Source organism: Cynocephalus volans, chromosome 5, assembly GCF_027409185.1.
Source record: "Cynocephalus volans isolate mCynVol1 chromosome 5, mCynVol1.pri, whole genome shotgun sequence".
Taxonomy (NCBI): Eukaryota; Metazoa; Chordata; class Mammalia; order Dermoptera; family Cynocephalidae; genus Cynocephalus; species Cynocephalus volans.
The window spans coordinates 95,477,810-95,621,988 of record NC_084464.1 but is presented as its reverse complement, the minus strand read 5'-3'; positions in this window follow the sequence as shown (position 1 = coordinate 95,621,988).

The window sequence follows — 144,179 nt, the reverse complement described above, 5'->3', positions numbered from 1 at the left end:
TAGAAAAATATACAACAGTAAAAATAATAAATAGTGAAACAAATAAATAATGGTTGAATCACACAAAGAAACTATTAAGGAGAATCAAAGAGCAAGTTTCAGAATAATACATATAGCTTAAAACTTTAAAATAATGTGAAATCATACACTCAATTATGTGTGTACATGTATATATTTGTGTGTGCATTGGTATATATGTATACATGTGTATACATGAGGGGTCTTCAAAAAGTTCATGGAAATATTCTATTAACTTTTAATTCCATTTTCCACAAACTTTTTCCCTCGTATGCATATATGAGGAAAAGTGTGTTTGTGTATGTGTGTGTTTGTGTATATATATATGAAGAAAGGTCAGTAGATATTGAAAGAAATGAATGGCAAATTCAGGTTAGTTCAAGTTTTAAATTTGGGAAATTAATTATTACCATGGGTTGGGGAGTAAAGAAAATGCTACCAAGGAGAAATGCAGAAGGGGCTTATTTGCAATACCATATTTCTTAAACTTTTGCATCTGTTATATTATTTTATATTTCTAAAAATGTCTCAAATATTTCATATTAATTTAAAAAATAAAAGAAAAATAAATACAATTTGTATAGTTCTTTTTTTTTTTTTAATTTTATTTTGTCGATATACATTGTGGCTGATTATTGCTCCCCATCACCAAAACCTCCCTCCCTTTTCCCTCCCCCCCACCCCCCAACAATGTCCTTTCTGTTTGCTTGTCGTATCAACTTCAAGTAATTGTGGTTGTTATATCTTCTTCCCCCCCCCCGGTTGTGTATGTGTGTGTGTGTGTGTGTGTGTGTGTGAATTTATATATTAATTTTTAGCTCCCACCAATAAGTGAGAACATGTGGTATTTCTCTTTCTGTGCCTGACTTGTTTCACTTAATATAATTCTCTCAAGGTCCATCCATGTTGTTGCAAATGGCAGTATTTCATTCGTTTTTATAGCTGAGTAGTAATCCATTGTGTAGATATACCACATATTCCATATCCACTCATCTGATGATGGACATTTGGGCTGGTTCCAACTCTTGGCTATTGTAAAGAGTGCTGCGATGAACATTGGGGAACAGGTATACCTTCGACTTGATGATTTCCATTCCTCTGGGTATATTCCCAACAGTGGGATAGCTGGGTCGTATGGAAGATCTATCTGTAATTGTTTGAGGAACCTCCATACCATTTTCCATAGAGGCTGCACCATTTTGCAGTCCCACCAACAATGTATGAGAGTTCCTTTTTCTCCGCAACCTCACCAGCATTTATCGTTCAGGGTCTTTTGGATTTTAGCCATCCTAACTGGGGTTAGATGGTATCTCAGTGTGGTTTTGATTTGCATTTCCCGGATACTGAGTGATGTTGAGCATTTTTTCATATGTCTGTTGGCCATTTGTATATCTTCCTTAGAGAAATGCCTACTTAGCTCTTTTGCCCATTTTTTAATTGGGTTGCTTGTTTTTTTCTTGTAAAGTTGTTTGAGTTCCTTATATATTCTGGATATTAATCTTTTGTCAGATGTATATTTTGCAAATATTTTCTCCCACTCTGTTGGTTGTTTTTTAACTCTGTTAATTGTTTCTTTTGCTGTGCAGAAGCTTTTTAGTTTGATATAATCCCATTTGTTTATTTTTCCTTTGGTTGCCCGTGCTTTTGGGGTTGTGTTCATGAAGTCTGTGTCCAGTCCTATTTCCTGAAGTGTTTCTCCTATGTTTTCATTAAGAAGTTTTATTGTTTCAGGGTGTATATTTAAATCCTTAATCCATTTTGAGTTGATTTTAGTATACGGTGAGAGGTATGGTTCTAGTTTCATTCTCCTGCATATGGATATCCAGTTATCCCAGCACCGTTTGCTGAAGAGGCAGTCCCTTCCCCAGTGAATAGGCTTGGTGCCTTTGTCAAAGATCAGATGGCAGTAAGTGTGTGGGTTGATTTCTGGATTCTCTATTCTATTCCATTGGTCAGTATGTCTGTTTTTATGCCAGTACCATACTGTTTTGGTTATTATAGCTTTGTAGTATAGCTTAAAGTCAGGTAGTGCTATGCCTCCAGCTTTATTTTTTTTCCTCAGCATTGCTTTGGCTATGCGTGGTCTTTTATTGTTCCATATAAATGACTGGATAGTTTTTTTCCATTTCTGAGGAAAATGTCTTTGGAATTTTGATGGGGATTGCATTGAATTTGTATATCACTTTGGGTAGTATGGACATTTTCACTATGTTGATTCTTCTAATCCAAGAGCAAGGGATATCTTTCCATCTTCTTGTATCCTCTCTAATTTCTCTCAGCAGTGGTTTGTAGTTCTCATTATAGAGATTTTTCACCTCCTTGGTTAACTTAATTCCTAAGTATTTTATTTTTTTGGTGGCTATTATAAATGGGCAGGCTTTCTTGATTTCTCATTCTGCATGTTCACTATTGGAGAAAAGAAATGCTACTGATTTTTGTGTGTTGATTTTGTATCCTGCTACTGTGCTGAAATCATTTATCAATTCCAACAGTTTTTTTGTAGAGGTTTTAGGCTGTTCGATATATAGGATCATGTCATCTGCAAACAGGGACAGTTTGACTTCATCTTTTCCAATCTGGATGCCCTTTATTTCCTTCTCTTCTCTGATTGCTCTGGCTAGTACTTTCAACACTATGTTGAATAGGAGTGGTGAGAGTGGGCATCCTTGTCTAGTTCCTGTTCTTAAAGGAAAAGCTTTCAGCTTTTCCCCATTCAGGATGATATTGGCAGTGGGTTTGGCATATATGGCTTTAATTATGTTGAGATACTTTCCCTCTATACCTAACTTATAGAGGGTCTTTGTCATGAATGAGTGCTGAACTTTATCAAATGCTTTTTCAGCATCTATAGAGATGATCATATGGTCCTTGTGTTTGAGTTTATTATTATGGTGTATCACATTTATTGATTTGCGTATGTTGAACCAACCTTGCATCCCTGGGATGAATCCCACTTGATCGTGATGAATAATTTTTCATATGTGTTGCTGTATTCTGCTTGCTAGTATTTTAGTGAGGATTTTTGCATCTATATTCATCAAGGATATCGGCCTGTAGTTTTCTTTTTTGGTTATATCTTTACCTGGTTTTGGTATCAGGATGATGTTTGCTTCATAGAATGACTTTGGGAGATTTGCGTCTGTTTCAATCTTTTGGAATAGTTTGTAAAGAATCGGTGTCAATTCCTCTTTGAATGTTTGGTAAAATTCTGCTGTGAATCCATCTGGTCCTGGGCTTTTCTTTGTTGGGAGCCTTCTGATAACAGCTTCAATCTCCTTTATTGTTATTGGTCTGTTCAAATTTTCTACGTCTTCATGGTTCAGTTTTGGGAGCTTGTTTGTGTCCAGAAATTTATCCATTTCCTCCAGATTTTCAAATTTGTTGGCGTATAGTTGTTTATAGTAGTCTCGAATGATTCCTTGTATTTCAGATGAATCAGTTGTAATATCGCCTTTTTCATTTCTAATTTTTGTTATTTGAGTCTTCTCTCTTCTTTTTTTTGTTAGCCATGCTAATGGTTTGTCAATTTTATTTATCTTTTCAAAAAACCAACTTTTTGATTCATTGATCTTTTGAATTGTTTTTTGGTTTTCAATTTCATTCAGTTCTGCTCTGATCTTAACGATTTCTTTCCATCTGCTAACTTTAGGTTTGGATTGTTCTTGTTTTTCTAGTTCTTTAAGGTGAAGTGTTAGGTTGTTCACTTGCCATCTTTCCATTCTTCTGAAGTGAGCGTTTATCACAAACCCTAAAAGCTAGAAAGGAATGGGATGATATTTTCAAAATACTAAAAGACAATGATTGCCAGCCAAGAATACTCTACCCTGCAAGGCTATCCTTCTGAAATGAAGGGCAAATAGTATATTTCTCAGACAAACAAAAACTGCGGGAGTTCACTACCACACGACCACCCTTACAAGAAATCCTCAAGGGAGTACTGGGTTTGGTTCCTGAAAAATAACTACCACTGCCATAAAAACCCAAGAAAAATCAACACCCACTAGTATAATAAAAATGGCATTCATGAAGAGAAAACAAGCAAACAAAAACGCTATCTACAACCACAGAAACCAAACAGTAAATCAGAAAGCAAGGAACAAAAGACACCTAAGACAATCAAACAACCAATAAAATGCTAGGAATAAATCAACACCTTTCAATAACAACTCTTAATGTAAAAGGCTTAAATTCCCCAATCAAAAGACACAGACTGGCTGACTGGATCAAAAAGGAGGACCCAACTATATGCTGCCTACAAGAGACCCACCTCACCCATAAAGATTCACACAGACTAAGACTGAAAGGATGGAAAAAGATTTACCATGCAAACAGAAAAGAAAAACGAGCTGGAGTAACTATTCTTATATCTGACAAAATAGACTTTAAACTAAAAACCATAAAAAGAGACAATGAGGGACACTACTTAATGATAAAAGGACTGATCCATCAAGAAGACATAACAGTCATAAATATGTACGCACCCAATGTTGGAGCAGCCAGATTTATAAAACAAACTCTATTAGACCTAAAGAAGGAAATAGACACTAATACCATAATAGCAGGGGACCTGAACACCCCACTGTCAATATTAGACAGATCATCTAGGCAAAGAATCAGTAGAGAAACACAAGATCTAAACAAGACTCTAGACCAATTGGAATTGGCAGATATCTACAGAACATTCCACCCAACAACCTCAGAATATTCATTCTTCTCATCAGCACATGGATCATTCTCCAGGATAGATCACATATTAGGTCACAAATCAAGTCTCAATAAATTGAAAAAAATTGGAATTATCCCATGTATCTTCTCAGACCACAATGGATTAAAACTAGAAATTAATAACAAACGAAACTCTGGAAACTATACAAACACATGGAAATTAAACAGCATTCTACTTAATGACATATGGGTCCAAGAAGAAATCAAGCAGGAAATCAAAAAATTTATTGAAACTAATGAAAACAATGATACATCATACCAAAACCTGTGGGATACTGCAAAAGCAGTATTGAGGGGGAAATTTATTGCAATTTGTATAGTTCCAAAGTAGTCTTTTTCCCCCTTATCTATGGTCATCACGAGAAAAAGTAAAAATTTTGTTGTCCAGTTTCATCAGTTGTCCTTGATTTTACTGGGGAAAGAACACCAGACTGTACGTAGTCAACCTCCCCATTAGCTACAGTTTAGAATCCAAATTTCTACATGTATCTTTGAAGATCTCTCACTTTTTGACCCCTCCCCAACTCTGAAACCTAACTTCCTGCCACTTTCTTCATATACTTAATGTTATACCTAATTCTCTTTGTCTTCAAATCACAAATTACACGTACTTTGTGCTTTTACATAAGATGTTCTCTTGGCTTGAGATGCCTTATTTTCCTTGCCTAACGCAATCCTACATCCTTCAAAAAGCAGCATCTTTCTGAGGGAGTATTTATTCTTTATACTCCTAAGAACAATTAGTGTTTCCTCTGAGTATTAACTGCCCTTGGTTTGAGTCTTTGCTGTAGAGTTCACGTGCCACCCCGCCCTCATCTGTGCTTATGTCTGACTCTCTAACTTAAGTGTGAACCCTAAAGAGAATTAGGGGTGATTTGGAATCTCTAATACCACGAATTTGAGTATCTAATGACCCTAATAGTAGATCCTCACAAACGAGTATTTTGCCATGGCATTCTGAGACTGGACCCTAATATTTCTAAATATTTAATGGCTAGAAGAATGCTTACTCAGAAGACATACAGAGTTTCTGCTTCATCTTCAGGAAAGACACACACTTCTGTAGAACAATTTTATTTTTGCAAAATAATGGAAAATATTTTCTCAGTACCAAAAAAAAAAAAAAAAGATAAGGTATCTCCTTTTGAACGGAAAGGTAGCAGACTTGCAGCATAGCAGCATCTGTGGGCCAAACTGGGGATGAGCCTATATATTTCAATCTTCGTTATGCCTGAGAGTGGGTTTGAGATTGCTTTTTTAGGGTGTAACTTTTTACTTAAAGGAAATTAAAAAAACAATACAGCCTGGTCTTATTTACACTTGGGGTGATAAGTATGATTGCACTTGAAACATATCAGTAAGCAGAAACAGCTGCTCGAAGAGTAGATTATGAAACTAGAGGCAACTATTGTATTTCTAGAGCCACTGATGGAGTATCTTGCAGAACTGAAAACCAGCCACAAAGACAGATTTGTAGAAAATATAAGTTGTTTTGGGATTCCCAAAAATCACATGGGGGAGGGAAACTCATAGAAGAATGAAATTTTCACCGTCTAGGAAAACAGGAAGATAATGGCAAATGTAACATTTTGCATGCACAGCTTATCAGGTATGAGAAAAATATGAGCTTACAATTGAATAAATAATGGAATGGGTAAAATAAAGACCTTTTTAATGGTATCAAGAAGTCTATGAAATGGAAACTTAAAAGAATCTTGTATGATAGACATCAACTGAGTTGACCCTGCCACTACCTGTCCATGAACATGTCATCCCTTCCAGTGGTTACAGCCTTAGGAACAATGCTCCTATTTTGTTAGTCTTTTGTTTCCCTACAGTGATTGGTTCATATATCAATTATCTTTAACTAAAGACATAAAATAAACAAATATCAGAATAAATAGAGAAGACTAAAGTAACTCTACTAGTAATTATATCTATTTTTTACAGTAGCTTGTAAAATATGGTTATTTTATATATGTGTGTGTGTGTGTGTGTGTGTGTGTGTGTGTGTGTGTTATTTCTATTTATACTTCTGAGGAAAAATAGAGACTTTGATCAAATCATGTGCCGGAAAGCATCAGGGCTTCGGAAGTGGGGCTAGGAATTGATCTCATGTCTTCTATTCTAGATCCCATCCTCTTTCTTTGTTCTTTGCTATGTCCAAATCCTAGACACAAACAATATGAGCACCCAATTTACACTTTTTTTGGCCCTGACTTTTCTACCCTCTTTATGTTTGGTGTGTATATTATAGTTCTCATTTTCCCAATGTCCACCTTTGGTCCAAGCTGACACTTCTTGAAATTCTTCAGCCATTGAGGAAATAATAACTTTCATGTTTTAAAAGGATCACTTCCCACTCCAGGGCAGGTTGCTCTGTATCCTCACCCAGCACTGAATACTAGACAGTAGGTGTTTGACTCTGCAGAATTCCCCTGCTCATAAACCTCACTCTTACTGAGTTCTGCCTCCTAACCCAAACCCCAACCCTGTTTTTGATTTATTGCTTGAACGTGATCTGCTCATATTAACTCTTAACTCTTCGAAATGAAATGATATAAAAAATATTCACTTGTAGCAATGACTTGAGACCTCAAACTAAGTGTTACGTTTTCTTATCCTTGTAGTCCATCCTCTACCCTGACTTTTAAGAGAAGATACACTAAATTAAGCTCTTTTAAGCTAGTCTGGTGTGGGCTGTAATCAGTTGAGTAAACGAGATGAATTTGTTTGTTTTGCCTCTTTTGTAGCATGTATGCAAAGTGAGCTCTGGAAAAGAAGCTTTCTAAGAAAGAATAAATATTCCCGAAAAATTATTGCTTACAGTTTAGGAGTTTTTCTAGGGCCCAGGAACACTTCCTACTTGGAATGCTTGAGTGGCTGGAGTACAGAGATGTGTCTCACACTGAGTGGTGTGGTGCTTAAGTATGGTATAGAGAGGGGAGGGCGGAAGCTGACTAAGTATACGGGGGGCTTGGGGCAGGCAACAAATAGAAGTTCTGGAAGGTTTACATAATGTAATGTAGAGGATTAGAGTTTATTGCGGGGAAGGCACTGGAAGAAGTACAACACAGGAAATTCACCAAATTAAATGACACTCATAAGACAAGCAGAGTGCACTACTGCTGGTAGGAGCTGAGGGTATATATGATAGCCCTTCTTTGGATTGGGAGGGACGGGAAGGACATGTGGAGAGTGAATCGCTTACACTGAGAACACCGTGTCAGCAGAAGCCCATGTTTGGCATCACCCATGAGCACTCAGACCATAAAGACTTAAGATAATGTCAGGCAGAAAGCATGCTGTGATGACCGAAGGGCAGCCTTATTCTGTTTCACAGAGTTTAGGCAACCCTATCACCCGACCTTCATATGTCTTCTTTTACCTCTTTGGGCTGGCCCAGCTAAATGAGCCTCAGGAAGAGAGAAGGCCTACCAAACCTTTCTCTACCCTAAGTCATTCTCTTCAATTGCAGCAGAGCTCTGCTCAAATGCTGAGGGAAGCCTTTTTGCTGGACAAGAGCTGATCATAAGGAAAGTATCCAGAAGTTGAGTATTTGCCAAAGAGAGATCGAGTCTTAACCTGGAAAGTAGGGATGGGAAAAAAAAATACTCATCTTGATTAATATTAATCTGACTTATTTACCAGACTAGAAGAGGAAAAACAAATTGTCAAACAACAAAAAACAGATCTGGATCTTAGAGTTATATAAATAAAGAAAAAATAACATTTAGATTTTCATGTAAGCCCTATTAGAATATAAGTGCCATGTGGGCAGGGATTTTTATTTGGTTGTCTGACTGATGTATTCTCAGTATCTAGACTAGTGCTGGGCACATATTAAGTGTTTAATAAATATTTATTTAACAAATGCTTAAACTTTCATATTATCGTCTAACCACTGTCATGTATGTTAAGGAATATCACCACACATCCTGCAAGATTTTAAAAAATTAATAAAAGGATGTCTTGGACACCTTTATTTGAATAAATTTGATAAACTAGACAAAGTAAACACAATCCTTGAGAAACACAAATTTCTAAGATTGACACAGGAAACAGAAGCTCTGAATTCTCCTATAACTGGTAAAGAAAATGAATCTATAGTTAAAAATATTTATACAAAGAAAACCTCAGGCCCAGATGGTATCACTGGTAAATTCTTTCAGACATTTAAAGAAGGAAAAAAGTTATACCAAACTTAAATGACTTCTTTTAGAGAATAGAGAAAGAAGGAATAATTCCCAACTAGTTTTATGAATCTAGTATAACCTTGACACTAAAGTCTGACAAGAACAAAGGAATTTGACAAATCAATATATCTCATGAATAAAGACACAGAAGTTTTAAACAAACTATTAGCAAATTAAATTCAGCAATATATAAAAAAGAATAATTCATCCCAATTAAACCAAATGTACTTAGGAGATTTATGAAAACGTAAATTAATTAATTACTGTTAACCCCTATTAATAAATAATGATAAATACTCTACACAAAAATTCGGCAACTTATTTTACTATTAGTACTTTGATTAGTATTATATATTATATAGAGTTAATTATTAATAATCCCTGCAGTTTAAAAACTGTACAATTGATTAGTATTCCTCTTGGATAAATTCTGGTTTGTTAACTGATGTGGAGCTGTGATTTTTATTTTTCAGGCGTCATAGGTTTGGTTTTCTAAGGAACACAGTAATACACTTCAGGAATCACTGCATTACGTTATTACCATATTTACATCTCAGAGAGGGTAGAGACCCAGTGTTTCATCTGTGTATTTTCAGCACCTCTCAGTAACTGGACCTTAATTGGTCCTCAATAAATGTTTGTTGAACATATGAAAAAAGGTGATCAGAAAGTAGATGTATTTGTTTTCATAAAAATATGCAAATATGAAAAGTGATCAATATTTGTGTGATAAAATATTATTTCTGTCTCTGAATGTCTTGAAAATTCTGAAAGTGACACATACAAAGGCAAAATTCAGTGTATCATCTGGAATGTAGCCTATACTTGCAATTATCTGGGTACAGTGATACCCAGGTTAGAAAATCCTTGAGAACAAAGCTGCTTTAAACAAATTCAGCCCAGGATAATGATAAAGTTTGGCTCTCCTTAGCACTGGACCAGAACAGTAGTAAGAGGAAACATGAGGAAATAGTACTAACTTACATGTATGCTGTTTTTCCCAGATATTCTCAAGAACACATATTCCTTTGTTGGCCACTTTGTCAAGTTTCTGATACATAAAACGCCTTCTGTATTCTCTACTAGTGGTATCACAGTAGCTCACATACATCCACATATATGTGTGTATAAAGGTATGTGCATGTGTGTGTGCAGGTGTGTGTAGTTATGTGTGTGTATATGTGTCCACACTTCCTAAGTGTTACTCATGGTTTTAAGTACTTCACATATTTTAAGCCTTTTATTAATTATAACCACCTTACAAAGTACATTCCATCATTACTTGAAGTTGAGGAAATTGAGGTGCAGAAAGGTTAAGTAACTTTCCTTTGTGTTAGGACTTGTAAGTGCCAGAGCCAAATTTAAACCCAGGCAGTCTGACATCAGGGTCCAAGCTTCTAAACACTGTCTGTACTGCTTCTTGAAGGTGTGATAAAATCCTCTGGCTGGGAGAGCCACACTGGAGGGAATTAGACGTTCTGAGTAGCTTCAGCTTATCCCCCAATGTGAAGTAGAGAAAGAGAAATCCAATCATAGAACACATTTCTATACTGACTTTTCAAATAATGTAGTTTTTGGTAAAATGTATCATTAAAACACTTTCCCTTTTTTAATAGAGGCATACCATTTTGAAAACATCCAAACTGGTATGCTTTGTTCCATGAACATGTCTTCAAATCATTTCTTTTGTTTATCTTACAAACTTCCTGATTTTTAATAGGACTTCTCCCAGTTCTGGAAGGAAAAAAAAAAAAAAAAAAATTCTCCCTTGCACTTAAGTAGTGCTTGCATTTCAAAGTACTTCTTATAACTACTCTGTCCTAGATTTGCTATCAGGAAAATGAGGGTAATGGGGAGTGTGTGTGTGTGTGTGTGTGTGTGTGTGTGTGTGTGTGTGTGTGTAATGTTTATATTTTACTCTCTTCAGGGATCTCAGTTTAAACTTATAAAGTACAGAAAAATAGTTTTTATGCTAAGAAATAAATACAGACTCATAAAAATTAGAATGCATGCTGAAGAGGAACGCTATTTACTTTACTCCATTACAAACAGACTATTAGTTCCGCTTATGGCCACTTCTTTACATCTTCCCAGCACAGAATATCTCATTTCATCATAGAAATAAAAAGGTAAAGGGGTATTTTGAACCAAAGGCTCATTTACTAGCAAGTTTTAAACCATCTATCATTAATTGGTACTATGTGCTCTCTTACCCTCATCCGATGCATATGCATTGAAGTATACCAGCCTTCCCTTTTAAAAATTCTGATTCTTGACAGCACTCATCTCAGACTATACATAATTTATTATAATTACTATCAATAACTTTCTAGTGCCAAGCTCAATTCTCCCATGAGTGTAGAAAAGAGGTATGGCTGGCTGCATGCTTTTAGGTACATAAAACTGTCATACAAGGGTGTATACATCAGTTCTACTGGATATTCACCAACTCCAGAATAAACAGTGTACCTTTACAAAGCACAGACATTGTGCTTCCACCTAGTAAAGCAGGAATACTTTAGGACCAGAACTGCATGGTAAAATTCAGAAGCTTAGATTGGAGCTCACAATAATAAGGATTGGATCTTGATTACTCCTGTAGCCAGTACTTTTTGAGAAGAGAGTCTAGATGTCATAATTTTAAATACCAGAATCGCTTGTTTTTCTTGTAGTTTGGTTGGGGAGACACTACCTCTCCTTGGAGTTAGGACTTTCTTAATAAAAGCAGAACCATAGGGCATTTGGAAGGAGACAGGATAATGATGTTGGTAACGCATGCAACCTCTCTTTGATGTCGGGGAGAACAAAAGTTGAGAGAATGACCAGGGGTTTCTCAGACCAGGAAGAGGAATAATCACTTCCATCGTTATGTGACCGTATGAGAAAGGGAAGCAAGGACTGTAGAGCTATGCACAGATTTACTACCTCTGTGGATAGTCTCTCCACAATTCAATAAAAGTTGTCTGATTTCCTTAACTTTCTTCTTCAAGGGATCAGGGCTGCCTCATTTTCAAGAATGGAAACACACATTCAGAGTCAGCATGTATTTCATGTTTCTGAGACTGTTCCAAGATGTGCTCGGATCCTGCTTTTTGCCCCTGTCCCTTCTAGAAGCGGTGTGGTTGCTTCTCCTGCGTTCTATTCTCTTGACTTGCAAATGAGCCACAGGCCTGCTGTGTGTCCATCAGGGACACAGACCTTGTCAAAAGCCCTCCAGTCAGAAACCTATCTGACTTTTGGCTGAAAGGGGGAAAAAAACCCAGGTTTCTTAAAATAATTCTAACATTTCCTTTAAAATAAGGCACAACCATAAATGCTTTAATAAATCCTTATGAAATGCCCAGAAAATCAGTGGGTATATGAAGGTCAAAGTAAAGAAAAGGGTGTTTTTAAAATCAACATGCCAGAGAAGTACGTTCTAATGAGTGTTTCCCCTTGAAAGAAATCACCTGAGGAGGCTCTCTTCCATTTTCACAGCGCTGCCATAGCTCTAAACTGTGTTGAATCTCTTTTGCAATTGCCTTCAGAGTTAGTTTACGAGCCACATAAGAAAACCATTACTTTATGGTTACACCTCGTAAAGTTCCATAAAGGGAATAGGAAAAACAAAGTGAAACAAATGGGGTGTGGCTTTACCCATCCATAAAGTCAGCTGAAAAGATGGGTTTATATCCTTCCCAGAACACTGACAACTGATGTTCCTTTGGAAATGCAATAGAAAAAAAAATAGCCAAGTCTTCTTAAAGAAAAGTATCTGATGTCTATATACCCAATTCTATAGTTTTCCATCTGGCCACATAGAGAATATGTTTTTTAAAACACTGTAGATGAGCTTGATATGATGTATCAAGTCATGAGTGCCCTTATAGAATGATTAGTGGGAATATAAATCATTCTACAAGGCAATTGGCATAATCCAAAAGGCTTAATTACCTTTTTCCACGTGAGTCACTACTTCAGTTTAGGCAATTTTCAGTTCTCGCATTCTTTCTGCTGTCCCCTCTTACCTGGTCTTTGTGTCTCTAATTCATTGCCTACAGTGTAGACACAATAATCTTTCTAAATCTTTTGTCTGGTTATGACACTTCCTGTTAAAAACTTGCAATGACTCCCTTTTAACTTAAAACTGAAGCTCACTCCTGAGTATGATATTCAAAATTGTCACAGTCTTTCTAGACTCTAGATTGATTAACCTTGTCTTGTCATATCTCTCATTCTGCTTATTGTCCTCCGGACTGATGGACTTGATTCCAGGAAAGCACTGTTCTCTGTCTAGTTCCAAAATTTCACACATGCTACTCAATACTGCTACCTGAAATGTCCATCCAAGCTTTTAATGTACGGAATGGTTGTCATTCTCCAGTGGTCTTCTTTGGCTCTAGACTGAAGACACAGAACTGCACCTTGCTAGCAGTGGCTCTTATCATAGGTACCTCAAAAATGCCAGTATCTTTGACAATCCTAAAAGCCATGAGTGATTGTATTCTGCACAAGAATCTGCATTACTTAAAAAACATGCCAGGAAGCTCTAATTAGCTTTCAATACAACATTTTGAGAAACTAGTTTGGGATAATCCCTTGTCTCCATTACTGAGTGTAGGAGAGATTTTTGGTCCTCCTCCAAAACCCCTAGTGTGGATAGCAAGTTAAGCACAGTGTTAAGTAAATAGTAGAGCCTTGAGAAATAATTACTCAATAATTAATTCTCATGAAATGTCTACAGCCCTGTCGTTCTATTGTGGCAGCTAGGATGCAAAGATGGCTGCAAATAATTATGTCCCTCCTTGTGTGTGCATGCTGCTTCTTCATCAAGAGTTATGTCCTTCTTCTTGAGTCCAGGCTGGTCGTTTGACTGTTTTGAACAGTACCGTGCAAAGGAAGTAACAGTCAATGACTTCTGAGTGTAAGCATTAGGAAAGTCCGGCAGCTTCAGCTTTTTTCCTTTTCAGATAATTCTTGAAACTCGGATGACATGCCCAAACTATGGAGACAGACTATGCATATGTGATCATATGTGCTCCAGTCAACAGCTCCAATCAAGCTGTTGGAAGAACTGACAGCCAACGGAGACTGCCAGGCAGCTGGAGGAGCCACCTTGGACCACTGCCTCCCATCAAGCCTCAGAAGATTGTAGCCACAGCCAACATGAGGAGGGGCTGAAGACCATCCAGCTGAGTCCAGTAGCACAGAATCATGAGAAGTAATACAATAAATATTGTTTTAAGCCAGTATGCAGTAATAGGTAATGGAAACCCACATCCTTCCTTTCCTTTTTCTGTACTACACTGCCACCCCATGTGGAAAACCTTTACTCCAATTTTGAAAGGTAATATAATTGTTAATTTTACCACCTAAGTGGAATTAATACAAAGCTTATTATACATCAATTTACTTTTTATTTGTTTCCAAAGATTAATATTATACAGATTCCTCTGGTGCTTGTGTCACATTTTCTTGGCCCACCTCTGACCTCAGCTGCAGTGCTGTCAGCAGTTTCAGCTCACCTGTTCCATTGGCTAGCCTCCCACCCCAAGCTCCTAGTGCATGTCCTTCTTTCACTCTGTGCCAAGGCTTTCTCTGCTTGGAGGGAGCTTGCTTGTCCAGTTCACAAGTGCATTTTTAACTTCCCCAGGTTGATCCTTCAAACAATGAAGCAAGTGAGAGTGGACAAATGTTTCAATCTCTTGTCTTTTAGCCTGACAACTCTGGAGTACTAGAGTTCTTAGATAACCAGGCTGAAAGAGGATCCTTGCTTAAACTGCATCCTAGTGCACCCTTCCTTTGACTTTTCCTGCTTCACTCCTTTTTCCTGCTTCCTGAGATCATCTTACAAATCCTTGCTCCAGTCTTTGTCTCCACAGGAAATCTCCAAGTCCTTGTCTCAACACTCTGCTTTAAATGGAAGCCAAATTATTATAATTACTTATAGGCCAATGTTACAGACTGAATGTTTGTGCCCTCTTTGAATTCATATGTTGAAGCCCTAACCCTCATGTGACTGTATTGAAGACAGGGCTTCTAAGGAAGTAAAGTTAAGTGAGGCCACAAGAGTGGGCCCCTAAACCAATAGAACTGGTGTCCTTCTGAACCAAAGAGAACAGACCAGGTAGCTTTCTTTCTTCAAGCACATGCACTGAGGAATGTGAGGCCATGCGGGACACAGCAAGAAGGCAGCCTCCTGCAAACCAGGAAGAGACCTTCACCAGACTTCATCAGAAACTGAACCTGCTGGAACCTTCATTCTGGATTTCTTGCCTCTAGAACTGTGAGAAAATTAATTTCCACTGTTTAAGCCATGCAGTCTGCTATTTTGTTATGGCAGCCTGAACTGACTAAGACAACTGAGAATTCAATGTCCAAAAATAAAGTGAACTTATTTTCTGTAACTCATCCAAAATGCTCTCATCGTGCCCTCATTCCAACTACAGGAAGAAAAGTTGTCTTTTTGTTTTTTTTTTTAATAGATGTTTAGTCTATTCAGATGTTAAAGGTGCCAAGGAAGAGCTATTTTCCTCTCAGAGGGTCTTCCCCTCTCTTTGATGTCCCACGATAGTTCCAGAATGAAAGTGGAAACTTACTCATCCTCCCGGCATAAAGATAGCCTCGTATCTAATACACATGCTCGTTGTTGAATTTTTGCATTTATATATATTTCCTGGCTGATGCAGTATTATTTCCTCCTTGATGATTACTAAGGGGTGCCTGAGTTTTCTTGCTTTTTTTTGGTCTCTGCTGAAGTATAGCTAGTCCCAATGTGCTAAAGGGCTCATTTTGCACCTACTACTCTTGTCTGATTTGCCATAACCTCTAATCAGGAGGTCCCAGCACTGCTGTCTTCTCTCTTCGGACCCAGAAATAATCACATCCATTGTTCTTTTAGCCTTTATGCATCCTCCATCAAGGATGTGAGAACTTCTGAATTCTATTGATACTGTGGAGACATGGATACTAACTTAGGCCTATCTACTGAGGCTTCTTCATCAGGTGCTTCTGCTCCACCCATCATCTGGTACTGTGTTACCCTGGGTATGTCATAATCTTTAGGCTTCTGTAAGAAACTTTTAATTTTTTCTCAAGGCATTTCCTGATAATCAAAATGTACTGAAACACCCCATACTGTGCTAGGATTCCACCAAACCTATCTATTTCTATTATTGCCCTTTCATCTTGGTTAGCTCAGGATGCCCTAAGAAAAGATCATAGACTGGGTGGCTCAAACAATACAAGTTTAATTCTCACAGTTCTAGAGGCTGAAGTTTGTGATCAAGGTGCTGGTGGATTCAGCTCTTGGGGAGGGCTCTCTTCCTGACTTGCAGATGGCTTCCTTCTCACTGTCCTAACATGGCATTCCCTCAGGGTGTGCACTTGGAGAAGGGGAGAGAATGAGAAAATTCTTCTTGTTGTAAGTCTACTAATCCTATCATGAGGGTCCTACCTCATGACCTAATGTAACTCTAATTACCTACCAAAGGCCTCATTTCCAAATACCATCACACTAGGGATGAGGGTTTCAGCATATAAATGGGGGGGGCAATTTAATTAATTGCACCTTTGTTCTTTCTTCTTTGGTTTAGCCTCAGATTATTGGATATTAAAGACCTTACATCCAGCTCTTTTGTTCCAGCATTTGTAGTGTTTTTGCTTCCTCTGTCTCTCTGGAAAGATCCCCACTCAACCATTACACTTAGACCATTTTCTCTACCTATGTATGGACTTCCCTTTTACAGATGGTGTCATCTTTTGCAAAAGTACTGATGTGGGTGCAAAAGTTCTTATAGTCAAGCTTTAATGGTGGGGCAGTACAGGAAAAGAAAAACACACACACATACATACTCACAAGGCAAACAAGCGAGCAAACAAACAAAATACATTGGGTAGTTTTTACAGATATTATATTTATTAAGTTACCAATATCTTGTTTTCCTCTAGAGTTCAGATGTTTTATCTTCAATACTTTATCTCACCAATGTCCAGCCTGCCTTTTTGCACTCAAAAGGAACTCGGTAGCTCTTCACTGATGAATTCCTAGATACTAGCACCTAATACCCTTTGGTACTACTGTCCAATGTGACTGCAGAACATCTTACCAATAACTATGCCAGCTATTTTCCTCTGTGGGAAGTAGAGAATACATATTTATGTGATGTATCTCTATCTATCTATCTATCTATCTATCTATCTATCTATCTATCTATCTATCTATCTATCTATCTATCTATCTATCTATCTATCTATCTTCCTGGAGATTTCTTAGTGCTTACATGGAGGAGCTGAATGAAATAAATCTTGATACAGTGCTAAGATATTCTTGTCTGTGGATTTAGTTAAAGCATTTTAAAAATGGATAAAACCATGTGTGACTGTGTATAGATGTACATCCACAAACAACTAAATTTGGCAAAATTAGAAAGCCTAATTAATTAAAATGCTCATGATATAACTATAAGATACAAGATAATTTATTTTGTTGAATTTTTATGTCATAGCCAGTAGTGTGATTATGGTACTTTTTAGTCTTGCCCCAGTCAACTTTTCTTCCTTCAATGACTTCTGAATGCATAACTTTATTTTTCTTTCGCAAAGATAAAAATTATTACATTGATTCTTTATTCTCATAGAAGGTGATTCCACTGTCATAGTCATTAAGGAAACTTTGAGATCACTTTGCATGGTGAGGCCTGAGTCAAATATAATATCAGGACCCCCTGGCTTCTATTTCATCCTATCTCCAGTATTTTGTCCTTTCTAAACTCAACATCCTTGCATCAGCCTCTCAGTATTTCTCCACTTTTGTATATCACAAGATCTGAATTTTATGGCAAATGCTTTTCCTCAATATTTCTAGCATCATTTTTCACTCCAACAGTTAAAATTTAAGTATCCTATAATTTCAGGGCCTTTAGAGTAGATGAGAAAATTTAGATAAGTAATTTCATAGATAAATTCATGATAAGAAGTAAATAGATTAGATATATGTTTATGTGTACATTACATTATAGCAAATAGTTAACTTCTGTATTTTAACATGGAAATTTAACATATTGCAATACACTGAAAAATAGGCAAAAAATACTATGCACTATTTATTGACAGATCTAGATGCTATAATACAAATTTTATATATTAAATGTGTCTTCAAGATAATATGATAGGTTTCATTATTCCTGCTTTACAGTGAAGAAATTGAAACTCAGACAGTAACTCTTCTGTAATCTCAGAGATAGTAAATTGTAAAACTGGGACTTGAATATCTGACCATTTTAATAAATCATGTTGTCCTTCTACTTATATCAAAATAATTATGGCAAAATAATGTATGGGTTGACATCTCAGAGAAACCAATGTTAAAAATATTTTAGTAAAGAAATCTTTTGGTGACCTCCATTCATAGAAGTTATTGATTCTGCTAATAGAATATAAGTTTCTACCAAATGGAAGGCAGCAGACCTACATCATTCAGTTGTAGGACAAAAACATTCCTCAACAGGGAAAGCAAGTCTCTGAGAGTAGGTCTCAGATTTCTTATCTGTAAATTTTTACACTTCTAGGATTTCAAAGCAGAACAAAAAGTTTATGAAACCTATGAAATATTATTAATTCACTATGATTTTATTTTTATTGCACAATTCTTGAAAATAAGGCTTCTAAATGGCATATAGTTGCAAGTCACAGGCAGTTAGAACCTCTCACATGCTCTACTTTATTTATAAATGATTTGCCTTGACCTTAGGCACGTCCTTCTTTTTCTGTGCTAGAAGTTGGATATTCCCTCCCTTCCTTTTTTTTCCCACTGACTTCAGTCTGTTTTACAGTTAATCACACAGCATTAGCACTTGTGACAGACTTCATCTTGTTTTGTTTTTGTTTTCCTCTGAGAGGTTACAAGCAAAAGAAAAAAGGCATCAGGGACCAGGTGTCCTCCTAGGGGATCTTAGAGCATATTTGGTGGCCTTGGGGAATAAAGATGTTCATGTATGATTAGTCAAAAAATCAGTTTCCTTTTTTTGAACAGAACATTTTCCTTAAGTTAAAATACATATCCAGTGTAGACACACAAAAAGCTAAAATAAGTATTCATCTAGCTAGCTGGAGAAATCATATAAACCTGTCAGCAAATGGAGTGGCCAACCTCACAAAGTTTTACACATCCTGGAGTATGCAAGAGCACTTCATCCTGGTAATAAAAGCTTCTCAGAGGAAGACAGGTGAGGGTCTTAACAAAAGTTTATTTTTGAATAAATAAAATTTGTTAATTTATTCATATTCTAATGAATGAAACTGTGACTTTGGAGACACCATTTTATCTTATCTGGTCAAATCCTTTAAAAGAATGTTTAAATGAATACTAGATTCAAAGTCATACAGTGTGTTAGAATAGCAGAGACCACTTTTGGATAATTAGATATCTTGACACTTTTAAAGTTTCCCTTTGCATTTAATATCTCTCTTGTCCGTCATTGCTAGCAGCAAAATTTCCTGGAAAGCCTCATGAGTGTTGTGTGCTTTCGTCAGGTACAAGAGGATAGTGAGAGGCTATGAAACAACCTTCTGTCTAGCAGTGGCCCAGGAACAAGCAAAACTGGTTAAAACCATCAAGACAAATCTATAGGGACCCAAGAAGACAAAAATGAAACGGTTTCTTGTGTTTAAATTAAGATGTGCTCCAGGGTAGTGGATATCTGGACTTCTATTTCCTCTTTTGACTTACCTGATTGCTAAAATGTTGTTTTTATACTGAACATGCACTGCTTATATAAGAGAAAGGGAAGTTTAAGAGAGAATAATTCAATTTTTATGCCACAAGAAATATTACTGGTAGTGAAGGTTTAAAGAGGAAAACATGGGAGTTGCCATGAGGACTTGCTCAAGGATGTCCTCCAAAATCACTCCTAAGCCTTCATCTCTTCTGTAGCCTCTGTCACACTGGGTTTCCTGCTCCTTTCTAGGACGTGGCACTAGGGGAGATCAGCTAGGACAGCTTCTAACCTAGCCACAGACACGAATGTTCTTTTGCTTGTCAGATTCATACTCACAATATAGTTTCTAATTCAAAACTCAAATCAGAGAACAATGCTCTTTAGAAACTGTACAGACATCTTGAATCCATGCTACTTACCCATTCTGCATAATCCAGGACATTCTAGACTTCTGAATTTCATAGCACATGACTTACAGAATTCTAATTTTTTATTTGCCTGTTTCCTCCACTATGAACTTTTGGAGGTCAGAACTAAATTTTATCATCTCTGTATTCTCACCATCTAGCACAGTAAATAACTCAGACTAAATATATTGTCAACATATGTTAAATTTGAAAAAAGGAAGAGAGTGTGGGAAGAAGGGGGATAAAGGAGGGAGAACAAACATTGTTATATATTATAGTTATGGATTATTTTATAGCCCAACTAAGAACATTATAACATCAAAAAGTATATGAACATTATAACAACTTAGAGTAATGTATTCGAGAAAAACCCATCTCCATATTGCAAAACACATATACAAAACATAGCCCCTGAAACCTGACCTGCCTGTAACTGGGCATAGTAGTGCAATGCTTATTTAAACTGTTAGGACATTTTGATTTTAACTATTCTAACACTTCTTAAATGAATTCCATTTAAATATATATTTTCATAATTATTAACATTTGTTTATAGATTCTAAAGTTTCTCAAAAATACCAATGCCCTTTAATGAAGAGTTGAAAACAATTTTCCCTAAAACTCAAATTTCTGAATGCATGATAGAAGGTTGTGGAGTATACTAACATTTATAAAGCAAATGTATTTCACAGGGCCTCGTTTCCAAAGCCCTGCAGTTTCAGGTATAACCTAACTTTTAAAATTACATATAGAAATGTTAAGCTTGCAAAAGACAGGAAACTTTCCCAGGGCTAAAGTCTCTGTTGTACATAAAGAATTGTAACACAGTGAAATTGCTGGCTTGAGGACAGACATCTTTGGAGCAGGTTAACCTACTGATTGATATGTTAAGAAAGTTGTTTTATTGTTATGTAAAAATAATGAGGAAACTGCTGTAGGAAAAGACAGTATTTGCTAAGAACAAGCTTTTGTTGGTGGATCAACTTAACCTTTTGCAAATTGCATTATGAAATGTCACTTTGTTATTTCACTGATGTTACCAGCTTCTATTGTTAAACTATACTTAGCCATAACTCCACCTATGTTCCTTTTCTGTAACTTTCTGGCCTGGAGAATAAATACTGAGACAGAACCCCAGTTCAGGGTTAATTTCCTGAGGAGGAACCTCTCTTAGGGTTCCAGGAAATTATCCTCTTTGGGGTTTCTCACTGCTCAGAAGAAAATGGGCTTTGAGTAATCCTTTTTGTGTCTCTGCCACCCCGAGTGGGGCAAAGCAACAGAAAGTGGCATACTGAACCAGAGAAGTCTCTCTAAAGGGCAATGTACCGTTCTCTATGTCATTAATAATTTATCCAGCATCCATCAACTTCATTATAAAGTTAGTTAAAAATTATACTAATATACTTGGTGTCTGATAGATTCTGTTGAAATTTAACAATGCAGCGGGGAGGGCGGGGGAAAGAGAGAGAGACAGACAGGTTTTTTCGGGGAAAAAATTTTCCAAGATTTCCTCCACTTGCTGGTTCTTGCATCTTTTAAGTATTGCAGTTGTGTTACATTTAGATTTAATTCCTCCCATTGCAACTTAAGCCTTCTTTTCTTGTTTACTCCTTGATGAAGATGGAAAACAGCTCACTGCCAATAACCCTTTATTTACTCTGAGTCTTTCTTGAAAACAATACAAAACTCATTCTTTTTCAACCTCTACCTGATCTGATTCTTTTTCCAAATCACATAAAAGTGTAGTAGGAAAAAAATGGACGAGAAATTGTACAGTCTTTCAATGTCTTCTGCATACATGCATTTCTTTTCATTAAGTACTTTAATATTTTAGACTGGATAACAGAGATTTCTTCGGATGAAATGATGTAAATAAATAGACATATTTTCTAATACTCTACTTTTGTTTTAACTTACATTATTTCTTTTTTTTCTTTTTTGCTTTGTTTTGTTTTGCTTTCATTGGTTATGAATATTTATGGGGTACAGAGCAAATTGTCACCACTCCTGCCTAAGATGAGATGGCCAGATCCATACTGGCAGCATGTCCATTATCACAAATTGTGATTATACCCTGTGTCCCCAACCCAATTATCCCCTCAATTATCTCTGACCTCCCTCTCCATCCACCTTTCCCCACTCCACTTTGTATCCCTAGGTATGTTCTCTCCTTCTGCAAGTCAAACATACCACTGTGGTCTTTTTTTCTTTCTTCTTTATCCCTTGGCTCCCACTTATGAGTGAGTACATATGGTATTTATCTCTCTGTGTTTTGCTTATTTCACTCAAACTAAGTTTCTCCAGGTTCATCCTTGTTGTTGTAAATGGGAGAATTTCATTCTTTTTTATGGCAGAGTAGTATTCCATGGTGTATATATACCACAGCTTCCTTATCCAATCATCCATCAATGGACATTTAGGTTGGTTCCATATCTTGGCTATTATGAACAGAGCTGTGATGAATTGGGAGTCCAGGTATCCCTTTGACGTGATGATTTCCATTCCTTTGTGTATATACCCAGAAGTGGGATTGCTAGATCCTATGGAGGATCTAACTGTAGTTGTTTGAGAAACCTCCATACTGTTTTCCATAGTGGTTGTTCTAATTTACAGTCCCACCAACAGAGCAGGAGTGTTCCCTTCACACCACATCCTTGCCAGCCTTTGTTATTCTCATTCTTTTTGATTATAGCCAGTCTAACTGGGATGAGATGATATCTCAATGTAGTTTTAATTTTCATTTCCCAGATGACTAGTGATGTTGAGCATTTTTTCATGTACCTATTGGACATTTGTATGTCTTCCTGTGAAAAATGTCTATTCAGCTCCTTTGCCCATTTTTTAATTTGGACTCTTTTTTTTTTAACTGTATAATTGCTTGAGTTCTATGTATATTCTGGATATTAGTCCCTTGTTGGATGCATAGTTGGCAAATATTTTCTCCCACTCTGTAGGTTGTCTTTTCACTCTGTTGATTGTTTCCTTTGCTGTACAGAAGCTTTTTAGTTTGATATAGTCCCATTTGTTTATTTTTTCTTTTGTTGCTTGTGCTTTTGGGCTCATACCCATACCTAGTTCCTAAAGTTTTTCACCTAAACTTTCTCTTAGTAATTTTACAATTTCAGGTCTCATACTTAAGTCTTTAATCCATTTGGAGTTGATTTCAGTATAGGGTGGAGGTACATGTCTAGTTTCATTCTTCTACATATGGATATCCAAGTTTCCTAGCACCATTTATTGAAGAGGCAGTCTTTTCCCCAATGTATGTTTTTGTTCCTTTTGTCAAATATCAGATGGCTGTAAGCCTGAGGTGTGATTTCTGGGTTCTCTCACTGGTCCGAGTGTCTGTTTTTATACCAGTATCATGCTGTTTTGGTTACTATAGCTTTGTAGTATAATTTGAAGTCAGGTAGTGTTATGCCTCTGGCTTTACATATTTTGCTCAGGATTGCTTTGGCTATTCAAGGTCTTTTGTTGTCCCATATGAATGTCGAAATTTTTTTTCCATTTCTGTGAAGAATGTCATTGGTATTTTGATGGGGATTGCATTGAATCTGTAGATCGCTTCAGGTAGTATACACATTTTCACAATGTCAATTCTCCCAATCCAAGAGCATGGAATGTCTTTCCGTCATTTTGTGTCTTCTTTAATTTCTTTCAATACAGTTTGTAGAGATCTTTCGCCTCCTTTGTTAAATTGATTCCTAGGTATGTTTTTTTTTTTTCATGACTGTGGTAAATCTTACTTTCTTGATTTCTTTTTCTGTTAGCTCATTATTGGAGAATATAAATGTAACTGATTTGGGGGCATTTATTTTGTATCCTGCAATGTTACTGAAATTATTAAACAGCTCCAGGAGTTTTTTCATAGAGTCTTTAGGTTTTTCTATATGTAATATTGTCTCATTAGCAAATAAGGACAGTTTGACTTCATCTTTTCCAATCTGGATGCACTTTATCTCTTTCTCTTGTCTGATTGCTCTGGCTAGTACCTCCAGTACTACATTAAATAGAAGTGGTGAGAGTGGGCATCCTTGTCTGGTTCCTGTTCTTAAGAGAAAAGCCTTCAGTTTTTCCCCATTCAAAATGATACTGGTGGTGGGCTTGTCATAGATGGTTTTATTGTGTTGAGTTATTTTTCTTCTATACTTAATTTGTTAAGAGTCTTTATCATGAAGAGATGTTGAATTTTGTCAAATGCTTTTTCAGCATCTATTGAGATAATCATATGGTTTTTGTCCTTGAGTTTATTGATGTGATGTATTCCATTAATTGACTTTCATATATTAAACCATCCTTGTAGCCTCGGGATGAATCCCACTTGATCATGGTGTTTAATTTTTTCAAAATGTTGCTGTATTTTGATTGCTAATATTTTGCTGAGGATTTCTGCATCTATGTTCATCAAGGATATTGACCTGCAATTTTCTTTTCTTGTGTGTGTCTTTATCTGTTTTTGGCATCAGAGTTATGTTGGCCTCATAGAATGAGTTTGGGAGAATGTCTTCTGTTTCAGTTATTTGGAATAGTTTGAGGAGAATTGGTATTAATTCATCTTTAAAGGTTTGGTAGAATTCAGCTGTAAAGCCATCCAGATCTGAGCTTTTCTTTGTTGAAAGATTGTTGTTTACTGCTTCAATCTCATTGCTTGTTATTGGTCTGTTCAGGATTTCTACATCTTCTTGGTTCAGTCTGGGTAGTTTGTATGTGTCCAGAAATTTATCCATAACTTCCAGGTTTTCATATTTGTTATCATACAGTTGTTTACAATAGTCTCTAATGATTCTTCATATTTCTGTGGTATCAGTTGTAATGTCTCCTTTTTCATTTCTGATTTTTGTTATTTGGGTCTTCTCTCTTCTTCATTTTGTTAACCTAGCTAATGGTTTGTCTATTTCATTTATCTTCTCAAAAAGCCAACTTTTTGTTTTGTTGATCTTTTCTAACATTTTTGGGTCTCTATTTCATTTAGTTCTGCCCTGATTTTAATTATTTCTTTCTATCTACTACCTTCAGGATTGGATTGTTGTTGTTTTTCAAGTTTTTTGAGGCATAGCATTAAGTCGTTTATTTGAAGTCTTTCCATTCTTTTGATGTAAGTGTTTATTGCAATAAATTTGCCTCTTAGTACTGTTTTTGCAGTATCCCACAGGTTTTGGTATGATGTATCTTTATTTTCATTAGTTTCAAGAAATTTTTTGATTTCCTGTTTAATTTCTTCCTGGACCCATAGGTCATTCAGGAGCCTATTGTTTAGTTTCCATGTATTTGTATAATTTCCAGGGTTTTGCTTGTTATTGATTTCCAGTTTTAGTCCATTGTGGTCTGAAAAGATTCTTGGAATGATTTCAATTTTTGAAATTTGCTGAGGCTAGATTTGTGACCTAATATGTGGTCAGTCCTAGAGAATGTTCCATGTGTTGATGAGAAGAAAGTATATTCTTTAGTTGCTGGGTGAAATGCTCTGTATATACCTGTCAGGTCCAGTTGGTCTAACATGTAGTTTAAATCCTGGTCCCTTTGTTGATTTGTTGCCTGGAAGATCTGCCCCATACCAAGAGAGGGGTGTTCAGGTCACCCACTATTAATGTATTAGGGTCTATTTCTTTAGGTTCAAGAGTGTTTGTCTTATATATATGGGTGCTCCAGTACTGGGTGCATATATATTTATGATTGCTATGTTTTTTAGCTGGATAGATCCTTTTATCATCATATGGTGGCCTTCTTTGCCTCTTTTTATGTTTTTTGCTTTAAAGTCTATATATCCAATATAAGAATAGCTACTCCTGCTCATTTTTGGTATCCATTTGCATGGTTTGTCTTTTTCCATCCCTTCACTTTTAGTCTGTATGTGTCTCTATATGTGAGATGGGGCTCCTGAAGACAGCATATACTTGGGTCTAGCTTTTTAATCCAATCAGTCAATATGTGCCTTTTGAATGGGGAGTTTAATCCATTCACATTTATGGTGGTTATTGACAGGTATTGTTTAATTCCTGTCATTTAATTACTTTTTGTTTAGATGTTTTAAATATCTTTTGATCCTTACTTCCCCTTTTATTTCTTTTCTTCAATGTTAGTTGGATATTTGAGGTGGCATGATTTAGCTTCTTGCTCTTTCTCACTGACATTTTTGTTTTAACAGCAGGTTTTGCTGTTTCTTATATATCCATGATAGTGACATTCATTATTTAGATTCCAGATGCAAGACTCCCTTGAGAATTTCCTTCAGAGCTGGTTGTGTGGTGATGAACTCTCACAACTTTTGTTTCTCTGGAAAATACACTATTTCTCCCTCATTTCTGAAGGACAGCCTTGCCAGGTAAAGAATTCTTGGCTGGCAGGTTTTTTTTTTTTTTTTCTTTTTATGTTTTGAATATATCATTCTGCTTTCTTCTGGCCTGCAGGGTTTCAGTTGAGAAGTCTGCTGTTAGTCTGATGGGAGTTTCCTTATAGGTGACTTGATGCTTTTCTCTTGCTGCTTTTAGAATTCTCTCTTTGTCTTTGAGTTTTGCAAATTTGACTATAATGTATCTGGGAGAGGACACATTTTGGATTGAATCTGTTTGGGGATCTTTGGGCTTCCTGGATCTGAAGATCTGCATCTCTCCCTACCCCTGGAAAGCTTTCTGTTATTATATCCTTGAATAGGTTTTCAATACTTTTTCCTTTCTCCTCCCCTTCTGGAATATCCACAATTCAGATGTTAGAGTGCTTAAGGTTGTTGTCTGCTATCTCTCTTAAGTTTTCCTCGTTATTTTTAATTCTGTTTTCCTTTTTTTTTTGTCTGCCTGTTTATTTCCAAAAGACTATCTTCGAGATCTGAAATTCTTTCTTCTGCTTGATCTAGCCTGCTGCTTAAGCTTTCTGTTGTGTTTTTTATTTCAATGATTGAATTTTTTCATTTCTAGGAGTTCTACTACATTCTTTTTTAAGGTATTAATCTCTTTGTAAATTTCCTCCTTCATATTCTGGATAGGTTTAATTGTTTCCTTGTGTTCTCTAACTGAGTCTTCTTTTATTTCTTCAAGCTTTCTTAAGATCATTGCTCAGAATTCTTTTGTAGACATTTCAAGGACTCCCTGCTTTATGGAGTCTGGAGTTTGAGCACTACTGTATTCCTTTGGTGGTGTCATATCTTCTTGTTTGTTTGTAGTTCTGGTATTTTTTTCATTGATGTTTTGTCATCTGGTAAAGGACTTGCTGCTTCTGTTACTCTGGGGTTGGCTATGAGGATAAAGACTTCCTCCTCTATTTGCAGGCTCTACTGGTGACTCTTCTTATATCAGTATAGTCAACTGAGTGGCACTTTGCCTGTGAAGTGGCCCTGGAGGCTACTGTGGTGGTGAACTGTGCTTATGGTGACAGAAGGCATGGCAGTATCTATATTACACCACCTTGGCTCCTGTTCTAGCTTTCTGTGACTATAGACTGAGCCCCTGGTGCTGTGCAGGTCTCAGCTCACCTCAGTGCCTACTGGGCTGGGTGTGCTTCCCTTCCCCACCAGGGCCTTAGACTGAGCCCTGGTGCCACATGTGTCTTGGCTCGCCTTGGCAGCAGCTGGGCTGTGTGCACTTCCTTGTGGGCCTTAGACTGGGCCCCCATGCCTCAAGGATCTGGTCTCGGCTCCTTAACTTACATTATTTAAAAAAACTATAGTACATTTGTAATTTGAGAAAGGATGAGAAAAACAATCCCTATGAGATATTATTAATCACTTGTATATGATTAGGCATTTTCTCATTAGTGAAAAGAAGGAGAGAGTGTGAGTTGAGAAGTCTCTATGTTTTAATAAAATGCCAGTGATTTAAGTCCATTAATGCCTTAATGCAGCTCTCCCCAAGTCCAATAAAAAATATTAACATTGTAAATGTATGAAATTAACGATTTTTTTTTTGTATTTAGTAATTACTTTATAAATAATCTTTTGAGAAATGAACAACACTCACATTTCTGGGAATGAATCAATTTAATGTAACTATGGAATATGAATGCATTCATTTAAATGTGAAAAAGTGTTGTCCTATCTCATCAGATGCGAAGCATTCTCTAAGGCTATTTTTCGAATGCTTTGCCATCATTAATTTGAGCATCACTGTCCTACACCTGGACTCTTTCACTAGCTTAGATACAAGAATTTACTAGAGGACTCTAACCAGATGCAGCAAGAAGCAAAAATGTCACATGCCACGTGGGACTGTAATATAGTGCACCTGACAACTGGCAGAGCCCTTGAAAACGAGGCTTAATGGTTAAATGAGTGCAATTAAGTGTGCTGCTACATCTTTGCTGTCCCAGAGTATGAGAATGCTTAATGTGACTCATCAGCCCCATTCCAAGTTCCAGACACTTAAGAATTGAATGTGCATAAATAGCAAAATCCACAGTAAATCAGTTGCACAAAAGAATTTATAAATATAAAAAATGGTAAGTGATTTTGGTCTGCTGGTTTCTTTTCAGAAATACAGCTTAACATTACACAGTGTAGTGATGCTAGAATCATTTCCAATTCAACACATTTAACTTTGCTCTATTACAAGTTCCTTAAAAATGTTATCTCTCTTTGCTAGAGCAAACTAACCATTTGTAAACCATACCTTCTCAAGCAGGCCAGGGATGCTTTTCAATTCCACTGTCAAACTCAAAACAACACTGCTAAATTAAGGTTAAGAAATAGTTCTGCATTGTCCTAGATTGTAACTTTATCCAACAGTCATTTTGAAACAATCAATAGTACAGAGATCCAAAAAGTCCAACATTACAGAAATTGCCCATTTGGACAATCAGGACTAAAAGAAGTAGAACAACACTTTATGCTTCTCTGATCAATTGTTGTCAGAAAAAATAAAAAAGGAAGATATAAACTTCCTCAACGCACAGTCAATAAAACCATAATTTTAACTTTTGCGGAAAAAAAAGTAGCATCTCAACTCTGTAAACTGAAAGGAAGATTTCAGACAGGAGGCTACATGAACAGCTTTGAAGAGGTCTAAGGGAAAGCATTAAGATCATCTGTGATAAAGCAGCAACTGTAAACAAAATAAAAGTGATTAACAAGCATGAGTTCAAGTCTTTCCATTATGGAACACAGAGAGTATTCTCTTGTCTAAAATTTTTCTGCACACCAGAAAATTACTTCCTTACTGGAAAACAGTAAAGGAGAACATGAGTATCTATCATAATCAGTTTTAACAAAATTTAAAATTCCCAAATGTGCTGTACAATGGATTATATGAATAGGCCAAATCTACACTGATAAGATTGGAACAGACTTTTTAGATTTGACTAATTTTGCCAGGATGTTTTCTTGTCTATAAAATTATATGCATTTTTTGAAAACTAAGGTAAAACTGAATTTAAAACTAAAGAAAAGAGATTAATACTATCCATTTTTTGGTTGCCAGAGAAGTCTGATAAGTTTAATTACAATATGCTTTTTATACATTGTCATATGAGATTTCTGTGGACTTTTACAGTGAGTCCCACAAGGAAAATTAGCAATAAACAAAAACTAAGAGAATACAATTGAATGCATATTGATAAATGGAAATAGATGCAGTGCACACTCAATGAGGTCTATCATATGCAAACGTGTATAGTACCTGCTGGAGCAGATGGCCAAACTGATGAGAATTTCAGACAGTTTACAGCCAGACATGGGGTCCAAAGTCAGTTCATTGGGAAAAAATAATACACCAACTTGGGAAAGCTCAACTAAGAAGAAAAGAAAGTATCAAATTCTCACCATTGATTCATGTGTTTCAGAAAGGGCCCTTTTGATGAAAACTTGAGCTTTCAATGTTTCTATTTCTGAAAATAAATCTGAAAGCTAAAATATGCCATAACGGCTATGATAATTTAAAGATGTGGGGTTAGCATAAAGTAAATCAACTCTACTTTTCATTTATGAATTTGAATTAATCGTCCACTTAAATAGTGCACTGAACAAATTGTATACCTGCATTACTGGGTGACAGAGGTGCCTTCCTTTCTCGTTATATATTAATTAATGAAATAGTTAACAGTAGGCACATGGCATATGGCACGTCTTTTACACCACTGTGAGCCATGCCACAGAACACTACATCACCCTTCTGAGAAGTTTTTCTTTCTCCTTCTTCCCCATATGGCATTCAGTTCTGAAATAGGTTTCTCTGCAGATACTCAGTGTCTCCATCCGGCATTCCGTCGCTGGAAATCAGGTATGGCTGAAAGATGAGAGCAATTTTGTATAAACCTTCAGCTCCCAGTTGGTTCTACAGATGAGGAGTCTCCTCTATATGTATGTATTTCCACAGAATGTGTGATTTCCACAGAAACCAACTGAAAATTAAACCCACCCAATTGCCTCCATATCTAACTTCCCATGACAGCAAAAAATTAAAATTAAATTATTTTGTTCTAATCAAGCCACTTACCTTTTTCAACCCACTTACCTATTCAGAAGATTGACCTCAGAAATGCAAGGAGCTGAACACAAGCAGATCAAAGTTTATCAGAGGTAATCTTACCTTGACTCCCAGTGTATAATTAGGTTATAACCTCCAAGGCTCCATGGTGGAGATTCATGGAATGAATCAATGATAGACTGCCATTTGTGCTGACTGGCAGCTTTGACTCATTCTAGACATGACGCTTGATTGAAGACATGTTTGATTAAAGACATTTGCCTAAATTATACAGTAAAATGTGTTTTGTCCATGAACATGAAAATAGAAAATTTTATTAGCCATCTATTGTTATTCTCAATTCTGAAGGTTAGAGGAAAGACCATGCTGGACAATTACCCACTGCTGTGGGACTTACTGGGCAATGGGTTTAATGACTATTAGGCAGTGGGTTTTTCAGGTTGTTGTCCCCTACTTTAGTTGTCTGCATTTGGCGAGAAATTTTCTGGACATCCTTTGCCCTGTTTAAAAAAGTAATTATAAATCTCTTTTTTGATAAACAAAATAACCAGAGGCCATTATTAATAGTAAAATCAAAATAGTCTTTATTTATGCTTATAGTAGATGTTTCTGTCTCTCTTTTGGGTCCAAAAGTTTTTTTATGATTCTCCAAATGTTATATGTTTTATATTTCCTGGTAGCATTTAATAACTTATCTCTAACTCGTTGATACTTACATAAAAATTTGCACATAATTCTTTACTATTATGTTGTTAAGATTACTTACAAGAATTTTACTGTTTTCCCCAGTAGATTATGCACTCTACGATTCTAAGAAACCATATAGTATTTACTTTTATATTCTCACTGTATGAATCACAATCAGTGCTCAATAAATATTTTTTAGTGAATAAACATTATGCATTACAGATGTACATGCTGGTAATATAGAAAGTTTTGTAAATATAAATATCATTATCATAAATGGAAAAATGTTCTAAACTAAAATAACCTCACCTATTTTCTATTATTTATTTTTTATTATGACTACAGATTAAAATTTACAGGAAAGAAAATGTGAAATAAGAGACAAAATAAATTACTTGGGAAATCTTATCTTCTATGTCAAGAAGCAGGAAATATAGTTTTAAGGTTCCAAATGATCTTAATCTATATACCTATAGAATTATAGAAAACCTCAAATTAAAAAACTTTTAAAAGGTAGACTATTGTTACTAATTCGTGTGGCCTTTAAAATGAAAGACACACACAAAAAAAATAAAAAATAAAAAATAAAATAAAATAAAATAATAAAATAATAAAATAAAATGAAAGACACATTATTTATTCATTTATTCATATATTCATTCATTCATTGTGCAAAAATATATGGAGGATAAAACATGAAATATACCCATTGTCCATGTCATACCCTAAAATTTAGCAATTGAGCCAAAAACTAAAGGTACTACAGAGGAAGTGCTAAGGAAGTTTAAAAAAGAAAGATAATTTTCAGGTACGTAGAGTAATAGAGACTTGATAGAAAGTAGCGGAAAGATTTTTTAATCCCTTTAGTGGTCTCATTGCTTCTGGTGAAAATGGTGATATTGTTTAGAAGAAATTTTTGTTTGTTTTTGCTATGTTATATGCATTCTTCGAAATGTCAGTCTAAAAGCAGAATTAAAATGTAAAAATTTAAAAATTATTTTAATTAGGAAACAGGCTAGGCAAGTGACAAGCCAGTTTATTTTAGGAAAAAATGTGAAGTTAATTAGCCCTTACAGGAAGTGATTAATAGCGTATTTCAAATCTGTGGATCTACGTCAAGGAGAATGATTGACCTGTGTCTCAGAGAGCAGAAGAAGGAAATATGTCAAATTCTTCCTGAGTTAATGAAATGAAGTAACAAAAAGTGAGTATAAAAAGCACATTATTTGCACATATAGAGATTGTATTTTCAGTAAATAAATTCGGATTTTATCAGCAAATGCATTTCAGAACCAAACTATGCATGTGATGATAATTATATAACTTTCTGATAATATTCAAAGTGTTAAACAAATAACACCCAAATGGGAACTTTGATTTAGCCCAATGATTAAGTGCACTATCGTCTGGAGTGATCTAAACCTATTCTTGACCATTTTTTAGCCAAAATACCAAATTTACTTGTTTTTAACACACTTTACTTCAGATTCATTTGACATAGTGGAAACAATTGAACTCAAAACAAAAAATATTTATAAATGGAAGTGAGCATCTGTGAAAGGGACAAGAGGAGTAGAAAAAATATGAAGTAGGATAAGGAACATATACAAAATGCATGCCAGGAAGTCTGTGAAATAACAAGACTCAGGCTATGAATTTGCTTTTAAGCTTCATAGCAGCCAACCCAAAAGAGATATGTGAATTATTTACATGATTCACAGTGTCCATAAGGCAAAAATCAATTATTCAAAAGGATCATTGGTAATTTTGATAATAAGATGAGAGAAACATATTTTTCCCTCCATTCTGATGACTCTGTGTGATATGATAAAGTCTGCTGAAACATTTCTGTAGCAGAAACAGTAACATTTTTCAAAAAGTTGTTATGCATTTTTCAAAGTGTGCTAATTTTATAATACTAAAGGTTTAGGCAGAAAAAGTGATTTAAACCTGGTATGAAAATTCCCAGTGACTTACTTTAATCCATAAAAAAATTAGATTATCTGCAAAAATTGATGTGCTGTGCATTTTTCTCTCATACTCTATAATGATTAGTTCTTACACTTGTGCTTTTGAGAATTATTGTGCATTAGAGAGTTTGTGATTACACTCACTGACAAATCCCAGACAATTCCAGATGATCTGAAAATCAACTGAATGGGAAGCAGATGCAAAGTTACACTGTGTACATTGAGGATACTAACCTGGATTTCAGACCTCTATAAAAAAGTAGATAAAGGAAATATCTATGAGTATGCCATATTTTCTCCCAAAATATAGGGTTTTTCTCCAACAAAGAGAGAAATGAGTGATCAAGCTTCCAAAATTTTACATCAGTAACCGTGACCAGAATATTTTTAATTTGAAAAAAAGTAAAGTGAGCATTACAAAATTTCCTTATAACTACAATAAAATCTTAAATATATATAAATATGTAATAGTAGAATTTTCAAGCCACTCCCCTAATTGATGAGGGTAGTGGCTTGTGAAATAATTTTAGCTATTAGACATTTATTAAAGGAATGACTCTGATTTGTCCAGTTGTTTATTAAAGTATTTTTATTTATATCAATAAAGTCATATTCTCTGAATACAAAATTCTTATTACATGTAAACAAATTTAGCATTCGGTTAATGAATACTTATAAAATAATAATAGTAGTAATATTAATAGCTACTGTTTGGTATAGTTTAATAATGTTTCAAACAGATTTTATTGTAGGCACTGTACAAGTATTACATAATTTAATCTTCGCAGACTGGCTAAGACGTTTGACCAATGTCACACAATTGCTAAGTGACTGAGTTAGAATTCAACCCCAGGAAGTTTAACTCCAGAACGTGTTTATATCCAATGCAAACCACATCACCAGGTGTTGAAAATATCGTGATAAACAGGACAGACATGCCCCTTACCCTCACATTGCCAGATGGGGGAGGAATTGTATTAAATACATAACTGCAGTGAAGATGTGTTGAATGATGTGGAGTTTCGCAACAGGAAAACTAACTTAATCTTAAAAAAGAAAAGAAAGGAAGGAAGAAGGTAGGCCTTTAAAATATAGACAGAAACTTGCCAGGATAAATTCAGAGAGGAAAATATTCTTCCAGGAAGAGAAAACTGCATTTGTAAAATCCTAAGATTCTGTGAATTTATATTCAATAGTATCGGGTTACCTTTGCCAATCCTATATATGTAGGTTAGTGATCTCTATATTGATGGGATTAAAAGATTTATCATCTTATCTTCCAGTTTCTACTTCTTCCACATAGAGTTTGTCAGCAGAGTTTTTAAATTATATAACCTTTGTTTGAAAGTATAGTTGTAAATTATATAGCAGCATACATTTTCTTATGCAGGTTTGGTTACTTCTGATACTAACATTATTAGCATCACAATCCTTAGATGTTGAAGTACCCACTGTTAAATTCCTAGCATATTTACTTCATTAGAAAATACATAAGGTAAGTTTTGATTTGTCTTGTACTATTAATACCTAATTTAGTTGCAGGACCCAGACTGTAAAAAAAATGCAATAATATTTTCAAGCAAACTTGAACACAAAGAATGAGAATTAATCTCAAAAGCAAGTAACCTTGTCCACTTGAAAGAACATTTTATGCAACACAGAGCAAGCTGCACAGTTATAAAACCAGAGGTGTCATTTCTGTGATGTGGATTTCAAAAGTAAAGGGCACTTTAAAGACACACACCCAGCCCCCTTGTCTCCCATAGCTGGATTGCTCAGCAGTAGAGAATCAATGATCTGCACTAATACCACAAATCATTGGCATGGGAAGAAAAGTAGAAACTAGACACCTCAAGATTTTGCAGCTGTAAATAATAACATTGATAAAGAAAAAGAACAGCAAAAAGTAATGATTTTAAAGGTAATTTATTTTCTATTTTCACAAAATGGTTATCTATATTTTAGGATTCCTGGTTAATACATGGGTCAAGACAATGACTCAATCATTTTTCATGTTAGCATCTAGCAATATCTATCTAAAAACATTATACGTTTTCTAAGAAATTTACTGTTTCAAAGTAAAACTAACTCATCTGCTTTCTTTGTGTTTTCTACCTACAAATGCAGTGGACATAATTTTACTAATAATGTGAATTAAATACATTGCACAGTCCCTTTCCTAATAAAAATGTAGCCTTTGTAAGTGGATGGAATTCTAGATTACATATGGTGCATTTTAACTATTTTTATATGAATTATTTTGAAAGCAAGTTTTTTTATACTCTATTTCATTTTCTGTATTTTTAAAACACTAAAATATAGTGTCTATATAAACATGAATAGTTTTTTTCTTGCAAGAAACATTGGGTTTCTTTTTTATTTTCATGAAACATGCTTTATTTTCCCCATATGTAAAGTTCTTCTCTTCTAGCTCTTCTTCCCAGCCCTCTGTTTCACTGGACATTACACATTTAGGGGTTACCTTTGATGATTAGTTAGAGAAAGATCCTAAGATCAAATTGGGAAAGAAATGGGAAGAAATGGGAAAAGGCAACATCATTTCTTAAGTAGTTCCAGAGCTTAAATGCTGCCTATTGTGGTCATTCCATCAGCCCTAACCCTTCAGTTGTTAATACCTCGGTTTACATTTGCCACAATAGAAACAGGCAAAACCATGGATTAAAGTTTGCCTACTAACTGAGGAATTCCTTCCAGTCAGAAGATACATGTCATTCTTAGACACTCTTATTACAGCCAAGATTTTTTACAGGATAAAACTGTAATATCATGAGTAATGAGAGGAAATACAAACACACGCTATCATCTGGCCAAGCTCAATTCAACCATCTACGATGTCAACGCATTGATTCCTCTAATGAAGATAGTGGCCATCAGAAATGTCAACACAGGTGGAAATGTGTACTGACGGATTAACAGGTGCTGTGATAGATGCAAATCTTAATGTTGGAGATAATGAAGTAAATTTTTTGAACGATAATTTATCAATACATTGTAAAAATCATAAATCATTCCAACCCTATTCCAAGAAATCTCTTATCTCATCCTAAGGGAAAAATTCAAAAAAAGAAATTTAAAAACTAATTCATGTAAAAGGCTCTTTTAACAGCGTATTTTATGATAACAGGAATGATTTTTAAAAAAACAAACCAAAAAAAGGGGCACATTAAGTCATAGTTAAGTGATAGATTGAGCGATTTTGAAACTATGAAAAGAAAGGGGCAAAGGCTTATGAAATAATTTAAGTGAAATCATTAAAAAACCACAAATTTATAGCCACTATAATAGCAACTTATACAAAAGATATATAGAGATATGTATAAATATCAGAATAGGCCAAACATAAATTCAATTATGGGATTGTTAGTAATTTTTATTTATTGTTAAAATATTTATGAAATATTTATTTAACATTTCATTGGGAACTATAAAAATATTCCAGTTATATTCTGAGTTTTCAAATATTAAAGAAAATTTCCTGATACAAGTTTCCGAATATTCTTTATGAATTAGCAGATGGTTAAAATGAAATATTGTCTTTTTAAATTGATTTTGTTCTCTCAAATATTTAAATGTGTATGTAAATATATATTTATAAATGAATATAAACTTTCTTCCTTTCCTCACTAGAATGTAAGTCCCTAAGGATGAGAGTTCTTGTCTTTTTTAATCACTGGGCTATCAAAAGCATCCAGAATAGTGCCTGGCACATAGTAAAATTCAGTAAATATCTGTTTGATCAATGAATGGATCATTTTAAGTAGTTTTGAAGATCTCTGTCAGAATTCATATGTTCATATGTACATCTGTTAATATACCATTCTCAGAGTAAAAATCCAACTCCCCCTTTTTAAATGAATAGGTGAGAATTTATTGTAATGTGTGAAAAGGAAAATAACATGGATGCAACTGGATTTTTTTGACAACACATATAGTAAATACGGTACTGAAAAAGGTTTTAATGGAAAGTAGATATTTACAAACTGTGTACCATATAAACAGCACAATATCCATTGTAGTTCCAAATGTTTAAGTAGGTATATGACTGGTATCAAGAAACCACCCCAAAAATGACTGAAATCAGGCAGGATCTTTTTGTCCTGTGACCGATTCAAAGAAAGGTCAAATAAAGTGTATTCCTAGACAGAATAACAAATGAGTATTTAATCTTGTTTCCCTGCTAAACTTGAAATATGATGTTTATATTAATATTAGGAAAATAGTTTAGTAGCAAACCCAAGAATCAAGTCAGGCCAGTGAGTAATGATATTATATCTAAATTCTACCAGAAATCCCATTATCTACATGTCTTGGATCATTTGTTCATAAGCGATAAAGAATTCAATCCAGTAGATGCCAGATACACTGCAACCAAGTTATCATAAGACAGACAATTTCTTTGCCACAATATATACATATGCTGCTCTAGACCATTAATTTTACACTGCCTTCATACATATTTGCTCAATGCCACAAATATAATTGCAGGTTTTAATGTCTGAGAATCTGTTACAGGTTGAATTGTGTCCTCAGAAAGATATACTGAAATCTTAATCTCCAGGACATTATTTAGAAATAGGGTCTTTGCAGATGTAATTAGATGAGTTTCATACTGGAGTACGGTGGGCCCTTAATGCAGCATGACTGATTTCTTTATAAGAAGATTATGTGAAGACATGAGGAAAGAATTTCTACTGAAGACAAAAAGCAGAGGTTGGAGTTATGCTGCCACAAGCCAAAGAACACCTGGGGTTACAGAAGCTGGCAGAGACAATCAAGGATCTTCCCTAGAGGATTTGGAGGGAGCATGGCCCTGCCGATCACTTCATTTCAGACTTCTTGCCTTCAGAGCTGTAGGACAATAAATTTCTGCTGTCTTATATCATCCAGTTGTGTTACTCTTATGGAAGTACTAGGAAAATAATACAATCCTAGGAAACTGTTAAACTGGATAACGCCATATAAAGAACACTGGACTTGGAGTCATAGTTTTCAATCTTGGCTCTACCACACTTTGTGGTGTGTTATCTTCAAAGGATACTAAACCAAAAGGTCTTAACCTGTCAATGTAAATACTATCTACATCATGGTAAAACCTTTCTCTCTTCTGTGCTCCTTCCTTCATTGATCTATTATGTATTGAGAGCATTATTATAACAGCTAAAGAACAAATTACACCTTTTCTTGAGTTCCCATTATATAGTCATTTCTTGGTATCCATGGAGAATTGGTTCCAGGACCTCCTGTGGATACCAAAATCCGTGGAGGCTTAAGTCCTTGATATAGAATGGTGTAATATTTGCCTATAACCTACGCACATCCTCTCATAAACTTTAAATCTTCTCTAGAATACTTATATATAACACCTAATACAACGTAAATGGTATGTAAATAGTTGTTATACTGTATTGTTTAGGAAATAATGACAATTTTTAAAAGTCTGTACATGTTCAGTAGAGACACAATTTTTTTTTCCAAATATTTTTGATCTGCATTTGGTTGAATCCACAAATGCAGGACCCATGGACATGGAGGGCCGTCTGTATTTATAAAATCACACCAGGTGCTACAGTGATTTCTACTTGATAGAAATGGAATGTAAATTGATTGTAGAGAATTAAAATGTTCTGAAAGAAGAGTAAGGTTCAAATGCTTAATTCTAACTATAAATGTTCCTATTTATGCTAGTTCAAAGAAAGCCAACCAACAGTGTCTCATGAATGCAGATATGTGTGAAGAGCAAACACAGTACACACAGATAAGAGTAGGAGGTGAAAACCAAGCAGGAATACAAGAAAATATAACAGGAATTTCCTTAAATTAACATAGCATATGCATTCCACGGAGATGAAGAGAGTATTTAACTAAATGGGCAACACTAGCAGTCCCATGGGGAACCGCAATAGCTGCCCTGAGACTGTCAGTTCCCCACGGTTACAGACAGTAAGTTTTTTAAAAGTCCATAAATTAAATGCTTGCTCTTTTGCACCCCACACCCCAGAGTTTACTAACAAATTTGACAACATGAGAGTCTGTTTGACAGACCGTTAGTGTTTTGGTCCAAGTGCATTGACAGACTGTATTAATTTCTTGGATAGTACAGAAGAGCAATATATGGGCAACAACAGAAAAAGTAAAGTAGTTTGATGCTTTAACCCAGCATCTGAAGATAGAAATTTAGATAATTTTGTTGACTTTTCTTTTGGAGAATCTGGAGGAAAATGAGATCTTTCAAAAATCTTTATTAGCCTGTCTAAAATACAACCAAAAATGTCTCTACATTTTTTAATAAAGTACTTTTTTGAGCAGTTTTGGGTTCATAACAAAATTGAGTAAAAGGTACAGAGATTTTCCATTACAACCCCCGCACATGCACAGCCTCCCCCATTATCAATATTCCCCATCAGAGTGGTATATTTGTACAACTGATGAATCCACATTGACACGTCATTATCACCCAGGGTCCGTAGTCTACATTAGGGTTCACTCTAGGTGTTGTGCGTTCAATGGGTTTGGACTAATTTATAATGACCTGGATCCACCGTCACCCAGCATAGTTTCACTGCTCTAAAAATCCTATGTGCTCTGTCCATTCATCCCCTAACCCCTCGTAATGATTGATCTTTTTACTTTGCTCATACTTTTACCTTTTCCACTTTGTATCTTTCATAGAGAAAAAATCTGTGATTTTAATAAAGTCCAGTTTATCAACTTTTTCTTTCATGGATTATGCCTTTGGTGTTATATCTAAAAAGATGTAACAAAACCCTAAGTCATCTACAGTTTCCTTTCTGTTATTTTCTAGGAGTTTTATAATTTTACATTTATGTCTGCAATCCATTTTGAGTTCATTTTTGTGAAGGGTGTTAGGTCTATGTCTAGATTTTTTTTTTGTCATGTGTATACTCTGCTGTTCCAGTACCATTCATTGAAGAAAAAAAACACTGTGCACCCTTGTCAAAAATCAGTTGACAGTATTTATGTGGGCCTCTATCAGGTCTCTCTATTCTGTTCCATTGCTCTATTTGTCTGTTCTTTTGACAATACCACACTGTCTTGATTACTGTAGCTTTATAATAAGTCTTAAAGTGGCATAGCACAGTCTTCCAACTTTGTTCTTCTTTTCTCAATATTGTGTTTGCTATTCTGGGTCTTCTGTCTTTCAAAAAAAACTTAAAAAATTTTTTTTTAACTTAAACATAATTGATTATACATATTTATGAGGTACAGAGTTGACTATCAGTATTTGTATACACCATAAGATGATCAAATCAATATTGTTAGCATGTTCATGATTAAAAATTGTAATTATTGTTCGTATCCCTTACTCAGTTACTCCCTAATCCCCTTCACCTCTCCCTTTCCCATCTGTGGTATCTATAGGTCTGTTCTCTCCATCTGAAAATTCAGCACTTTATTGTGTTCTTTCTTAGCTCCCACTTATGAGTGAGGACACGCAGTATTTCTTTTTCTGTGCCTGGCTTATTTTACTTAACATAATTTTCTCCAAGTTCATCCATGTTGCTGTGAAAAGCAGAATTGCATTCTTTTTTATGGCTGATTAGTATTCCATTGTGTATATATATCAAATTTTCTTTACCCAGTCAACTGTCAATGGACATTTAGATTGGTTCTAATTATTGGCTATTATAAATAGAGATGCAATGAACATGGGGGTGCAGGTACCCCTTGAACATGATGATTTCCATTCCTTAGGATATATACCCAAGTGGGATTGCTGGATCATATGGTAGTTCTAACCATAGTTATACCTCCATATTGTTTTCTATTGTGTCTGTACTAATTTACAGTCCCACCAATAGTGTAAAAGAGTTCCCTTTTATCCACTTCCTTGTCAGCATTTGTTATTCTCAGTCTTTTTGATAGTAGCCAGTCTAGCTAGGGTGAGATGATATCTCGATATGGTTTTGATTTGCATTTCCCTGATGATTAGTGATGTTGAAAATTTTTTCATGTAACTGTTGGCCATTTGTATGTCTTCCTTTGAAAAATGTCTATTCAGCTCCTTTGCCCATTTTTTAATTGGATTCTTTGGTTTTGTTTGTCTGTTTGTTTGTTTACTGTGAAGATGTTTGAGTTGTTTGTATATTCTGGACATTAATCCCTTGTCAGGTGTATAGTTTGCAAATATTTTCTCCCATTCTGTAGGTTGTCTTTTTTCTCTGTTGTTTCTTTTGCTATGCAGAAGCTTGTTAGTTTGATATAACCCCATTTGTTTATTTTTTTTCTTTTGTTGCTTGTACTCTTGCAGTCTTAGTCATAAAATCATACATCCTGTCTTACATTCTGAAGCATTTCCCCTATGTTTTCTTCTAAGAGTTTTATAGTTTTGAGTCTTATACAAAAGTCTTTAATCTCTTTTTAGTTGATTTTGTTATATGGAAAGAGGTATGAATCTACAACTGATACCATAGAAATACAAAAAATCATTAGAGACTATTATGAACAACTATATGTCAACAAATTTAAAAACCTGGAGAAAGTGGATAAATTTCTGGACACATACAAACTAGCAAGACTGAACTAAGAAGAAATACAATACCTGAGCAAACCAATAATGAGCAATGAGATTGACACAGTAATCAGCAGTCTCCCAATGAGGAAAAGCCCAGGACCAGATGGCTTCACTGATAAATTCTACCAAAACTTTAAAGAAGAATTAACACAAATTATTTTCAAAATATTAAAAAAATTGAAACAGAAGTCATTCTACCAAATTCATTCTATGAAACCAGCATCACCCTGATATGAAAATCAGATGAAAACACATCAAAAAAGAAAGCTACAGGCCAATATGCTTGATGAACATAGATGAAAAAATCCTCAACAAGATATTAGCAAATGGAATACAACAGTACATTAAAAAGATTATATAGTGTGATCAAATGGGATTTATCCCCAGGATGCAAGGATGGTTCAACATATGCAAATCAATAAATGTGATACACCACATCAAAAAAAGCAAAGACAAAAACCATATGATTATCTCAATAGATATAGAAAAAAGTATTTGATAAAATTCAGCATCACTTCATGATAAAGATCCCAAAAATTAGGTATAGAAGGAAAGTATGTCACATAACAAAAGTAATATATGACAAACCCACCTGAATGGGGAAAAACATAAATCTTTTCCTTTAAGAATGGGAAAAAGACAAGGATGCCCACAGTCACCACTCCTATTCAACATGGTATTGGAAGTATTAGCCAGAGCAATTAGGTGAGAGAAAGAAATAAATGGCAAATTGGAAAAGACAAAGTCAAATTGTCACTGTTCACAGATGATATGATCCTATTATAGAAAACCCATAACCTCTACAAAAAAAACTCCTAGAGCTCACAAATTCAGTAAAGTTGCAGAATACAAAATCAATATACAAAAACCCAGTACTGTTTTTATACACCAACAACAAACAAGCAGAACAAGAAATCAAGAAAGGAAGCCCATTTACAATATCTACCAAAAGAATAAAATACCCAGAAATAGATTTAACCAAAGAGATGAAAGATCTCTACAGTGAGAACTGCAAAACACTGCTGAAAGAAATTGAAGAAGACACCACAAGATGGAAAGACATTCTGTGTTTATGGATTTGAAGAATTAATGTTGTGAAAATGTCTATACTATCTAAAGCATTCTGCAGATTCAACGCAATCCCCAACAAAATACCAATGACATTCTCCATGTAAACTTTAGAATTGGTTAGCTGATATTTATCAAATAACTGGTTGAGATTTTTATTGGGAGTAGTTTAAATATATAGATCAAGTTGGGGAGAAGTGGTATTATGACAATATTGAGACTTTCTATCTAAGAGCATAGAATATCTCTCTATTTGGTTTATTTGATTTCTTTTGTCATAGTTTTGTGGTTCTCCTCATATAGATCTTGTACACACTTTGTTATATTTATACCTGAGTACTTCATTATTTTGGTGCTAATGTAAAAGTCTTTTCATGTGTTTTCAATTTTTGTCTTATTTTTTATAAAAATGGTACATATTTAAGGTATATAACATGATATTTTGATATACAAATATACAATGAACTGATTACTGCAGTAAAGCTAACTAGCATACATATCTCTTCATATAGTTACCTTTTTTGTGGTGGCAAGAACACTAAAGATCTAATATTGTAGCAAATTTTAGTCATACAATCAGTATTATTAACTATTGTCCCCATGCTGGGGACAATTTCATCACTGGAATTTACTCATCCTACAAATCTAAAACTTTATAACCTTTGATAAAAGTGGAGAGAAGTTGATTTAATGATATACTGTGATTTTAGTTTCCATTCTACTTGTTCATTGCTGGTATATAGGAAAGTAATTGGCTGTTGTATATTAACCTTAAATACTGTAAACTTTCTGTATTAACTTATTAGTTCCAGGAGTTTTTCATCATTTTTTTTTTCAGATTTTCTACACTGACCACCATGTCATCTGCAATCAAAGACAGTTTTATTTCTTCCTTCCAATCTATATACCTTTTATTTCTTTTTCTTGTCTTATTGCATTAGCTAAGATTTCCAATACCATGTTAAAAAGCAGTGGTGAGAGAGGACACCTTTGCCTTGTTTATGATCTTAGTAGGAAAATTTCAAGATTCTCACTATTAAATATGATGTTAACTGTAGGTATTTTGTAGATATTATTTATCAAGTTGAGGAAATTCTCTTAGTTTATTGAGAGTTTTTGTCATGAGTTATTGTTAGATTTTGTCAAATGATTTTTCTGTATCCATTGATATCATCATATAGTTTTTCTCCTTTAGCTTGTTGATATGATTAATTACATTAATTGATTTTCAAATTTTGAACCAGTCTTTCATATTTGGGATAAATATTACTTGGCTGGGTGCATATATCTTTTTATACATTGTTGGATCCAATTTACTAAATTTTTTGAGGATTTCTGCATCTATGTTCATGAAAAACATTTTTCTGCCTTTTTTGTTTTTGTTTTTTGTTTATGTAATGTTGTTGTTTTTAATGCTGGCCCCATAGAAGTAGTTAAGATATATTCCCTCTGCTTTTATCTTCTGGAAGAGATCATAGAGAATTGATATCATTTCTTACTGAAATGTTTGGTGGAATTCACCAGTCAACTCATCTGGGCCTGGTGCTTTCTGTTTTGGAAAGTTATTAACTATTGATTCAATTTCTTAAACAGAAATAAGCCTTTTCAGATTGCCTATTTCTTCTTGTGTGAATTTTGGTAGATTGCTTCCTTCAAGGAATTGGTCTATTTCATCTAGGTAATCAAATTTGCAGGCAGTATTTTTTATAATGTGCCTCTATCATCCTTTTCCTGTTCATTGGATTTGTAGTGATGCTCCCTCTTTCATTTCTGATATTAGTAATTTGTGTCCTGTCTTTTTTTCCTTTTAGTTAGCTGGATAGAGTTTTACAAATTTTATTAATCTTTCTGAAGTACCAGATTTTGTCAATTTCATTGATTTCTACTCTAATTTTTATTATTTCTTTTCTTCTGGTTACTTTGGATTAATTTGCTCTTTTTATTCTGATTTCCTAATGTGGCAGTTTAAATGACTGATTTTAGACTTTTTACTTTTCTAATACATGCATTTAGTTCTATAATTTTCCTTCTAAGCACTGCTTTTACCACACCCCACAAATTCAGATGTTGTTTTTATTTTTATTCGGTTCAAAATATTTTTTTTAAATTTCTATTGAAATTTTTACTTTGAATATGTGTTTAGAAGTATTTAGTCTCCATGTATTTTATAACTTTCCAGTTATCTTATTTATTTCTACTTTAGTTCCATTGTAATCTGAGAGCAGACTTTGCATGATTTATATTCTTTAAAATTTGGTAGATTTGTTTTATGGCCCAAAATGTAGTCTGCCATGTAAATGTTCCACATAAGCTTGAAAAGAATACGTATTCTTCTGTTGCTGGATAAAATAGTACGTAGATGTCAGTTTTATCCAGATGCTTGAAAGTATTGTTGACTTCAGCTATGTCCTTACTAATTTTATGCCTGCTAAATCTATTTCTGATAGAGTGGGGATGAAGTCTACAACTATAATAGTAGATTAATCTACTTTTCCTCACCATTCTATCAGTTTTTGCCTCATATATTTTGATGCTCTGTTGTTAGTCTAAATTTTTTATCAATCTGAAAATTTCACTTTGTTTTCCCCAAATCTCTAGAATTGTAACAATAATGATATATCTGGGAAAATTCTATCTTTTGAATTTCATTTTCTACTTTAAAAATGCATTCCTGTAAGTTAATTTTAATTAATAGGGATAGAAGAATGCTAACAATTGCAATTAAATTAAAGCAGAGACAGTATGTGAAGTTGTGTGTGCCTCTGTGTATGTGTCTGTGTCTGTGTTACTGTCATATAACATTCTTACGACTTTTCTGTACCCAGTAACACTAATTGTGGTTTTCAAATCATTGCAAAAAATATAGTGAATCTTAATTGTACTAGCTACCTTCTGTGAGAAGAGAGTATATAAGTATTTTGCAGGAGAGGCATTCATCACTGTTAAGCTTTGTCTATTTTAATTGATACAATTTCTATCATCTATGTTTTCCACAGGCGTCTCTGCTTTTTTATGGCACTGCTAAAGCACTTCCTCATTTAATTAAAATTTGAAGAATGGGCCAAAGTTTTTTTTAAAAAATAAGAAATTACTGAATTAAAACTTCAATCTTAAGTTTTGTTTTGGAGTAACAATCAGCCTTCCTTTTTGTGGCTTCATGCCTGAAGCATTTGCTTAGTCAACAGCCCGTGACATTCTAATAATGTGAAACTTCTTCAGGAGACAAATAAAGGCTAACAAATGATTTGACAATAATAGTAACAAATATTAGTTATGCCTTGCTAAGTTTGTCCCTCAAAAATCCATACTCGTATAGTGTTTCCTAGTAATCAACACCCAACCTCACATACATGCATAACAGTATACACGATCATTCCATAATCTCTGTTGAAATTTTCTTCTGAAATTGAGGCATATTAGATTCACATATGTAAATTACATTCATAAATTATTGGTTTAAATGCCCAACACTATAATGCCTCCAAAACAGTGTTGTTGGTATGAAATTTACCTGATATTCATATTTCAAATCAAATCATAGAAATTGTTTGGTTTCTACTTCATCATTTTTACAAGTAACATCACACACAAACACACAGTTTGTCTTTTCTGATGCAATTTACTTCTATAAAGAGATTTATTAGAGACCAAGAAATCCCTGGAGTGACTAAGTTTCTCAACAATGGGGTTCCATTTGGCAAATTTATTTTAAGAAAAGGAACACTCCAAAATTCATTACAGAATTAGAAAGAAAATCTGAATGAATGATTGTCTTCTAGAGAACTAAGATGCTGAGTAGAGACAAAGAAGGTGTGAGTAGTAACTTAAAAGAGATAGAGAAAGACAAAATGTGGAAAAAGAGAAAAAAATTCCACCTTATGGCATTTTCATATTTTGGCACTAAAAAGAAAATTTCATGGTGCTATGAAATATTCATTCATCACTGTTGTCATCGTCACATGTCTACTCCCTTGCAGTTCTCTCTGCTGAGGCTGGGCTGCTCTGAGGCTGATCTGTGTATTTTTCCATGAGCCAAGTTGAATCAGACCATTGGGAAAGATAGTTGGCAATACCCTCTTCTTTAGAGCACAGAATAAACTAAGTGCTTCCTTTAGAAATACATATAGGAATTTGCTAGAGTTGCTGTATGTTGTTGATCACATGGCCAACAATATCTAATTACCTCCTTTATGAGGTCTGGCAAAGTTGTACCTCATCGATAGCACTGCTCAATGTGATGCCTTCTCATATGCATAGATTGTCTAGATGCAATTCTAGATCTAGACCCCTTGGCAGTATTTGTACACTTTCATTTGTTTTCTGTGTGTGGCCCTCAAGTTTTGCACTTTGTCTAAAGCCTTGAGAACTGGTGATGCTATTTTGTCTTACATGAATGTAGTGCTTAACACAGAGAGGGCTGTTAGTAAAACTCTTCTGCTCTCTGCAGGATGTAGCTCCCCTCTGCAATTTCTTTTTTTTATACTGTCCCTGAGAAATAACATTTGCTGTCACCTCTCACATGAAAGAGGTGTGTGTGTTGGCAGTGGGGAGGGAAGGGTGCTCCTTTCACTTTCTGGTAGTGTTGTTTGTTTCCTTTCAAGTTTTCCCAGATCATGTTTATGTATTTTCTCTTCTTCTCTGATCTTTTTGATTTTTTTCAGCTTTTGCTCCTCTCACTGTTTTTATTTTTATCTATATAATCTCTTAGTTTCTCTTTTCTATTAGTCTTTATTTTATAAGCCTGTTTCATTCACCTTCTCTCACATCTTGACATGGGATCTTCCAGTCACAGGCACCCTATTTTGAACCTCCACTCGGCAGGCTTCCACTTGTTGATAAAATTTTGGCAATTTCAAAGTGGTTTTAAACCAAGACGTCTGCTTCTGTGCTACACAGATTCTGTATCCAGGATCCCTGTCTCCAGTGATTATGTGCTGTAAATTTCGAGGGCAAAATGTGTGAAGCTTTTGCAGAGGCTCAAATGTTAGATGTGGCTTTTTCTTTCATGTAAGTTATAATGAGTGTTTATTTCTCTGAGAACTAAAATTTGGAGCTAAGGAGGGAAATTGTTTCCTATGAATAACTTAAGCCAAAAGGGAAAAAGAGGACAAATATAACATCTCACTCTAAGGAAGCATTTAATTTTAACACTTTGGAAAAACAAAAGGCTCAAGTCCACCCCAAAGCATGGTGTCTGTTGCCAGACAACCTAACTGGCCATACTTTTCCTTTATATACATATAACTATTGCTCACACACACACCCACACCCATACACATATATATATTGACTAAAGAGGAGCAAATTCATACAGAAGAAGAAATAGTTATTACAGGAAATGCAAGGCCTACAAACCACTCATAGCCCTTTAGCATTCTTTTGTGGTCTTTGTATAACTTTTCTATAAAATATTTTCCATCCAAATTCTTATTTATTTATTTTTATTTTTTTAAAAGATGACCAGTAAGGGGGTCTCAACCCTTGACTTGGAGTTGTCAGCACCACACTCACCCAGTGAGCTAACCGGCCATCCCTATATAGGGATCTGAACTCGTGGCCTTGGTGTTATCAGCACCACACTCACCCGAGTGAGCCACCGGCCGGCTCTTAAAGATAAATGGCACACTAATATGAACTCTCCCAGCCATTACTAGCTCATATTCTTTACAAGACGTTTTAAGTTAGTGAGATAAAAATAGTTATAAGATTAAATCCAGGTTCTAATAAGGTAAATTAGTTTCCATTTAAGTGGCATTTATTCTTTGTGAGTACTAAGTACATCTCACAGACTTGCAGGGGATCAAGTTTTGGATTTAAGCACACAGATTACATACACCTAGATGACAGAGCAAATACACCTTCTCTTTAATTGTGGAATATTTGGGTTTATGGATGTTGATATATAACATATATTCTGTATTTAAACAAAAATCGTTTTATTGATTTATTTTTCTATGTAATTAATTGTTCTCTATTCTGAGCTACTATAGGTATAATAATAAGAAGGATATAATATAAGTTTTTATTGTTCTAAGATGTATATTTTTACCACGTTTTAAAGTCTCTGAATTGGGATGCATTTTTAGTACTATTGTGCAGGCCAATATATTTAGCATTTGTATTCTTGTCAAGTATTCATAAGGATAATATATAATTTTAGAAGTTAAATAAATCTTAAAATGATATTTCAATAAATATGAAATAAAAATGTAAGTGATATGAAAATATTGTATAAAGTTTAAGAGGAAGCATAAATAAAATATCTTGGAAGTAGATAAAATAAGTGTCTCTAACCTTCACTGGTGTCTCAGATTAAGTAAAAAGTAGTGTTCCTAGCTTATGTAGAACAAAATCTTGCTCCCAACATTTAGCAGTTTGCAGATATTCAATTTCTTAGCATTTGTTTTTAAAATATAAATTACTTAGTTATAACTAATGTGAACTTTTAGAAATCGATTATATCCATATTAAACATCTATTTTAAAATTTCATTCATGAATTACTGTTATCTTGTGATTTGGGGTTTTTTTTAATAAAATTAACAAAAATGCTTTCTTACGCAGCTTATACTCATTTCGGTAATTCAACAAATATTTAAAATAGCAGAGAATAGATTAGAGAGTTTCTCTCACTTTGAAGGTCATATAAGGCTATAATTCAAATGGTTCACTATTTGGTGTGAGATTTTAGAAGTAAGATCTCTTTGCGGCACAAAGAATAACCACATGGGTCCATTTGCCTCTCTTTTGTGGTATCTAGACTATCCTTTAACATCGGCTTGAAATCCGTTAATCAATATATTTGACCAACAATTTTATGTCTTAGTTTACATTTGAATAAATATGTTTTAAGTGTTTAATGTCACAGTCATCATCATTTCAATAGGAAAAATGGAAAAAAATTCTCCCATACCTAAAATCCTAATTTCCTTTATTTCTTTCATTACTTAAATTTTACTTCTCTTGAATTTTCAAATTGATAAAATTAAATATTTCTGGAGCAAAATTCACTCAGTTTGTATTTTCGTATCTGTTGTAACCATGAATTTTGGAGAATAATAAATTAAGGTCCTAATATGAGCTTTATTCATACGAGAAAGGAATTGGCTATAGCTCACCTTGGACAGATGGCGAATGAATGTCTTTACTTTAGGACTCTATGGTTAGTCTCATTGAAAGTGATGGCTGCTTCCTATTTTTGTATATGACTATCAGTTATCATGGGACAGTGACAATTAGAAGCAGCAGGACCTCCAGGTGTTTCTCTGTAATTAACCAATTGTGAAGTGTTTATATTAGCAATGCATGGAGGTGTCTCTTTATCCAATAGTAAATACACTCAGTACATATTATTTTCTAAGTAAGTAAGCATACTATCCAATTAAAATAAAAATCGTATTTGAAAGGAAAAAAAAAACGTTTAGGCAGTCTTCAGAAGAAGCATGGGGGAAATTTTCTCTGAGGCATCATGAAATCTATAAAGCTGTGGAATTAGACCCAAAAAGGCAATAGGCCCCCAGGAGTGATGGCCAAAGCCAGGTAACAACTGACAAATGGACTCATCAGGGAAAGTTCCACAATTCAGTTTTAAGTTCCTCTGACCAACGAGGATCATAAAAACATAAAACTGAAAATGTCGTGGCCCAGTTTCTTAGAAATCAAGCACGTGAGTGACGCCCTTGGTCTCCATGTGACTGTCTGAACTTACTGTTTATAGAAATCCCAATTGGGGCTTCAGCCTCTGTTGCTAGGAGCAGGACTAACTGGAAAATTGGGCACCAAAAGGAGATTTGGCTAGTACAAATCTATGTCTTTGCAACCTTTCATTGTAGAGCTTGACGAGATCAAATGAGAAGAGGTCTCAAACATCACCTCAAGAGGTCTAGAACTCAACTCTAATCATAACTGGCCACCTTGCTGCAAACTCAGTTTTACTTGGTGTTGTTTAAAGATCACACAGTGACTAAGCATATCTCCATATTACCATCAAAATTTCAGTGTTTGAAATTATTATATTTATTTTTTTAGAATCTTTAAAAAATTTTTATTTTCTTTTTAATTAACAAGTAAAGATAAATTTACAGTGTGTGACATGACATTTTCATTTTTAGACAAATAATTTCAAAAGATTAAATTGGGGTGGGAGAAGGACTCACTATATGGAGCAGGCACTGTACTAGGCATTGTCAAATATCTTAATGTATTTAATCAATAGAGCTACTTGAGATAGATAGTGTACTAGTTTTAAAGATGAGGAAACAAACCCAAAGAAGTTAAGCAAATATTTCTCATTCACACGGCAAGAGATTTTAATTTGCTTAGCAAAAAGGAAGAGCGGTACTAGTGCTAGGTTAGGAAGGAAGGTGAGAACATGCTCCTTTTTGTGTTGTTTTTCCTATCTCTTCCCCTTGCAGCAAATTTAAGAACAACTCTAGCTAAAGCAATTATATGGGAAATGTGTACATATATGTCAACTTCTCATGTTAATAAAACCATCTAAGCTTTCTTCTCTCCCCCCGACTTGTATATGTGACTGTGATTGACAAACATCATAAAAATGTTTTGAATGCCATAATGTAGAAATTTTTCCAGTATTCTGTTCTCATTTTTGTTTCTTAAACTCTAAGTTAGCTAAGAAGCTTACACGTTTAATAAAAATAAAAACAATTTTTAAAATATTTGTCGTTGTGTTTAGTGGCATTTAATCCCTTTTTAATAGAACTGCCTGAAGAGGATTAAACACAAGAAATGAAATGAATATTAAACACTTAGAAAAAAAATAGATAGCTTTATCACTAGAGCGTACAAAGAATACAGAATCAGTACATTAAAATGGCAAAAAATATGGTGGCATTTCTTATATTCTTGCAATCAGCTTCACATACAAACTATGAATTTAACATGTGATTTGTGGGAAAATATGTTCCAGATAAAGAAAAAAAAATTAGTTTGGATGAATGATATTCTGAAAATCTGTAAAAAAAAGTTTCAACTTTCTCAATTTGTTTCTATTAACTGACAAAGTTTATATGTCAAATTCTATCTGTGGCTGAATTTATTAGTTGACTGATTTGATTACCCAAATTTAGGAAAAGAGTAGACACAGTTTTCTTGTACTGATAATAAATTTTTTGATAAAATTAAGGATTTTACAACATGTTGCTGCTACTACTATTACTGCTACTACTACTGCTATCACAAACTAACACATCTAGAGTTCTAACCTTGGACAGGCCTTAGGAAGAATTTTATATGGCTTTTTAAATATTAGCTCTTTTAATCTTTGTAATAAACACATTTTAAAAAAATTATTGAGACATAATTGGTTGTACATATCTGGGGGCTACCACATTAAATATCAACACCTGTGTGCAATATGTGATGCTCAAATCAGGATAATTAATATATTTAACATTACATCTTTTGTGGCCCTTTACCAATTTCTTGGTTACCCCCGCTCTCCCTTTCCCTGCTCTGTTGGCCTCAGTTCTGTTCTCACCATTTGGAAATTCAATGAAGTGTTATTGTCATATCTTTCTTTTTTTATTTATTTGTTTATTTTTTAGCTCCCACTTATGAGTGAGTAAATATGGTATTTCTCTTTCTTTGTCTGGCTTATTTCACTTAACATAATTTTCTCCAGATTCATCCATGGTTTTTACTTGTTCTTTTTACTAAGATTTTTAGCTGCAAATGGCAGAACTGCATTTTTTTTATTACTGGCAGAGTAGTATACCATTGAGTATAACATACCACAATTTTCTTGTCGATGGACATTTAGGTTGGTTCCAACTCTTGGCTATTGTAAATAGAGCTGTGGTAAATATGAGGAGTGCAGTTATCCCTTTGATATGATGATTTCCATTCCTCTGGGTATATACCCAGCAGTGGGATTGCTGGATCGTATGGCAGTTCTATCCGTAGTTGTTTGAGGAACCTCCATACTGTTTTACATAATGGCGACACTAATTTTCAGTCCCACCAACAGTGTAGGAGGGTTCCCCTTGCTCCACCTCCTTGCCAGCACTTGTTATTCTCTGTCTTTTTGACTGATTCTTTGTATCAGTCTAACTGGAGTGAGATGATATCTCAATGTGGTTTTGATTTGCTTTTCCCTGATGCTGTGATGTTGAGCATTTTTTCATGTGTCTGTTGGTTTGTGTATCTTCCTTTGAGAAATGTCTATTGAACTCCGTTGCCCATTCTTTAATTGGGTTATTTGTTTTTTTACTAAGACGTTTGAGTTCTTTGTATATTTTGGATGTCAATCCCTTGTTGAATGCATATATGGAAAATATCTTCCCCCATTCTGTCACTTTTCTTTTCTCTCTTTTGTTTCTTTTGCTGTGAAGAATTTTAGTTTGAAATAATCCTATTTATTTATTTATTTTTTCATTGCCTGTACTTTTGGGGTCTTATTCATAAAGTCCTTGTCCAGTCCTACTTCCAGAATTGTTTTTCCTATGTTTTCTTTTAGGAGTTTTATAGTTTCAGGTCTTATATTTAAATTTTTAATCCAGTTTGCATTGATTTTGGCATATGGCTAGAGGTACAGGTTTAGTTTCATTCTTCTACATATTCATGTCCAGTTTTCCCAGCACTATTTATTGAAGAGGCAGTCTTTCCCCAGTGTATGTTCTTGTTGCCTTTGTCAATTAAATATATTTGATTGTCACTCTTATTATCTGCTTTTTATATATGAAAGAAACAAAGGCAAGGGTGGAATAGACTCGAGATTATGCCAGAGACCATGCTTAACCAAAAAGCATATTAGTAATATTTTGTCATGTTATAAACTAAATTATTGATATAATATTGGTATAAGAGTGATAATTACCTCTTCGTTTAGAAGTGACATGTAGTGTGCACCCCATGATCTTTGCTATCACAAAGACCCATATTTAATCCCTAGGTCTGTCATGTACTACCTGAGTGATTCTAGGAAGAAATTAAACTTTTTGAGCTTCATCAATAACATGAGTAAAACTCATGCAGTATGATACATGGCACATATATAAATGTTTATTGAATAAATTATTAAATTCTCTTATATTCTTTAGGGAGGCAAGAATAAAGTCAATCAACTTTTTATCTATTATCTAATGCCAATTTTTACAGGCATTAAATAATAATAACAACTATAATAAGGTTAAGACTAACAATTAGTGCTTAGATGTATTATTTTACTTATCACAACTACTCTTTGAAGTAGGTAGTATTATTAACCAAGGATTGGAGAAGAATTGTGGTTTTCCCAACTGCTGGATCAGAGGCATGTGGTTCGTTCATCCACGTGGGTCACATGCGCCCTAGCCCGCCCCTCCCACGCAGCCACTCATTAGAAGAGCAGGACACCTGAGGTTGAGAGAAATGATGACTATCATTTTTCACACTCTTTCTTTTCTTCAAGAAGGTTGAAACAGTCCTCTACAAGCAGATTCTCTTTTAACAACTCTTTATGGCTCAACACAAAACTTCGTTATTTTCCCACTATCTTCACTAAAATTGCTGTTGCCAGGGGGAACTTCATTGATTCTAAAACCATTGCACGTTTTTTCACTTTTTATAGCTCTTGTATTCTCTTCACATTTGACTCTCTCGATCACTCTCATTTTCTGAACCCTCTCTTCTCCTTCCCAAATACCATACTCTACTGTTCTTTGTCTAGTATCCTTGTCTGCTGCATCTTAGCCTTTTTCATACGCTCCTCGGTTTGTCCTTAAAAAGCCAAGGTTCCATCCTTGAGCCTCTTCTGTTATCACTACAAGCCCTCTCTACATGATATTACCCATTTCAAATGCTTTACCATTTATAACCTGAATTCTTCAAAATCGCTTTTTCTGTCCCAGTTTAGTTTTTCACCTTCACAGACAGTACATTTAAATGCTACTCATTATTTGGATTTCATTATTCTACAGACATTTCCAACTCTATAACTTGAAATCAGAAAGCAGTTTTTTCTCTCTCTACCTTTCTTTAGTGCCAATATTGCTTTTTTTCCTTCCTTTTTCCCCCTGATATCCTGATTTCAGTGAACACCTGGTTATCAACCCTGCTGATGAAACAGGAGAGTCAAGAATCATCCTTGGGGCTGAGCCCGTGGCGAACTCGGGAGAGTGCAGCGCTGGGAGCGCGGGTTCGGATCTTATATGGGAATGGCCGGTGCACTCACTGGCTGAGTGCTGGTCACGAAAAAGACAAAAAAAAAAAAAAAAAAAAAAAGGAATCATCCTTGAAACTCTGCTTCAGAATCTACCTCCAAATCACAAACACGTACAACTTATTCTACATCCTTGCTAACTTTTAAACCCAAGTAACTTTTCTGTTTTCCTCTACAACCTTAGTTCAAACTCCCTCTTTTTGGCTTGCAAAACTCTTCAAGCAACTTTTCTTCCTGGGCTTGACCTTGCTCTTTTCAATTCATTTTCTACTTTGTGTCCATAACAATCTTCTAAAACACGAATTTAACATATTCACTATTCTGCTTAAATGAAATGGCTTACATGTCATTTAAGATGAATTCCTAACCCCTTGGAAAGATTATATTCTCATTCTTGTTACCTCCCTCTGTAAGTGAAATTTTGCCAATGGCTAACACATTGCCTACTCCTCCTCTGTCTTGCAGTTCCACAAATTCTTCATGCTCTCTTAGCATAGGTCCTCTTTCATAGTATAGGCTGCTCTTTTACCCAGCACTGACTGCCCCTTCCCTAAATGTTGTTGTTTTTTTTCTGAAAGCTTTTCTGAACGTGCTGTCTATAACCAGGAGGAGTGTGCTGCGCTGCTGTGCACTGAGTCTCTTCCTCTCATAGTGTTCATCACGTGGTACTGGAATCTGCCTCCAACCTGAAGGCACAAGAGTAGGGCATGTACACCATGGTTCTTTGTATCCCCAGCACTGAGTGCCTGACATAGAGCCAGCATCAGCAAATATTTGTGCAATAAATGAAAGAATAAATGTGCTAGAGAAATTACTAAGTGACATCTGAATACATACAATCTGCACCTATTAAGATACAAGTCAATTTGAATCAAAAAATTAGGACAGTTTTTTGGAAGAAGTATATACTATGTCACAGACTAAAAGGGAAGAGAGAAGATGACAGGAAAGAATAGTGGTTTGAGCGAAGGCAGAGAGAAGCAAGGGACACACTGTCTCAGCTGTAGTGGCTGAAGCGCTCTCAATTACAAAGACATCACAAGACATAGAAAGATATTTATTCCTAATTAATCCTCATCAAAAATAATCCCTTTCATTTTGCTTTGCAAACTCTGCCCTCAACTTTCTAAAAGAGATTCTCAATAAATATTAAGCCTTGAATGTTTTGAAGATTTCTCACCACACATTCCTGCTGTGAAAGCTGTTAGCATACAATATTTCCTACAGATGACATGTTCCATACTGTACCCTAGCCTGATGGAAAAGATAATGTGGATATTTAAAACAAACAGAGCATGTCACTTTTATGCAATGCTTGTATTACTTTCTTTTCATGCATAGCTTCCAGCCTTTAAAATCAAAGGAGAGAGAGTGCAAAAACTATTCTAGGACACATCATTATAAGAAGATTAGTTATGCAGGCCCTATAAATGAATGCATCTTCTGTTACCATAAAAGGGCTCTCCTCTTTCCATCATGGCTTTGTAATCCTAGAACCAGTTCCCAACATAATGGGGAAGGTACTCAATGAAAAGTTTTTACAACTGTACTCACCTCAATGTCTCAGTTCTATTTGATTATTTTAGGAAAAAAGGAAGTCCATGTAATGCCCCCCTTTCTTAATTTCTTTGGCTGACCTCCAAAATGTACCTGTCAGCTAGTGTTAGCTAAATAAGTATGAACCATGGCCAGAGGCCCATTTACTGTCAGTCATTTGGATGAGAATATACCCCCTGCATTAGAACTGCTGAACAGCAGGAGTAGAAACTATCAGTGTAATTCTCTTCAGTCTGATGCCCAAAGACTGAGTCAGGACATCAGGAACTGTTATAAAAACAGATACAAAAAAAGTTCATGGATATACTCGCTTAGTGTAAGAAATATCTTATTCAAACATAATTAAATCTAACCTTTTATGATTAACATCATCTGTCAATTTTTTTCTACTTGGCAGTCTCAATGTTTATTTACCCATGTTCAATATGTTAATTATCATTGTTTAGTATTTTGATCAATAAATGTAATCTTCATGTGTGTGTGTATGTGTGAGTCTGTATACATGTGTTCTGTCTCCTCATTTAGATTGTAGGCTGATTAGGGACAAGATTTCTGTGTTACATTTGTTTTCTATCCATTCTCAGCTCTTTTTAGAGTACCTCATCTGCATTAATTTTCTGAGAGTCTATGCTAAATAAAAATATAAATTTATTGCCATGTTATCAATGCTCAGTTCTATAAATTATCATAACAGTTTTTTTTCAATTGTCAAAACAAAAAAGAGACTGTAAAAATATCACACAATATTTTCGAACCCATGGATTATATCTGTATATTCCACCTCTACTTATAGTTAAAAAAATACGGATGTAAGTATGGATATATTTTAAGCAAAGAAGAATTATATCTACATTCAGTTTTGTAAAATTATTTTTTCATTTAATATTAAAATGCCTTATTAATGATTAAATATTCAATTGTAAAATTTGATTAAATATTTATTATAGTGGGACTTATGCCTTTCCAAATTTTCCCTTTGTCAAAAACATGTGCATAGGACTATAGCACAGCGAAGTCAATTCACATTAACAAATAAAACTTCAAAGCTACAAGAAACTAAGAAATTTATTTTTAAAATCTATCACTCTCTGGGAGAAAAGATCTATAATTTCATTTTGGGTAACTTGGAATGTGAAGCAAAGTTACATCTGCCTACACCTCTTACAAAGTAACATATTAAGCAACAACAAAAAAAGGTAAAAAGGTTTTGATTTTTTTTTTTAATATGTAAAGACGTAGCAACATCTTATGTGTAATGATTTCTAACTGCAAACTTACTTCTTTGATGTGAGTTGATTGTACAAGCCAGAATAGCTGTGGCAATCATGGTTAAGACTTAACATTTGTATATTTTTTTCATATTTTCATATATAAGTATCATTATTGTTGTTTTTATTTTTGTTTATTGTTGCAATAAAATAGGTCAGGATTTGTTTAGTAGATATCCATGTAATATCAAAACTCACCTAGTAACGGGTGAGACACATACACAATGAACAGAGGCCTCATTTTAATATGTGGTTAAATCTTGAAGATTTAACTTCTTTCTTCACTTTCTTCTGATGCAACAAGATCATGTTAGGTGCTTTCTGATAAAAAAGTGTATCCATTCAAGAGTGGCTAAGGACACTTCACTCCTTCTGGTCTCTGGTGGCAATGGAAGGCCTATGCCATGCTGCTGACCATGCTGGCTGTGTTATGAACCAGCTGGTTGCATCTCGGCTGGTGCCACTGACAAAGAGAACCACAAAGCTACCAGGCTGCCAGTTAGCTGGTTCAGAGGGGAAGTGGAAAATGACAGGTTAAAGTACGTATGAAACATATGAATAAAATAGATGTGAGAAGTTCTCTTTTAACACTTATAAAAAACAGTTGCTTGGTACATATTATATATTTGAAAATCTGCAATTATTTATTTTATTGTTGATTTTAATATTATTTTTATTTCACAACAAACCTTCTTGGATTTTGAATTTCTATTTCCAAAGAAACTTGATGATGCACAAAATGCTGGCTTCATCAAATTTGGAAAATCTTTGGTCATTAATTTTACCAATCTTTCTCTGTTAGTCTTTTCTTCTTAGGGGATTCCAATTGCATGTATATGAGGCCACAAAAAAAAAAAAATGGCCCTTAGGTGATATTACTGATGCTTGTCTATCTTTTTCTTGTTTCATTTTGAATAGCTTTAATTGCATTGTCTTCAAGTTCATGTTCATTAGAAACAGGAAAGATATAAAAATGACCCAAATCTACACATGAAAACTTGCAACATGTGAGATGAAAAAATAAAGGATGAAATTATTGGCAGACAAGAGATTATTGCAGAAGAAAGATAGTGAACTTGAAGACAATGTTTTTAGTCATCTTTATGAATAGTTCATCTGTATTTCCTTTTCTTTCAAACCTTGACATTTTTGTGAAGAGAAAAAAAAGTGATTTTTAAAGGAATGTTACTCCTGGGAAGTGCTCACGGCCTAGCAGATCCTTTCTGCTGCAAGGGAGAATTCCTCCTAGTTGATCCTGGATGTGGCAGCAGCTGAAGCTGAGTGCCTCTTTCTCCTCTACACCACCCTGTTTGAAAGGATATACTTGGTCATGAGCACTTCCCAGCAATAACCCTCCTCATGCTCCTGCTCCAGCCCCCCCCCCACCACAGCACCTATTACATTGTCTAGTCCCAGAGCTGTGGCCCTTCATCCCACATGGGAGTTCATCCTGCACAGCTCACCCTACTGCCCATGTGGCATCAGCCTATTAGCCCCAAGCACATCTTCAGCCACCCATGAGACCCCAACCACCTGACTGTCAGCAAAGACCCACCCACCTGGGTCCAGCTGTCCAGCCATCCAAACGGTCTCACCTACCCATGTAGACCCAGTGATCCAGCCACGTGTGTGGTCCCAACTGCCACAGCAGTGCACATGGCCCCACCTGCATATGTTGCCAAGCCATCCAGCTGCTCTTGTGGCCCCAGTCATCCTGACTATCCACAAAAACCCCACCCATCTGCACAGGTCCACCTGCATGTAGCCCTAGACACAGAAATAGCTGTCTGTGCCCCTGGGAACTACTGAGCCTACCCAGAACCATCAAGTCTATCCAGAACAATTGAGTCTACCCAGAACAAGAACTAAAACACCCAACCCAATAGGCAATATATAACAAATCTACAGGAGGGAGTATCTTCAAAAAGAACCCCAGTGTAATAGAATAAGCAACCACCAGATGAGTAGGCATCAATGTAGGGATACTAGAAATGTGAAAAAACAAGAAAATATGACAACACCAAAGGAACACTATAATTCTCAAACACCAGACCCTGCACAACAAGAAACTCTTGAAATGTCTGAGAGGGAATTCTGACTTAAAGAAACTCGAGATACAAGAGGACTCAGTTAGACAATACAACAAAATGAGAAAAACATTCCAAGACACGAAGGAGGAAATTTGCAGAGATAAATACCATAGAAAAGAATGTAGCAGAACATCTGGAACTGAAAGACTCACTCAATGAAATAAAAACTACAATCGAGAGCATAAGCAGCAGACTAGAGCAGGTGGAAGAAAGAATATCTGATCTCAAAGGCAGTCTTTTTGAAATAAGCCAAGCAGTCAATAAATAAGTAAATAAACAAATAAATAAGATATTAAAAAAGGAAGAAAACCTAAGACAGTTAGCAAACCACCCTAAGTGCACAAACATCCAAATCATGGGTGTTCTGGAAAGAGAGTATGAAGGAAAATACACTAAGAATATATTCAATGAAATAATAGCAGAAAGCTACCCAGGAATTGGTAGAGATACAGACTTCCAGATTCAAGAGGCTCAAAGATCCTCAAACAGATTCAATCCAAAAAGGTCCTTTCTGGAGACACATTGTACTCAAATATCAAAAGTCAAAGACAAAGAGAGAATCCTAAAAACAGAAGAGAAAAGCGTCATGTTATCTATAAGGGAGTCCGCATCAAACTAACAGCAGACTTCTTCAGCAGAAGAAGAATACAGGCCAGAAGAGAATGGGATGATGCATTCAAAGTATTAAAAGAAAAAAAACAAACAAACAAAAAAAAAAAACTGCCAGCCAAGAATACTATGCCTAAGGCTATCCTTCAGAAATAAAGGGGAAATAGTATATTCCCCGGACAAAACAAAACCATCACATGACCAGCTCTACAAGAAATTCTTAAGGGAGTCCTGCACCTGGAACTCAAAAAACAATAATCACTACCATGAATAAATGAGAAAAAATAAACACCACTGGTAGAGCAGATATGCAAATGGAAAGAGAAAGAAACTATACCATACCACTTCAAAAAACCAATGAACAACAAAGACATATGATAAAAGGGAAAGAGAGGGACAAAAGATACTTAAATCAACTATACATAAAACAATTAAGAGTCAAGAGCAAGACAAAACCTTTCAATAACAACCCTAAATGTAAATGGACTAAATTCACCACAAACTAACTATTGGATTAAAAAGCTACACCCAAATATATGATGTCTACAATAGACTCACCTCACCTGTAAAGACACAAACAGATGAAAAGTGAAGGGAAGAGAAAAAAAGATATACCACACAAATAGAAACTAAAAATGAACAGGAGTAGCTATTCCTATATCGGATAAAACAAAAGCAGCCATCAAAAAAATGATAAAGGGATCTGTCCAACATGAAGACATAACAATTGTAAATATATATGCACCCAACACAGGAGCACCCTGATATACAATGCAAACACAATTAGACTTAAAGAGATAGACCACAATAGATAATAGTTGAGGAACCTGAACATCCTTCTCTCAACCTTGGACAGATCGTTAGGCAACAATTCAGCAGAGAAATACAGGATTTAAACAACACTTTAGATCAATTGGACTTGGCAGATATCTACAGAACTTTTCATCCAGCAACTACAGAATATACACTCTTCTCATTAGCACATGAGGCATTCTTCAAGATAGACCACATATTAGGTTAAAAATCAAGGCTCAATAAATTTTAAATATTAAAATAAATTCAGGTATCTTTTCAGACTACAACAGATTAAAGCTAGAAATCAATACCAAGCAAAACTCTAGAAACTATATAAATACATGTAAATTGAACAATATGCTCCTGAATGTCCTATGGGTCCAAGAAGAAATTAAACAGGAAATCAAAAAATTTCTTGAAACTAATGAAAATAAATTTACATCCTACCAAAATTGTCTAGGATACTGCAAAACAGTAGTAAGAGGGAAGTTTATTGCAACAAAAACTTACATCAAAAGAATAGAAAATTTTCAAGTAAACAACCTAATTCTTCACCTCAAAGAACTACAAAAACAAGAACAACCCAACCCCAATATTAGTAGATGGAAAGAAATAATTAAGATCAGAGCAGAACTACGTGAAATAGAGACCCAAACAATGATTCCAAAGATCAATGAAACAAAAAGTTGGTTTTTCAAGAAGATAAATGAAATAGACAAATCATTATCAAGGCTAAATAAAAAAGGAAAAAAGAAGACCCAGATAACAAAAATCAGAAAAGAAAGAGGAGACATTATACACATTACTAGAGAAACACAAAGAATCATTAGAGGCTATTATAAACAACTATACACCAAAAACTTTGAAAATCTAGAAGAAATGGATAAATTTCTGGACCCATAAAAACCACCAATGCTGAACCAAGAAGGCATAGAAAACCTGAACAGACTGATAACAAGCATTGAGATTGAAACAAAAATCAATAGTCTCCAAACAAAGAAAAGCCCAGTTCTGGGTGGCTTTACAGCTGAATTCTACCAAACCTTTAAAGAGGAATTAATACCAATTCTCTTCAAACTATTCCAAAAATCTGAAACAGAGGCCATTCTCCCAAGCTCATTCAATGAGGCTAGCATCACCCTCATACCAAAATTAGACAAAGATACAACACAAAATTAAAACTACAGGCCAATATCTTTGATATAAACATAGATGCAAAAATCCTCAAAAAAAAAATAGCAAACAGAATACAGGAACCCATCAAAAATTATACACCATGATCAAGTGGGACTTATCCCAGGGATGCAAAGATGGTTCAATATATGCAAATCAATAAATGAGATATACCACATCAACAAAATCAAAGACATAAACCATATGATTATTTCAATAGATTCAGAAGAACATTTGATGAAATCAACATTGCTTCATGATTAAGACTCTCAATGAACTACATACAGAAGGAAAATATGTCAACATAATAAAAGCCATAACCCACTGCCAATATCATCTTGGATGGGGAAAAACTGAAAGCCTTTCCCATAAGAACAAGACAAGGAAGTCCACTCATATCACTTCTATTTAACATAATATTAGAAGTACTAGCCAGAGCAATCAGGCAAGAGAAAGGAATAAAGGGCATCCAAATAGGACAAGATAAAGTAAAAATGTCCCTCTTTGCAGATGACATCATCCTATATTCAGAAAAGCCTAAAGACTCTACCTAAAATCTTAGAGCTGGTAAATGACTTCAATAAAGTGCAGTATACAAAATCAACATGCAAACATCAGTAGTGTTTTAATATTACAAATGCAAACTAGCCAAAAATGAAATCAAGAAAGCAAGCCCACTTACAATAGTCACCGAAAAGTAAAATAAAATAAAACACCTAAGAATAATTTTATCCAAGGAGGTTAAGGTCTCTACAATGAGAACTAAAAATAACTGCTGAAAGAGATTAAAGAGGACACAAAAAGATCAAAGACGTTACATAGTCTTGGATTGGAAGAATTAATATTGTGAAAATGTCCATACTACCCAAAGCAACCTACAGATTCACTGCAAATCCCATCAAAATATCAATGACATTCTTAACAGGAAAAAAATAACTTATGTTCACATGTAGCAACAAAAGATCTTGAATAGCCAAAGCTATCATGAGCAAAAAACAAAAAAAGCTGGAGATATTACACTACCTGACTTCAAATTATACTACAAAGCTATAGTAACAAAAACAGCATGGTACTGGCATAAAAACAGACACTCAGACCAATGGAGCAGAATAGAGAACCCAGAAATCAACCCACATATTTATGACCAACTGGTCTTCTAGTGCCTTTGGGGAAAAGACTGCCTCTTCAATAAATGGTGCTGGGAAAACTGGATATTCATAAGTAGAAGAAAGAAATGAGACCTGTACCTGTCACCATATACCAAAATTAACTCAAAATGGATGAAAGACTTAAATATAAGACCTGACACTATAAAACTCCTAAAATAAAACATAGGGGAAACACTTCAGGAAATAGGACTGGGAAAAGACTATGAATAAGAATCCCAAAACACAGTAAACAATTGATAAAATAAGCAAATGGGATTTTATCAAACTAAAAAGCTTGTGCACAGCAAAAGAAATTAAAAGAGTGAAGAGACACCTTACAGAATGGGAGAAAACATTTGCAAACCATCCATCTGACAAGAGTTTAATATCCAGAATATACAAGGAGCTCAAAGAACTTAACAGAAAAAACCAAGTAACCTGATTAAAAAATAGGCAAAGGAGCTGAATAGGTATTTCTCAAAGGAAGATACACAAATGGCCAACAGACACATGAAAAAATGCTCAATATCACAGCATCAGGGAAAAGCAAATCAAAACCACATTGAGATATCATCTCACCCCTGTGAGACTGAGACAAAGAATCAGTCAAAAAGACAGAGAATAACAAATGCTGGCAAGGAGGTGGAGCAAGAGGAACCATCCTACACTGTTGGTGGGACTGAAAATTAGTGTAGCCATTATGTAAAACAGTATGGAGGTTCCTCAAACAACTATGGATAGAACTGCCATATGATCCAGCAATCCCACTGCTGGGTGTATACCCAGAGGAACGAAAATTATTATGTCACATGGATACCTACACTCCTATGATTATTACAGTTCTATTTACAATAGCCAAGAGTTGGAACCAACCTAAATGCCCATTGACTAACAACTAGATAAGGAAAATGTGGTATATACACTCGATGAAATACTACTCTGCCATTAAAAAAGAATGAAATTCTGCCAATTGCAGCAACATGGATGAACTTAAGACAAAATCATGTCAAGTGAAAAAAGGCAGGCACAGAAAGAGAGGAGTACCACATGTCCTCACTCTAAGTGGGAGCTAAAATAAATAAATAAATCAAAATAATCACGTAATTTAAAAGAGAGAAAGAAAGCTACAATAATCACTATACTACAATGAACTTTCAAAACGGGAGAACAGACTGAGGTTACCAGAGATGAGAAAGGGGCAGGGGTGGTAAGTGAGAAATTGGTAAAGGGCCACAGAAATGATTACATGATTATGTTGTGTAATGTTGAATATACTAAGTGTCCTGATTTGAGCATCACATATTGAACACAGGTATTGATATTTAATGCTGTACCCCACAGATACATACCATTAATTATGTTTCAATAAATAAATAAAGGAATATTTACTTCAGAATTATACATTCTCTTTAATAAAATGTTATGTTATCCATATGGTAATTGAGAAAGTATAGTAATCAAAACTCATTTAAAGTGAGTTTTAAATTTTTGTGTGTGGCTTTCTAGATTCCTCGTGATCTGTCCTTCAGAGTTGCATCCAATTTTAATATTCATATGAATACATGGTGTTCGCGTTCTATACATCAATAGCTTTAAGGGTGATGGTGCATAGAAGAGAAGGACAAGACGGAGGAGAAGAAGAAAAGAAACAGTATGGTTTTCTTAAGAATACCATAGAAGGTGTTTCATATTTACCTGAGAATTATCCTGAAGGCTTTTCCACTAGTGAAGATGTATTTAGCAAACATATTGAAAGTGCTTCCTTTTTCCTCCAAATAAATAAGTCAGTAAGTAACAATCTTCTCTGTCTTCCCAAAATGCAGCAAGAACGAACATTTCTCTTGGATACCTAATTTAATGACTTCAGGAGTGCTCCTTGTTGCACTATTTTATGGCAAGTGCAAGTGCCCTGGAGATTTATAAACCTGCTGTGGAAAAAAATGGTAAGGGCGCCTCGGTTAGTTTTCACAGGTTTTGTGTAATACTAATGGAACTACAGCTTGCTTTGAAAAACGTACAGTCCCCATGCAACAATCTCAAGTAAAATTGGTTTAGAAAACAAGGGAACTTACAGACGCTCCAGTGGTTTACTGGAAAATCTTGCTCTTTGTATATTACTAAAACACATGTATTACAAAAATAATGTTTACATTAATGCCAGTCACTTGAAATTATGGTAAAACATATTAATAATCCAAATGGGTTAAATCTTTTGCATTGACACAGTTCTTTTTTTTTTACAAAAGGTGATTAAAGCATCCTCTTGACTGTTGGGACAACAGGAAGAACAAAATATCTTTATTAATATAAAAATGAGTTATGAAATTATTTTAATTTGGCTCTGTCTCTTTTGCTCTCTCTCTCTCATTACACTATGAATCTTTTCATCAGGGTCAAGATCAGGCCAGTGATTCAATTTTTTATTTCAAAGATTAAACGTGCTCCAATAATTATTGAGAGAAATTAATTTTATTCTGAGAATGGTTCTGAGAAAATATTGTCTACCTTATTCAACTTAGATTTCTTAACTGTTTTAGGAGTTGTTTAGATAGCAAATAGTTGTTTTGTTAACATGTGCTATTTCTCAGCTGAATACCTCTTGAGAATTGCACTTAATATACAGTAATTATTTTTGTCATTTTCACATAAATCAGTAAAATACATACTAAAATGTTACTGACATAGTTCTGTGGGCAATTAAAAAGATAGACATTATTGATAACTATATTTTGAAAACAAATGTGACTTTTTAAAAAATTTCACACTGTTTACAAGTTTTCTGTGTGTTCCCAGTTGCCATGGAGTGCAACTGTAAAAAATATAGGTTCAAACCTCCTTAAGAATTGCTTTGAGGATCCCACTGGTGGATATAATGACCTCCTTTACCTTATCAAAAGGGCAAACTTGTCAAGCTCACAGTAGTCAATACTCTGAAGAGCATCCCTTCACTCAGAGATATGGACCAAGGCAGGACTTGGGAGTGCAGGCGCTGAGGTATGTGAGCTTGACAGAGACAAACAGTATAAGGACTTACCAGCTGATCAAGGACAAAGGGACACCAGCCTCCAAGCTGAAGCCAACTTAGATTTCTCCTATATCACTTAATGATGTGAGCACAGACCTAATTCTTTGAAGTTCCTGATTTAAGAAGCTGAAGAGCAAAGGAAGCCTTTTGCTTGATCTGATCCTTGTTATTAAAAGAAGCAGAGGAGATAAAACACTTTCTATTTTTATCGATTGATGTATTTTGAGGTCCGTAGTTTAGTCTGTTCATCTATATCTTGCCCTCTCCCCTCATTTCAAAGTACTTATTCACTTCTGATTAGAATTTCAATTAATTGGCTGAGATATTCTTTAACTGATTACAGTTAACTCTTTCCAATTTGGAAGAGGCTATTTTATTTCAACTGGACTGATCATTATCATTTATTTTGCACTCCAATTTAATTAAGAATTCTAATTGAAAAATCTTAGAAAATTTACTGACATACATTAATCTAGTTTGACATCCTTTTTAAAGTAAGAAAGAAATCTGGCTCTTCGTTCTCTCCAAGTCTGTCCTCTAATGTCTCTTTAAAAAATTTTTAAGAGATATATTTCTTTCCCCTTTTCCTTTACTTCCCAGATTTACTATGTGCCACCAAAGTTCTAAGTAGAAATGCTATTCCACATTACAGAATTCCAATGACCTAAAAAATTTCTGCAAATTCCCAAGGCAAGAACGAATTGTGGCTCATGATCCTATCTTTGATCTTATTTACTTTAGTTTATGGATCTTATTTACTCTCTAGTTCATGATGTTTTCATTCTTAAGAGTATCAACAGAACTGTACTATTCAATCCTCCACAAATACTTTAGTCTCACAAGAAGTTTGTGTGAAATAGTTACATTTATTGAAAGTTTTGGAAAGATGAGATTTAGAACACGAACATGCCAATAGCATCATGGTATTGGACACCATATTTTCAAAGTTCAATATCCAAAGGGCTAAATTTCTTTGAAATGAATGTTCTCACCCTTATTTTCATCATGGCTCTGTCCTGTCTTTAAAATACTATTCATTTTATAATACAGAAAAAATAAGAAAAAGTAATGGATATTTCTCTAGCTCCAGCTTATCCATTTTCATGGGGCCACAACTCCGATCTCAAATGACTTATTCTCATTACCACTAACAAACAATGGCTTTGGATTATTTTCCTAAATTAGAATAATTTCTTTCTTAAAAAGGAAACACGTGTTAACTATAAAGAGGTTTTTTTGGTGTTGTAATTTACTACTGTTTATGTTGTTGTAATTTACTACACTTCACTACAGATGATCAGAGACCCTAATTACCAATATTAACGTGGTTATAGATATATTTACTTTCCACTGCAGAATTTATATTTAGGTTGACTGTAAATAGAACTTAGCTTTTTAAAAAAGTAGTACTTTATATTTCTCCTTTTATCTTTCCTTTGACTTTCAGCCTGAAGGACAGCAAAAGCTTTTATTTCCAACATTGTTACTGAGCTCACGTTCACTTGTAGTGACAGTACAGCTACTAACATCAGTATCAACGTCCTCCCTTGGAGTATAGCAAAACTAGACTTTTACCTGTGGGAAGCTTTGGTCCCTGTCAGGTGTTTTTAAGTTCAAATACATACTGTGGGAGAAGCTGCAGATTCTTGAAGCAAAATTGTTTTCCTAAGATGAAGACTATCAGAGCAGATGACCTGCCTTTAAACGATACTTGATTCCTTCTTTCCTGTCTATGTTTTAATTATGCTGTTATTTCCCAGAATATCTCATGTTTTTCATAAACACCTGACTACTGCTGCTGAAAGTCACCCTTTCCGTCTTAGGTAGCACGTTATGAAAGCAGTGACTACTGATACACCAGCTATGAAGTGTAGGCTATGTGTAATCACTCGTTCATTTTCTCCATTAAGCTTTAGTACATAAAACTAAACCCTATTTTGATACGGGTTATGGTTTCCCTTATAGTCATCTATTAAGTATTGGAGGTGATAGCTCCAATGTAACTGCATGTGCCAACCAGTTGGAATAAAATTTACTGTGGTAATAGCTTTCATTTCTCCAGTTAGTTTTTAGGTTAGACTACTTTCTGAAATTAGTGATTTTATTTTTCAAAATTAAACTTTACTGGATAGATTAAGAGTAATTTCAGGAAAATCACTTAGTTCCTAGGAGTCTCGGTTTCCTCATCTGTAAAACTGGAATCATAAGGCAGATCTTTTTATTTTCTCACCTGCTTTTAAAATTTTTATTTATGTTTAAATTTATATAGAGTAAAATTTGCTTGTTTTGTGTTCTAGGACATTTGACAAATGCATAGAATCATGTAACCACCACCACAATCAAAATACAGAATAGTTTCATGACCCCGAATAATCCCCTCATGCTGCCCTTCTGTAGTCAACCCTTCCCTCAATAAAGCAGGTCTCTAAGGACTGTGCTATATGTGAAATCATAGCACGTAGTAAGGGAATAGGGATGTGAATGACTTCTGGAGACCTGCGATACACAGAGTTATACAAACACAAAATTTGTCTTGGCCATACAAAATATTAAGGAAGAAAATCCGGCTACAAATTGTTACATATAAAAATATTTTAGCATGCAGGAGGTTTAAAACTGTTAGTTTTTTCTTGTACTTCCATTTTCCTTCTGCCTCTACTCTGACAGTTTCGTGCCCCCAGCCTTTTAAATGGTAACAAAGTGAAAAATAGACGGTTAGTGCATTTCTCTGTTCCTAAAGATTACTGAATATCCTGGTGAGACACATGAGCGAATAAAATATAACCAGGCAAGCGCAATAATTGAGATATACACCAATGTTTCTATAAAAATGCAATCACCAAAGGAGGACTGACTTGTTGGGGTCATCAGGGAAGTTTTCATAATGAGCTATAATTTGAGCTAGATCTTGCAGATGGGAAAAAGGAGAGTGAAGGACATCCAAAATTACAGGAACCATTTGTGTAAAAATGTAAAGAAAAGAACATACACGGCAATGATTCACCTACCTTCGGGTCCTGTACTCAACTAATTAGAAAACCAGAGAAGAATGCATTCTGTAAGACCACAGGAAAACTAGAAAAATGTTTACCTGGAATCTTTAATTATTCAGCAATTCCTTGAACTACTAATTCCTTTACCAAATATTTATTCCCCACATCTAAAATAATTTAAACAGACATTTCATTATATTATAAATTAAATACAAAAACTAAAATTCAGCATATTTTAATAAGCTTCAGGAACATAATAATTTTGGGAGAATCCTTTGGATACAACCTGTAATTACTGTTGGCATCCTTTATCTTCTCACTCATACGAGAGGGCACCAGTGTTCAACATTAGTTGTTTTCTTCTTTGACTCCTTAATGGTTTACTGCTTTGTGCCATGGCCCTATTACCTCAGATACAGACTGATAATAGTCCTGATACCCTTAGCCTCTTCCCCGCTTCAATCTAACCCGAATTCATCTTTCTAAAACATAATTTTGATCCTATTATTTCTCTGCTGAACAGCTTTTAGTGACACTCCATTGCCTACCAAATAATACAAATAATTACAAAATAAACATTGATTATTCAGCTTGGATCAAACTGTCAATATGAGTGTTGTGTTGACAGAAAAACAAAAATAGAAGGGAATAAGATTTCAGAGAAGCAGAACAAGAAAATGGTGATTTAGAGTCACTAACATCTTCTGGATCTAAATCATAGTTCAGTAGTCACTTTTGTATGAACTTAGAAGCTAACATTTTCCAGTCTCAGTCTCCACAACTAATCAGTTAGTTTTTGTTGTTGTGGTGGTGGTTGTTGTTTGAGTTGCTATGAAGGGTGTGGTGAAGATGAGATATAATATAATAGATGTTCCAATATTTGTGGCCGAACAGAACTGTACCTGGCTGAGTTGACAAGTTCTGGCTACAGAAAAGAAGAATTTGCAGACAAATGTTCTGGAAGAGACAAGGAGACCCAGAAATATACAGGGAGAGGGCATCCAGGATGTAACAAGGGTCTCAGGAGAGACTGGCAGCAGGAAACAGGAGAAAAATAAAAAAGTTGGGGAAGTGGTATCAGGTGGATGTCTCTCTATAAAAACAGGAAGAAAGGATCCAGAGAAGTAATTAACTGAGGTAAGAAGTTTCATTCAACAGATAAATGGTACCCAGTCTCAACAAATGAAGCTTCCAGGGTAGAACTCAAGGACCATGAGGTTAAAATAGAACATGAAAACCAGCAACAAGATTCAGCTGTTCCCACACTCCTAACACAGGCATATTTATATTTCCTCTATGTTTGGGACCACATTTGCTTCAGAGTCCAGAGATGATAGAATTTACAGGGCAATGACATCTGGAATAAATTTTATCACCCTGGGAGTGTTTGGACTAGAGCAGAGATAGAAATCCTATCCAGTCTCCTATGTAGTTTTCTTATTAAATCTGAATTGGACACTTAAAGGTTTGTTAATGATTTGGGATGTATAAATATTCTGTTTATTTATGAAAGAGACTTCCACTATAACAATATATTCTGTGTGGAGTAAAAAAGTCACAGATATTCTGGAAAAGGACACTGTAAAGCAATGTTCTATAGGGAAGAAGATACATGTATATCTGAGTTTCTAAACTTGATATCAGTGGTGAAAATAAAGAAACATGTGTCAGCTCCTCCCACCCCCAATTAAGAAAGTACAAACTTAATTTGCTTAATAAAACACCTTTATCTTCCAGGCACTTTTATTAGCCTCATTTTACAGATACAAAAATGCAGCAAAGCAAGTTTAGGTAACAGACTTCAGTTTATACATATAGAAAGTATAATGAGAATATGAACTCAGGATTTGACTCTAAGACTCCATATTTTTACCCATTATGCCATACTGACTAATTATATTTTAATCAATGATTAAATAGTGTTCATCAAAAGAAAGCCAGATACTTTTTAAGGCTTAAGACAAACAATCAAACCAACAAAATTAGAGATGTATCATAAAGCTTTAAAAAAACAAAAAACACCTCAAAACCTAGAGACCTAAAACAACTGTTTATTTGGGTCATGATGCTGTGTGTCAGCTGAGTTGTTCTTCTGTTGTTCTAGATTGCCTCAGATGATGTCTGTGGGGTATACTCAGCTGGATGGTCTGGGATAGCCTCAGACACATGTCCGGTAGCTGACAGGCTGTTGGCCAGAATGCCTCCATTCTCTTCCACATAATGCATCTTTCACCAGCTTAGCTCAGGTTTATGCACATGAAAGTTTCAGGATTTCAGTGCAGCATGACAGTAACACCTATGTGAAAGTTCTTTTCAAGACTCTACATCAGGGTTCTCAACCTGGGCAATCCCTTCTGCCACCAAAGGATACTTGACAGTGTCTACAGAGACATTTTTGATTGGCACAATGAGAGGGTTGCTAATGACATGTAGTGGGTAGAGGCCAGGATGCTAAATACCCTACAACAAACAGGACAACTTCATTCAATAAAGAATTATCTAGTCCAAAATGTTAATAGTGCTGAGGCTGAGTGACTCTGATTAATTTGGATCACATTTGTTAATGTCTCATTAGCCAAACTCACATGGTCAACCCAATTTCAAAGGCTGAAAAAATATATATTCTATCTCTTGATGAAAAAAAGAAGAATTTGTGGTCATTTTTGCAATCCACTACTACGAATAATAATGTAAGTTATTTGATCAAAAGAAGAAGAAAAAAGAAATAAAATGAGAAAAAGGCAAAGAAAGAAAAGAAAAAGATGATGAAGAAGGAGGAGGAAGAGGAGGAACAGAGAAGAAAAGGATCAGATAGTTAATTCAGCAGGACAGCAAACCTGGGGAGGTTTTCGTTGATATTTTGCTTGCATTTATTCAGTCTTCATGTATTCTTATATGATTTTATATAATCTTTTCACAGTATTTAAGAAATGCCTGTCTTATAATATGGTTTTATGCATTTAAAACATGAAAATAATCTGCACCAATAGGACAACATTAATCTAGACATACACGGTATTAAAAAAACTTGGTAAGAATACAATTGTACCTGACCAATCCAGAGTAATTGCTGACATTTACATAGTTCACTAATCATAAATCCATTCTTATATTTTCTCTCTCCATAAATGTAATTATTGTGAAAGGATAGAATTAAAATCAGCGTATCATGCTGAAAGATCAATATGCCTGACCATATCATAGATACAGACTTTCCCCAAGGAATTGTTTCTTTACATTCATTTCTTTTGGAGGTCTTCTTCAAATCTTGGTCTTTTTAGCCAGGAAAAATAAACAGAAAGAATAAGAATTTAGCTCTTTCAACTATCTACTCCTATTTCAGAAACCTCAGAACATAATTTTTAAAAAATTTTAACAATCTAGCTATAGTTGTATGATAGATGCAAAACAACTGGTAATAGAGATTTAATTATTTAGTAAATCTGAATATTTCCAAATACATAAAATTTTGGTGTTAATTGTGTGAAAAATTATTATAATCAGTAATTATCTTCTTAATTATCATTATAACTAACAAAGAGTATACCTATAAATAAGAATTACATGAAGTATTACATGGATAAATTACATATAATTGCTAATAATTTAGCCATTTTCTACCAATACAAATTACAGTAATATATCGGTCAAATTAATATCACTAGCTAACTCAAATTAAGAAAATCTTTATAATATTTAAACATTAATATTTAAAGATTTGTCATATCTAAATGTATTGCTTAAAAAATCTTGCTGCATGATTTGGAGATCCTAAAAGAACAATTTCCTTAAATCTTTATCATGCCAAACATATGTCATCATGTTTTGTGCAAATTAAGATTTACCGAAAGGTATTACACATATCACCAGAAAATTAAAAATTAAACAGCAGCTGCTGGAAACTTCAGTATCTTTTCAGCCCATAAATTAACATCACAGAGTCATAGGTATATATATGCCTGTCATCTCCGACTACATGTTCATACATGCCATTTCAATAAAGGATGAATCTGTAGAAACGTAAATATTATTTTTCTATAATAGATACAAGTCCCTCCTCATAGCATCTTTGCTCCAAAATTTTAATGAGAAGCAGCGCAGTGAAGTGGAGAGACTATAGCCTCCGGGGTCCCATAGATAAACCTTACTTTTCATCTCAGCCCCGCTATATATTAGCGCTAATCTAGACCTTTGTTATTGTTAAATAACTTCTCAGAGGCTTAGCTTACTTGTATGTAAAGATAATAATCGCATCCTGCATGTTAGTTTTAAAAAATAAAGGAGATAATGCACATAAAGTACCTTGCACTGTGTTGATTTAGAGTATATTCTCAATTGATATAATTAATTATTAGTTTCTATTATTTTTGCAAATGTTTTTATATTAGAAGTTAGCATGTATCAGATAGTAATTAAGTTTGCTACATTGTGCTTTATCTTCCTCCTTTCTAGATATCAAGATTTCTAAGTCAGGACTAGAAGGAGAAACTAAGGAAAGTACTCTAGTTTCCATCAATTTTAATTTACCTAATTATTCCCATTCTTTAATTTTTCTCTTCTCCATTTTTTTTTACTCTAAAATATTCTTCCTCACTTTCTCTACACACAACAACACACTTGACTGAATTTTTTTTAAAAAGTAGACAAGGATTTCATAATACCTTCAATTTATACCTTTAAAAAGAAAGTGTTTGAAGCAGACAATGGGAAATAGATTTAGGAAAAATTATCTATATGGTCAAGTAGCCTGAGTTCCTGGCCAAACCATCACTCTGTGTAATGAGCACCTACGTTTGAAAAGTAATGTAGTTTTTTGACTAGCACTTGGAAAACACATCCTGTATTCGCAATATCCAAGTAATTTTCAGTTTATCCCAGATGTGAGAGAGAGCCAAAATGAACTTAAATAAAATGCCATGTTTATTAATTCTATCCCTAAGGAAAATATGATGCATAGCCCATATCCCTCTCATTGATTACTTACAGTATGTTAAATAGTCACATTATAAAACTTGAAGGACAGAATCATAGGTATTTGTAGACTACAAATAACCCCCCAATAAAATCTTTCCACACAAATCTTTGGTGACTGGCTATGGCAAGAAGGCAATTTGAATTGATGGGCTCATTTATCTCTACCTCTTCAGAGACCACTTCATATTTTTTACTGACTGCATTAATACATTCTGCGTGTTTGACTATGAATACTCACTGCTATGAGATACCTTTCAACAGCCCAGAACAGTTTAATATTATCAAGGTTACAGCTGTACTTGTTCATAAATAATTCATCTAAAATGTGTTTTTTAATTAAAAAAATAGGTCATATGATTCATTTTGTAGTCCTATGGGTCATCAGTAGATCATCTGGGGATGATTCATTAATACCTTCTCTAGAATCTGCAGTCTGCTATCCCACATTTGTTCATAAATGAACTGAGTAATACCACCTACGACTCCCAGGCTTTCACTGCAAAATTCGCAGAGGCACCTTTGACTAGCACCTCGATGGATTTTAAAACAATATGGGTTCATCATATTCCAATACACAGATACCAGCCATGTGGTGCTTGGAAACCTTTGCCCATTTGTCAGGCTGAATTATAATTCAGACTTGGCAGCAAAGAAAATAGAGCATCATATTTTTACTTACATATGACATTGCTGGTAACTTCAAACTGACACAACAAAATAGAAAATAGTTTAGGATATCTGTAGTTACACATATTTTTTCCTGCATTTGAAGTCTTTGGAGGACATGATTTCAAAATGGAGTACTTATTGCAAAGCCTATTTTCAGAGGTGTTTTCAAAGATCACTGAAAAATGGTCAATTACATGACAGATGAATAAGATTCTCCTAAGACTTGGCACTTGAAGATGCACATAAACTACTTAGGAGTGGCTATTGCTCCACATAGTCCACTGTAGGACCAGTGGGAATCTAGTGGCCTCAATGGTTGTAGCCCCTTACAAAGTACAGGTCATCTGAGCAATTAGTTCACCTGCCGGAGGTACTGAGGCCACAGGTTCGATCTCTATACAATCCCATTTTCTTGGTAGAGAAAAAAAAAAATTCAGTCCAAGTTTGAAAAATACACACCTAAATTCATCTTGCCAAGTAGACTGGCTTAGGCAATATGGCTTGTACCATCAAATGTGCCTTTTCTCACATGTACTTTCAAACTCTCCCTCTTTACTGTTTTTTTTTTTTTTCCATCTCAACATATGAATGCCTCTGAGACTTATTCATCTTGAAAATTTAATTATAAAAATGTTATCTGCATTGACTTTGTACCTCTCTCTACTAACTATATAACTATGTTTATCCTTTTTTTTAAGACAAGATGATCTTTACTTCCTTGTTCCTTAGCTTAGTGCAAACATCCATATAACATAACTCCAAAGAAATTGCTCGCTAAGGTCATCAACGATAGGTTTCAAATTTCACTGAATGCACTGTGTTTTCTTTTGTTTTCACTGTCTTACTGTTTGACACTGTCTCATTACATCTTTCCTCACTTGTATGACATAACTATCTCTTTCTACCACTTTGGTAGATCCTTTTTAGTCTTTCATATGAACTCTTCTGTTTTACTTAAATATCTAAATTCTCAAATGTTTTTATTTTTTCTCTATTTTGTCTTGGGCAGAAGACTATATTCAAATAATTTCTTCAGAAATAGCTTAGAAGTTGTTAGATCCCATTATACATCTTCAAACTATAGGCTCTGATAAGATTTCAATTAATTTATACAACTGCTTATTGCAGATCTCCACGTGGCAGTTCTAGATGCTTCCCAAACTTAATGCTTAAAATAGGCAAGAGCATCATTTCCTCAATCTATTCTTTCTCCTTTCTAAGAAAATAACATTATCACTTATATTCACTCAAATTACAGAGAAAGTGGAGTCGCGTTCTGCTATTGTCCAAATGCAGGCTGCTTTCAGCCCTCTGTAAACAGGTTTGTCATCTCTTTCTCCCAGCAATCCTGCCCGGTGACCAGGTACTCTTCCCAAGACTTACGGATGTCTTGTAATGTTAGGACTGTGAGAAAATTCCATGAAGGATAAACCGGACAGGGACAAGAAACAATTTCATGTAATGAATAAATATATGTGGGCTTCACTCCTGCTGGGTGGGCATTAATCTGAACACTAACTACTGACCAAGGGACGATTTCATCAGGCACCTATGGCAAGAGCAGCCACTTTATATCTGGGCACCAAGTGAGCAGTAGTAAATGTTTCAATTTCTGAACAGCTCTTAAAACTGAAACAAAGACCTTCAAGCAGGCCATAAACTTAAATGTTTTCTAGATGACCCTTTCACCTCTCGCCTAATCTCTAGGGGCTCTTGGGCATGCTCACCTCCTCTTCACTCTTCCTTCACTTCGCATTAAGATGGAAAATCAAAACCAGACAAACACTGGAGATTCCTCCTGTTATTCTCCACAGTCCTCCACTGATAAATACAGAACAATTTGTTACAATTGGGAAATGCAAATAACAGGAGGGAGAAAATCAGATAATATATCAAGAGTAATTTTCCTCCACACTAGCAATAAGAATAACACTAACCTCTCTTCCCTCTTTACTTGCAATTGTCATTTCACCCCTTTTTTCCTGCTGAGTGGTGACAATCTACCAATTTCCACATCTGTCCGCCCCCATCACTAACATTAGCACCCAGTTGGCAGGGTTGGTCTCTTCCCTCCACCACGGCATCACTTGGTTGTATTATTCACCTACAGGAAATGTCATATTACTCAAAATCTGCAGCACACTTTATATCTTGGCTTTTATCTACATTCAAATTTATATCTCCAACCTATTTCTTTCTCATGGCCATGGACACTATGATCTGGTACCAGCTCTCTTCCTCATCCCCATACATAACAGTCATCACCACCATCCTTGTTGTTGAACTTTTCGACCTCCTCAAATTCTCCAATGATCTGATGTTCCATCACAGTCTCCTTTGTTTCTCAGAATAGGTTGGCATTTTTTCAAATCTCTGGCATTTGGTCTGTACTTGACTATAACCTTCACCCAGAGATGAATGAGCAATCATGGAATATATCAACTGATGTTTGAAAATACTTCTGCAACAATATCCATTACTGCCAGCAGAACTGAACTACCTCATCCCCAAGAATTTATAACCCACTGCATTCCTTCACTTTCACTACAGCTATGGTTTTTATCTTTGAAACTGCTCTTCCAAAGTGATACCCAGCAGGCAGGCAGTACCTGAGGAAACTGCTAGCTACCAAGAGATATTCCAGATTACCAAGGGCAAGTACATATGGTGTATTAGTTTCCAAGGAAGGGAAACCCAATAAAAACATTTTCTGACTCCACATTCATATAAATCATCCATGCACCATGAAGGGCAGAGGACTTCAACTTTTCACAACTATAAAGAATACTGACCTTATAGCTGTATATCTTTAACACTTCTCCATTTTATACGGCTCTCTGCCATGTCTGAGCCACTGATAACATGTAAATCCAATCCAAAATTAGAAAATAAAAAGTGCAGTAAGTTAAGCACTTGAGATAAGCAGTGCCATCTCCATCTCTGATACCTGCTCCACTGATTGGAGCTTACAGACTATAACTGATGTTAAGAATCCATCTTTTAATAAAGGAGTATGTAGGGACATACTAGCTTTAAGAGAATCAAAGGGGAAAAATAACATTCAGAGGTGATAGCTTCCGAAAGAAAAATTAATGTTAAACCCAAAGTTGTAATTTATAGCCCTCAAGGTATAGCCCCATCTATAGTTAAGAGTCCTTTATGTTAGGTCACAAAACAAGTCTCAACAATTTTTTAAAAATGAAATCATATCACCTGTCTTGTCTGACCGCAATGGAATAAAACTAGAAATCAACAACAAAAGGGACACTGGAAACTGTACAAATACATGGAAATTAAAAAACATGCTCCTAAAACGTGAATGGGTCAAAGAATAAATCAAAAAGGATATTAAAAATTCCTGGAGACAAGTGAAAATGAAAACACAACATACCAGAACCTATGGGATATGGTGAAAGCAGTTATTAGAGGGAAGTTTACAGCAGTAAATGCCTACATCAAAAAGAAGAAAGACTTCAAATCAACAACCTAAGGCTACACCTCAAGAAATTAGACAAACAAGAACGAACCAGTAGAAAAAGAGAAAAAGCAAAGAAGAAAGAAGAAATAAATGAATTAGAGATTAGTAAAGTAGTACAAAAGACCAATGAAACAAAGAGTTGGTTTTTCGAAAAGATAAACAAAATTGATAAAACTTTAGCTAGAGTAATGAGGAAAAAAAGAGAAGAATCAAATAAATAAAATTATAAATGAAAAAGGAGACACTACATCTGAGACCACAGAAATACAAATGATCATAAGAGATGACTACAAACAACAGTGTGTTAACATATGGGAAAATCTAGGAAAAATGGATAAATTCATGGACATGTACAACTTACTAAAACCGAATCATAACTAAAAAACCTAAACAGATCAATAACGAGTAATGAGATTGAAGTAGTAATAAAAAGTCTCCCAAAAAAGAAGAACCCAGGACCAAATGGCTTCAATGCTGAATTTTACCAAACATTTAAAGAAAAATTAGCCCAATTCTTTTCAAACTTTTGCAAAAAATTGAAAAGGAAGAAATACTTCCAAACTCATTCTACAAGGCCAGAATTACCTTCATACCAAAACCAGAAAAAGACACAACAAAAAAAGAAAACTATAGACCAATATTCCTAATGAACATGGGTGAGAAAATCCTAAACAAAATACTAACAAATGTGGGGGCTCAGAGGCGGTGGGCCCTGAACCTCCCAGTAGCCCCTTTTATTCCTCTGCCACGGGATGAGCAAGAGAGGGAACTGGTAGGATTACTTCTGCCACCCTAGTGGCCAGGAGAGCCCAGGAGGAAGGTGAGTATGCTGCCTGCCTATTCAGCCCCACAGAGAGACACTCACATGCGGCAGGGGTTCCATCAAGCAGTTCTGTTTATTTTCACACAAGCACCTGCTTTTATAAACATATGGCAAGGGGATTTCCTAACTTCAACCTATCATCTTAAAGGTCATGTGAACATGCATTTTGCTCTAATGCTTTGCTATTGCAATCACACGGTGAGCACAAGCACGGAAATATCTTTTATCCAATAATTTTAAACTATGTCTTTCCTTGGTCACTCCCTGGTGGCTTCCGTCAGGTGCCATCTTTATCTCTCCTGTCCAGGCGAATGTTTTCAAGAGTGTATGTGGGTGGGGTCATGGCTAGTTCTCTGCCCTGGGAGGAGGTGTGTGGCCTCAATGCCCCAACAAATAAACAGAATCCATCAACATTTTAAAAAGATCATTCACAGTGATCAAGTGGGATTCATCCCAGGGATGGTTCAACATATATAAATCAATAAACATGATACATCACATCAACAGAATGAAAGAAAAAAAAAAAACATTATAATTTCAATAGGCACAGAAAAAGCATTTGATAAAATCCAATACCCCTTCATAATAAAGACACTAAACAAATTCAGAATAGAAGAAATGTACCTCGACACAATAAAGTCCATATATGACAAACCCACAGCTAATATGATACTGAATAGACAAAAATTGGAGGCCTTTTCTCTAAGATATGGAATAAAATAAGGATGCCCTCTTTCCCCACTCCTATTCAGCATAGTACCAAAAGTTCTAGCCAAAACAATAAAGCAAGACAAAGTAATAAAAGGCATTGGAAAGGTGGAAGTCAAATGAACAACCTGATGTTACACCTCATATGTTACACCTACTTATGACATGGTCATGTATATAGAAAGCCTTGACAAATCCATGAAAATATTACTAGAACTAATAAGTGAATTCAATATGGTAGCAGGATACAAAATCAATGCACAAAATTAGCCTTCCTGTACACCAAAAAAGGAGATAGCCGAAGAAAAAATCAAGAAAATAATTCTATTCACACTGGCTACCAAAAAATGAAATACCTAGGAGTAAATTTAACTAAGGAGGTGAAAGACTTCTACAATGAAAACTATAAAACATTGGTGAAAGAAACTGAAGAGGACACAAGTAAATGGAAAGATAGTATGTTCATGGGTCTGAAGAATTAACATCATCGAAATGTTCATATTCTCCAAAGCAATTCATGGATTCAACACAATCCCTATCAAAATGCCATCAACACTCTTTACAAAAATACAAAAAACAATCTTAAAATTTGTATAGAACTACAAAAGACCTCCTATAATTAAAGAAATCTTGAACAAAAAGAACAAAGCTGGAGGCGCCACACTCCCCAACTTCAAAATATACTGTGTAGCTACAGTAATCAAAACAGCATGGTACTGGCATAAAAACAGACAAAGAGAACAATAAAATAGAATAAACAGCCCAGAAGTAAACCTACACACTTACAACCAATTGACTTTCCACAAAGGTGCTAAAAATGTGCATTGGCGAAAAGACAGCCTCTTAAACAAATGGTGCTGGGAAAACTGGATATACACATCCAGAAGATTGGAACTAGACTCCTATCTTTCACCATACACAAAAACCAACACAAAATGGATTAAAGACCTAAATTTAAAACCCAAATCTATGGAACTACTGGAAGAAAACATAGGAGGACACTATACAAAATGGGAATGGGCAGTGCATTTTTTTAGCAAGACTACAAAGGCAAAGGCAACCAAAGCAAAAATACACAAATGGGACTACATCAAACTAAAAAGCTTCTGCACAACAAGGGACACTATCAACAAAGTGAAGAGACAACCTACAGAATGGAAGAAAGTGTTTGCAAACTACACATCAGACAATGGGCTAATATCCACAATAAATAAGAAACTCAAACAATTCAGCAGCAAAAAATATATATAACCCAACTTAAAAATGGGCAAACATACCTCAAAACAAAACATACAAATGGCCAACAGGCACATGAAAAAATGCTCAAAATCACTAATCATAAGGAAAATGCAAATTAAGACCACAGCGAGATATCGATCCAATTAGAATGGCTATTATTAACAAGACAGAAAACAACAAATGTTGGTGAGGATGCAGAGAAAAAAGAACTCTTCTACATTGTTGGTAAGAATGTAAATTGTCATAGCCATTGTGGAAAAGACTATGGTGGTTCTTCAGAGAACTAAAAATAGATCTACCTTATGACCCAGTTATCCCATTACTGGATATATATGCAAAAAAAAAAAAAAGGAATTAATATATCAAAAAGACACCTGCACTCCCACATTCACTGTAACACTATTCACAATAGCCAAGAGATGGAATCAACCTAAACACCCATCAACAGATGAATGGATTAAAAAACTGTGTTATATATACACAATAGAATACTATTCAGCTATAAAAAAAATGAAAATTCTGCCTTTTGCAGCAATATGGATGGAACTGGAAACCATCAGGTTAAGTGAAGTAAGTGAGGCAGAGAAAGAGGAATACCAAATGATATCACTCATATATGGAATATAAAAAAAAAAAGGTGGGGGAATCTCATAGAAGTCAAGAGTAGAATAATGGTTACTAGCCAAAGGTTGGGGGTAGGATTGGGGGGAGTGGTGAACTAACAGGTACAAAACTATGCTGTCTACTGTAAGTGAATCATTGTGCAGTGTATGCATGTATCGAAATAACACAATATGCTGTACAAATACATCCAAATAAATGTTAAAATTTAAAAAATGATGCTAAAAGAAAGAATCAATTAAAGGACCACATAAGGAAATGACACCAGAATTCGCATCCCTTTGCTTTGAGCAGTCTTTGTCTTTGCTCTGATTCCTTCAGTCTCTGCAACATTGGCTTCTTACCTGAATTTTCCCTTTCTTCCTTTCACTTTGCTTGATTACATGTTTGGAAATTCTGACCAGGTTGTGAACCTGCTGCTCTCTTAACATTTCTTCTTAATTTACAGATAATCTGGCTGGGATGTTCTTTTTTCTCTCATTGCTCCATGTGAAAAACTGTACAATCAGTTCAGACAGGAAAATCCTCCAATATATAGGAACATACTGGATGATTAAAGTCATTCAAATTACTAAAGTCCCTGAATATATTTCAAAACTGAATTCCTCATAAGTTAAATGGTTGTTCCATTATCACAATGTAAGATAGCAATGGAAAAGTTATAGCTGGTGTCACTCGTGGATCACTCCAATCTAGAATATAGAGGACATGCTTACAAATTATGAACATTACACAAATTTTTTCACAGATATACTGGATGATAATAAAATACAAGGTGCTCAGTATAACCCCAGTAGCCAAGCATGCTCAGTAAAGTGGAATTTATCCTTTGAATGACCTTCCACTGGAAGTGATAAGGAGCACAGAATATTTTTTAATATGTTTGGTACATGTGTTAGAATTTGACCAATGAACATGCCCTAAAAGGAGACAAATTGGGCATGTGCAAGGAGACCAATTGAGCATGACCAATGACTGAGAATCACCTCCATAGCTGAATATTCATTAGATATCGTGAATATGTATTAGACAGTGAAACTATAATAGTGGAATCCTGACAGGAGGCAGGATTGTTGCTCATTTTCCTGGGACTAACCTGCCATTTTCTGGCTGAAGTGTGCATGCTTTACTTTGGTATTAGGCTTACTTTTAACAGATGGCTACTCACTCTCTTGAGACAGCCTGCACTTTGTGCTAAATTTTAAGTTCGTATTTCTGACTTTTGTATTAAACTTAATGCAGGCCCTGTTCAGTCTCTGGAGATAGGCCACACTTTCTCTGTAAAGTCTGTGCTTCTCATTCTCTGTATTAAACCTGTTTTCTCTTTCTACTGTGAGCCTGCTCTTGAATTCTTTCCTGTGGTAGAGTCAAGAACCTGGTAAGAGGACTGGGTGGGTTGAGGCTGGCTTTCATGCTTCCCCTGACCCTCTCCTCCAGTACTGATAAAAACTCAGTGAGGGATCTGGAGAGGAAATAAGGTGGAAATTAATATCTACAAATGTTAAATCTTGAGTTTTAATTAAAACGTATAACTAGCACAGACATAAACAAGCGTAAGTGGAAGAGCATTCACTCCGAAAACTCTGAGTTAGGCCAATAAAATGAATATTTTAGCTAAAATATTTCCAACATTAAAAAGTACTTAATGAATATAAATAAAAACCCTAAAGGATAGAAATAGCAATGACATCACACATGGGTATAGAGAAGCAAAACTTGGTGGTATGTACTCACCACTTTATAGGAAAGAAAAATCCTGAGTCTGGGGGACATGATCATCTTATTCACCTGGGAGATATACTCTATTACCAAAAAGGAATTATTCATTAGCCTTCTCCTTGACTTGAATGAAATATCCTCTGGATTTTTCTCCTCCCTGCCTATGAATCCAAGCTCATGAACTTACTTTCTGGTATCTAAGCCAGTGTTCTTAATACCAAAATACTAGTAAAATGGGTGACTTCATTTGAAGGTGGACATAGTGTAGTCTTCTAGATTTCTTTGTAAAAAGTATATTAATCATTGTTCATGAAGAAACTTTCAAAATGTTACATTAATCTTCAGCATTTAATAAATATGTGAGTACAAGCAACTCTGTGGTGTTAAAAATATTGTTTTTCTCAGTATGCCAAGTTGAAAATCAAAGATCTCAAACTGTGGCAAATTCTCCTGAAAGCCTCAATGCCTCCGTTAGCTCACTTTGGGTGATATGCCAATCCTGGTGCACACAATTTCAACAACAATGTGGCAGACTTAGATTAAATGAAATTCTCATGAAAAAGATCTACCAAGTTAGTCAGCAATGAACATTTAACTAATTAGTGAGTTCTGAAGTAATTGAATAGAGTATCAAAAGAAAAAAATGAAAACCATGGGAAAGACTACATCTAGAGACTTGTACAGGATCCTATAATTACTGGTGTACTATTTAAAAGAGAATTAGAGGTACTGTGGTAGCTGTTTTTAAATATTTCAAAGATCAACAATTGCTGAAGGAAGTGAATTTGTTCCACTTGACTCTAAGGGGGCAGAACCAAGAGCCACAACTGAAAGCAAAAGGGAAATAGATTTACTTGACTCAGTGAAATGGGCTGCCTTGTAGGATGGTGAGTTTCCAAAATGTGCACAATGCCAAATGGGCACCTTTGGAAATATTTTATGGAATTTCTATAATGAATGAAAGTTGGACTAAATAACCCCTCAGTGACATTACAACTTGGAAGTTTCTATGCTTCATGTGCTTTGTAGAAAATTAGGTAAAGAACCTATGTATTCTGGTTTCTGGACCAAGCTTCTCTTCATATTGTCTCTCCTTGTCATCAGCAGTTTTGATTTTTTTTAAGACATGGAGAAGATATATATTTACCTGTTTGCTTGTTATATATTCCTTTACATAATTGTGTTCTGATTCATGAGTTGCATGGGGGGGGGGGGAAGCAGCGCCTTCCAACAGCACCAAATTGTTATTATATCCACACAAAAACAGTCACTTGTGTGCCAGATAAAGAAAATTCCTCCTGAGTATATCTTCTTTTCTTAGTTCTAAGCTGTAATGTTCCATGGTTGGTAATTGCATGTTTGAAAACTCACTCACATGAAATATTAGACAGGCAATACTAACTGTTTGCTCAAGTATATTTTATTAATCTGCCACAAGCAACTCCATTTTTGATATGGCAATTAGGGGATAAGGGGCTAATTCATTAATCACACACTCAGGAGAAAGTAGTTTATGTGGTCTATTTTTGTCTGTATTGAATAAAGCACCAAATGCAAAAATGGTTATTGTAAAGTACTCTTCCCCTTGAGAATGAAGAAAATGGAACATAAACTTAGCATTTTAATTTCTGTAGAATCCTGTTGTATGTAAAAATGTCTTCTTATTATCACTGCTTCATGATATACCAATCTTGGGTTCCCGAATGACAGACTAATAGAGAGGAAGCACTAATCATGGAAACACAGGCAATTAAAGAGCAGAAACCAGGACTGATGTGAACCAATTAACTGAATGTAAGACACGCTGGTACTATATCCAACAAAATCCAAAAAGTTGAAAGCAGGACTCAAATAACAAAATGGTATATGTGATTTGTGCATTTGTTAACAAATTATAACAGAATAAACCTATGATTTTTAATAGCCACATGACATCTAATTTTTTGATTCTATCTAGAGAATGAAGAAAAGATTTGTTAATCTCTAATGGTTATATGGCTATCTTGCCTTATAATTGAGTATCTTTCCACTATTCCATTCATGTTTATTTTATTTCAATTTCACTAAGTTATATTATTCTGATGTTGACTCTATTATTTTAAAATTCAAGAACTGTATATGCATTTATTTACAATACTATAATAAAATAATTTTGTGATTGATTTTGGATTTAATATACCCAATTCTTTATAAAAGCATTTCCACTAGTATTTTCATATCTATGCCATTTTGAAAATTGAGAAGAAATGGATTTCATGATTCTAACATCAAAAAACCTAAACACTGATTAATTAATTGATTGATTAATTTTGCTGTTGTTCAGAGGAACACACACACACACCCATTTACTAAAAGCACGTAGTAGAATCTCCTAAAGTTGCAGTAATGAACTGATCCTCAGGGCCACTATCAAATCTTTAAAATAGGATTCAGAATTGTTTTTTCTCCGCTATGTTGGATGACCCAAATACTGTTGTTAGTTTTGTTTCTTCCTTCTTTTCACATTCCACTTCGAGCTTTGGGAAATGGAAGCAGCCACCTTCAGAATATTCCCAGTTGCAAAGATGCTCTTAACAAGTGAAAACATCTTTCACTGGCAGGCCACTGCCCCAGCATCCACTCCTATATTATTGCAGCCATCCTTACAGGATGGACAGTCCCTGCTCTACAGATTTGAGCTTTGCAGCAATCCCTGACTCCAGCCCTTTCCTCCACTCTTTCCAAGTCTTGGAGACTACCAAATGCACACACAGTTCTAGGCGGTGGTTGGGTGGGGAGCAGTGGTGTAACAAAGCTGAAACAGTAAATTAGATCATGAAGTGCAAACTTCATCTTATCAATTTTAAGGATCTATTAACAGTTTTAAAACAGATGATTGGATGATGAATGGTATTTGGGAAGTATAAGGTTTAAGTGGAATGTAAGAGGGATTGGAGGGGAGAGTGTGTAGGTAGATATAACAGCACAAATAACCAGTGCTGCATAGAAAATATATACAGGAATTATGACCTCTGCCCTGACACAGCTATAATCTTTTTTAGGAGGCAGAATGATGGCATATAAAATCATTTCCTCTGTTCTCTAGAATTAGCTGGACAGTGTCACTATCAAATAGTGGTTCATCTCATCATGTAACAACAAAAACTTAGAAGAACACATGAATCTGTTAATGTCCTGAAGTGTATTGTTGAGAATATTCATGTCGTTGGAAGCTGGTAAATGTAAAAAAACTGAACAATGCTACCTTACTGAACACTTGGATTCTTGTTATAGATGCCAAATGAAATGCAAACAACCCCCCCCCCCTCAAAAAAAGGAAAAAGGACAGTATGGTCTTAGAAAAATACTGAAGCTCCATTATGCCATCTTGGAATATTAGCTCCACACATTTCTCTCTGCATGCACTTGTGTAGGAGAAAGGAATGGAGCAAAGAAATGGGAAGCAGTTAGGATTTAGGGTTACGAAAACAAGGCAAGGGGTAGATACACGGAAGTGCCCATGTTGGCCAGCACTTCCACTGACAGTGCTATTGTCAGAATGTAAAGGGAGAACAGAGAAAATCAGCGTGAGAACAGCAGTCTTATCCACAATGCCTGTACAGAAGAATAGCCTTGGTTTATGAATAAATGCTCTTTGTGTTCTTGGCTCAGCTTTGCCTTGTCTGCTACCAGATTCAGTCCACATTTTACCTGCTGGCTGCCACTTTTTATATACACACTAGCACTATTCCTTGGCAATGCTCAGCTGTGTAGCATTACCTAAGGCACCATTACAATGTCAGTTTAGCTGGTTAGAACAAAATGCTCTATAATCAAAAGGCACAGGTGGGTGGTTTAATCAGGCCGTTTGGCTTTGTACAGAAAACCTCTTCCCCACAGGGCCTGAGGCTATCCTTACTCCTGCCCCTTAGGGACATGTATAGTTGTCCTGACACACCATCACTGTCTGAAAAACCATTTGAAGAACCTACTGTGACAAAAGGGCAATTTTAGGAGCATCATCCTATGGGAAGGCCACATTGTTTTTCCACTAGTTGTGTTGTTTGGTAGTTTGTTTGTCTGTGCTTCTAATTCTTAGAAATAGCCTGTGTCAACTTGCAATTTGAACAGCTACTTTTTCTAGCAATTGCAGTGTACACTCTTCACTCTTAAAGGTCATTGAGAAACATTGTAGCAGATAAGTAATCACACCTGGTGCTGGACTTGGTTGGGATCCAGTGTTTGTAGATAAGGTCAAAAGGTGATGTTCTGAAGTGGCACTCTGCAGGTGGCCATGAAGACCTACACAAGTGCTGCCATAGATCTGTTCCTCAGAGTCATAAAAAACAACAAGGTTTGCTGCCAACACCCTTTGTAGATCTCTAGTTTGGTTTAAAACTTGATGTTATATGTACATCATGTCCTGATTTGTACACTATCACAAGCAAAGGCAGAGATGCTGGATACCTTCTTTATGTCTACACTGAAGTAATTTTGATTTGTACCGATGTGTTTGCTGACACTTGGGCATGTGAGGAAACTACTTTTGTATGAAAAAACAATGAGAAATTTTGATTGTTACATTGCATATTTATATAGTATATTTTGAAACATATAACATTTTATAAGCATATTAATCATTAGCTAAACAATTTATAAAACTAGAAGCTCATAGAATTGTACCTACTTCATTAGAGAAGAAACAGAGACTCAGGTATATTTGAACTCAATTATCGTGGCAATACAAATCAGATAAAGACGGGTCTGCTGTTTTTAAACCAGAAGCCATTGCATAAACACCATTTACTCTTAGAACAAAGCTAATAATCCCAATGGATAGAAAATTAAAAATATATCAGCATAAATTGGGATGTGAATTATTACTTACTTTCATATTCAGAGAATACAATAGAGTTTCAAGCATATTGTAATACTTTAATATGGAAGACCGTATAGCCTATAAAAATCATAATATATAGTGAATATATTTTAAATGCACAGTTCAGCTTGCCCATATATTAGAGAAATTTACAGGGGCCAGGAACTGAGATGTAACTTTGAAGGAGGTAGGGAAAAGTTGTTAGTGACAGTGACTTAGGGCTGTGGAGAAGCAGACAAAAGAGATGAGGCCTTGGGCAAGCAGAGTGAATTAGGTCTAAGACCCACAAAAAAGCTGAGAGCAATCAAGTGTTACTTGTTCAGAAACTGACCGAGTAGAAAAATAAAATAAAAGATGACCTGCAGCAGAAGGAAATTTGTCTCTCTTTGTCAGGCATTGCCCCATTCAGACCTGACCTCAGGCCTGCCCTCACTTAAAACTTTATTGGTGAAACATATTTGTGCCTAGACCAAAGGTGTTTCCCTTTGGAGAAGTTCTGTGTTTGTTTCTGTCCAGTATCTAAATGCATTTATTCACTGACTCTGGGCTACTATTATTGCATATTTTTTTTTCAGGTTTGGGCTTATGAAATTAGAATACATAAGCAAATCTTTTACCTTGAGCAAGTCAATAGAAACAAAAACAATGATGTAATGGAACTAATGCTTTTTTTTTTTTTTTTTTTTTTGTGACCGGTAAGGGGATTGTAACCCTTGACTTGGTGTCACCTGCACCACGCTCAGCCAGTGAGTGCACCGGCCATCCCTATATAGGATCTGAACCGCGGCCTTGGCGCTCCCAGCGCCGCACTCTCCCGAGTGAGCCACGGGGTCAGCCCTGGAACTAATGTTTAATAGAACTTTTAGATAGGTACTATGAAACAAGATGAAATAAGACCAATTAGCTTTGAAAAAAATCCAAAGAATTTTTTAGTATTTAAAAATACAGTCTTTGAAATTGAACTCAATAGGTGAATGAAAGAACAGATTAGACATAGTTGAAAAAAATGATTTAGCAAACATTAAAGAATTTGTCCAGAATGCAACTTAGATAAAAGTGAGAATGTATAAAAGACAAAATATAAAACATGGAGGATAGAATAATAAGGTACATTAAAATTCTAATGCGAACTCCAGATGAAGCAAATAGAAAACAGAGTTAAGGTAATACTTCTAGAGTTATGTTGCAGAGTTGATAAAGGACATTGTTTTATGTCAGGCTGCTATCACAGGATGTACATAGACAGGGTGGCTTAAACAACAAACATTTATTTCTCACAAGTCTAGAGGCTGAGAAGTCGGAGATGAGAGTGTCAGCACAGATGAATTCTGGTAAGGGCCCTCTTCCTGGTTTCCTAACCTGGTGGAGAGAGAGAGAGGGTGCTAAGGTATCTTCATTCCATTACAATGATACCAATCGCATCATGGTATCCAAACATAATTACCTCCCAAAGCCGCTTCCTCCAAACACCATCACATTGGGGATTAAAGCTTCAACATATGAATTTTGGGACAGCACAAACAGTCATTCTGTAGCAGACATGAATCTTCTAATTTGAGATGACTAAGTGCCCAGTCAGGGTAGAAACACACAGACACACTGTAACAATGCTGGGGGACATCAGAAACATAGAGACTGTAAGTACAATAAGCAAGAAAAAGATGAGCTAGCTACAATAGAAGTCAATTAGACAGTAGCGATTTTTTTTTTTTTTTTTTTTTGGCAAAATACAAGACAGAGACAATGGGATGATATCTTCAAATGACATCTGAGCGAAGTCTTAGGGTATGTGAGTTAGCTATATGAATTTCAGGGGGAGGGTGTGGGAGAACATTCTGAATTAAGGTAATGGCAGCACAAAGTTCCTAAGAGAAGGGCATGCCTTGTTTGCTCAAGGAAAAGGCCAGTGTGGCTAGAGTAGACTGAAAAAAGAGGATAGAAGAAGCAAACAATTAAAGAAGAAAAGCGGCCAGGTTATGTGGGGCCTTAGGGGCTATACTTTAACTTCACTGTTGGTGAACTGTGAACCCTTGCAGGTTTTGAGCAGAGAAGTGAAATGATCTCATTCACATTTTGAAAAGATTACAGTGAGAGTTTTGAAACCAGTCAATTAGGGAGCAAGGGTAGATTTGGGAGGCCAGCTAAGAGGCTGTTAACAGTAATCTAGGCTTGGACCCTGGTGATGTAACAGAGAAGTGGTAAAAAGTGTTCTGATTTTAGGTCTATTTTGAAGGTATAGTCAACAGAATTTCCTAATTGATTGGATGTAGAGTGTGATAAGAAGAGAGGAATGTAGGACAATTCAATGATTTCTGGTTTGAAAAGCTTGAAATTGTTTTCAGCTGTGATTAAAAAAAATGCTGTAAGTGAAGTCCATTTTGGGATGGGGACACTATTTTGGTTTTAGATATGCTATGTTTAATAAGATAAAGTTTGAATGTAGAATGAGGTTGTTAGAACTGGGATGCTTCACTGGCTTGTTCTGATGTCACTTAACCCTGCCTTCACCTTTCTAAGTAGGCTCTTCATTAAACTCCCTTCAATTACCTTGCTTAAGATTTCTGTTTCCTGCTAGGACTATAAAAGATACAATTATTAAATGATTAATTGATTAATGAATATAAGCTCTTGCTATTTCTTGGATCCTTAATGCCAGAATTTTTTAAAGTGGTATAAATGGATTTTAAGAACTAAAATAAAAAATCCCTAGATATAATTAGCAGTATACTATTGAAGTTTCATGTGTTTAATTCACACATAATGATCTACTATTGTAGGAATAATTATGGACAAACCATGTGTGTATCTGGGATTTTTTCTTTTTCATTGCATTGCTTTGTTTCTTTCTTTCCCAGTCTGAAAGTCAATGATGACATGTCCTGGCAGGATCTAGAAATGCTATTGGTCACATTCCCATAAAGAGAGGATTTTCACAATGTGAAGCATTGGACGGCATTTTGGGAAAGTGAATTCCAACATGCGAAACTTGTCAATTAACTCTATGGAAATGAGAATTAATACCTGCTTAAAGTTAGTGGAGATTTAGACTCTCTCAAGGGATAAACTGCAAACTTTACCTTCTTCTAAAATTCACCTCTGAATTAATACTCATCTTCTGAGTCCACATCTCCCTGTCACCTGCTTGTGGGACAATGTATGATGTGGAAAGGATAGAGCTCCTGCAATACTGCTGTTATCCAAGGCAGATATAGCTCATGTTTTAACACCTATTCAAACAATGCCCCTTGTAGGTGTCATGCTCAATAACATGTTTGCTCTCCAAAACTCAGAATGAATTAAAGAGAGAAAGAAACAAAAGCCATACTTTTCAGAACTACATTTATATTGAAATTTAAACACCCAAGTGAAAGAGATTTACATAAAAGAATATGACCTACATGATATAATGTACATGAGTGAAAATTGCTTCTCAGTTCTTCATAAAATTTTAGCTTGACTGGCAGGTACAACGTAAAAACAATATGCATGCTCTGCTTTCATTTAGATTTTCACTCTCCCTTGTCATATTGGATTATATGTTTATTTAATATTTTACCAGAGCAATAATCACTTCAAAGCATATTAGTGCTGTGCCCTTCTGAAATATATATAAAAAAAGTATGTGCCAGAACACAGAATTCCTGCTTTAACCCTTGGTCTAATGTTGCCTTACACAATGGTATTTTTCCCATTTATATGAAAAATATAATATAGTGGTTTTATACACTAAATGTGCATATGCACACCCATCCCCACCCCAGTCACATCACATCACCCAAGGGCAGCTATTCACATAGACTAGGTCAACAAAATTTTATCAGATAGTTTTGATGCTCTAAGGGTTAGGAACCAGTGCCATGCCTTTACTTAATAATATGCATTTAATTCTAATATGTAAGCTCATAAGTATTTATTAAATACCTAATACATGGCAGACAATGTAATAAATACAGGGGAAAAGAAAATGAATGCATTTCTTACAGTATAATGTGACAGAAAAATACATAAATCATAAATAGAAACTTTCCCTGTATTATGTTAAATGTTAAAATAGATATAGACCTAATGGAATATGTGGTCACAGACAAGGCCTACTTAACCAAACCTGAAACTTCAAAGCAAGTTTCCTGAAAGAGATGCTTTGATATTATTTGCCAAACTGTCACCAAAATACACCTGAGGTACTTTGGGAACCAGAAATATAACACTTTCTGTGCTAGAGTGAGTTTCTTATCTTTTAAAATTTTTACTATTTATTAGACATGATTATTTCAGAAAATGTATCATTTCTTGAATACAGTATCCCTAGAATTAATGTCTAAAATTACTTTCAGTGGTTTATAGAATAAACTTTCATTTTTGCATTATTTTAATGATGAGATAACATTTTTACAGTTGATATGTGGGTGTGATACTTCATGGAACACCGTAATATCGAAACTGGGTACTTCCAGCAAGAATTCCTATCAGGGGCTACTGTAATAACTAAAGTGGGAAAAATAATATACCCGAAACTAGGACAGTAAATATATACGTAGAGCTTGGCTGAAGTCATCATGTGTGTTTATATGGCAAAGTTGATGCAGGGGTATGAGGTGATGGGCTCTGAAGGATTCTGCCTGGGTGGGTTAAATGAATATCAGTGACTAATGCAGATGAAACAGCAGTTTCAGTTATATTGAAGTGAAGGTGCATAAGGAACGTGAGGGATATTCACATATGACCTACAGCTTAGAAAGATTAGAGAGGGAGGTATATTTGAAAATCATCTGTATGATAATCATAATAATTAGAACTATGAGGGTAGATGAGAACGTTCAAAGGGAATACACAGAAGCAATGCTAAAAGCCAAAGCAGGAACCCAAAGTAATAACACTATTCAAGTGGACGGGAGAATATCAGTGTTCACAAGGGGAGTGGGAAGAGAACAAGAGAAAAATACTATAGAGACACATGGAAAACCTGGAGAGAATGTTGCTATAGAATTAAAATGAATAAATAGTTCTCAGGAGAAAATCACCAGTATGCATTGCAGCAGAGATATCCAGCTATGTTAAGGACTAAAGAGGGACTATAAACTTTCATTTTCAGGAATGGAAGAGTTGGGAATTCAGGCCCATCTCCCAATGAGGGGAGCCAAAAACCAATAATAATAATAATAATAAAAAGGTTGGACTAAGTGAAACAAAATGAAATCATCAGATATTTAACAATATAGCAAAGGAGATATAGAAGGTAAATAGAATAGTTGATTTTATTTGCTAATTTTGCCTACTTTCAGTGCATTGTAAGTAAACAGATACCATTAAATAGATTTCTTCTAGAAAGAGTGAATATCTTCTGCTAAAGCATGAGAAAATTTAAGAATTGAAGAAAACATGCTGATAATTTGGCATGAACATTGTGAAGTATTGGCACACTTCAGTGTACTTCATGGGTATTTCTTTGTCCTTTGTTTCTCTGAAGATAAGTTGCGTAGCCTAGCTCTCACACATTACAACTTGTCTGAGAAACTATCTTCAAATCTAAAAATCTGAAAGAGGTAGATTCAGAAATAAATCTTCTCAGGGAAGGAAAAATTCCATTGTTTATTTTCGGTGATGATTGTCAACAACATCAACTCTTGACATTGTTTCCGAACGTTTTGCTCCTCTTTGTTATTTTCCTGTGTGAGAAGAATTATCTTTCCAAGGGGACTATTTAAAAGAGCAAGTGTAAGAACAAAAAAGAACAGGTGTGGAAAGACTAGCTCTGTGTGTAATGTGAACGAGCCCAGGTTCTGGATAAACATAAAGGTGGTGTTTTTCCATTTGATTCTTGAACATGAAGTTCAGTCTTTGAAAAAAAACGTTATTTGTTATTTTAAGTAATATGTTTCCAGATGCCTTGTTTGTGCAATTTAGTTTGTTTTAGCAACATATAGAATTACAAGTTTAGGAGCAATAAATTTTAATATCCCTAAAAAGAATTTTTAAAGAACAGTAAGTTGTGATGCCATAATTCTTCTCTAATAGCTCACATTAATATATATACATAGAAACAAATCTCACAAATACAGAAAGAAGTTAACTTAACATTTTAAAAAACAACAAAACCTCTAGTTTTGGGGACGTCTGGAGCAATATGAGGGAGTGCAGTAATTAATATGATATTGAGCAACTTGTATAAATGACAGGAAGTAAAAAGCAAAGGGGAAAAGACATCTGTAAAATTTCAGAAACTTTTAGCTGGCAGGATTACTAATTTCCAGTCTTGTATACATAGCATAACACAGCACACAGCAAAATGAACAGACCAAGGACTTCTCAATATGTGCTACCTTTTCACTCCAGTTCATCCTCACCTGTTGCTTTGGTTACCTTTTGATTGCAACAACTGTCAACTGGGTAAATTATAAAGAAATGAAATTTATTTCTTACAACTTTGGAGGCTGGGACGTCCAAGGTGCAAAGAACACATCTGGTGAGATCTTCCTTCTTGGTGAGGGCTCGGTACAGAGTCCTCTGGCAATGCAGGGTGTCACACGGCAAGAACGGCTGGAGCTACAGAGCTGACTTTCTCACTTGCTCTCCTTATAAAGCCATGCGAATCGCGCCCATAACGACCCATTAAACCATGAGTTCAGTACTCCATGAATAGATTAACCCATTCTCAAAGGCACGGGCCCTGAGATCCAATCACCGTATCAGGGTTTAAGTTCTAATATGAGCTTGGGGGAACATTGAAACCACAGCACTGACTCTTCTTTAGGTGTTCCTGTTTCCATGAAAGGCACCGCCATCTGTCCAGTTTAGCAAGCCGGAAATTTGGAGTTATCTTTGACATCTCTCTTCCCTTTCCTTTTATTATAAGATATTATAACTAATACCTCTTTTATTTTGAAACCTATTGATGATTTTGCATCCTATTTTGGATATGTGTAAATAATTTTTAAGAAAATTCTATTTCACTAGTTTCAGTGCTCACTACCCAGCCCACATGTCAACATCTATGACCTTTTTTTCTGTCTCCCTCCCTCTTATCTTTCTCCCCCCTTTCCTCACTCCCTTTTCCTTTCTTTCTTCCTTCCCTTCCTCATTGCATTTCCTTTCTTCTTTCTTTCCTTCCTTCCTTTCTCTTTTTCTAATCTTTAAGGTGTCTGGAATTTTTTTAGTAAGTTGTGTTTTTTTGTTTTGTTTTTGTTCTGGATGGTCACAGATACATTTATTAATTTATGCATTCATCCAACAGGTATATAATGTTTACTTACTTTGTAGATTGAACTATACTAGGGGCTTTATGCCTCAACAGAAATTATAACAATTCTCCAACCTACTTTTTAGCAATCGTTTGAGGCTCTGTTTTAAAACTGTGGTTGAACTGGCTCTCAGACAAGACAGATGTAGATACACATCCTGCATTATTTTGACACGTTCCATGGACATGTCTGTGAATTGTATTTGGATAGCCTTTCCAACCACGCTATGGATTTATTTATTCAGTAACCACAATAGTAACAATTGTGCACCAACCCAGTGTTAGGACTAGAATACAAAGTTAAATGCAAATACAATTAATGCTCCTACTACAGAACAGAGAAGCAGAACAACAAAAATAAATAAATAAAACACTAAGATATTAACTGTGCTGTGATAGAATGGACAATGCAAATAGGAGTCAGAAATAGCCTGGAGAGAATATGTCTGGAAACACTTCATAGGAAAGAATGTCTTTCTCCTAATGACTTGAACAGTTATCCAGGAGATTTTTCCGTTCCTAGAGTAGTATCACAATACTCTTCTTTTCACAACTAATTGGGCTTCCTATTCATAACCTAGTCACTTAGAGTAGGTATATGGTGTTCTTAGAAACCTCTCTCACATTACCTGGTGAATCAGTTGAAGGAAAGAACTCACCTGTTTACAGTAAGTGATATGGTGGGGTTTAAAAATAGACATTAAATTTAGCCTGTTGCGAACCTTTCATAATAGCATGACCATTTATACTATTATTATTTTTCTTATCAGTAGTAGTAGTAATAGTAATATCACTGCTATTACCTAGAATTGGAATTATCCAAGAATAGGATCTAGACGCTCTCTCCTTAATCACCCTAGAGAAATTCATTGAAACCAGGGAATTAACTTGAAACCAGTAGCCAACTTTCAATAACTTGAAACCAGTTGCCAAGTTATTATTATGGTCAGAAATATAAAAATCATGTTGAGATACAGAAAATACAATACACAATTCAAACTAAAAAGGACAAACAAGACCAAGTCTAAATTGGTCTGGATACCAAAGTAATGCTGAGCCCACAGAAGAATAGATACAGGTTGTCTAAGTCAAAATTAGAATACCTAATTAGATCAGTGTTGAGGGGGCAGGGAGATTGCTCTAGATCAGAATCATGGGTTCCAATTAAGGGAACAAAAAGTTTATCAAAACAGAGGAAGCTGCTCATTGATTCGACCCCTAACTATACAGAGATTCACCACTGAGAACAAACCATTCATCTCATTAGGTCTTAACAAATCTTGTGCTGAAATGAAATTGGAGAACTCTGCTAGTCACATTACTTCCTAAAGTAGTTTGATATAACTCTACCAATTTCCATTTTTTAGACATATAAAAAATAAAAATTGTATATTACAGATCTAGATATTTGCCTATATGTTAGTAATCCCGTTTTGATTATCTACCCTTCATGTTAATATGTGACAGTAACCTTGAAAAGATCTTCAAGATCATTCAGAACAATTTCCTTATTCTACTGGGGATAAAACTTAGATCCAGAGAACTTAGGTGACATTGTGAAGGTCACAATGTAGTCAGTGTTGACACCAGGATTGAACCCTCAATGTCCTACCTTCCAGTATGGTGTATTTTTCCAGTATGCCACTCTACACAGGGATGTGAGAATTTATGAACATAAACACAAACTGTACCATAATGTATAAATAGCCTGCACTAAAAAGTAATTATAACAATGATTAAAATTATTCTTAATTATTTAATCTGTGTAAAAACATATAAATGTGCCATTTCATATTTGTATACACCACAAAAACCCAGGAGAAAAATACATACACAAAAATGTAATCTTTAATTAAATGTACTCTCCAGGAATTATAATTTTACTTAATTCCATCTTAAGAATTGTTTCAAACTACATATGTGCTCTAGTCAGAGAAACATTTCCTCGAGAAATGCCCTAAAACACTAAAAATAATTAATTTTTCCATGTTGCAAAATTTTAAAAAATAGAAAATGATGATGAAGAAGAGAGATACAAGGCTTCACTCTATCAAAGAAAGCATTGTGTTCTTCAAGTGCTCTGAGTTTGAAGGGCAGAAATGAATAAGCACAGAGGTATTACAAACGAACCTCATCTCTTGCTGTCATTTTATTCCTTCAGAAGATATGACCCCCCTCAGCTGTCAGCAGCTCTTGTGAAGGCAGACAAAGAGGGCAAAAGATCAGCAGTGCAGCCCTGCTCCACCTTGACAGGTGAATGTAAGTGGCACTTCTAACTCTGTTACTAATTTATTAAGTATTCCAAAGTTAGAATTTAATCGGAATATTTTTGTCACATTATCCATCATCAACGTAAAAGAGATGGAATTTTCTTAAACAGCCATGCAGTGTAGTGCCTTAGGCAGGCTTTTAGTCATTTCAGTTTGTCACAATGGACTAGTTTTATCTTAATGATTTAGTTAATTGTGTGACAAGCTACGAAAAATGGGAGTGACCCAATGCCTAGTCCAAAGAATATGCCAAGGTCTACTGGTTAAGTGGCTGAGAATCGTTCTCAACTGCAAATGAAAAACCTTTTCCGTGTTCCTTGATAAATTTCAGATTTTATGTGTTAAGCAAAATCAAGTTAGAGAATAGCAGTTCATTTATGTAAAGACAAGATGAACATAAAAAAGTCATATTAACAGTTTAAGTAATCCAGTTAAATAAGACACAATTTAGGTGAAAGATAATTAAGTGTTGAAAATGTAATGATCCATTTGACAGTGAGAGAATAGAAAATGCAGAGAATTCCAAATACAACCTCTCAATTTAGACCATATCTTATAACATAATATACGTATCCAATTGTACTGTGATAGCTTATGACTCAGCCCCAGTATTTAATTAAGGCACCCTAATATTATAGAATACATATATACAAAATCAGGCACAGGGATCTTTTATAAAAATGATACATTATAGAAACATCAACAGAAAATAACGATAACAGAGTCTTATCTCTCTTCTGCTTTGATTTTGCTGAAAATTTTATTGTTATAATCCTAGACTGCTCTGATAATGTCTTCTCTCAAAGCATTGATAATTGTTATTTCATCTTGGCAGAAAAGTAACAAATAAAAGAAATGGCTCTAAAATAAAGTTGATAACACACTTTACATAAAAACTCAACCAAATCAAAATATCACTAATCTCTATGGTATTTGAGTCAGAAGACCTGGGTTAAGTAACTGATTAAAAAGTTTGGGTAATGGCTCTTAGCTGTGGATTCTGTATCTGTCGAATTGGACTAGTATTATTTATCTTACATGATTATTGTGAAGGGAAGATGATAATTTCTGTAAAAGCAATAATATACATTTATATCAATATGGCTATATGTTGTGCTGATAAAGATAAGAAGGCTAAAGAGCCACCTCTCTGGCACATTGAAGGAGATCAACAGACAATAGAAAACACAAATATGTTGCAACCCATTCCAGGTAAACATCGCCAACTAAAGAGTGGCCATTTAATGATTCTTTGAGAGTAAGATGGCACTATCAGAGGGGGGAAAAAACCCTCAAAGTATTATAAATTGTAAATAAAAATAAATTATGGACTCATTATTGAGGTGGCAGGTAAATTGATTAAATGAGGTATCCCATCTTTTGTGTCTCTATTTTTATAATGTTTACACACTCTACGCTCCCTCCCAGCACTTGATCATCATGCTCTAAAGACTTTTAACGGAATAGATGTGCATTGAAATTCAATGCTGAAATATAGACAGTGACTTGGTCATAACAAACCAAACACTTAGCACTTCTGTGATAGGCAACATGTCATCAGTTTACATTGTGTATTATACTCAATGTAGTGTTGTCTAAATGACATTATGAAACACTGAACAAGAGACATATATACTATCACTTCTTAACCAAATGATTAACATAAAAAGGAGATTGGATCATAGCATCCATATATATTTTATTATTATTATTATTTAATGCATTTTTTCACAAAATTTATAAAATTTCATATGCAAAGTTTTTTCTCATTAAAAGCATAAAATCACTATCGAAGACAGGGCTTTTACTGTTTAACTATTATCAATGTGATTTGACTAAAAACTGATTTAAGCTATATTGCAAAATGAACACATTCTTTTTTAAAAAATGATATGTATAAGTTCATTTATATTTTTAGAGTTTACATGGCACCTCCCCTAGAACGGATTTAGCTATTTATACACAATAAATTGATTCATCAGAATATCCACATCTACATACAAAATCACTTTTTCTGAGTACCTACAAAGTCTCCAGTTCCACTGTTCAAACTATATTGAAACTAAATTTATTAATTTCTCTGAATATTGCAGCATTCTCTATATAATCTATTTACAGTTGACTTCTCTTGCAAATTAATTCAAATGGCCAAATATGATCCACTATTTATTATCAATCAATCAAGTTAGTATATATCCGGAACCTTCCAGATGTGCTTGTTTATGCCTCATTTATACCTACTGACCAGGAATCATGTGTTTATGTACCAACTGGAGCATTACTATATAATTATTAATGATACCTCTGCTGACAGTTGCTTAAGCCCTGGTATCATCTTAGGTTTCCGTCACCTTTAATGGTAAATTTGTGGAATTTTAAAAGAGAACTTTCTCTGTGGAAGATTTTATATTTCACATTTTCCCATGTTTAAGGTAAGATCATTGAGCTATTGGATAAAATATTTCCTGTAGTATTTATTTCTGGGAACCATATTTAAACTATTCCCATATGATATGCAATTGACCTACATGAATTCCTTAGAGGAAGGGTCAGGGTAGGTAATCTCCAAAACCTTCTCAGTTCAAAACATTTTATATGCAGCCTGGGACCAACCCCTGAAGACCACTGGCCCAGAAACCCCTTCGCAGATTCTAAAGACTTGGACTCCTACTCCATCCCATTCCTCTTCTCTGACCCTTGCCACTACAAACACTGACAAAGTGTTTGGAATCCTCAACTATCCAAAGATAGTTTCTCACTTGGTGTCCCAGGTGATATAGAGGGAATTATTTGATAAGAGGAATGGCTATAAGCGAAAAAGGAAAGCAGACATATAGCTCTTCTAATTCTCCACCCTAAGCAACATAGCATCAAAGAAAGAAAGAGGAAAAAAGGAGGTATATGCCACCCCCATCATTATATCTCACCCTTCTTATATTTCAGCTTGTTTGTCTAATACTTGCACCTCATGTCTCAGGTTCTCAGCCTCACAAAACAATGTTTCACAAAGGGAAAATAAAAACAAATAAAAAATAATTTGAACTTTCAGAACTTGAAACCTGATAGTACATGAAACCAGCTATGCAGATTATTAAAAAAGAAAATTCATTCCAGCATAGAACATAAATTCTATTTTTTCTGGGAGAATGGGGGTGAAAACAAACAAACAAACAAATAAACCAGGAAAGCTGTGAGCACTATCTTTAGCAACTAAACTTCTTCCATATCACTGTTTGCTCCTCTAAATATTTTTATGAGACTAATCCCCCAGCCCTTATTCACTTTGAGCCCCTTCTCCATACACATTTACCTAGTGATGTGTGTGCACAAAATTCCCCCACACCCCCCTCCTCTCTCAGCCACTCTTCATAACCACTCACTGGTGACTCACTGGCAGTGTCCCACTCTTCTTAACTCATGTCCATGAATGAGTGTCCCCACTCTACCCTCATTGTACAAATACTAATTTCTCTCTTTCTTATACTTTCAGGATCTTCTAGAGTGCTAATGTGCCAAAGAGGGTGAATTTTCTCTAAAATATTTAGAGAAATATTTAGACTATTTCTTTAAAATATTGGTCGATATTATCTTAGTGCTTTTTGTTTTGTGTGTGTGTGTTTTGTTTTTTTGTATATCATAGCCACCATCACCAACCAATGAATGTATGGCTGTGGCTTCCCCTTCATAAAATGTGTTTTTCTCTCTTTGAAGCTTTAAATATTTACTAGAAACTCTTAGACTATCTCCAAAGTGGTGTTTTTTGTTTGTTTGTTTCTTGTCTTTTGTTGTTTTGTTTTGTTTTTTGCAGGCAGGAACAGAAAGATGGAAGGAAACTGCATAACTGTTCTCTAGTTCACAATGTACCAAAGAAATGAGAAACCTTGACGAAAAGTAACAAAGCAGTTAGTGGTGAAAATAGCAAATACAGGCCAAATTCTGGAAAAGCAGAAGAAAAATAAAGAAAAGAAAAAGAGGTGAGCTCATAAACTAGGAACTGAGTCCCACAGCTTCTGCAACCCACTGTTGTTCTTTTGCTTCCTCATTCCATTCCCTTGTTCTGCTAGAACTCTCCAAGATGGGACTACCATCTGTGGATTAGGGCTAGATCTGTCCTTCTCCAAATTCTTAGACACTATGGGGATTAAAGATGAAGACTAGGTAGTATTGAATAAGGGATTCCTAAATTTTGTTGCCAGGAAGTCAGCAACGGAAAATATTTTCTCAGAATGCCCAGGTGGACTTTCTGATACACAATCCTACAGAAGCATCACTATACATACTAGATGGCCCACGAAGTACCATTCATATAAAACTATATTTCAGTTGAATATGTGTGTAGTCATATTTAGACTTCCCTAAGATCCAGTCTCCATATTTTGCCTCCGGATTCCAAGAAACCAATATAGAAATGACTTTTGAGAATTCAATCCATTGGCAAATTTAGAACTGTAGGTACCTGTACTTGTTACAAGATTATCAAAAAGACTAATGAAGTAGCATATTTGGAAGAACTTTGAGAGCCTACTTAAGAAAGCATTACATAAGTGCGAAGTATTGTAAAGGGGCAATGGAGGAAAATGTGTTGGCTGGGGAAATAACTGGCAATGGGGAGAAGGCAACATTTCTTGCAGCTGGACAGAAAATATTGAGAAGCAATACTAAGCCAGGTGAAAGGAAAAAAGATTTAGTTTTATTGCAGGAGGATGACACGTGCCAGCAACCTGGAAAGTAGTGGAAAGCAGATTTGACTGCTTGGAGAGCATTCTTGGAGAGTACCTGATGAGATTTCCATATTGTCAACTGGACATTCACCCTAAGTTTACCAAGTGTTAACTCCTTGCCATTGAATTTCAATAGACATGTATTATTAAGGGTGTGCAGGTATATGTGTGTGTTCATATGTGTACGTGTGTGTATAATTTTCTATAAAAGCTAAAATAAGAATTATTATTAAAATAGCCAGTAACAATGCAGAGTTGACAAAGAAAAGACTGCTCAGAGAGGCTAATAAACATTATCATAAATAATGTTAAATTTTTTTATTAATTTAAATTAAATTTCCTTACTAATTAAAATTATATTTAAAAGTGGGGTTTTTCTTAGAGATTTTTTAAAAGTTTTAATTTGTTTAACACTGGCAACATTAATTTCTTTCAGAATTTTATTTTTTATTTTTGTTGTTGTTGTTATTTTGTTTTATTTTATTTCTCAAAATACATTGTAGTTGATTTTCAATGTTTCATTGTAGTTGATTTACAATGTAGTTGTTTCAATGCCCCTTTACCTGTTCCCCCCCACACACACATACACATCATATCTGTTCACTTGACTTAAAGAGTTCAAGGAATTTTTGTGGTTATTCTGTCTTAATCCCTCCCCCTTTGTTTGTGTATTTATTTATTTATTTATTTATTTATTTATTTATAGCTCCCATAAATAAGTGAGAACATGTGGTATTTCTCTTTCTGTGCCTGACTTGTTTCACTTAATATAATTTTCTCTAAGTCCATCCATGTTGTTGCAAAGGGTAGTATTTCATTCTTTTTTATAGCGGAGTAGTATTCTGTGTACCTTTGCTAACTTATTTTAAATTAATAATGATACACCAACCACAATACTCAAGGCATTGAAAGAGGATATGACCTATAATCAGTAGGTATAGGTTTGGTCTTTGAACCATAGTTTGCTAACCCCGGGTATACATATAATTACATATATATGTATATGTGTGTGTGTATATAAATATTATTTTAGTTTCTTAAAATTTTATGAGGAATCCAAGCTCTATACATCTTCTTATACTTATCTCCTTCAGTGGACATATTATTAAAATATATCCATATTCAACTTTTATTGTACTTTTGCTTGCTGCATATTTTATTGTGAGATGGTGTCAGAGTCCATTCATCAGCTCTTCTGTTGGTGGGCAGTTGAGTTCCAGGTCCCTGACACTTCAGAGTCCTGAGCCTCTTCCAGCTTCTGTCATGAGGATCTGCTTGTTAACTTCCTCCTCTGGAGTTTGGTGTGCCAGTTTTTGTCATACGCTGAGTCTATGCACCTGCCATCTCTCAAAGTTCTGTCGAAACCACTTGTCTGCTACCTCCTCTTCCATTCTCTTTCTACTTGGTCTTTTTGGATAATTTTAATTTCTTCAATGCCATGTTTAAGGAAGGAGAATACAGAGTTAAACACATTTGTTCTACCGTATTTAATGTAATATGCTTGGATCTAGTTTTTATAGATGATCTCAGGAGATATGCTGTGGGGAAGATAAAAGATAACCCAGAGGATTCACTTCTGGCATGATGTAGTGAGATGAACAAATTCTCTCCTCAAAGAGCAACTATAAAACTGGCCCAAACTGTTCAAAACTATCATTTCAGCACTCTGAAAATCAATCAAAGGTGTTCAACAAACTGAGGAGAGTTTATAAATGAAAACTACTAAACTTGGCGCTGGCACGGTAGGAGCCTGCAGCGTTCTGCCCCGAGGCTGTTCCCATTGCCTGCCCACCCAGCTCTGTTGGTGTGGAGGTTTAACCAAAACAGAGGAGACCTTGAAAACCAGCAGCTTCAACCCCTCTGCAGAAGGGACTCACTTGCTTTGGAGTCTTGTCATTTAAACTTGAAAGCAAACAAGGAGAGCCAGTAGCTCAGCTAGCTTTAGGTTGCAGTACTATGAAGTGCGAACAACAGACCTGGGAACTTCCAAGTAATTTAACCAGGAGTTGCAGAAGGTGAGATAACCAGCGTGCTTAATAAGTTTCCTACCTATCTCAGGTCAATCCTAGTCTAATACACAGCAGAGATCAGAGTAGGTACAAGCTACCCACAGATCTCTAGCTGAAGATCCCTGCACACACATGCACAGGGGGCTAGCAATAAAAACAAAGTTTTAAGCCTAGATTCTCAGGAGTCACTTCTGAGTCTGCATAGTTAAATATTCAGTCAAAGATAGGTCACAGATTGTGATCAGACATTGAGTAAACCTTCCACACTTCCACTTTCAAGTATAAGAGAAGACATAGCAACACTGGAACCCTCATATATTTCTAGTGGAAATTCAAAATGGTACAGCCATTTTGGAAAACAGATGAGTTTCTTTAAAAATAAGTTAAACTTAGCATTTAACCCAAAAATTTCACTCTTAAGAATCTACCCAAAAGTAATGAAAATTTATGTTCATACAAAGATGTGTACGTAGATGTTCATAGCAATATTTTTCATAACAACCAAAAACTGTTAATGATCCAAATGTTCATTAAGTGGTGAATGAAATAAAATGTGGTATATCCAAACAATTTAATACTATTCAGCAGTAAAAAGGACTAAAATGTGAATACATGTTACAACAAGGATAAACCCCAAAGATAATAATGGTATGTAAAAATAAATAAATAAAAATACTCAATAGGGTATGATTCCATTTATATTAAACACCCAGAAAAGCCACATTCATAGGGATAGAAAACAGATCAGTGGTGGGGGATTGGTGGGGGTGTGATAGGGAGGAGAGTGGAGATTGACTGCAATGGGGTGGAGGGAAGTTTGGGGATGATGAAAAGTTTCTAAAACTGAATTTTTCTAATGGTCGCACAGCTCTATAAATTTGTTAAAAATAACTAGATTGTACATATATAATAGGTAATTTTATGACATGTAAATTATACCTCAATAAAGCTATATAAATAATAAGAGACAGAAAGACTGAGAGAAAGAGAAAGCCCTCAAGCAAGCAGTTTGAATATATAACAATTATTATCTGTCCAAATTTATGTGGGCAAATTGTCAGAGAGTTTACTTGAATCTTCTATAAGAAATGCCATCCATTCTTATTTACAAAAGAGTTTCTGTGTTTTCAAACTTTTCATTTTTTAATTTCTTTTCTTTTTCAAAATTATGCAACTTGAGTTAGAAGTAAATATTTATTTAGTATTCTAGAGTTTCAGTAGAAGTGCTAGATTTTTAAAAATTATACAAGGAAAAAAAGGAGACAAGTTAACAATGTGCATTGCTTCCTACTTAATCAGAATACTATAATTTACCATATAAGCTTCACTATCACAAAAGTACAAGTAGTGAATGCTCATGGTGATAATATAAAAAACAACCCCCCTTTTTTTTAAGTACAAAAGACAATTGATAATGATAAAATAAAATACTACAATGAGGAAAGAGTGATATAAAATTAAACTGTTCTGTTTCCCTGAGATGTTATACTATGTTAGAGAGGGTGATAGAGGCTTATTTCCCTTCATGATAAAAGATGGGTTATACTTGTGACAGAGATGCAAAATTTAAGATGAAAAATTTACATAGATGAGGACATTTGGTTTCTAGAGTTCTGTGCACTGGTCGTACCCCCAAAACTCATTAAAGATTGATCCTCATTGTAACAGTGTTAAGAGGTTGGGAAATCAGACGATGGCAGTGTTGAGAGGTGGGGCCTTTAAGAGGTGATTGGATCATGACTATAATGTCATGGTGAATGGATAGTCCATTAATGGATTAATGGCTTAATGGTTTAACAGGTTATCAGGTAGTAGACTGAAGGCTTTATAAGGAGAGGAAGAAAGCATGTGGAAACACTTGCTCTGCCTTCACCATGTGATATCCTACGTTGCCACAGGACTCCGTACATAGCCCCCACCAGGAAGAAGAACCTCACCAGATGCTTCCCCTGGACCATATACTCCCCAGCCTCCAAAACTGCAAGAAATAAATTTAATTTCTTTATACATGACCCAGTTTCAGGTGTTCTGTTATGAGCAACAGAAAATGCACTAACACACTGTGTAACAGTGAGTTGTGAAGGAACAGAAAAATAACAAAACAAGTTACACTGATATAGCCATACATGGGAAACACAGGATAGACAAGGAAACAGGAAAAAAAGAGATGGAGAGATGATCTAGAGGGAAGTGATGGGAAGGGGAATATAAGTATTTGATATTTTGAGGGTGAATATATGTTTTAACTTTTTAATAACAATAAAAGAAGTTATGGGTTTTAAAATGCATGTAAAAACTGGAAGCTTCTTTATTGTCTAAGCTGTTTATTTATTAGATAAAATTATCACATATAAATGCATAATCTTTAAAAGATAGGATTACACATCATTTCAAAACCTGTTACATTAAAGAAATTCAACCCAGGACAGATTATCTTTTAATTATATCTATAAATATAGGAATAGAGCTGAGAACAAGGAATATCAGTTACCTTATAAATTATGATACAAAACTATGCTATGTACCCTAAGGGAATCACTGTGCAGTATATGCGTATATTGAAACAACATACTGTACCCCACAAACATGTACAAGTAAATGTTAAAATATTTTCAATAAAAAAATCATATCTAAGTATTGCCTTAATCACCAGTGTTCTGCAAATTTTGATGCATTAGATATCTATGCTTTTACTTCATTACAAACATAAACTCCAACTCCATTACAGGGCAAATTTAAAGTACCTGTTTCTTCCTGTAAGGAAAACAAATTGGTCCACATATCTGGGATGCATGAGACCTTAGCCATGCTCGGGGAAGCTGCTTATGAAAATGACCCACTCCACTCTTCAATTTGGCAGGAGTGGCTTTGGAATAAGATGCATGACCATCCAGTGAGCTTTCTCTGAGACATAAATCCTATGCCAAGAAAACTGTATCTAGCTCAGCCGTGGAGAAATAATGAGCAAACAAAACTAACTGGCTTTATTCATTTTTTCTCCAAAAATACTTCAGGTACAAGAAAAAAGCCTTCTCTTTTTTTTTTTAACTTCCTCACATCGATCTCAAGAAGCATAAACCCACTCATCAAACAAAGAACCCTCCTTTTCATATGGCTGTGAATGGTTTTAGGCTCTGTTTAAAACTGACACTATTAGTTTAAAAATATTCCAGACATTTGCCTGAACATATGCCGGAGCCTCATTCTTTTCTACAGACCATGCAGCCAGTCACTTTTGATGCATGATATTAGCTTTCTGTTGGTCTCCTGTCCAATAATCTTACTACTGTCAGTGTGAAAACTTTCTCTACTTCTTCTGTAAGCACCTTTGTGAATCTTTTTGCCTCATTGACTCTCTTTCCTATTTCAAATGTCAACCAAATCCATTCTATTTTTCATCCCCTATGCTGCTTAGATTATTTTTGCTCTTGCTATTTCTGGTTTTCACTTTGTAGCTACATGACTTCAACTGTGAGCATTTGGAGACATAGTTTTTGTGATAAACATTACTTAAATAAATGAGTTTTAAGAAGTAAACAAAGAAACAAACAAAAAAAAACCCAAACTGTACCACTGATTATTTCAGCTCTTAGCTATTGCTTAAAACTTATGTGACCTGTTGAAAATGTGAAATTCAGGGAAACTTTTATTCAAGATGTGGGTTGAAATTCACCCAGCTGAAGTAACTGAAGTGACGTTAAGTACTGAAGAAAACAGTGAATGTTTAAATATGTCATAAAGAATTGAGATTTTCTTGACGTTTTACTTTGAGATGAATTTTTGTAATGAACTGCAGGACACACACACTTGTATACCTGCATACCTTGTACGCTTGTAGGATAAGTCATTCTAAATTACCAGAAAGCAAACATACAAGCTTGGAATCTAAACTCTGAAAAATAATACGTAGGTTTACTGAAACAATACTTGAGAAATATTAAGAGAAACTAAAGATATATTATCACTTATAACTACCTTTCTGATGAAAATTTTTTGCTGATTATATATGTAAGACACTAACCTCAAATATGTGAGGAGACAATAAGAATTTAGCATAGAAAAATCCATCTTTAAATAGAGATTTAAAGAAACTAAACAGTAGTGCAAAAAATCCTGTGTCAGGGAGGCTGTTAATGCCCGGAACCTTTCTAGATTCCTTACTCTGACAACTTTTCATAAGTTTCTTAAGTTCCAAATCTCAGTTTTATCTTCCAGAAAAAAGAGAATTGCTTTACATTTCAATTGTATATTTCACAGTAGTATTCTCAGCCTAGAGAACAGCTCCCCTAGAAGGTAACTCCCATTGCAGAGATGTGATATTGCTGCATGGATTTATTTTGCAAAATATCTCAGTGTTTCTTAACAGACATTCATGTACCTTGCTAATTACTGCATCCCAAACATGTGTTATGTACTTTGACAATTATAAAAGAAGAGTAAATATTTACTCATTGCAAATGGTATACCCTCAGAAGAAGATGAAAAATAAATTCTGGCATGAGGAATGAGAAGGGGATGATGGTGATGGAGGAGAAAATCTCTAAGAATATATAAAGTGGCAACCTAATTAAGTGTATTAAATGCATGTTTCTGGTATGCCACAGCTCCAAGCATGCATCTGGCTTAATCCCTTCTGGAATAAAACATAAATGTATTTCGATCCATTACAGGAAGCTTTCTTCCATGGAAATTACTTCTATTTTTTAAATGGAAATTTAAAGACAAGATTGACAACAACGAGAGTTAACTTTGATGGACAACCATTCTTCCTTTATTCCAAGGATACCTGTCGTCCCAATCATTACAAAGTGAACAAAAGACTGAATAATACAGTCTGCTGATTTGAAACATGAAACGGTTTTAAAGTAAACCAGACGTACTTGGTCATATGACAATGCTGATAAGAAATATTAAAATGCCAAATATCAGTATAAACAGAAGATTTATCTTTTAACGAGGCAGGGAAAAATCATCATGTTTCTACATTAGCCCTAATTGAAAAGAGAATATAGAAAATATAGTAATGACAATCTGTGTTCTTCTTTTTTATATTCCTCAAGGAAATATTATCAGAGAAAGTTACTTGGGGAATATATAATATTGCTTTGTATATTTGCCTATATTCAAGGGAAAAAAAAAAAACCACAGGAAAAAGATGTTTTTGTGCCTTTAAACTCCAGGGTACTGACTGCATTTAAAGCCATCATTTTCATAGAGTTACACTTATGTAAATATAATGCATGTTTATTTTAACAAGCTATATTTTAACCAGTACATTTCCTCAAAATAATGCATGTTAATTAAGACAAGCATTTCCAATATAGAGATAGCACTGGCACTATTTTTCACACATGTTTTCTATTCCAGGTGCAATGATGGTAAAATTTGATATTGCTGAAGAACTTATTCCTTTTAGGAGACTTTTAAAGCTTCATGAAGATCTAATATCAAGCAATCTGTCATTAATGAAGCAATTACTGGGACAGGCTTTTTCTGTGGTGTAGAGTCAAGTACACTACTTACAGAACAACCTCTAACCAACATGCAGGACCGCGAATGAAAATAGGATCTGCTTTGACAATGATGTTTGAACAATACCTGTTCGAGTGGCTCTTTGTCAAACTAAGAACACAATTAACTGTCATGATAGAAAATTGTGGTCTGAAGCTTACACTATGGCACCATCTATGTCCCACATGTGTTTTTATTTTATTAGTTCCTTAAGAACCAAGTATGTGGGAAGTGTTTAGTTACTTCCTAAGAGTTAAAGTAGTTATACAGGACAAAAGCCTGATGATTACTAATTAAAAATTGAAATACTCACCTTATTCAAGGTTTAAATAAATGAAAGCTCTTGGAATCACCACTGCACATTAATTGAGAAGAACATACAAGCAATAAATGAGATTTATCTCATGCTTCATATTTTGTGCTCTCTTATATATTATTTGCTCCATATAGTCACTGAGATTCCTGGTTCATTGAGAGTTAAGTAAGTTGAAATCAGCCCCCACTTAAGGCAGGCTGGGGTCCTCACTATCTCTGCAAATTTTCCTGGGTTAAGGATAACCATAATTTTTCACAGTCACTTTTTGCCACAAGAGCCAGTTCTCTTTCCTTGACTTTTTCCAAAACTACTTACATTAGGCATTTATACACCAGTTTAGGGGCAAAGCAAAGAACCTTAAACAGACTGATTTCCCTCTATAATCTCCTGCTGCCCCACAACCGGTGTTTCTCCCAGCCTCTTCTCTTCCACCACAGTTTCCACCCATGTTGCTTATCTCCAGGGTCCTCCAGGGCCCTCCTTTCATCTTACTTTAGCCTTATACCTCCATCAACTCTGGGGCTAACTTTGCATATCCAAAATCTCATTAACATGCTCTGCTACCTACTCTGTTCTCACAGAAATGCTGGCAGAAAAATTAGAAGTGAGTACTTATCCACTAACAAAATATGATGCCTCCTTTTTAAGGCAGAAACTACTACTACATAGCTGTCAAGCTGTTGTAACTATCAAATATTAGAACATCCTCTAAGGTAGGTATCCCCATGGTTATTCCTGCTTCACAGAAGAGGAAACTGAGGTTCATTACTATTTCCAGGACTTCTTTGTTAACACAGGAAAGAAAGAGCAAAATTAGGACTTATCTCCAAACCTTCTAACCTGATATTGTCCTATCTTTCTAGCACCCTATGCAGTTTCTTTTCAATAATATGCTGCCATCATCCAATTTTATCAGATATGGAATTTTTAAAAAATTGAATGTAAACATCTTTCTTTTATTCTTTAATAAGGGAGTATTTATAGGGCCTGGAGCTTCCTCTATTGCACCATTTCTCTTCCTGGATTCTGTCTTGCACCACGATTTATGTGTGAGTGCAAGTAGTGCAGAGCCACCACGGGGAGCAGCATTACATAAGGGCAGTGTATCCTCCATTGTGTTTCTTCTTCCCCTGCAAAGTGCTGTGGTTGTGCTGACATCAATCTGCATCTGAACCGGGAGACTGGGAACACAAAATGAGCTCAATGATTCCAGAGTAGTCTGACAGCTGTGCAAGCCTGGACTCCTCATTGAATGAAGACAGCACATGGTCTTTCACCTCTTGCTGCATCCTCCTGGTTCTGTTCAGGAAAACAGAAAGCATGATAGATATTTTAAGTAAAGAGAATTTAATACAGGTAAAAGTTTGAGAAATTGGATACAGAGGTGATTATAAAACAAACAAACAAACAAAAAAACATAATCCTGAGAATCTAACTAGGCAAACAATTGAAGTCACTCAGTTAACAACAGTAGGAAGCTTGGAAAACCCAATGGTTAAAGGAAGAGTGGGAGGAAGTGGGAGGGCCAGAATCTAGACGCCAGGCCATGTGGCTGGGCTGCCCATTCTGATCTGGAGCCACAGGGGGATATGTGGCTTTTTCTATAGGCTGTGGAGCAGAGCAAGAAAGAGAAAATATCTCCCACCCTCCAATATTCCTCCAGTTCTCCCATTTTAAAATGAGTCAGAACCTAGCTGGCAAAGGAGCTTGAAAAAATCTTTTCAATAGGCAAATAAAAGGCACGCTTGCTCCTGAACATTCTCAGCTGCCAAACACCTTCACATTTTGCCAGCTGTAAATCCAGTTAATGAATGGCTGTAAAGAATAAGGACTCTACAACTTTAACATCTCAAGAAAGAGTTCTAGGATATAATTGTTATCTACTTTAGTATTGATATTAGTAGTAATAATTTTACTTTATTAATATAAGCAATTAATAATTATTTTTAATTTTTAGTAAAGTTATAATGGCAAACTACAAGGTGATTCCTGATTTTCTCTTTACTGTTTTCTCTCCCTTAAGACTTGTTAGCTATGATCTAGTCTTTAATACCCTGGTTTAAAGGGTCTTTTTTTTTCAAGATAAGTGGTGATTTATTTGGTGTGGTTCATCAGTGTGTTTGCCTCTCTTCTGAGAAATTTTCTTATCATAAAGCATGTCAGTTTGGGTTTCTTGAATATAGGAGCTAAGACAGAAGGGAATTTGCAAGATGGCAAAGAAGCTGGGAAAGGGCAGAGAAATGCCAAAGGAGCTATCAATTCTTCCTCTGAAACGTTGGCTAGGGCAGGTCCTGCCTTTCCAAAGGAAAAACGAGCCCCTTTTCTAATGGTCTCAATGAGACTGAGGGTCATGGAGGCCCACTGTTCATTAACTGGAGTCTACATGCCCAGCACAGCAGTACTTGGCCCAGGAGGTCTACGGATTCCAACACAAACTGATCTGTGATATGAGCTGCCATCTCCTGATAGATCCAGCTCCCTGGGCTGGGAACCAAGGGACATTGTAAAAAGCTTCCTTCACCCTTCTCCTGTGCTTTTCTTGAGAAATTTCTCTCACCAAATACATTATTCTGTCTTAAGAGGCATTGGGCTTATGTTTAACAAATAAAAAGTGTCTATGGAATGTTTTGCCCGTGTATAGCTACACACCTACTGTAAAGTGTTCATCAGATGAAGAAATTTTTAGGATAAAAACAACTGAAAAAATAAGGATTTATTAGGTTTTATTGAATGATTTTTAACTATGTAATATTTTTTATGTGAAGGCAGCTTTATTAATCAAAACTGCTTAAAAGACAACCATATTTTATTTTTAATTTTGCTATAAAATATTAAGTTTGAAACTGTTATATAAACATGCCACTACATCCAGAAATTTGAGAGCTATGTTCGGGATAATTTGTGTTTTAAGTGATGCAGGTGTTACGTGGCAAATATTTAGGTAAATATTAGTAATATTTAACCTACATAATCAGTCTCAGCTTTTCTGAAGTCCTGTGATATTTAAGGTGACAAATTTTCTCCCTTTTATTCTTTCTACTGATTCCCTTAGGTTTATATTTATCTCAGTCTTTCCAATGTAAACAAACTTAACAGTCTTGGTTACATGGCCATGGTTTTATTTGAACAACAAGATAGGTTATGGTTCTCATTGTTATGGCTTGCTATGTATGTATATGTTGATTTCCTATATAAAAAAAAAAGTAAATGAAGTACTTTATTAAATCTGGAGGCAATTCTCATAATAATCAGCTGAGATAGCTTGAATTTGTTAAAAATCTTAATAATCTATCTATATGTATTCCATTTCAATCTTTTATCAACAGCTATCCCAAAGAGCTTTTCCAAATTCTAGAAATTCCATTAATAAATATTCATTTCAATTAAAGAAATAAAAGAAATAGAAAGTACAAAGTAATTCAACATTAAGATAAGTATTAGCATTATGCCACCTCTTCCAAACACCTAACTAAACTCTTAGAACAAACCAGATTATTAGGAATAGTTACTCAATATTTTATAAAGGGATTAATTTACTCAAACTATAATTTAATCCCAAATTCCAGAGTACATTAAAGTAGCAGCTTATTTCTTTTAACTTAGGCACTAGTATATTTGTTTTGTTTGTTAATAATTCTTATTGTTAAATATGAAATATAGAAAAGAAATGCAAAGCATACTAAATTATCAAAAGGTGAACACTGTTGAATGTTTACATCATTCATGTCAGGAAATAAAGCCGTGCCAGCCTCCCCAGGAGGCCCCCATGTGCTCCCCCAATCACAGCCCCTTCTCTTTACACTGTGTTACTTCTCTGACTTTTATTTTAACTATCTCCTTACTATCATCCTATTGTGCTTCCATAGACAAGAAAGTCTACTTTTGTCTGTTATTTTTTAAAGTATTTTTTAAATTTATGAGATCCTCCTTCACCACTTCTCTTCACTAAGATCTTCTTTTTAAGAACCTGACACTTCTGTCCTGAAGTTTTCCATAGGCTATATCTTGATGATTGCATGCTTGTATAGCTAAACATGTTCCTCTGTGTTTCCTGAAAAAAATTGGGTGTTAGATCTATGGGCTTAAACAAACTCAGGCTAGCTTTATTTTTTTATTTTATTTTATTTTATTTTATTTTGGCCAATCTATTTCATAGCTGGTATGTGTTCCTCATGAGGAGTCATAGAAGGTACTTAATGACCAATTTTCTTTTTTGATAAAGTCAGAACTAAACTCTTAATGTTCAATGGCTGAATCCTCTCATTCCTTAGGATTTGCAAAATGTTGATATTGCAATTCTGTCATTCTTTTCTCATGTGTTTATTGAAATATTTCTATAAGGAGACACTTCCCTTCATTTATTCTTTACCCAACTCTACAGTCTATCCAAGAAAAGCAGGATAAATGCTTGATTTTTTCCTTTTATTTGTATCCAGTTTATGTTGTGAAGCTGTGTTGGCTGTAATTCTCACACTCTTTGGAACACAAGTTCTATAACTCATCTTTAAATACCACAGCTGTGCCTTTCAAAACAGAAAAATGCTTATTTTAGTTTTGGCCACATATCTGAGTTATTCAAAATTTGCATTTGAGATATTATACCCTGAGATATATAATGATCCAATGCAACGTAACCTCTACTTCTTTCAGATTCTACCTTCACCAGATGTATAATCAAATTGCAACCCAATTTAATTCATCTTACTTATGGATGTTCTGCTATGCTTTATATTTCTTTCATGCTATCCGTTTCAGAATTTTATTTTTTTACTGCCATCATTGGATATATTATATTAGACACTTTAAAAATAATATCTTTTCACTAAACTAAAGCTTATTTTTTTCTTAAGGGTTTCTTAGTTTCATTTTATGTCTCAAAATGGAGAAAGTTCAAAACTGAATGATTGTGCAATACTGAACACTTGATCGAGCATATTAGATCTTGCTACTTCTATCTCATATGGTTAATTTGCCTAATTAAGATCTTGGTGTCACAGAGAAAGATATAAGAAACTAGAGATGATCTGAGGGTCCTCAGAGACTGTGTGTGACTTCTTCAGGGAGAAGATCCAGTGGGAATGTGATTAAGTTGTTCTAATAAATGTGGGCTCAGAAATAAAGAATGTCCATTTGGAGTGCAAAACCTTGAGGCCAAAAGGCATACAGCACATTTCCCACAAGGGAAGGAAAGTGTCACATGGGAAGTGAAAAGAGGAATAGTAGAGTAGAGACCAGATAATGCAGTGATTTTATATTAGCGATAGTGCTCCCTATTCTTAAAGCAGTGGGTTTTAAGCAGGGAGATGATGTCCACATTTCTGAGATTACTGTGAATATAGAGAAGGGCTTAGAAAGATCAAAAATGGATGTGAAGAGACTTGTTAAAGAGATAATGAAAAAATCTGAGTGATAATGTGTTGTTTTATGTTGCTTCACTACCCACGGATTTGTGACCCCACTTCCCCTGGGTGACGGAGACGCAAAGGATTCCTCAAAGCCCATCTCTTCTGAGCAGTGAAAAGCCCCGAAGGGGTTAACTTCCCTGAGACCCTCCAGCAAGAGGCCACCCTTCCTCGGAAAATTAATGCCGAATTGAGGTTCTCTTCCTGCACTGTTTTTCCAGACCAGGAAGTTATAGGAAGAGAACATAGGTGGGATTATAGTTTAAAAATATAGGCTGGTAACTTTCAGTGAAACAAGCCAGATGACATTCCAGTAGACAATTAAGTGGTCTTATCAACACAAGCTTGATCTTAGCAAACATTCCTTCTTACAGCAATCTCTCAGTATCTATACATAACAATCAGTAACTAGTCTGTCCTTGAGCTAGCAACCTTGCTGTGCCACAAATCTTTATCTCACGCCAGAGACTTATAGCCTGAGGAAAATTTCCTGTCCTTGCAAGGTTAATATTTGAAACTTCAAGGCTTTAGAAAACCAGGCCCTGTGAAGTACATATGCTTTATAGTATATTCCACAATAAAGTATGGTAGATTGTACAAATGAAGTCAAAGGAAAGAGAGAATGAAGTGGATGTAAGAGAAATATTTAATGTTCAATTTTGCATTAGCAAAATTAAAATTAAATTTTCAGTGTAATTGGAAGCAGAGTATTTTTCTTCTAAATGAGGGGACCTTCTCATTGACTTATTCAGGATCTCTCATGTGTGCTCTCATTTATTCCACTTCATGAAAATTAGAGCAAACATTTTAAAGAACTTATTCTGAACCAACGTATATTCTATATGTTTTATCTTACTTAATCTTTATGACTAGCCTACATATTTACTTTTACAGATGGAAAAAGTAAGATGTAAAAAGACTTAAATAACTTGTACAAGATCACTTACACGAGAGATCTTGTATAAGATCTGATTAGCAAATAAATAAAAGAGCAGGAATTCAGAATAAGTATGTCTAATTTTCTAGTCCAAATGCTGAAAAACACAAAACAATGTATAACCATACATGGTTCTTTTACACATTGAAATGACACATTTTTGTTTTTTACTTACAGATGGACATGATGTGCCCATTGTCTCCTTGTATTAGTGATGGGTTGTAGTCACCCACATTCACTTCCCTGGTCCCTTTTATGACGACACGTATTTGTAACATTTTCTTTGCAGACTTTCCCTGCACTCAGTGCCCTGGCATGCAGCATGGTAAATGGACAATAACATTAGTGCTTGGCTCTCAGAAATATTCAAAATCATTAGTAGAATATTTTATTATAATTTTTTCTGAGCCTAAAATACATAGTAAATATAAATGATGTAAGAAATGAATGAGTCAGTTTTGTCTTACTACACAGAGATAGCATTTTTGATTTTTTTTTTCCATTTTTTGTTTTTTGTTATTTAACCCAACAAGTCCTAAAACAAATGCAAATATTGTATTGGATCTTACATATGATGCAAAAAGTCATATCGCTTATTAACTTATAAAAGCCAAGAACATCTTCCAATAATGTAATCAACACTCTGGCTGCAAACACCAGAAACTCACTCAAGTAGCTTAAACAACAGAAAAATAATACTGCATAATAAGGGCGTCTCTTCTATCACAGGCAATGTCAGAAAGGGATCAGTGACTCACAAGGGTCTGGAATCAGAAACTGGAAGGCCATCTGGAGCCCAGGCTGTATCCACCTGTCTGTCTCTTTTTCTCTCCCTCTCTGTTTCTCTCTCTCTCTCTCATTTATTGGTCTTTTTATTTACCTTCACATTCTTCATCTGTTTCCTTCTTCTCTCTTTCTTTGCAGCAGGTTTGAAGTATTTTTTAATTTGCCTAACAATTATGGAGGAACCATCCACCCCTCACTCAGTCCATGTGGTTCAGGGTGCAACCTCACTCTCCACTCTAGAGATGAGCATGTGATCTAGGCAAAAGATTACAGTAATTTCTTCAGATATGAGTATGTGAAATATTGGTTAAAATCTCCAAATTTGGAGTAATGTTGCCTGGGTTCAAATCCCATCACAAACACTCACTAAAAGTGCAAGCCTGTTCTACTTATATTCCCTAAGTCTTGGAACAGTATCAGGCAAGCTGGTAATAATTAATACGTTAGCTTCTATTTTTCTATTAAGCTAGCCAAGGAGAGTCAGTATTGGAATTATTTGTGAAACTACTGAATTATTATGAAACTACTTGAATCTGGGGCTTCTTGGGAGTAGTTGGTGGCCATTTTGCTATCATATGGATACATCCTGCTTGAGAATAAAATCTATACCAAGATAAGTTGAGTCAGGAACTGATACCATCTTGTGAGAAACCAGGTCCAGCCCATCTATCTCTGGACTTAGGTACATGAGCCAATGCAGTCCCTGTTTACTTTTTTTTTTTTTTTTGCAATTATACTGACTATTGTTTTAGATTTCACTACCCAAATAATTATCTAGATAAAATATATATTATATTCAATAGTATGCCTGTTTTGGTACATCCCTATTGTTACAATATCAGATAGTAAAACAGAACATGAAATGAGAAGATTCACACCTAGGCACACTCCTATCCCTGACTTTTGTAATTTTTAATTTAATTCTTTTTAAGATTATAATATTTTCTCTATTTAGTATTTTTACATCATGTGTCTTTGATTTGGCAACATTAGACATCTTTGATTCTCAGTATTTGTTATTACTTAGATTATTTAGTGGTAAATTTATAACTTTAAATTATCTGTTTAAGCTTCTATTTGATAATTCATCATCTTTAGAGATTTTCTAATGACTCCACAACATGTTAAACAAAGAAATTAGCATACACCCGCTTTTCCTCCTCTTCATCTCTTTTTCCTGCTCCTTTGTCAGTACACTTATGTTTTTTTTTCTTTTTTCTGACTGGTAAGGGGATCGCAACCCTTGGCACGGTGTTGTCTGCACCACGCTCAGCCAGTGAGTGCACTGGCCATCCCTATATAGGATCCAAATCCACAGCCTTGGCGCTACCAGCACCACACTCTCCCGAGTGAGCCATGGGACCAGCCCATTACATTTATGTTTTAAAGAATTGTTGTATTTACTCTCTGGAATTTTTTCCCCTGCAATTAAGTCTTCAATGCACTTTGCCTATTGACTGATTGAATTTTAAAAGCCACACAACACTTGTAAGTATACAAATATTTTTCATCATACCATAAGTGGAACCATTAGGTATGTAGAGAAGGAATTATAATCTATATCCCTAAACTTTGCTCTTCAAAGGAGAATTTTCAAAGCATCAACGTCAAGTGCATTCTCCTTTCAATTGTTCAGAATCATGCCATAGTTTTCTATTAAGATCATAACTGTTTTTGTTGGTTTTTTTTCTTAGCTTTAAATTGCAATTCTGCCTTTGTTGTTGTTGATGAGAAAGATGCAAGAAGAACTACCCACTTAAAATATTGTTGAATGTATTCCACTTTCTCATTAAACATATTTGTTATTTGTGAAGCCTTACAACTTCCTGTTTTCATTTAAACAAGATTAATTTCTGGGGCCATGAGCATCTGTCTTCTTTGAATTTTTTTTTTAATTGAAATAATGGGTTAAGATTGCCATTCCACATACTTCATGTTTTTATTTTCTTGGGATATTTATTCAATATGCTGTATTTATATATATTTGTGTATATATTTGAGTATGTTTTTCTTAAAGAATATGTAGATTCCAAGATTTAATTTCTGTATATGTTATATACTAAGATGTATTTATTTTGACTTCATTCTTCATTAATGAGTTAGCAGTCCAAAAATCTACTCTCAAAATTATTTTCTTTCAGCCTTTGAATGCTTTGTTCCAATGTGTTTTGTATCTGGCATTCCTGATAGCCTATGGTTCTCTTTATTTTTTAGATGACTTGTTTGAGTGTGTATTTGCTAGTTTATTTATGTTTTTCTCTTTCTCAGGCTTTTAATTTTATTCTTACAATTTTTAAATTTTACCAACTTATGACTAGGTATAAACTTTTTATTCATTCATCCCACGCAGTTGGTATTGAGCTTCTCATTCTAGTAATAAATACTTTTTTGCATGTGTGTGGCAATGGGGTCAATTAACTTTTGTGGAATTCCTAATAAGTGGATGTTAGACATCCATAGTTATTCCCTTCCTGACTCTTAAGTTTTCTCTCTTTTTAATCTTTTAAGTAATTATTATAAATTTGTCTTTTCCCCTATTCTGAGAGAGCTTCACATTTTCATCTTCCATATTACTTATTCGGCCTTCCACAGTTTCCATTTTATTTTTCAACCATCTACCAACTTAAAAATTTTTTATCACATTTGAAATTTCTATTGATGCCTCCTTGTCTGTTTTGTTATTTTCTCCTTTTCCATAGAAGCATCTATTTATTCTATGGATAAAATATTCTCTTTAATTGTTCTGATGATATAAATTTTTAAAAAAATTTTTTCTTCTTGCATTAAGCAATTACCTTCCTGTGAGGTCATTCATTGAATCCACTTGTCTTTGTTTTTCTCATGTCTGTGTTTGTGTGCAAATGTGTGTGTGTTTTCATCTAATAGCTAACAATTGTTTCTTAGTCATTTATATCTGAAAAAAGAACTAGGCTAGCTAGAGAAGGGAGTGTTTCTGCAGTGTTTTAGGTTTATTTCTTAACAGTTTAAAAGTGGTTTTGCAGTCTGTTAAGGGGGTGTTATCTGCATAATTCATTTTCAGAAAATGAAGTCAGAGAGAGTGGAAGACAGCCAAGGCAGACTTGGGCTTGGTTCTCCCCTAGCATCACAACTGAGCAGCAGTGAAGAATGAGAGTTTAGTGCACCCGCTCTGGAACCAAGTCCGTCTGGTTCAAATTCTGGCTCTGTCACTGATATGTTCCATGACTTGACACAAGTTATCTGATCTCTTTGTGCCTCTTTGTAGAGCTAGGGCTAGGGTCTGGAGCTCACAGACCCCTCGAGCCCATTCACAAACCCTTCACATGCAGGTCTGTGAGCTAGTTAACCAGCAAAAAGGTCCTTGGAGCCTTGGCTGAAGTAGAAATAGTCTTTATTCAGCACACACACATCTAGGAGGTAGGCAGTTCAAAGAGAAACTCAGATACTCAACTGCTACAGGCAAAGCCCAAAGAGAAACTGAAACTGAGCAGCTGCCAGCAGAGTAAACATGCTCTATTGTTAGATGGGAGCTCTCTGCCTTCAGCCTGCTTCACAAACTGTAGAACACACAAAAGCAATTAACTAGAAAGATACACGGGTGCACATGCACACTAATTCCACCAGCACAACTTGTTAACAAGAAATGTGCTGCTCGACCCCCCAGCCAGACCTGAGCCACAGAGCCTGACTAAATTATTCTATTTTCCCCACATCTTACCTGTTAAAGACAAATAATAGAATCTTCAACATAAAGTTGTTGTAAGTTACATTTACAACATTAAGACCAATATCTGGCACATATTAAGCACTCAGTAATTGTTAGCTTAAATGTGAAAACATAATAAAGAACTTTATTTTACTATATTTTTCTCTTAGGAAGAACTACTTTTTGTTTGTTTTGTTTTTATCTGTTGTAGAGTTATAAAACTATGTCAGTCCTTTTAGTGCTTCTCTTGAAGGCACAGCCACACTAGACCTCCCTGGGCAGATGCTGAGTTATTTTCCAGGTTTAGCATTAATTACCACAGTTGCCCGTCTTGTTATGTTATACCAGTTGTGAAAAGTGAGTAAAAGGAGAGAAAGAAGAAGGGTTGGCTGGCCCAGCTGTTTCTTTTAATAGTAATAATAATTATGAAAGGACAACCCTATTCCTAACAACCATGGTGGCCACTACCTTTGTCTCTGAACTTTGAGCTCAGAGTTTGAGTTCCCCAGCTCTGAACTTTGAGTATTTCCAGAGCTGTGCTAGAAAAATGTCTTCCACCTTTACTGCAACCCTCTCCCATATTGTATTTCAGGCCACACAATCAGTGCACATCCATCTCCTTCCCTTATTTCACATATTAGACACAATATGCAGTTAAGTGATACTGTTATTTGCCTACAGCATAGATTCCTTTGTCTCTGTAACTCTTGAATCTGAAGCAGTACTGATTTTTTTGTTGTTGTTCTGGAATTTTTATATTGGCTTCTGCACCAATTAAATTTCTTAGTCCATCTTTACATACCATAGATATGCTTATCTACCTCTAATCTTTGTTTCTAATTTCCTGAATGATTGTAGTTTGCATTATTGTATTTTAAAACAAATATTAGCTTTTGAATTTTTCAGAATTAAGTTATATTATTAAACAGAGTAATGGATAAATATGTATTTTAATATCTATATATGTGGCTATACATTTTAATATCCTTCAATATACTAACATTATTCTTTATGTTATTTAAAAATTTTGCACTTTCACCAGAGCAAATCTAACTTAATACACATTCCCATTTGTTGTTATTAAATTTTAAAAGCATTTTTTCCTGTGTAACACCTCACAGACATTAAGGATTTAGATTGGTTCTCTTTCTCTTAAAAATAAAATATTTCTACTTTGAGAACAATGAATTCATTCACGGATCATATTAACCAGTCAATAATTTATTACATTTCTTACACATAAGATATTAAACATATGCAATGTAAATCTTTAACTATAAACAAAGAAATAAATATCTTGTGATTAAAACAGACCTGAGAAATTTAACTAATGGGACATTTTCACCTTTAAGGTCAAGGTTATAGCTTAAGTAAGGGAATAGATTTACCTCCAAACAAAAAAGACCATTTGCTCAGTTGATCTAAAACACCCACGTTTTTAGCTTCTATGTAACTGCATAGTTTGCAAGTGAAAGTTTCAGGGCACATAAGCTAGTAATGAAGAGAAACCAAGGCTGTATAGTATGACACTGATCCTGTCTGTTGTAAGTAATGGCAGTGCTCCTATTGACATTGTTTTATTTAAAAGCTAAACATTGAACTTCCACAAAGTGTTACAGGATTCTCAGACTTTTTTCGATTTAATTTAGAGGAAACATTTATGAAACGTAAATTGTTCCTGACAGTTCTATGTTCTGCAACATTTTAAACAAATGCAGTTTATACCAAACTCTCCCACATAGAGTATAGAAAAATCTAAGAATATACAAACAAGGTCCCATTCATGAACTTTTTGGTGGGTTCAGTTGTTGTGATCTCTTAGCAAAAGGATATTCAAAACTGGTAAAAGGGAAATTTAAATTCTCAGCTGGTTGTGTTTCCAATAAAATGACTACTCAGATCTAAAATTTAAAAAATAAAAATAATAAAGTAAACAAATTAAAATAAAAATCAGGAGACCATGAAGTTCAGATTCTGAGGCTGGCCCCTATGTTTTACTTTTCTTTTTCTAACAAGATATAAAATCCATTTGAAAAGCCATAATGTGGCTCATTATCTGCTATTGTTTGCCTTTTTGATTTCCTTTATGGGTATCAATGTAATAAAATCAAGCAACCATGTCCTAACAAGGGAAAACTGGTATACTTTAATGTTACATGGATTATTCTTGATATGGGATTTGATTTGTTTTGTTGATTAGGAAATTTACCTCTGTTATTTTTACATCTCACTTTTTAGCATTTACAGTATAATTACAAAATACCTTTGGGGGCCATAGCACATGGATGATGAACGTGCTCCTACTTCATTCTACTTGTTAGGAGATTTTGGTAGCAAACCCTCCTGGATGTGTTTTGTGATCTCCAAATTTGACACTAAGTGGTATTTATAAAGGTTATTCTGTGGATGTTTAGCTGTTCCTGTGTTGATTTCCATTTCCTCCAGGACCCTGGTAGACCCTGGAGGAAATCACGTCTTCTACTTAAGGCCCTCGGAGGCCTTCATATCCAGCCCTAACGTGCAATGATTGGCAGGGCCTCCAATTACGAGAGTTTCGCTACTCGGGTGAAGAGTTACCTTTTATTATTACACTTTATAAGCTGACTAAATTAAGTTAAACCTGTACATCATTTTTCTTTTTGGAAATTAAAAAGATTTACACTCACTGTTTTGAACACGTACATTTTTGCTTGCAGCTGTCAAAACAAGCTGTCATTTCAATTATCTAGAGTGCCTATTAGTCAATTTTTAATAAAGTTCCAACTACTTTTTTCTGCTTTCTAATGAATGGCGTCCCTTGCACACCTTTTATGTATGTGTTCTATGGCCCCTATAGAATTCTGAAATTAGGTAGGATATATTAAATAATTTAATCATAAAATGCTTTGTATTTTTCCATGTTGCCCAGAGTGTATTCCTTTCTTTCTAGCAATTGTATTTTCTTTTAAATTTCCCCTTCTTAGCAACTGTAGTCGCAATAGTACATTTTATAGTATTGATGAATTTGAGGCCATTATTTTCTTGTTCAATGGAGCAATATACAACAACTCACTATATATTTAAATAAAATATCTCTCTCTTTCTCTTTATTTTCAAAAGTCTGACTTTCCCTTAGAACCTAACTGTAGACTCCTAAAAAAGAGTAAACATGTATCACTCTTTGCTCTCTTCAATATTCAGTCAACTGTTACACATGTAATTCACTTTCATTAAATTCTTTGTTAAGAGTAACTCAGTAAACCCTCATGTTCAGGTCCTCAGAGTTGTCAAGTACACATCATTCCCACCCGAGAGTTAAGGAAGCTGAGTCCCGCTGCACTTGGCTTGTTGACAGTAAGGAGAGGACTAACTTCTAATGGCTAGCACTGGCATGAGGTCCGGCTCACCTCTCCACCTTGGCCCTCTTTGCTGCTCTGTGTTTACTCCTGCAGTGCTCTCCTTATTTGTACTGTGTCCCTGTCAAAACCATCTTTTGAGGGCCGAGTTCAATTTTCTACAACTATCATTCAGTCATTCCTAAACCAGTAGCGGGCACTCAACAATTCTTTAAAACATAGACCTTGTTTCCCTAATAGCACAAGGTCAGTCACTGCTTTGTTCACTGTTAACATTTTCTAACTCTCTTTCACAAGGTTTCACTTTTTTTTTTTTTCACTATAGACCTTTTCCTGCATTCTATCTCCTTTAGCAGCTAATAAGATACCATTAGATGTTATAGACCAAATTCAGATCATCTGGGTATTTATCACAGCACTTAGCATACTTAAAGAGTACATTGTGTGACTTAAGAATGGGGGCTCTCTAATCACACTGGTTTTGTTTGAATCCATCACCAGAATTTACTTTGTGAGACATTGGCTAAGTTATTTAACATCTCTATGCTTTCCTTTTCTGATATGTAAATTGGACAATAATGGTACTCACCTTCAGGTTCCTCATGAAGATTAAATTATACAATATATGTAAAACATTTAGAACAGTGGCCCCACAGATAAGTGCTCAATAAATGCTATTTATCATTTTTACAACATAAATGCATAAATATAGTTCCATATACCCCCTTCAAGTATAATGTAAATATGTGTGTTTATCAGAACTATTTTTCCCTAAGGGAATGACTCAGAGCTTTTTATCAGATTCTCACAAAAAATGTTAAGAACCGATGTTCTAAGCAGTGGTAATACTAAAAACTAGCCAGAAAAAAGAACATCCTCAAACATTAGGCCATTGGGAACAGAGTCACAGCTGCTATTGCAGATGGTAAGGTCAGAGACGCTTGGTTGAAGGTTAGAAAAAGAAAAAAAGAGTATTGTGGGCCTCTTCCATGTACCCACTATCTGCCAGGAACTTTGATAAATTTTGGGATCCAATTCTGAGCCTTCACTGGGATTGATTTGTGGTGGTTTCCCTGCCTAACACCCTTTGTACCTGCCCTGCTTCCATCCCACTACCATTCCAATTGACCACCCTACTTTTCTTTTGGGAATTTTCCTCTTCTCCATTAGACACTCTGCTAAGGCTTGTAATCAAGGTGCCCTTTTCTTCTTTTAATTAAGGGTCAGGTGTTTATCCACTTAGCCTTTTAGAAATTCCCCTTTACCATTGGAAATGTTGACCAGAATATTGAAAAAATCTGAGCATTGTGGAATTTTCTATTGTATCACTGACATTCTGAAATAAACTCCTAGTAATTACTTTTGCTTAATACAACAGAGTATCTTTGGTTCATTGTCCAAGCCTCTCTCCAGACAGTTTACCAGTTCTAGCTCTATAGCTGCCCACTTTATCCTTCCAGAAATTTTAATGTCTGTTTAACTAATCCAGAGTCAATCTCTGAGGCTGGCCTCCTAAAGCACCCAGCTTGATATATTTAACAGTTTACTGTCGAGTGGAGGGAAAAACAAAACAAAACAATGAAACAGTTAAAAACAATAAAGTGTGAATGGTCTGAGAAAATAAAAGTAGCTATAAAAGAACATAGCAGGAAAACATACTAATCTGGTTTTCAAAAATACTTTCTGTGAGAGATACATTTAAGCTCCAACCTGAAACTAGCTAATAGTAAATTAGATACAGATTACAGATAAGTGAGCCAAGGCTCAGGGAAGTGCTCCATGTGCACAGGAGGCTGAAATATGGAAAGGAGACCAAGGCAAGCCCACGTCTCTCATTAAAGAAAACATAGAGCGTATGAAGGGAATGTTGTGACTCGGTGACCACAGAGACACTTGAACTTTTTCTTGTGCCCAAAATAACAGCCTTACAGTAATAAGGATAACCAGACACCTATCTCTACCACCACCACTGACCCTTCGAATATGGTCTTATTTGGTAAGACCACTTAACATCACCACCAGCCATGCATGGGTGATCCAATTACACATTTTCACAGTGCTTGTTATTCTCTGTCTTTTGTATTATAAGCTGCGTTAGTGGTTGTGCAGTGGTATCTTATTACAGTTTTGATTTGCATTTCCCAAATGAGTCAAGATGTTTTTCATGTTTTCATGTTCTTATTGGCCATTTATATATCTTCTTTGGAGTAATGTCTATTCAGATCCTTTGCCCATTTTTAATTGAGTATTTTGTCTTTTTATTGTTGGGTTTCAGGTGTTCTTTACATATTCTGTATACAAATCACTTATGAAAAATATAATGTGCAAATATTTTTTCCAATTCTTTGGGTTGTCTTTTCACTTTCTTGATGATGTGCTTTAAAGTGAAGTAATTGTTTTAATTTTTTATGCCAATTTATTTTATTTAGTTTAACTTATTTAGTTCAATTTATCTATTTTCTAATCTTTCATTTGTAATTTTGGTGGTATGTCCAAGAAACCATTGGCTAACCCAAGGCCACAAAGTCTTAATCCTGTACTTTCTTCCAATATTGTATAGTTTTATCTCTTAAATATAGATTTGGTACATTTTGTGTGTATGTACTTGATGTGAATTCTTTTAATTCTTTTGCATTTGAGTACCCGATTGGGCCAGAACCATTTATTAAATAAAACTATTCTTTCACCATTGAATTTCACTATTTTTGGCCCCCTTACCAAAAATCAATTGACCATAAGTAAAAGGACTTATTTATGAATTCTAAATTCCATCCCGTCTATCCATTTGTCTGTCTTTATGCAAGTCCTACTCTTGTGATTACTGCAGTTTTGTAGTAAATTTTGAAATAAAGAAGTGTGAGTGCTCTCTTTTTTTCTAGATTGCTTAAGCTATTTTGAGTTATTCACATTTACATATAAATTTCAGGATTATCTAGTCAATTCCTTTAGAAAAGGCACTTGAGATTTTGATATGGGTTTTGTCAAATCTATAGGCAGATGTGAAGTATTATTTTGATGACAATAGTAAGTCTTTAGATCCATGAACATGGGATATTTTTCTACTCATTTAGACATTTAAAAATTTTTTTCAACAAAGTTTTGTAGTTTTTTGGTATACTTTTGTACTTCATTTGTTAATTTATTTGTATTTTATGTTTATGTGCTAAAGTAAACAAAAATTCTTTTTTTTATTTTCTCTTTTGGATTGTTTATTAATAGTGTGTAGAATTACAATGGGTTTTTGTATATTGACTGTATGTACTACAACCTTGTAGTACATATTTATCAGTTGTCATAGTTGTTTTCTAGGATACCTTAGGATTTTCTATATACAAGACCATGTCACATGCAAATAGAGATAGTTTCACTTCTTGTTTTCCAGTCTGAATTAGGTTTATTAATTTTTCTTGCCTAATTACCCTAGCAAAAACCTCCAGTACAAGGTCAAATAGAAATGGTGGTTGCTGACACCCTTGTCTTTTTTCCTGATTGTAGGGGGAAAACATCCATTTTTCAACTATTGAGCATTATGTTAGCTATAGGTTTTCATGGATGCCCTTTATCAGATTTTGGAAATCCCTTATATTCCTATATTTTTAAAATGTTTTTTTACCATGAAAGGATGTTTGATTTTATCATTAAAAAGATGCATTTTTTATGTTTATGGAGAGGATGAGATTTTTGTCTTTTATTCTATTGATACAGTATATGACATTGATTGATTTTTTTATGTTAAACCTTGCATTCCTGAGATAGATACTACTTTATCATTGTGAATAATTCTTTGTATATTTTTCTAGTATTCTGTTGAGACATTTTGTGTATATATTTATAAGATATATTGTTGTATAGTTTTCTCCTCATATCATGCTTTATCTGGTTTTGATATGAAGGTAATACTGACCTGATAGGTGAGTTGGAAAGTGTTTCTTCCTCTTCTATCTTTTTGGGAAAAGCTTGTGAAGGATGCATACTAAATTTTCCTTAAATGTTTGTAGAACCCATTAGTGAAGTTTTCTTTTTAGAAAGATTTGTAAGTGACTAATTCAGTATTTTTACATGTTATAAGTCTACTAAGGATTTTTATTTTCATATTCTCTTTTTTTATTTTTGTTTATGTTTTTTAAGTGTGTCACATATAGACAGTAGCTAGCTGGATTTTTCAAATCCATTCTGATTTTCTGCAATTTAACTTTTAATAAATGTATTCAATTCATCAATATTTTATCAAGAATAATAATATTTAAAATTTTTGCATCACATTTTGTGTGTTATTCTAGTATATTTTTTCTATCTTCTTTTTTTATTCTTTCTTACTTTTTGTTTGATTGATAAAGCTTTTATTTTTACCCCTTTTTCTTCTCTCTCATACATTATATATTATGTATATTTCTTTTACCACAATCACTCCCATGACATTCTCTAGAAGTAGCCATTGTCAACAGTTTGTGGGTATATTTCCTAAAAATATCTATGCACATGTAAACATATATTGTTTTGTACAGATTGAATCAAATAATACACACTATTATGCTACCAGCTGTTTTCTTTAACAAATAAATTCAGACATCTCACCAAGTTGATACATAAAAATTTATTTCATTCTTTTATTAAGCTACTCCATAATATTCCTTTGTTCAGAAATCGTATAATTGATTTTTACTAGATTTTTTGTATTATTAAAAAAGTACACCCACCAAAAAAAAATAAAATAAAATAATATGTGTACTTGAAAAATAATCAGACAATACCAAAGATATGAAATGATAATAGAAGGCTTCAGCAAAAAGGCACACTCTTATTATAATTTAGAAAGTCCTTTAACATGGTTCCCATTTATTTGTCTAGCCTAAGTAAGTGATATTCCAACATTACAGTTCGATGGTCCAGCTAAATCACTATTTCATGGATCTCATATGTGTTCTATTCTCCTCTACCTCATGAACTTTATACGTTGTCCTCACTGTACTAAACCTCTAACCAGACTAATTTAACTTAACTTTAGCTTAAATTTTGCTTAATTTTACTTCTACTTTGATTCTCAATGCAGATGTTATTTTCTCTTGAAAGACTCTTCTGTCTTTCTAGACACTCTTCAGCTCTGGATTTGATGCCTCTTCTAAGTGCACCCCTAGCAACTTGGAATTCCTTTTTATTGCACTATCATACTCATAAAACACACTAAAAACAATGATTTCCCTCTCAACCATAGATTACAAACTTGATAAAACAGAATAAGTTTGTCCATTTCACTATAATAATCCAAAGGCTTAAAATCTCTAGTAGAGACTCAACAAATATTGGTTAAATAAATAAAAGAAGCAATAAATATAATTTTTCTTTCATTACACTTTGGGGGAGAGTCTCATCACAATGGCTGACTAGAGGTGGCCAGCCCCTGCCCCTAGTGCAAAAAGAGTCCAAAGAAACAAACAGACAGTCACCTGAAGAGTAGAGTGTGAAGGAGAAAAACAACAGAATCCAGCAAAACAGTGAGAAAAATCACTAAAGCTTGCTTGAGTGAGCAACATAGGACAAAAGAAACTCCTGACCAAGACTGGCATGGAGAGTGGAGAAACCGCACTGCATACCATGCAGCAAGGTAACCATATGGCCCTCATGAACAGTGACCCCAATATTTGGCACAGCTAAAAGCCCACATTAATGTATTTTTCCCAAAGGGGAACTACGTACAGAGTCACACCCTCCCCCTTCAGTCCCAGCCCATCACTTGACATCACCATTTTAGGATAGGGGCTGGGGAAACTCAAAGTGCTGCTGACCCATTGGGTCTGCACACCCTGGTTGAGGGTGCATGGGGGAGTGTACCAGTTGCTTGGATACACAATCTCCTTCCCTTGGGGAGCTCAAACCCTGCTTGACATAGCAGAACTGCCCATGCCAGTGGTGAGTAGGGGGAGTATACTGGTTGTCTAGATCCACGTACTCCTTCCTCTGGGAGCTCAGAGCTACACCTGATTCAATGCCCCACACCTGCTCCAATGGAAAGTTCGCGGGGGCTGCACCCCGCACCAGTCCCTTGCACTGGTTTCCTGGATCCATGCCCTCATCCCCCAGGAGCTCAGAGCCCCACCCAACTCAACACCCCACTTCTCCTTCAGCAGACAGTAAGCAGGGTCTGCACTACTACTCAGCATCAGACACGTGGTTCCACACCCTCCTACTCTGAGAGTTCAGAAGTCTGCCTGATGCAGTGAGCCTTCTAACATCAGTGGAGAGTGTGCTGTAGGTGTGCAAGCTGTCTAGATTCATGCTACCTTCCCCAGAAGCCCAGTGTCCTGCCTGACAGAGGCCTGCCCACACCAGCAGAGAATGTGCAGGAAGCAAGCCAGCACTTATTACTGTACTTACCTAAACTCAAACTATAAAACTCGACCTCAAAATCAACATAAAACACTCCTACAGTTAACAGTCTCTCATCTCAAAACCACTCCAAAAATTAAAACAAGGGACTATTCCACCAGATCAATGCAGAAATATGAGAAGTATGAAAAATAAAAGGGAAACATAACACCCCAAAAGAAGACTACACTTCTCCAGTACCACATCCCAAAGAACAAGGAATCAGTGAATCACCTGAAGAGGAATCTCAAATGGCAATATTAAGGAAATCAGACATGATGCATGAAAAAACATATAGAAATCACAATGAAGTAAAACAAACAAACAAACAAACAAACAAACAAAACTGCCTAGTTCATCTACGAGAAACTCAACAAAGAGATAGAAACAATAAAAAAGAACCAAGCAGAAATTTTGGAACTTAAGAATTCAATCAGGGAAATAAAAAATGCAACCAAGAGCATAAGCAGCAGGCTAGAACACACAGAAGAAAGAATTTCTGAACTAGAGGGCTTTTTGAATTAACACAGTTGGACCAAAAAAAAAAAAAGAAAAGAAAAGAAAAGAATTTTTAAAAATGAAGAAAGCCTATGAGATCTTTCTTGGTAACCTTAAGCTTACTGATATCCTTATTATGGGCATACCAGAGGGGGAAGAGAAAGAAAAAGGCATTGAAAGTCTATTTAATGAAAAAAATAGCCAAAAACTTCCCAAGTATTGAGAGAGATAAGGTCCGACAGATCCAAGAAGCTCAAAGATCTCTAAATAGATTCAACCAAAAAGGACCTCCCCAAAACACATCATAGTCAAATTGTCAAAACTCAAAGGCAAAGAAAGAATTCTAAAAACAGCAAAAGAAAAGCAGCAAATCACCTATAAAGGAATCTCCATCAGGCTAACAGCATACTTTTTAGCAGAAACCCTACAGGCCAGGAGAGAGCAGGATGACATATTTTAAGTGCCAGTGGAAAAGAAATGCCAATCAAGAATACTACACCCAGCAAAACTTTCCTTCAGAAATGAAGGAAAAATAGTAACTTTCCCAGACAAACAAAAACTGTAGGCATTCACCACCACAAGACTGCCCTTCAACAAATCTTCAATGTAGTCCTATATCTAGAGTCAAAGGAGTAGTAATTATCATCATGAATACATGAGAAGGAATAAAAAATCACTAGTCAAACAGATAATGCAAAGGAGAAAGAGAAAGAAAATGTATCTTATCACTACAATAAAACACCATACAGCAAAGACAAACAATAAAAGGAGAAGAAAGGAACAAAAGAAATATTAAACAACCATAAAAACTAATAACATGTCAGGAAAAAGGAAAATGCCTTTCAATAATAACCCTGAATATAAATTAATTGAATTCCCCACTTAAAAGATATAGACTGGCTGAATAGATTTAAAAATTAGGCCCAACTACATGTTGCTTGCAAGAAATTCACTTCATCAATAAAGACACACAAAGACTAATGTGAAGGGATAGAAAAAATATTCCACTCAAATGGAAACCAAAATAAGCAGGAGTTGAGACACTTATATCTGATAACATAGACCTCAAACCAAGAAATATAAAAAGAGACAAAGAAGGATATTATATAATGATAAAATGATCAATGCAGCAAGAAGATATAACAATCATAAATACATATGCACGAAACATCTTAGCACCTGAAACATAAAGCAACCTTATTGGATCTAAAGGGAGAGATAGACCCTAACACAGCAATACTTGGGAACTTTAACATGTTGCACTCAGCATTGGACAGATCATCTAGACAAAAAAGTAGCAGAGTAATACTGAATTTAAACAGCACTTTAGACTAAATGGACTTAACATACATTTACAGAACATACTGTCCAACAACTATAGAATATATATGCTTCTCATCAGCTCATAGATCATTCTTTAGGATAGACCACATGTTAGGCCACAAAATAAGTCTCAACAAGTTTTGAAAGATTGAAATGATATCAAGTATATTTCAGACCACAATGGAATAAAATTAGAAATTAACCACAAACAAAACTTTGAAAACTATACACATACATAGAAATGATACATCATTCTCCTGAATGACCAATGGGTCAAAGAAGAAATAAAACAGAAAATCAAAAAATTCCCTAAAACAAATGAAAATGCAAAGACAACTTACTAAAACCTATGGGATACTGCAAAAGCAGTACTAAAAGGGAAGTTTATTGCAATAAATGCTTATATCCAAAGAATAGAAAGACTTCAAATGAACAACCCAACATTACACCCCATAGAACTAGATAAAAAGAACAATACGATTCCCAAATTAGAGTACAGGAAGAAATAATTAAGATCAGAGCAGATCTAAATGAAATAGAGACCCAAAAAATGTTTCAGAAGATCAACAAAACAAAAAGTTGTTTTTTTGAGAAGTTAAACAAAATAGAAAAACTATCAGCTAGGCTAACTAAGAAAAGAACAGGCAAGACCCTAATAACAAAAATCAGAAACAAAAAAGGAGATGTTATAACTGATACCACAGAAATACAGCGAATCATTATAGACTATCATAAAAAACTACATGCCAACAACTTTGAAAATCTGGGGTAAATGGATAAATTTATGGATGCATAAAAACTACTAAGATTGAACTAAGAAGGAGTAGAAAACCTAAACAGAAAAATAACAAGCAATGAGACTGAAGAAGTAATCATCAGTCTCCCAATAAAAAAAAGCCCAGGAGGAGATAGCTCCACTGCTAAATTCTACCAAGTCTTTAAGGAAGAATTAATACCAATTCTTTTCAAAGTATTCAAAAAAATTGAAACAGAGGCCGTTCTCCCAAACTCATTCTATGTAAGGCTAGCATCACCCTGATACCAAAATCAGACAAGGACACAACAAAAAAAGAAAGCTTCAGGCCAATATCCTTGATGAACATAGACACAAAGTCTTCAACAAAATATTAGCCAAAAAGAATACAACAGCACATCGAAAAGATTATACACCATGATCAAGTAGGTTTCATCTCCGGGATGCAAGAATGGCAATATACACAAATCAATAAATGTGGTATGCTTCATCAACAAAAACAAGAACAAAAACCATATGATTATCTTGGTAGAGAATAACAAATGCTGGCAAGGATGCAGAGAAAGAGGAATCTTCTTAGATTGTTGATGGGACTGTAAATTAGTACAGCCATATGGAAAACAGCATGGAGATTTCTTAAGCAACTGCAAAGAGAACTACCATATGATCCAGCAATCCCACTACTGGGTATACATACACCCAAAGGAATGTAAATCAGCATGTCAAAGGGATACCATGCTCCCATGTTTATCACAGCTCTATTTGCAACAGCAAAGCTATAGAACCAACTTAAATGTCCATCAGCAGACAGCTGGATAAGGAAAATGTGGCATACATATACAATGGAATAGTACTCAGCCATAAAAAGGAATGAAATTTTGCCACTTGTAGCAGCATAGATTAGCTTGGAAAAAATTATGTTAAGTGAAACAAGCCGTGTACGTAAAGAGAAATACCATATGTTCTCACTCATATTGGGGAGCTAAAAAATAAATAAGTGAAAAAAGAAAGAAAGGAAGGAAGGAGAGCAGGAAGAAAGGGAGGGAGGGAGGACAATCGCAATAATACATTGAACTTTCAGAAAGAGAGAACAGAACTGTGGTTGCTAGAGATGGGAAAGGGGAAAGGTGAGCAGGTTAGCAAGAAATTGGTTAGTGGACCCAAGGAATGATTATGTTTTGTAATGATGAATCTGCTAATTACCCTGATTTGATCATCACACATTGTACACAGGTATTGATATTCAACTCTGTACCCCACAAATATGTATGATCAATTATGTTTTAATAAAAAATATATAAATAAATAAAACATTTGACTGATTAAACAAAGTAAAAAATATATGTATATATTACACGTTGGGTTGGCTTCGTTTCAACATGGTACTTGTTTCAACCAATCAGAATATTAATATGAGGAACCATAAATTATAAATGAATTCTATTAAGGTTAATTGCAATTGTTCGAATATTTGACTTAGAGAAGTGGCTAGTTATGAACACTGTTGTTTATTTTTCTCTCTCCAACATACTCATTATATCAGTTGAATTTATTGTGTTATAGGTCTGGGTGGCTCAATTATTATGTTACAACTTTAATAATATAATTACATTTTGTTTGTTTGTATATTACACTTACCTTATTTCTTTTATCACAGAAAGAAAAAATTTTGCTTTGTGGAAAATTCTCTGCTTACAAATTTCTTTTCAGAAGCTTCTTTTGGGAAGAAGAAACTCATTAGATGGGTAGCTAAATCTTTTCACCTCACTTAAGAATTTAAATTGTGGTGACTATTTAAAGCTATTGTAAAACGGTCGGGTTTTAGTTGACTAATTGCAACTAACACTCCCACATTAGTTCCTGCATGTTCCCCTTGGGAATATAAAAAAAATTGTTCATTGTCCTTTACCCATCACAGATATTATTACCATACTACTATATCTAAGGGACACTTGAGATACTATCCTCAGTTCCTCCAGTTTCCTCAATTCACATTTTCAACTCATCCCAAGTGCACCCAATTCTAAATTTAAGATATGCCCCAAATCCATGATCTTTCTTCCATGCTGCAAGTGCAGTGCAGTTCTTCGTCATCTCTTGTTTGGATTCTTGGAAAACTCAGGTAATTGACTTCTTTGTTACTGGTCTCTCCTTAATCCAATCCGTTTCTGTCTATCACCTAAGTTTTTGAAAAAACTAATCTTATGCACCCCCCCCAAGAATACATACATAAAATCTGTGGTGGATGGTTCTGCATAATCTCTAATCTCTTGTCAGAAGCCACTAGGATATACTGCCCAGTAGATATAACACATGATACATAAACGAGTTTTAGACACATATGTAAACTTTCTAGTAGTTACATTAAAAAAGTGAAAAGAAACAATTGTAATTAATTTTAATATTGTATTTTATTTAACCCAATACATCTAAAATGTTATTTTACCAGTTAATCAATATTGAAAACTTATTAGTGATTTATTTTACATTCTTTTTTAATACTAAATCTCTGAAATCAAGTATTTACACTTACAGCACATCTCGTTTCAAATTAGTCACATCGCTGCCTAAATAAATACTAGTGGTAAACAGAACAAATGATTCTGTTAGAAGTGTTGGATAGGACAGCCAAAATCCAGGCTAGGTTCAATAATGACAAATTTTTCAATGCAGAGAATTCTAGCAAGGCTGGCTGCTCTGGTGTTGCCTCATATTCCAAACAGGTTCTTGGTCTCATTTTGGAGACCAAGAAATGAGGTTCTTGGTCTCTGTCTCTCTCTGGATGCTAGAGACAGAGATTGATGCAAAGTGAGGAGGCTTATGTCACCTTATTATCCCCCATATGAAAAGTGGCAATAAATGAACAAAATCATTCTGTGGGTATCTTGAAAGGATCTTGTATAACTGTGTGTACAAAAGGAAGAAAGTGGACCATTTTTCCCAAAGCTGGCTGATACCAAGGATAGACGGTCAGTTTTGATGATTGCTAGACATGGGACCTTTTTTGTGTATTTTCCAGGACTTAAAAGCAACAGTGTAATCCCATAGCTCTTTTTTCCATTTGGGTAACTTTCTCCAAACTTGTTTACATTGGAGACGGACTTGATGTGTTTCTAGAATAGGGTAGTCTCCAAAACTGTGGTTAACATATGCTTTTCTATATTCAGAGGTGTGGATTAGATTGCCACCAAAATCAGGATCTACATGAAATAATGCTTTGGAGTGAAAAAAATTTCCCTGACTGGCAGAGAACAGGAAAAGGGATCCCCACTTTCTTGATGTACATATCAAGAAGCAGAAAGCACAGAACACTTATTATCAGTCAGTGTAATATTGTTATATCAACAACTTCGCCTTTCTTTCTTTTGGAAATATGGATATAGAAATCTTGGTGTATCTTTCACTTGAGTGCATGAGCAATTTCTGTGTATTAATATTCTTCCTAAATAATCTGTATATAACCCTCACTTAGATCCTTTAGGTTTCCTGAGTAGCTACTACAACTCTGAACTAAGAGTAGTAATTTGCCTATCTTGCTTCCCTCTCTATTACAGCAGCCCTCTGCCTCCTTGCACAAGGGAGATGGCATCCCACAGCTGTCAGGTTCATATTTATGTCCACTTCCACCAGAGAGGGATTGACTTAGATACTTCCTAGTCCTACATTCAAAAATCCCAGGAGACATTTTTGGTTAAACCACAGAAGTGAAGTCAGTAAAAACATCGCAGCTTTTGGAGTGAGTGAGCAACATTTTCTAAATTGAAGAAAGATGCTTTCACATAAGAATGGGATAGAAGCTAAACAATAAAAAGACTCCATTTCCACAACAAGCAGAAAATTAGGATTTACTTCTATTCCTATACGCAGTTTAGATTGCTGCCAAATCAAATGGTTCAGAGCAGCGTGTCAAGTCCTGGCTCTGGTGTTTTACAGGCACTTTTACATGCCATAAACTCTTCCTCAGTATGCCCTCTTTCAGTAAGTGGTACAACAAATACCCTTGTTCATGTCAGACATTTAAGAAACATTCTAAAGGCTCCTTCTCATCTGCCACATCTGATGGGTCACAGATCATCTAATGTTGTCTAACCCCTTAATGTCTTTTGAAACCATCTGCTTCTTCTCCCATTATCACCGCCCTTGCCTGAGTCATTATCTCTCCAGGACACTGTGGAACCTTCATTATTGATTAGCCAGCTTCTGCTCTTGACCACCTACAATTCTGACTCTACACTGCACTATGAGGAATATTTAAAAATTTTATAACTGACCATTCCGCCCCCCCCCCATTGGCTCAATGGCTTTCCATTGCTTCATTAGGATTAAGGTTTCAAGGATTAAGGATTTAAGGATTAAAACCTATATTCTCAACAAGTTCTCAAGGCTGTGTGTAGTTAGGCACCTGCCCATCTATTTAGCCTGCTTTCTCACAATTCTTCTTTTAGAAATAAATGCTCCAATCAAGTAGAATATCTTTCACTTCTATGAGTTTGTACTCTTTTAAATCAGATTTTTTACATGATATTCTTTATACATGGGACACTCCCCCAGATGTTCACTCCTATTTATCATTCTGACTGAATGTAGGCAGCTCTTCCTCCAGGTATCTTTACTCAGTCACATGTTAAATATTTCTATGACATGCTGTATTTCTTTTTAGTTGTTTAGAGCACTTATAATTGTTTGTTTAATATCTATATATTTCATGAGGGTGTGGACCATGTTTTTTCATCCCTGTGTTCTCAAAACCTGGTACAAATGTCTGGCTCACAGAAGGTGTTAATGAACATTTGTGGAGTACATGCATGAATGGATGAATGAATGATCACATTGCTGTAAATTTGCTGTTTGCAATCCTGTCACACATCACACCTCCTTTAACAGCAAGTCCCTGAAGGCTTTGTATCCCTATGCCAGTGTATTGTCTCCTTTATTAGAAGCCCTAAAAATATGTTGATTGAAAGACTAATGAAAGTAGATGAAGCCTGCCATGGCAGATAATTTCTGTTCATTCTATCTATTCCACCTTTCCTCTTTCTGGGGGGTTATCCTCATGGATATGAAAGCTCTAGGCCATCTATCTTTCACTTATCAACATAAAATCAGATGACTAAACTAAATGCCTCAGTCAAGTCCCTGAACAGAACCTTTGAATTGACCTGTGAGATAACTGATAAGCATGGGGCTGTTGAGTTCTGCTATAACTCTGTAGTGTACAATTCCTTTTGTGACATACTTTTCTAAACTAAAAGAAATCCAGACCCCATATTTCCCTTTCCTAACTTGTGTCACTCTGCTAGTTGTTGGAAACAGCTGCACAGCAAAACATTACTAAGCTCAGCCCTATTTCCAAATCTAAATCTGACAGGCCAATGGGCAAAGATGTGCAATGAGGATATTACTTTCACGAGTAGCTCAAACCCCCTGTCCCTACATGTAATCACTAAGACTATAATTAGTACCCAGGTCATCTTTTTGTCTTTACAAAGGTCAATCCTGTTCTCTCTCTCTTAAATTGTCTCTTGTTCCTTTACTTAGAATCTAATAACAGGTCAAATGGGCTAGTCATTGCAGATAGAGTAAAAACAAGACACGGTCCATTTCGGACATACTATTGGCCAATCTTGTAGTACAGTTATAATGAATCAATACACATTGTGGACCCTCGTGATTTCGATCTTATGATCCAACAAGTGAGATCAAGAATATTTTCTGAGTCATTCTGTGTACCAACAAACAATGGGCCAGACTCTTGAGCAGGAAGGGAGTTTGGGTAAAGAGAAATAATCACCGGATGTTCCTGAGAGACACCCTGGGACAGAGAAAAAGTCCTGATGAGTTATTTTCTTAATCCCCTCACAAAATGCTTTTATTAACTTGATCATCAAAACGGAATGTAATAAATCTTAGAAAATAAATCATTCAAATTATCATTTGCGATGAATAAAATGAAAAATGAAGAAAGAAACTGGGTAGGGTATAAATGATTTTTAAATGCACTAGCATTGCACTGCATGTGTGACTGAAGTCATGAAATCCTGCAGAATCACACAAAAAATATTTAACAGAGTTACTCTGTGTTCTATCTTTACTATACTTGGTTCCCATTTATCTCAATCAGTTCCTATTTAAGTCCTTGACCAGACTTTATTTTCCAGATTGGGGATGCTTTCCCTTTACAGCCTTGGTAGCCGTCTCTAATGCTCATCACTGTGTAACTTCCCAGACAGTGCTTCACCCACTTCCTCAGGTCCTTAAGGCTTTCTCTAAAGAAACTTTTTTTTTTTTTTGCTCAGGCAATTATACCTATAACTCTTCCAGACAACCTTGTTGCCAATGTCTATATAACTCTTTAGCATGGTGTATCCATTTCCTAGTGCAGCCATAACAAAGAACCACAAATTGGGTGGCTTAAACAAAAGGAATTTATTCTCTCACAGTTATGAAGACTAGAAGTCTGAAATCAAGGTGCCAGCAGGGTCATGCTCCCGTGGAAGGGTCTAGAGAAGAATTCTTCCTTGTCTCTTCCAGCTTCTAGTGGCTCCAGAAATTCCTCAGGTCATGGCAGCACCATTCTAATCTCTGCCTCCTTCTTCATGTGGCCATCTTCTCCTTGTTAGGGCCTACTATGATCTAGAATGACCTCATTTTAACTAGTTACATCTGCAAAGATTCTATTTCCAAATAAGTTCACATTCTGAGATTCTAGGTAGATATGAATTTTGGGGGGACACTGTTCAACCCACTGCATGTTGATTTTAAAGAGAATTTTAACTTTAGAATTCTCTGGGAAGTTAAAATTCTCTTTACAATCTAACACAAGCCTACTCTACTTTTAGAATATCCTTTCAGTAAGTGTTGATTGCCTTCAGGTAGTCTGCCAAAAAGACAAAAATGATTCAATGAAATAAACCAATCAGTATAGTGCCCATTTGCTGCTGTAGTGTTTCCTAGGAAAGATACACACATTTGAAGTAAAGCTCATCTTTGTTCAGGGACAGCCAACACAATTTTGGGCAGTTTGTTTTCCTGATCAAGAACTTACCCTCCAAATAATCACAGTGTAAACATAATTACAAATTAATTAATAATCTACGTGTTATGTAGGTTAATGATCTACACAATAAAACAGTGTTTCTATTTCTAGAAAATGGGCTTAAAGTAACACAATGTAGAATAAGATTTACATACAGCATATAAAAATAGTGTACTACAATTTTACCTAAATAATTTACATGATTTTTGTGGCTTTCTTGTCATTTATAAGGACTTTGAGGAGATAATAAACAGCCTAAGGTCAACCAGATGCTTCTTTTCTCTTAATAAATTTCTCCGTAGCATAGGAAATCTGAAATGTATTCAACTTAGGCATTTTCCCTAAATGTCATACTCAGTGCTTAGTAAAGACACTTGTAATCAATGATGATGAGGTGGAGAAAGACAATAATGATGGTTTCTATTACTAAGAAGCACTTTAAAAGTAAGAGACATCCTACTATCTGACTCCCCTGCAAAAACAAAACAAAACAAAACAAGAACTATTCTATTCAAATTCACAAGCAAACTTTTTCATAACCAACTAGAGAAAGGCTCATTGGAAATAATAAGAGGAGCAGAGTAGAAAAAATACTGAGTACTTATTGTGAGTAAATAACTGCAAAGCACTAGGAGGGTAAAGATGAACTAGACATGAGGCTTGACTTCATTCTAGTGGAGACCAAGAAACGTGAATAGTAGAGTTCACTGCTTCCATGCTATGACAGAGCTGTGCCCAGTGGGCCCTGGAGTGCCACTAAAGGTGTTCCCTGCATCAAGGACAGGCAGTCTGAGAGAAGCTAACTGCAGGAAAGGGACACCTCAACTGAGAACTGAGGGTGGAGTATGGAATTTCTACATAAAGAAGTACAGGGTGGGAATGAGAAACAGGCAAATCAGGAAGAATCAGAAGCAAAAGCAGAGAGGTTAGAAAAGCCTGGTGATTCTATCACTCTTTGACATGCATTTGATTGTTCCTGTGGCATTTCAGATTAGTAATAATAACTGTATAATTTTTTATAATGCTCTGTAGTTTTTTGAGTATTGTAGTGTATATTATCCCAATGTTCTCTTACACATTCCCTTATGGTAGGTAGCCATGATAGTTGTTATTACCCTTATTTTATGGATGGAAAATAATTTGTACTCACAAGGGGAAAGCAAACTGCTTTAGGTGTAACACCAGAGAAAAGCTTTCTCTTTGGTTCCTTCTCTACTTCTCTGTCAGTTGCATACAGTTTTGGTCCTCTTTATGAGAAAAGCATAACTAAAAATAAAATAAAATGGGCTTTAAAAATTAAAACCATCTCTCACAGAAATACTAAGATTGCATAAGATTACTATACAAGCACTCAGTATTGCCTTAAAACTTGAAAAATTGATGGAAATAACTTAAAAAGCAACACTGTATGAGATCAAATATTTTAGCTTCCACATATGAGTGCCAGCATGTGATATTTCTTTCTATGCCTGGCTTATTTTGCTTACTATAATGTCATCCATGTTCATCCATGTTGCTGTCCATGACAACATTTTATCCTCTTTTAAGGCTGAATAGTATTCCAGTGTGTGTGTGTCTGTGTGTGTCATACACACACACACACACACACACACACACACACACACCATGTTTTCTGTATCCATTCATAGAAGTAGAGAACATTTTGAATGGTCCCAACACAAAGAAACAACAAATGTTTGAAGTGATGAATAGGCTAATTATCTTGATTTGACCATTACACATTGTATACATGTATTCAAATATCACAATGTACCCCATAAATATGTATGACTATTATGTGTCAACTAAAAATATTAATAAAAATATACGTTTTCTAAAAAGCAACACTGTGACTATTAATATTCTCAAGTTACAGAAGAGGAGCATGAGACAGCATTCAATCAACAAGTATTGAGCAATCACTGTGCATAAGGCTGGGCTTGATTCTTTACTTCAAACTTCTGTGCCTGACATAGTAGGGATACAAATTGTATTTCTTATAAATATTTGCTAAACAAGCAACTGAAGATGATTGCACAAATCATGCAGAGTCAGACAACATTCAGGATTCTCAAAAATATCTAAAGAAAGTGTCAGGGAAGAGGACCCAGAATGTGGGAGCAAATTTCTGGTGTCAGTTATTCTTTCCATTGAAGCCAATAATTTTATTATTTTCTTCATCAGAAAACTGTCTCCTTTGAAGCCAAGTAACTTCAGCTTCAAAAATCCCTACAACAGTGCAGAAGAAGTCTACACCTTCTTTCCTCGTTCCTTCCTCTGGCTTTCAGTATTGCGATCACATTAAATTTTTCAGTCATTATAACTGTGGTGATTTTTACTTCTTCCAGATTATAAACTAGTGCTATTGTGGAGAAAAAAAAAACTAAGAATATTCTCTATTTCCCCCATCACTGCTTTACTGTTGAACATTCTATCAGAGTTCCTCACGTGAGAAGGGAGCCACTTCCTTCAAAATACCATATCAGAATGCTCACAGTTCTAGTTAAGCAATACGCTTCTGCGATATATGGGCAGCCTAAGATTTCATCTTACCTTGAATTGACACTAAACTCAGTTCAAAACTAGAAAATACGGCATAAGTAAGAATTCTGTACTAATCAATTTGGAAGGCCTCAGATGAGGACATTTTTAATGGTCCCAGTGGTTTTGCTAACACCACCAGTGGTGCCCTCTTTAAGGGCACCATGACTTGTATCATGTGGCAGACTTGTTAGCACAATTTATAACTCCTATATCAAAAAAGCACATTGTTTCAGTTAAAACTGATGAGTTTAATGTACATTGATAAAATAATTTATTTGATAATTTTCTCTTCATGAATGGTGGTAGCTGTTATTCTGAGAGTTATATGAAACTGAATCTGTATACTTTGGCTGGGAAAATGCTAAACAACGGTACTCAATCTCCTAATAAACTCAAACAGAATCTGTATGAGATCCTCCTATTTGTAGGATACTCCCTTTCATTATCCTCATCTCTCTCAGGATTTCTCTAGAGCAGGATAAAGTGCTTGCCCAAAAGCAACAGCAACAACATCTTATGGATTGAGTGCTGGTGCCTAAGCAGGATGTGGACTCTGCCTCCTGGGTGGGCCATTAGATGGCCTTAGAACCATTAGAGCCTGCTGCAAGTGTTTTCTGTGCTTGCACAGCGTCTGGCATGCAGTAGGTACTTTATAAATATCAGTTGTATAAATGAATTAATGTTCAAGTTTGACAATTAAGCACTTAGAAGAGAGTGGAGTGGTTTACTGTCTGCTTCCCTGTTTGAAGGGCAAAGCTATGCAGTGGAAATTCACTACTGCCTCAGTGAATATCTCACGACTGCCTCGGTGAATT